This window comes from Poromitra crassiceps (genome assembly GCF_964638095.1).
Source record: "Poromitra crassiceps genome assembly, chromosome: 13".
NCBI classification, from domain to species: Eukaryota; Metazoa; Chordata; class Actinopteri; order Beryciformes; family Melamphaidae; genus Poromitra; species Poromitra crassiceps.
Genome location: NC_139644.1, coordinates 3,443,886 through 3,588,064, shown reverse-complemented (window position 1 = coordinate 3,588,064; position 144,179 = coordinate 3,443,886). Strand labels below are relative to the sequence as shown.

Sequence of the window (144,179 nt, the reverse complement as noted above, 5' to 3'; positions counted from 1 at the left end):
TAAGGCACAGTCAGTAGTAGTGGCCATGCTATTTTTAGCCTTATAGCCAGTAAGGGACTGGAGCCCCTGCCATACCCGCCGAGTGTCAGAGCTCAAATGCTCCAGATTGGAGCTGTACCTCCGCTTGGCTTCTCTTATGGCCTTTTCCAGGTCATAGCGTGCCCTTTTGTACTGGCAGGGCTCGCCGGACTTGAAAGCAGTCCCATGAATTGCGGTCCCATGATCACACATCAAGCAGCGTCTGGTCCTATGGGTAAATACGAGGAGCACCTGAACCCAGCATGAGGGGACCAGCCAGTGACTGCTTGAGACTGGCTGCCACAGCTGTCGATCATCACTTTTTATATCGTAAAATAACTACTTAAAAACAAACTGATCCGAAAAATGACCACTTGCACAGGCATTAGCGTGATAAGAACTATCTAAAATGATAGAAGCCACCTTTGGAAAAAAAATTATTTGACGTGTACTTTGATTGTTTAGCTCATTTCCCCATCCACGAAGATGGCGGAGACGTGCCTTGTAAACTATAATGGTACCCACCACCAGAGCGGTGATCTAACATGCTGCGGCCTTAGCGAAGGTAGTCTGACTGGGTGGAAGCAGCATGGTGGACTTAGCTCTCTCATTGGTGCCGACCATTTCAGTCGGTGCCGGATGGAAATCCCATTCCGCTCCCTGCAAGCTCTGCAATTGGCTCCGACTCACTCTGACTGCGGCCGCGACCATATTTGGATTTCCTGCTGTACGTGTACGTGTTGAATCTGTATGCCTCTGCTGCTGTACGTGTCGAATCTGCCGATCTCAAATGCCTGCGCCGCTGCCTTTGAAACAATAACAACAGCAGCGCTATCTGCTAGCTCGTTGCTACACGCTGAAAATGACTGATGTGGATTATGTAATGAAGCCAGCCTGCATGGTACGTTCGGTGGATGGTTGTAAAGAGCCTTTTTCCCCTCTAGTTCACAGTGAAAATGTTCCCAGCCAGACTCTCCCAGCCCTTTTGCTGGGAGAGTCTAGCAAGGGAGACTACAGCGAAGGGGACCTGATTGATATGGAGTCAATCTTTAATTATATGTCGATGGCACACACACACACACACACACACACACAACAACAACAACAACAACAACAACACGGACATTGATCAATAGACCCTTTACGATACTCTGTGAGAACTATAATGGGACATTCTAATGATTTATTTTCATGAGAAGGTGAATTAACTTAAGTTGAATAGAATTTGTTGGCTAAGAGTTGTGATTCTTTTGTCCAGAATCTTGTTGAAAATTAAACCTGCTTGAAACGGCCTTTGAGCTGGTTATTTTTGTTTTGTAGTGAGGGTCAGGCCTGAACTGCAGCCCTGAGTAATTAATGACAGATTTAATTGTGTCTCTGGCACACAAGTTTGTTAATTATACGGAATATAAACACAACACTTTTGTTTTTGCTCCCATTTCTCACAAGTTTAAAGGTCCCAATTCGTGCAGCTGTAACCTCTTAAAAACGTGTGTCTCTGGTCCATAAAACATGATTCTGGATTAATTTGTCGAAAATATAGCAACCCCGTTTGTTGTGACGGAGTTGTCACTTCCACATCTCGTTGCGTCCCAAGAATGGTCTGTTTCTATAATATATTCAGAACTAACAGTTCCCATTGGCCACTGAGGGAGAGCCCGCCCCAGGCTCCCAGCGGCCAATCAGATTAGCGTCTGTGGACCAGCACGCTAGGTTGTGTCCACAACTAACGTTAGCAACGAGCTATCGCTAACTTAACGGTTGCTACGCTAAAGAGGACATCTCAAAATGCCTAGACTTACCGAATGCACCTCCGCAGTTGCTGGATCACGTACAGTTGGCGTCGCTCCAGCTAGAAGTGTTAATTTTGTGGCTATAGACAAAATGGTGCAGGTAGCTTGTGTGAGAGAGACCGCGCGCAGTATGTTTAAGGACCCGAGTGACATCACATTAACCCGTCTGGGGGAACAGAGTGTAAGGGGGCGTGGCTTGAAGGAGACTGCAGGGGGAAGCTGGATAGGGAGAAATCCAACTCTGGCAGTTCTGAGGTTGTGACCACTCATTACAGGGAGGGATGACAGCAGTATATATATATATATATATATATATATATATATATATGCAAGTAAAAACAGCTTTTGCACGGAATGGGACCTTTAACTAAAATAGCTGCTTTTCCTATATGCTATGCTATATGCTATGCTAACAAAAGGCTTATTTATCTCAAATGTTGTTAAAAAATGTTGAAATCCAGGATAATCCATTGAGCTGACAGGTGTGGCAGATCAACATGCTGATGGGTGAGTGGGAGTGTTAAAGCTTACAAGCCAACAATTTGTTGCACTTAGGAGCATTTTCAGCATGGACTCTAGTGAAGTATAACCACACTTTATAATGTTTCGCTCATCTCATCTCTGTCACTTTCACTCTGTCATTCTCTCTGTGTCATTCTCTCTCTCTCTCTCTCTCTCTCTCTCTCTCTCTCTCTCTCTCTCTCTCTCTCTCTCTGTCACTGCAACTCGTTGTGTGTGCCTCTGAGCTGTTCCCTGTCTGCCCCGCCCCCCTCCTTACCAGGCTCTGCTGAGACAGAGAGAGAATTACAGAGAACGTGAGCAAGCAAGATATGTTTTCTGGATTGGAAATAGCAAAAAGTCATAGAGGCATGTCTTATGGAGTTGGTAAGACACTGTACATTGTGATTTCTGCAGCACACTTTACTAGGTCATGCTCTGTCCACCCTGCACTCTCTGGGCCAAAACCACAACTCCCAGCATGCCTGCTACACCACAACTCCCAGCATGCCTGCTACACCACCTGGAGGAGAGTAGGCTACACAGTGGTGTTGTTGTCATAGAGCTTCAGAGAAACAAAGACTATGGTAGTGTTAGGTTTAGGTTTGGAGTTAGCTTAGGGTTAGGTTTAGGGTTAGGAGATAAACAACTGAGCATTGAGGGTGGTGGATTCGAGCAGCCGGCTAACAGATGACAACATACCTGGCTACTGCTCTTAGGGACAGGAATGTGATCAGATGGCGGTGTTGCAGCCAAGGCTGGCCTGGTGACTGAGAACACTGTGCCTGCTCACAAACTGACCAATCATGTTCCAGGCTGAAACTGACCTCATCAAGAAAGATATAGTCATGTGATGACAGCTGCATCACAGTGAATCCCTGAATCTTGCAGGATAAGTAGTAAAACACAGTAAAGAGTAGCTTAACCCTGAATCCTGTAGGAATAAGTAGTAAAACACAGTAAAGAGTAGCTTAACCCTGAATCCTGTAGGAATAAGTAGTAAAACACAGTAAAGAGTAGCTTAACCCTGAATCCTGTATGAATAAGTAGTAAAACACAGTAAAGAGTAGCTTAACCCTGAATCCTGTAGGAATAAGTAGTAAAACACAGTAAAGAGTAGCTTAACCCTGAATCCTGTAGGAATAAGTAGTAAAACACAGTAAAGAGTAGCTTAACCCTGAATCCTGTAGGAATAAGTAGTAAAACACAGTAAAGAGTAGCTTAACCCTGAATCCTGTAGGAATAAGTAGTAAAACACACTAAACCTTGTTGACAAAATCTATTCTGCCTTAAATAACAATGAATATGCTCTGGGCATCTTAGATCTATCCAAAGCGTTCAATACAGTGAACCATGACATACCGTACTACTTGCTAAATTATCCAAATATGGTTTTCATGAATGTGCATAGAGATGGTTATCAAATTCTATACAAAACAGAGAGCAATTTGTCTGTGTCAATGGACTTCAGGAAGAAAAAAAAAGGAAAAAATATAAATCTACTCGCGGACTACTAGGGGGCGAACTCAGACCACCAGTGGTCCGTGGACCACTGTTTGAGAAACACTGATCTAGAATGATTTCTGGTGTTCCCCAAGGATCAATACTTGAACCCTTGTTTTTAATTTACATTAAAGAGCATGGTGCAGGTTGGATACCACATTGCATTAATATGTGGGACTGGTATGTAGCAATAGGATTCTCTTTTTTATTTTTTCCACACATAGCTGAAAACACATAGACTGGTTTTTGTAAAGCAGCTGGCATGTGCTCAATAAAAATCCAAATGGGCATATAACACTTATTATGACATCACTCAACCAGTTGAGTGTGAATGGGTCAAAAAGAAAGAGAGAAAAGAAAGCCGGCTGTACAGCAACCAGGCTGGGTGAGTGATGTCCCAAGTGTTATATGCCCAGATGGCTTTTTATTCAGCATGTGCATTTAGAATGGCGTTTTTCTTTCTTTTTTGGGTGGGGGTGGGGGGGGGGGGGGGGGGTATTTTCACAGGAATCTTGAGCCGAAAATGTAAAATAATAATAAAAATAACCTGCCCCGCACTCTTTAATGACCTTGCTGCTGCATCTTCTAATCTACTGCCTTTACTTTTTGCTGATGATACCAATGTAATCATCAGCAACCCTCCGTTGAAACGCAGGGTTCAAAAGTTTTTTTCCGGTTATTTTCACCGCGGTTATGTTATAAAAGCACAAATAAACACACACATACCTCCAAACCATCGAGGTATGAGCTCCAAACAGCTCGCAAATGTTCTGCGAAGAAGCTCCATTTCCTGGTTTTAGTTCACGCTAACTCTGCTGTGCTGTCGCAATCCACTCTCAGAACATCTTAGCAATGCTATTGGCTGGGCTGTTGCACTGTGAGCGATGTTATTGGCTGGCCATTATACAGCCCTACCTGGACCTCGACACAATGTATCCACCTACAGTACATACGTCCCAGGACAGCCAAACAAATGTAAACAGCACCAACATCAGGCAGGGGGCAGCGTCGCCCCACATAAACACACTGCCACAGTATTGTATGGGTCATAAGTAGGGTGACCAGATCTCCCGCTTTTTGCGGGACTGTACAGAATTTTCATGACTTTTCACGCATCCCGCAAATAGCTTATGGAATTTGTAAATGTCCTTTGTAATATAGCAGCAGAGTAGAGACATATCTGCAAATGAAGACATCTCGGATGCTGTTGAGAACGATTTGAGGCGGTCTTCATTTGTGCCAAAACAACATTGGAGAGCTTTGTGGAAAGATACTGTTTCACTCTTGCATTAATATTGGTAGTAGCCTATTTGCATGCCATTGGTATTATAATTTTTTTTACTGGGAATACTCACGCATCTCTCAGGCTGCAGTACCTAGTGTGTGAAATTAAGTGAAGTTCCCGAGCAGCTGGGTGCAAGGCAAGCCATCGCTCCCTCCCCCCTCTCTCTCTCATATCTTGGTCTCTCGCTCTCTCTCTCTCTCCCTCTCTGTCTCCGTCTCTTGCTCTCTCTCTCTTTCCCTCTCTATCTGCCTTGTCTCTCGCGCTCTATCTCGCGCAAATACGGGACATCGTCTCAATTTGCGGGATGCATGAAAAGTCATGAAAATGCTGTGCAGTCCCGCACAAAGCGGGACATCTGGTCACCCTACACATAATATATCTCAATTTTAGATCGGTAACATCGGTAACGGTGTCCCACATTGTCCCACACAAGTATACTCTTTGTCCCACATTTGGTTTGCTGGGACCTGGTCACCCTAGTCATAAGTGATGTTTTTGAGGGGAAGCTTTTCTATAAGTCTAATGTTGCATAGTATACCTTTAAACAAACTGCACATACTCTCACTGCCTGAAGGGGGAGATAAAAGTTCCACACTGCAAACGTTATGGACTATAGCTACATAATAAAAAGCCAGTCATGCTTTTTCCATTCAGATCACTGTTAAATTTCAACAATACAAAGAGGATTTCCCACGGTGCAGCAAGGGCACCATGAGGCACCATGAGGCACCATGAGGCAAATTCAGGTCAGTCATTCAGAGAGAGAGAGAGAGAGAGAGAGAGAGAGATACAGAGAGTCAGACAGTCAGAGAGAGTGAGAAAGAGAAACAGAGAGAGAGACCGACAGAGACAAAGGGAGAGAGAGAACTAGGAGAGAGAGAGGAAATGCTTTGCATCTCTGGCTTCGTCTAACAACATTCTGTGGTCTACAGTTCCCTCTCACTGCATTATTGTCATAACATGCCATGCACGCGTGCGAACGCACCCCCCCCCCCCCCCCACACACACACACACACACACGCGCACACATACACACACGTATAGAGAGCCAAAGTCAACGTCACTTCCTGCTTCACCATGAAATCCAAATCCAAGAGATTTTCATCCACCCATTTCCCGTAGACATTACATAAAATGCTTATAAACATAGTTTTACTTGGTGAAAGCAAGCGATTCAGAATCTATATTTAGAATCAGCTATATTTAGAATCAGGAGAGACCACAGAACATTTTACTCTAGCCAAAAAATTTTTTTTTTTTTTTTTTTTTAATACATGATGCTGATTCTTCCTATAGTGCTCCTTAACTCATTGAGTGCCATGGACGAACATGTTCGTCAATTGGTTTAGTAACGTAGAGTGCCAAGGACGAACATGTTCGTCAATTGCGTTTTTTGACGGTGGGACGTTGATCAAAGCCTTCTGTATCTCCTGTACAAATATTGTAGCTATTGGGTGTGTATAACCTATTTTACAGACCCATAGGTGGCGACAGTGCTCTCCAGATTACAGAAAGGTCCGGAAAACTACAGCAAAAAGCCGTGATCAAAGAGAAGCCGATGCATGCTGCAGCCAGAGCCATATAGATTGCTCTGTCTGCAGCTGAAGTCGGGCTGCGAACATCAGTCAATCCGCGCACACAACTGAGCTCCTCTGCCTCTGTCTGTCTGTCTGCATATAGTTTCTCCACACGATTACCCGCCAGAAAGGCAGCACCCGACGCCGAAGGGGCAAACCTATCCCTGCAGTCCCGTTTGGCATTTCCTTGTCGCGCTGGGAGACGGCCGGGAGCCGCCCGGCGCAAAAACGGAGGCTCCGAAAATAGACTGGGTGCGTGTGGGGAGGAGTTTGCAGCTGAGGCGGGGAGAGGGGGGTGGGGCACGCAGGCTCCACAGAACTACACCACGTCACTACATCAGAAAATATTAGCTAGCGTCAGTGAATGTGCTTGAAATGCTGCATTTCACAAAAGGCTGAATATCTCAGCTTATAATTTGAAAACTGTCTTTTTGCTCAAAACAGCCTATCTTCTCCGGCTCATAACTAAAGAACGGAAAATGGGATCAATAAACTTTTTTTTGCAGATGATAGAAGAGAGTCTCCTCGTTCTTTGTGCGTGTTCGGTGTTTACATAGTAATATCACACAATATTCTGTGGGCCTCGAGAAATCACTGAAAACGCTCTGAAACTCTGGCACTGGGAGCTTCCGTTCTCCAAAAGTGGCTGGCACTCAATGAGTTAATGTTTATGAGGAGCTGAGGGGTGGTCTCTTTTCAGTTCCTGTAAGAAGAGCCAGCCTCTGTTGAGCCCATTTACGTTAAGTTTATTCATGGAACGTGAGTTAACGAGCCAGTTACATGTCTTTGTATTCTACATTAAATTAAGACATTACGGTTTGTTTTATTTTGTATGTTAAATACTTATTGGCCAACTATATTTACATTCATGGGCAAGAAAAGTCTGCCCAGGTTATAGGAGAAAGCCTCAAAAATGAACTTTTGATCTAAAAAAGTGAAAAACTAAAAAAAAATTGGGTGGCATAATTATTACATTATGTGACGCTTTTGTCCAAAGCGACTTACAACATCACATCTCGTCAAGAGCACAGAAAACAAACATGCAACACAATCAAAGACAGTCAGATATCCTGATGGACTAGAATAAGTAACGCTTTGTAAAAAGTAGTCTCTGGGGCGGAACAAGTAACATTAGTAACCAGTCTGAGAAGTAACAAGCAGTGTTGGGAAAGTTACTGAAAATTGGTAATTAGTTACAGTTACTAGTTACTTCTCTCAAAAGGTAATTTAATTACTTTAAAGTTACCAGTTACTTCAAAGTAATTAGTTACTAGGGAAAGTAACTTTTGCGTTACTTTTAAAAGTCCGCTTCGATTGTTATTAATGCACACATTATGTTAGTGTTGCTGTGCCACAGTGTGGCATTGAACATTCGCTTATTGGGGAGGCTTATAGCCTATCAAGGTCCTTAGCCTCTGGGGCTCTGGCTGCAGCTCTCTCCCCGGACTAGGTCTGAGGATCAGAAACTGGGTAATCCTCTGAAGTTGTCTGTTATTTTCATGTCCTAAAGTAACTAGTAACTAGCCCAGTTACTATTTTAGTAACTGTAACTGAGTTACTGAATTTTAAAAAGTAATTAGTTAGATTACTAGTTACTGAAAAAGGTAGTTAAGTTACAGTAACTAGTTACTTAGTAACTAGTTACTCCTAACACTGGTAACAAGTAACATTAAATTGTAAATGGCCTGCATTTATATAGCGCTTTTATCCAAAGCGCTTTACAGTCAGTAGGTACATTCACCCATTCACACACCGATGGTGGCAGGTTACCACGCAGGGTGCTGGCACACCAACAGGAGCAATTTGGGGTTCAGTGTCTTGCCCAAGGACACTTCGACATGCAGACTGGAGGAGCATGGAATCGAACCACCGACCTCTTTTATCCAAAGCGATTAGTGGACGACCCGCTCTGCCTCCTGAGCTACAGCCGCTCCCTACATTAGTAGTGATTTATTTTTTAAAGAAAAGGTATAATTTCCAGAAGGGCCCAGGTGTAGCCCAAAAATGCAAGTTTTTAGTCTACGACGAAAAAATGGTAGCGATTCTGCCATTCTGACCGAAGGGGGAAGTTCATTCCACCATTATGGCACCAGGGAGGAGAAGAGTCGCGATCAGGATGGGCGACCTTTCAGCCCACGTAGCGGTGGGGGGGCGAGGCGACGGACGGATTTTGCGGATGTTATACAGGGAGAACCTACAGGAGCGGGTTATCTAGGATCACCCCAAGGTTCTTAACTGTTTGAGAGGGCAGTACAGTAGTATTATCAATGAGACAGAGAGGTCAGTGAGAGGAAAGTCTTTCCACTGGTAGGAAAAGTAGCTCAGTCTTGCCTAGATTCAGTTTGAGGTGGTGGGCAGACATCCAGGTAACAATGTCTTTGAGACATGCGGCTAGACGTGACTCGATTTGGGTGTCAGAAGGGGGAAGGAGAGAAAGAGCTGAGTATCATCAGCATACAGTAACAGTGGTAAAATAAACCATGAGATGAGATCACATGGCCAAGAGATCTGATATAAAGAAGGAATAGGAAGGGGCCCAGGACTGAGCCCTGGGGTACACCAGTGCTAAGAGAACAGGATCTGGACAGGGATCCTAGCTATAGAACGTGGTATGAGCGATTAGAGAGATAGGAGGTAAACCAAGAGAGTGCAGATCCTGAGATACCTAGGTCAGAGAGAATGGAGAGGATTTGGTGGTTAAATGTATCAAAGGCTGCAGACAAGTCAAGGACAAGGACAGAGGAGATGGATGAGGCCTTAGCAGTGTGTAGAGCTGTCTCAGTAGAGTGAGAGGCCTTGAAACTCGATTGCAGAGGATCCAGTAGATCATTCTGGGAGAGATAAAGAGAAAGTTGTTCGGAAACTGCTCGCTCAAGGGTTTTGGAGATGAATGAGAGAAGAGAGACAAGTCGGTAGTTTTGGATGGCAGTATGGTGAAGGGAGGGTTTCTTAAGGAGTGGCTTGACTCTAGCAGTCTCAGAGGAGCCGGAACAAGACCAGAGGACAGAGAGGAGTTGATAAAGGTAGTGAGGAAGGGAGATATATCAGTGGAGATGGTTTGGAGAAGAGAGGAGGGGATAGGATCAAAAGGGCAAGAGGTGGCACGGTTAGACCTGACAAGTTTATGGACATTTTCAGGGGAGAGGGGAGAGAAGGAGTCAAGCCCTGTGGCAGGGGTCAGAGAGTCAGGTTTGGAGTCAGGAGTACTGCTGTTAGTGACTGGAGGGGTCAGAGAGTCAGGTTTGGAGTCAGGAGTACTGCTGTTAGTGACTGGAGGGGTCAGAGAGTCAGGTTTGGAGTCAGGAGTACTGCTGTTAGTGACTGGAGGGGTCAGAGAGTCAGGTTTGGAGTCAGGAGTACTGCTGTTAGTGACTGGAGGGGTCAGAGAGTCAGGTTTGGAGTCAGGATTACTGCTGTTAGTGACTGGAGGGGTCAGAGAGTCAGGTTTGGAGTCAGGATTACTGCTGTTAGTGACTGGAGGGGTCAGAGCGTCAGGTTTGGAGTCAGGATTACTGCTGTTAGTGACTGGAGGGGTCAGAGAGTCAGGTTTAGAGTCAGGAGTACTGCTGTTAGTGACTGGAGGGGACAGAGAGTCAGGTTTGGAGTCAGGATTACTGCTGTTAGTGACTGGAGGGGTCAGAGAGTCAGGTTTGGAGTCAGGAGTACTGCTGTTAATGACTGGAGGGGTCAGAGAGTCAGGTTTGGAGTCAGGATTACTGCTGTTAGTGACTGGAGGGGTCAGAGCGTCAGGTTTGGAGTCAGGAGTACTGCTGTTAGTGACTGGAGGGGAGAGGAAGAGCTGATGTCATCTACCTTCTTAGCAAAAGGTCATGAAATCATCAGCAGAGAGGGAGGAGGGAGGAGAGAGGAGGGAGGAGGAGGGTTGAAGAGAGAAGAGAAGGTGGAAAACAGTTTACTGAGGACTGGATTTCAGAAATGAAGAAGGAGGTATTTGCAGTTGAGACAGAGGTGAAGTTAGAGATAATTAATATTATTACCATTATTTTATTTTTTAAATAACTGCACTGATCTATATATATATATAGTTTACTCTTGTTTTTGTTCATATTGTAGCTTTGGTGACATTGTTGTTAGTTGGTTTAATTTCTTAGGCAAGAGGCCTTGAATAAACCCATTATTACGGTGTCTTCTCTACCTGCACAATCTTTTTATACACTTATTTCCTTTAGTTTGTGTTTTATTTTACTCTGAAGAACTGGTTCACAGTGTCATGGCTGCTCTGTGGGCTGCTGCTCTTTAGCCTGTCTGTAGCGCCGCCGTCCTATTGGTGGGTTTGTGGCATTAGAAGCAGAGGGACTTTTCTCTATCAGTCTGACACAACATCACTCTGTCTACACCGATAACAGCTGTGTGTGTGTGTGTGTGTGTGTGTGTGTGTGTGTGTGTGTGTGTGTGTAGTGTGTGTGTGTGTGTGTGTGTGTGTGTGTGTGTGTGTGTGTGTAGTGTGTGTGTGTGTGTGTGTGTGTGTGTGTGTGTGTGTGTAGTGTGTGTGTGTGTGTGTGTGTGTGTGTGTGTGTGTGGTGTGTGTGTGCGTGTGTGTGTGTGTGTATAGAAGAGCTGAAAGGTTGTGAGATGGGACGAGAGAGAGAGAGAGAGAGAGCTTCATGTTGCAGAGCGTGGATCACACACCCTGCTGTCACCTACAGTCATGTCTCTCTCTCCCTCTCTGTCTCTCTCTCTCTCTCCACTGTAGTTGGGTTTCCATCTAAATGTATCGCAAATTTGAACTGGATTTTCAGAAAATCTGCAAACAAAACTGTGAAATTATGTGAAATATCCACTATGCAGATATTAGGAGTTGGTGTGCAGTCAGTTGTGTTGTCTGCCTGCTGTTTAAAACCAGTTATAAAACGGCTCTCTCAAATCAAGCAATCTGATTGGTTCACAGCCATTGTATAAATCCAGTAACCCACTCCAATAACCCATGGCCATGGGTTATTGAGTTGCCATGGCAACTCTCTTACTAAAAGGCTTTGGTTACCTCAAATGACAATGTAGAAAAAACAAATGGCGGAGACAGCTGTCAGATCCTTGTGAATCGATCTTCGCCTATAACTTTACTAATACTTCGCAGAAAATTATGTTTTGTACAAGAATAGACGCGGGCTAATGTCTTCTTTGCAAAAGAAAGGCTGTTAACCCCGCATTTAACCCTGCATTTAACCCCGTAACGTTAGTTGGTGTCGGGCTTTGCAGAAAAGCTCTCAGCTTCTCAGCAAGCGCTGAGAATGCAGCGCTGCGCTCGAGCTGCGTGTCGGGCTTTCCAGAAAGCTGTCAGCTTCTCAGCAAGCGCCAGGATTGGCCAATGTCAACTTCAGTCTCCAGAACGATCCAATCAAATCACCCGCACGTTCTTGCGGTCCCGCCTTACAGTAGTGTTTCAACTGACTCTATCAGAATGACATGCCAGTCGGACTTATAGTATTATTATTATTATTATATTATCATACTTGGAAACCGTTTTATAAAAGCAATATAGCACTCGAGCAGCGTGTGTTGTGGCATATATCCCGCTGCTCAGCTGTTATCCCACTCGGCCTGCGGCCTCGTGGGATAACAGCTGAGCAGCGGGATATATTTGCCACAACACACTGGCTATCATGCTATATTGCTTAATTAAACCATGGTCTGGGTGAATATTTGATTCTGATTGGCTGCAGGGTGTCCATTATTTTGTGATAATGTACACCTAGCTAAGTAGTTACAGTCAGGTCTGTTCATCATTCATATCAATGTGCCATGGTCTCGACCAGTGGGGATAAGTCAGGGTGAATTTATGAGGCCACTGCGGAAATTGCATTCTCTCAAACGGCCAGGGGGGGGCGCACGTGATGGTCCTCTTGGAGTTCTCTCTTGGGTCTGTGTCTTAAATAAACATTTTCCAAATGAGTTTCTGGTCTGAATAAACAATTTAAAGTATGTTTCATGCTCTCATGGGCTCTGTGTTCTAAATTATGGTCCCATAATTTAGGGGGGGGGGGGGGGGGTCCTGTAGGTACCTCCTGGCTCAGGCTGTTGGGACTAGTCTGTGTGTGTGTGTGTGTGTGTGTGTGTGTGTGTGTGTGGCGGGGGGGGGGGGGGGGGTCCTGTAGGTACCTCCTGGCTCAGGCTGTTGGGACTAGTCTGTGTGTGTGTGTGTGTGTGTGTGTGCGCACATGGGGGGGGGGGGGGGGGTGATGTAGGTACCTGGCTGTTGGGGCTTGTGTGTGTGTGTGTGTGTGTGTGCGCGTGCGCGTGCGTGCGTGGGGACTGTAGGTACCTCCTGGCTGTTCGGGCCAGTCTCTGGGGAGCTGGTCTGCATCTGCTCTGTGGTGATTAGTCTCTCATGACTCATGAGATAAATCTATCTTTACTTTTATATATTTATGATATATTTAGAAAGTTGTAAAGTTGAAGTACATATTGATTCCAGGGAAGACTTGAGGATACTTCTTCCCACAACAGGGTTTCAGCTGATCTCCTCCCAGTCCCAGGGAGAGACAGCTCACCGTAGTTAAAAAAGAACAGGGGGGTGGGGCGCGATATTTTTTTTCCCATCATGGCGAAGGCATGACCCGCCCCTCTCTGCCTCTGATTGGCTGACTGTACTCGGCTGCTCCCACCTTCTTTCCAGGCGAGCCAGAAGTATCTCAACAAACACATGACTGCATTAGTTGTTGCTGAGGCTATGGTCATCTAAGCATTTGTTCATAACGTGAGCACCAGGTGCGAAACAATCATTAAATCAACAAGCATGAGATACTTCATTATATGGAACGTTACAATTGCAAACCCTATATCTGAGTTATTTAGGCCTACTTAGCCTATTTTTTTCTTGTCATTCCAAATGTAATCACATTGTTGCTCTGATTAATATTTCAATTAAAATACATGTCACTCTTGTGTTAGAATGAGTAAATGGGCATTGACACTGTTTTTATATAACCCTTGATCAATTCTCATTAATCTTTTATCTTTTCTTTTTTATTTGTCTGTAGGCTACATACGTGCACTGCCAAGAGTAGCGACAGCATTATAAACCAGAGACCAGACTATATCAAAAACATAAACACACAGTGGCGTCTTTCATGCATGCTAGCAAGCGAAACTGCTGTCTGTCTGACCCACTGTCTGACCACAGACTGTAGAAAGAGACGCAGGATAGCCAAGCGAATGAGATTGAATGAACGTTTGACGCTAGGCCAATCACAGGCAGAGAGGGTGCCTCCAGCCTTCGCCATCATCCGAAAAAAAAATATCACGGGTGGGGCATGTTAATGTTAACAGGAAACTCAAAGCTTAGATACAGACACCAGCCTGTAGTGCCATCTACAGGACTGGAGGCAATACAAATCTCACCACATTAGCTAATGCCTCCGTGGCATTTTGATTATGATTGATTTCCTTTTGGAAGGCAGTCACAGCACGGTGGCTATGTACAGTATGTACTATGTTATGTGATGTGAACCCCCTGTATAAATAAAGAGAGCATTGCTCTCAGTGAGGCTCCCCCTGTATAAATAAAGAGAGCATTGTTCTCAGTGAGGCTCCCCCCTGTATAAATAAAGAGAGCATTGCTCTCAGTGAGGCTCCCCCTGTATAAATAAAGAGAGCATTGCTCTCAGTGAGGCTCCCCCTGTATAAATAAAGAGAGCATTGCTCTCAGTGAGGCTGCCCCTGTATAAATAAAGAGAGCATTGCTCTCAGTGAGGCTGCCCCTGTATAAATAAAGAGAGCATTGCTCTCAGTGAGGCTGCCCCCTGTATAAATAAAGAGAGCATTGCTCTCAGTGAGGCTCCCCCTGTATAAATAAAGAGAGCATTGCTCTCAGTGAGGCTGCCCCTGTATAAATAAAGAGAGCATTGCTCTCAGTGAGGCTGCCCCCTGTATAAATAAAGAGAGCATTGTTCTCAGTGAGGCTGCCCCTGTATAAATAAAGAGAGCAATGCTCTCAGTGAGGCTCCCCCTGTATAAATAAAGAGAGCATTGCTCTTAGTGAGGCTCCCCCTGTATAAATAAAGAGAGCATTGCTCTCAGTGAGGCTCCCCCTGTATAAATAAAGAGAGCATTGCTCTCAGTGAGGCTGCCCCTGTATAAATAAAGAGAGCATTGCTCTCAGTGAGGCTGCCCCCTGTATAAATAAAGAGAGCATTGTTCTCAGTGAGGCTCCCCCCTGTATAAATAAATAGAGCATTGTTCTCAGTGAGGCTGCCCCTGTATAAATAAAGAGAGCATTGCTCTCAGTGAGGCTCCCCCCTGTATAAATAAAGAGAGCATTGCTCTTAGTGAGGCTCCCCCCTGTATAAATAAAGAGAGCATTGCTCTCAGTGAGGCTCCCCCTGTATAAATAAAGAGAGCATTGCTCTCAGTGAGGCTCCCCCTGTATAAATAAAGAGAGCATTGCTCTTAGTGAGGCTCCCCCCTGTATAAATAAAGAGAGCATTGCTCTTAGTGAGGCTGCCCCCTGTATAAATAAAGAGAGCATTGTTCTCAGTGAGGCTCCCCCCTGTATAAATAAAGAGAGCATTGCTCTCAGTGAGGCTCCCCCCTGTATAAATAAAGAGAGCATTGCTCTCAGTGAGGCTCCCCCCTGTATAAATAAAGAGAGCATTGCTCTCAGTGAGGCTCCCCCTGTATAAATAAAGAGAGCATTGCTCTCAGTGAGGCTCCCCCTGTATAAATAAAGAGAGCATTGCTCTCAGTGAGGCTCCCCCTGTATAAAGAGAGCATTGTTCTCAGTGAGGCTCCCCCTGTATAAATAAAGAGAGCATTGTTCTCAGTGAGGCTGCCCCCTGTATAAATAAAGAGAGCATTGTTCTCAGTGAGGCTCCCCCCTGTATAAATAAAGAGAGCATTGTTCTGAGTGAGGCTGCCCCCTGTATAAATAAAGAGAGCATTGTTCTCAGTGAGGCTCCCCCCTGTATAAATAAAGGTTAATAATGATAAGTGAGGCTCCCCCCTGTATAAATAAAGAGAGCATTGTTCTCAGTGAGGCTCCCCCCTGTATAAATAAAGGTTAATAATGATAAGTGAGGCTCCCCCCTGTATAAATAAAGAGAGCATTGTTCTCAGTGAGGCTGCCCCTGTATAAATAAAGAGAGCATTGTTCTCAGTGAGGCTCCCCCCTGTATAAATAAAGAGAGCATTGTTCTCAGTGAGGCTGCCCCCTGTATAAATAAAGAGAGCATTGCTCTCAGTGAGGCTCCCCCCTGTATAAATAAAGAGAGCATTGTTCTCAGTGAGGCTGCCCCCTGTATAAATAAAGAGAGCATTGTTCTCAGTGAGGCTGCCCCCTGTATAAATAAAGAGAGCATTGTTCTCAGTGAGGCTCCCCCCTGTATAAATAAAGAGAGCATTGTTCTCAGTGAGGCTGCCCCCTGTATAAATAAAGAGAGCATTGTTCTCAGTGAGGCTGCCCCCTGTATAAATAAAGAGAGCATTGTTCTCAGTGAGGCTCCCCCCTGTATAAATAAAGAGAGCATTGTTCTCAGTGAGGCTCCCCCCTGTATAAATAAAGGTTAATAATGATAAGTGAGGCTCCCCCCTGTATAAATAAAGAGAGCATTGTTCTCAGTGAGGCTGCCCCTGTATAAATAAAGAGAGCATTGTTCTCAGTGAGGCTCCCCCCTGTATAAATAAAGAGAGCATTGTTCTCAGTGAGGCTGCCCCTGTATAAATAAAGAGAGCATTGCTCTCAGTGAGGCTCCCCCCTGTATAAATAAAGAGAGCATTGTTCTCAGTGAGGCTCCCCCCTGTATAAATAAAGAGAGCAATGCTCTCAGTGAGGCTCCCCCTGTATAAATAAAGAGAGCATTGCTCTCAGTGAGGCTCCCCCCTGTATAAATAAAGAGAGCATTGTTCTCAGTGAGGCTGCCCCCTGTATAAATAAAGAGAGCATTGTTCTCAGTGAGGCTCCCCCCTGTATAAATAAAGGTTAATAATGATAAGTGAGGCTCCCCCCTGTATAAATAAAGAGAGCATTGTTCTCAGTGAGGCTGCCCCCTGTATAAATAAAGAGAGCATTGTTCTCAGTGAGACTCTCCCCTGTATAAATAAAGAGAGCATTGTTCTCAGTGGGGCTGCCCCCTGTATAAATAAAGAGAGCATTGCTCTCAGTGAGGCTCCCCCCTGTATAAATAAAGAGAGCATTGCTCTCAGTGAGGCTCCCCCCTGTATAAATAAAGAGAGCATTGCTCTCAGTGAGGCTCCCCCTGTATAAATAAAGATAGCATTGCTCTCAGTGAGGCTGCCCCCTGTATAAATAAAGAGAGCAATGCTCTCAGTGAGGCTGCCCCCTGTATAAATAAAGAGAGCATTGTTCTCAGTGAGGCTGCCCCCTGTATAAATAAAGAGAGCATTGCTCTCAGTGAGGCTCCCCCCTGTATAAATAAAGGTTAATAATGATAAGTGAGGCTCCCCCCTGTATAAATAAAGAGAGCATTGTTCTCAGTGAGGCTCCCCCCTGTATAAATAAAGGTTAATAATGATAAGTGAGGCTCCCCCCTGTATAAATAAAGAGAGCATTGTTCTCAGTGAGGCTGCCCCTGTATAAATAAAGAGAGCATTGTTCTCAGTGAGGCTGCCCCCTGTATAAATAAAGAGAGCATTGTTCTCAGTGAGGCTGCCCCCTGTATAAATAAAGAGAGCATTGTTCTCAGTGAGGCTCCCCCCTGTATAAATAAAGAGAGCATTGTTCTCAGTGAGGCTGCCCCCTGTATAAATAAAGAGAGCATTGTTCTCAGTGAGGCTGCCCCCTGTATAAATAAAGAGAGCATTGTTCTCAGTGAGGCTCCCCCCTGTATAAATAAAGGTTAATAATGATAAGTGAGGCTCCCCCCTGTATAAATAAAGAGAGCATTGTTCTCAGTGAGGCTGCCTCCTGTATAAATAAAGAGAGCATTGTTCTCAGTGAGGCTGCCCCCTGTATAAATAAAGAGAGCAATGCTCTCAGTGAGGCTGCCCCTGTATAAATAAAGAGAGCAATGCTCTCAGTGAGGCTCCCCCTGTATAAATAAAGAGAGCATTGCTCTCAGTGAGGCTCCCCCCTGTATAAATAAAGAGAGCATTGCTCTCAGTGAGGCTCCCCCTGTATAAATAAAGAGAGCATTGCTCTCAGTGAGGCTGCCCCTGTATAAATAAAGAGAGCAATGCTCTCAGTGAGGCTCCCCCTGTATAAATAAAGAGAGCATTGCTCTCAGTGAGGCTGCCCCTGTATAAATAAAGAGAGCATTGCTCTCAGTGAGGCTCCCCCCTGTATAAATAAAGAGAGCAATGCTCTCAGTGAGGCTGCCCCCTGTATAAATAAAGAGAGCATTGTTCTCAGTGAGGCTCCCCCTGTATAAATAAAGAGAGCATTGCTCTCAGTGAGGCTGCCCCTGTATAAATAAAGAGAGCAATGCTCTCAGTGAGGCTCCCCCCTGTATAAATAAAGAGAGCAATGCTCTCAGTGAGGCTGCCCCTGTATAAATAAAGAGAGCATTGCTCTCAGTGAGGCTCCCCCCTGTATAAATAAAGAGAGCAATGCTCTCAGTGAGGCTGCCCCCTGTATAAATAAAGAGAGCATTGTTCTCAGTGAGGCTGCCCCCTGTATAAATAAAGAGAGCATTGCTCTCAGTGAGGCTCCCCCTGTATAAATAAAGAGAGCATTGCTCTCAGTGAGGCTCCCCCTGTATAAATAAAGAGAGCATTGCTCTCAGTGAGACTCTCCCTGTATAAATAAAGAGAGCATTGCTCTCAGTGAGGCTCCCCCTGTATAAATAAAGAGAGCATTGCTCTCAGTGAGGCTCCCCCCTGTATAAATAAAGAGAGCATTGCTCTCAGTGAGGCTGCCCCCTGTATAAATAAAGAGAGCATTGTTCTCAGTGAGGCTCCCCCTGTATAAATAAAGAGAGCATTGCTCTCAGTGAGGCTCCCCCCTGTATAAATAAAGAGAGCATTGCTCTCAGTGAGGCTCCCCCCTGTATAAATAAAGAGAGCATTGCTCTCAGTGAGGCTCCCCCCTGTATAAATAAAGGTTAATAATGATAAGTGAGGCTCCCCCCTGTATAAATAAAGGTTAATAATGATAATAAAAAATTTCTCACAGACAAAATCACTGTTTCCCCAAATGGAGTTTTGTGGACGGTGCTGCTAGTCACACTGTCGCTTGTTAGCTCAGCTTGTTTTGAGGTGAGGTGGTGCTTGTTTGTAGGTTAGGATTCTGTTAGTGTTGATCATTCACAATGTTTTCACTGAGAGCTGAATGCTAGTATGAGGTGTCCTCCTCTAAAACACCCACTCTCACTAATTAACCTTGTGTCCTAATGCCGCGGAATCCTCAATTTACTCTTGGTCCATCTGATGGACCTTAACGAGAATACTGTACTAATTTATAAATATTAATTTAAATTTTTAAATATTTTAAATTAAAATAAAGGTTAATAATGATAAGTGAGGCTCCCCCCTGTATAAATAAAGAGAGCATTGTTCTCAGTGAGGCTCCCCCCTGTATAAATAAAGAGAGCATTGTTCTCAGTGAGGCTCCCCCCTGTATAAATAAAGGTTAATAATGATAAGTGAGGCTCCCCCCTGTATAAATAAAGAGAGCATTGTTCTCAGTGAGGCTGCCCCTGTATAAATAAAGAGAGCATTGTTCTCAGTGAGGCTCCCCCCTGTATAAATAAAGAGAGCATTGTTCTCAGTGAGGCTGCCCCCTGTATAAATAAAGAGAGCATTGCTCTCAGTGAGGCTCCCCCCTGTATAAATAAAGAGAGCATTGTTCTCAGTGAGGCTCCCCCCTGTATAAATAAAGAGAGCATTGTTCTCAGTGAGGCTGCCCCCTGTATAAATAAAGAGAGCATTGTTCTCAGTGAGGCTGCCCCCTGTATAAATAAAGAGAGCATTGTTCTCAGTGAGGCTCCCCCCTGTATAAATAAAGAGAGCATTGTTCTCAGTGAGGCTCCCCCCTGTATAAATAAAGGTTAATAATGATAAGTGAGGCTCCCCCCTGTATAAATAAAGAGAGCATTGTTCTCAGTGAGGCTGCCCCTGTATAAATAAAGAGAGCATTGTTCTCAGTGAGGCTCCCCCCTGTATAAATAAAGAGAGCATTGTTCTCAGTGAGGCTGCCCCCTGTATAAATAAAGAGAGCATTGTTCTCAGTGAGGCTCCCCCCTGTATAAATAAAGAGAGCATTGTTCTCAGTGAGGCTGCCCCCTGTATAAATAAAGAGAGCATTGTTCTCAGTGAGGCTGCCCCCTGTATAAATAAAGAGAGCATTGTTCTCAGTGAGGCTCCCCCCTGTATAAATAAAGGTTAATAATGATAAGTGAGGCTCCCCCCTGTATAAATAAAGAGAGCATTGTTCTCAGTGAGGCTGCCCCCTGTATAAATAAAGAGAGCATTGTTCTCAGTGAGGCTCCCCCCTGTATAAATAAAGGTTAATAATGATAAGTGAGGCTCCCCCCTGTATAAATAAAGAGAGCATTGTTCTCAGTGAGGCTGCCCCCTGTATAAATAAAGAGAGCAATGCTCTCAGTGAGGCTGCCCCTGTATAAATAAAGAGAGCAATGCTCTCAGTGAGGCTCCCCCTGTATAAATAAAGAGAGCATTGCTCTCAGTGAGGCTCCCCCCTGTATAAATAAAGGTTAATAATGATAATAAAAAATTTCTCACAGACAAAATCACTGTTTCCCCAAATGGAGTTTTGTGGACGGTGCTGCTAGTCACACTGTCGCTTGTTAGCTCAGCTTGTTTTGAGGTGAGGTGGTGCTTGTTTGTAGGTTAGGATTCTGTTAGTGTTGATCATTCACAATGTTTTCACTGAGAGCTGAATGCTAGTATGAGGTGTCCTCCTCTAAAACACCCACTCTCACTAATTAACCTTGTGTCCTAATGCTGCGGAATCCTCAATTTACTCTTGGTCCATCTGATGGACCTTAACGAGAATACTGTACTAATTTATAAATATTAATTTAAATTTTTAAATATTTTAAATTAAAATAAAGGTTAATAATGATAAGTGAGGCTCCCCCCTGTATAAATAAAGAGAGCATTGTTCTCAGTGAGGCTCCCCCCTGTATAAATAAAGAGAGCATTGTTCTCAGTGAGGCTCCCCCCTGTATAAATAAAGGTTAATAATGATAAGTGAGGCTCCCCCCTGTATAAATAAAGAGAGCATTGTTCTCAGTGAGGCTGCCCCTGTATAAATAAAGAGAGCATTGTTCTCAGTGAGGCTCCCCCCTGTATAAATAAAGAGAGCATTGTTCTCAGTGAGGCTGCCCCCTGTATAAATAAAGAGAGCATTGCTCTCAGTGAGGCTCCCCCCTGTATAAATAAAGAGAGCATTGTTCTCAGTGAGGCTCCCCCCTGTATAAATAAAGAGAGCATTGTTCTCAGTGAGGCTGCCCCCTGTATAAATAAAGAGAGCATTGTTCTCAGTGAGGCTGCCCCCTGTATAAATAAAGAGAGCATTGTTCTCAGTGAGGCTCCCCCCTGTATAAATAAAGAGAGCATTGTTCTCAGTGAGGCTCCCCCCTGTATAAATAAAGGTTAATAATGATAAGTGAGGCTCCCCCCTGTATAAATAAAGAGAGCATTGTTCTCAGTGAGGCTGCCCCTGTATAAATAAAGAGAGCATTGTTCTCAGTGAGGCTCCCCCCTGTATAAATAAAGAGAGCATTGTTCTCAGTGAGGCTGCCCCCTGTATAAATAAAGAGAGCATTGTTCTCAGTGAGGCTCCCCCCTGTATAAATAAAGAGAGCATTGTTCTCAGTGAGGCTGCCCCCTGTATAAATAAAGAGAGCATTGTTCTCAGTGAGGCTGCCCCCTGTATAAATAAAGAGAGCATTGTTCTCAGTGAGGCTCCCCCCTGTATAAATAAAGGTTAATAATGATAAGTGAGGCTCCCCCCTGTATAAATAAAGAGAGCATTGTTCTCAGTGAGGCTGCCCCCTGTATAAATAAAGAGAGCATTGTTCTCAGTGAGGCGCCCCCCTGTATAAATAAAGGTTAATAATGATAAGTGAGGCTCCCCCCTGTATAAATAAAGAGAGCATTGTTCTCAGTGAGGCTGCCCCCTGTATAAATAAAGAGAGCAATGCTCTCAGTGAGGCTGCCCCTGTATAAATAAAGAGAGCAATGCTCTCAGTGAGGCTCCCCCTGTATAAATAAAGAGAGCATTGCTCTCAGTGAGGCTCCCCCCTGTATAAATAAAGGTTAATAATGATAATAAAAAATTTCTCACAGACAAAATCACTGTTTCCCCAAATGGAGTTTTGTGGACGGTGCTGCTAGTCACACTGTCGCTTGTTAGCTCAGCTTGTTTTGAGGTGAGGTGGTGCTTGTTTGTAGGTTAGGATTCTGTTAGTGTTGATCATTCACAATGTTTTCACTGAGAGCTGAATGCTAGTATGAGGTGTCCTCCTCTAAAACACCCACTCTCACTAATTAACCTTGTGTCCTAATGCTGCGGAATCCTCAATTTACTCTTGGTCCATCTGATGGACCTTAACGAGAATACTGTACTAATTTATAAATATTAATTTAAATTTTTAAATATTTTAAATTAAAATAAAGGTTAATAATGATAAGTGAGGCTCCCCCCTGTATAAATAAAGAGAGCATTGTTCTCAGTGAGGCTCCCCCCTGTATAAATAAAGAGAGCATTGTTCTCAGTGAGGCTCCCCCCTGTATAAATAAAGGTTAATAATGATAAGTGAGGCTCCCCCCTGTATAAATAAAGAGAGCATTGTTCTCAGTGAGGCTGCCCCTGTATAAATAAAGAGAGCATTGTTCTCAGTGAGGCTCCCCCCTGTATAAATAAAGAGAGCATTGTTCTCAGTGAGGCTGCCCCCTGTATAAATAAAGAGAGCATTGCTCTCAGTGAGGCTCCCCCCTGTATAAATAAAGAGAGCATTGTTCTCAGTGAGGCTCCCCCCTGTATAAATAAAGAGAGCATTGTTCTCAGTGAGGCTGCCCCCTGTATAAATAAAGAGAGCATTGTTCTCAGTGAGGCTGCCCCCTGTATAAATAAAGAGAGCATTGTTCTCAGTGAGGCTCCCCCCTGTATAAATAAAGAGAGCATTGTTCTCAGTGAGGCTCCCCCCTGTATAAATAAAGGTTAATAATGATAAGTGAGGCTCCCCCCTGTATAAATAAAGAGAGCATTGTTCTCAGTGAGGCTGCCCCTGTATAAATAAAGAGAGCATTGTTCTCAGTGAGGCTCCCCCCTGTATAAATAAAGAGAGCATTGTTCTCAGTGAGGCTGCCCCCTGTATAAATAAAGAGAGCATTGTTCTCAGTGAGGCTCCCCCCTGTATAAATAAAGAGAGCATTGTTCTCAGTGAGGCTGCCCCCTGTATAAATAAAGAGAGCATTGTTCTCAGTGAGGCTGCCCCCTGTATAAATAAAGAGAGCATTGTTCTCAGTGAGGCTCCCCCCTGTATAAATAAAGGTTAATAATGATAAGTGAGGCTCCCCCCTGTATAAATAAAGAGAGCATTGTTCTCAGTGAGGCTGCCCCCTGTATAAATAAAGAGAGCATTGTTCTCAGTGAGGCGCCCCCCTGTATAAATAAAGGTTAATAATGATAAGTGAGGCTCCCCCCTGTATAAATAAAGAGAGCATTGTTCTCAGTGAGGCTGCCCCCTGTATAAATAAAGAGAGCAATGCTCTCAGTGAGGCTGCCCCTGTATAAATAAAGAGAGCAATGCTCTCAGTGAGGCTCCCCCTGTATAAATAAAGAGAGCATTGCTCTCAGTGAGGCTCCCCCCTGTATAAATAAAGGTTAATAATGATAATAAAAAATTTCTCACAGACAAAATCACTGTTTCCCCAAATGGAGTTTTGTGGACGGTGCTGCTAGTCACACTGTCGCTTGTTAGCTCAGCTTGTTTTGAGGTGAGGTGGTGCTTGTTTGTAGGTTAGGATTCTGTTAGTGTTGATCATTCACAATGTTTTCACTGAGAGCTGAATGCTAGTATGAGGTGTCCTCCTCTAAAACACCCACTCTCACTAATTAACCTTGTGTCCTAATGCCGCGGAATCCTCAATTTACTCTTGGTCCATCTGATGGACCTTAACGAGAATACTGTACTAATTTATAAATATTAATTTAAATTTTTAAATTTTTGACTGTTTATAATTCATTGGTAACTTCTTCCCTAATACCTCATACCAACATTTCATACCTATTCGAATTTTAACCCCTCAAATGCCAGTGTACAGTAAGTACAGTAAAAAAAAAAAAAGTACATAAAAAAAAAAAGTGTTTTTTTTCCCATTTCCATAAAGACAAACTGGCTTTGGGTCTGATATTATGGGCAGGTTGGGGTGTTTTACAAAAGTCACCACTGCAAGATGCCTAGTATCAAAGATTCGCAGGCATGATGTCACAATAGCTATGACATCACTAGCATATGACATCATCAGTGATGTCATGAGATGATTTTTTGTCAATAATATGTCACTGATGACATTACTGATGATGTCACAGACATTGTGACATCATCAGTGGGTTTTTGTATTTTTTGTGATTTTTTGTGAAAATAGTATTTTTTCATATTTTGAGCCAAAAATCCAAAAAGCGCATGTTTTGGACTACCAGCCATTTTCCCCAAAAAACACAAACGAGCTTTAGTCCAGCATCTATCCTGGTCTAAAGGCTTCAAATCAGTAGTGTGGACTGTCAAATTCAGTTTTCTAATATTTTCCCATCTTTGGCATAGGAATCATTTTTTTTTTACATTTCATGTAAACTGTATGGAATTGATTGCTATGCCAAAACTGGGGGAATATGGGGAAATAGGCAAACACATTAGAAACTACAATTTTAACCCCTTGAGTCAAGGTGAGATGTGTAACATCAAGGAAATAATGATTTTTTGAAAAATTTGCTGGAGGTAAAAAAAAAAAATTTCTTTTTGTGCAAAATTAACATTGAAATCAATGGGACAACTATGCAATGGACTTTGAGACCATGTAACTCCCCCAAAATTTCCTTCAACTCCAAGGTTAGATATTAAGGTCAAAGTTCAAGGTATTTGGTCCAGGATGCCCGCTGAAATAAATGAAATAAATTAATTTTGTGAAAATTTGCTGGGAGTACCAATAGAGTGGTTTCAATGGAAGTTAATGAGTCCATCAGATGGACTAAGAGTAAATTGAGGAGTATTTTTGAAAATAGGTCTTAGGATCGTATAAAGATGATAACTATGATTGATTTTTGTCAAATACCCCCCAAAAAATACCTAGCCTTAATTTAAGACCATATACTCAAAAAATGTCGAAACGGCCCATACGCGAATGCAGGAAAAGTCCATCAGATGGACTAGGAGGACACAAGGGTTAAAACTGGTAAAAACACACTAAATACAGCATTTTGTTAAAACTCACGGTTTTTCCAAGGCACTTTAGCGGACATGTTTGCCTGGTCAACACATGTTCTAGTAGGCTATCCTTGGCTGCAGCTGACAGAGCCTATTTTATCGTTTGTGATTTTTGGGGCGGAAGGAAGGGGGGGAACAATGACATGGCTGGATAGCATAGCCTGTCTTGTTAAACATACTGTAAATTATATTTACTGTTTGTCAGCCGCATGCAGTTATTGACTTTGAAAGTTGCTGTAACGTTAGCCATCTGGCTCTGAGCCAAGGGGCTGAGCAGACTCTATTACGTCCCGTTGCTAAGCTTCGTCCTATTTACTGGAGCAGTGAACGTTTCCATTGCATGAGAAGCTGGCGGGATGGTAGTGATTGTGCCAGGTGTTAGTCGGTTGCCCCTGTTTTTTGTTTCTTTGGCAAGTGACCATGGTATAAGCGGGTTCATGTACTTTGAGGTGTCCATCATCAGAAATAGTGCAATAAACCTGTGTTATTGTCATTTGCACACTTCCACTGACAAGTGGACACTCTTGGACACTGTGAACACTTTTCATATTTATTCTACTTTATTACCTCTCCTATTTTACTGTTGCCTTAATTGCCCTTCACATACACTGTTTACATTGTTTTCCCTATTTAACTGTTGCCTTATTGTCTAGTGTTGTTTGCTGTGATTTTGTGCCCTATTTGTTGCTTGTTGTGATTTTGTGCCCTATTTGTTGTTTGCTGTGATTTTGTTGCTTGTTGTGATTTTGTGCCCTATTTGTTGCTTGCTGTGATTTTGCACTATTTACCTCCTGCAGCTTGTCTGTAATGGAGCCCACAGCATAAGAATTTCACATGTGTGTACTTGTACAACGGAGTGACAATAAATACCTTGAATCTTGAATAATGCTCTCTCTGCCTGTCTCTCTCTGTGTGTGTGTCTCTCTCTCTCTGTCTGTCTCTCTCTCTGTGTCTCTCTCTCTCTGTCTCTCTCTCTCTGCCTGTCTCTCTCTCTGTCTCTCTCTCTCTGCCTGTCTCTCTCTCTCTCTGTCTCTCTCTCTCTCTCTGCCTGTCTCTCTCTCTCTGTGTCTCTCTCTCTGTGTCTCTCTGCCTGTCTCTCTCTCTCTGTGTCTCTCTCTCTGTCTGTCTCTCTCTCTCTCTGTGTCTCTCTGCCTGTCTCTCTCTCTCTGTGTCTCTCTGCCTGTCTCTCTCTCTCTCTCTCTGTGTCTCTCTCTTCCTCCCTCTCTCCCTTGCTGTGTGGCGCCTGTTATCAGAGAGAAAAGAGGCTGCATGACATGTTACTGATGGATGCACACACACACACATGCATGCCGGCACGCTCACGCCCCCCACACACACTTCTCTCACACCTCACACTCTCTCTCTCTCTCTCTCACACACACACACACACACACACACACACACACACACACACACACACACACACACACACACACACACACACACACACACACACACACACACACACACAAACAATGCTTCAGTCTAAAGCAGAGCAGCAAGCAAACAGGTCGCAGCTCCACACAGTAAGCGTCATATTTATTATGATTAATATTATTATTATTGTTACTATTATTATTATTAGTAGTAGTAGTAGTACTACTCACTCAGATATCTAAATCACTGCACACTGTACAACTTTGATCAGTTGGAAAACACTGGCCTTCAAAATGCAACACCCTGATTACCAATTGGTCTCGCTCAGTGGTGGAAATGGCCAAGTTTTGCTGTGGGAACCCTACTTACGCAGGGTGGGGGTCCCCGGATGCGGCATGTCCTGCCCCCCGCCCGATATGTTATTTCTGTATGCTTGAATGTTTTTTTCTTATTGATTTTACTCATTAACATTACAGCTAAATAAACATCTCTTTCAAAAGTTACTCAAATAAGATTGCCGAGATCTACTGATTACTTCCTTTTGATTTTATTCATGACAGATTTGATGGAACATTGATATTTACACTGCTTATTCAGCTTCTAATAGGCTACATGTTTTCCTACTATTCTTTGCTCCTTTCATGCTGTCCTCTGCATTCTGCTTTACTCATGTTACTTTACTTATTACTTTTTCAAAAAGTAACTAGTTATGTTACTAGTTACTTCTTCTTGTTTTTTTTTACCCCAAATACCTTACACCTAAGTTGTTACATGTCTAGCATGTCACTGTATTAATTATTTTCGCTTTGGTATTATATACAGTATGTTAAAAGAAACGCCAAAGGCATTTTACTTTGAAATTCGGGCCGTCTGACTACGGTCAGAAGGCTTTGACCAGAAGGTTAGAAAGTAACAAAGTGTACAACACTTACCCAAAGTGTATCTGTTAATCCAGTGAACACCCAAGTCTACCTCACCCAGCGTCGCCTTCAATTTAGCCTCCGTCCCCGCATATTCTCTCTCGAGGTAGCCAGCAAACGTCTTTCTCTGTGTGGCAGCTTGATATTGTTCTTCGTGCCTATTTTCTCTATGATGCATCGATATGAGGGCGAGTCAACAGTGCAAATAGGTAGCATCTGCCAAGCTGCTCGCACGTAGTTTACAAAGGACAATAATGTTCTTTGCCTCTTTGAACGAGACAAACTCAAAATAATGGCATGAATACCTCCAGCTTTTGAACACGTATTTCTCTTCTCCTGGCATCATGCTGCAGTTTGTTTTGTTTTGAAGTAACCACACTCTCTGTCGCGCCGCACATACGTCATGACGTATCGCCGCGACAGGTCTACCTGAGTCCGTGAGGGTAACTTTTTCTTTTCTTCTCTTTTTACATAGAAAACACTGCATTCTGGCGGGCAATGATCTAACGCAGTAACGCAGTGTTACTTGGATTAGTAACTGTAATATAATTACTGTTTTGGAAATTGTAACGCCTTATTACTTCGTTACTGAAAAAGTAACTAATTACAGTGCACGTTACTGCCCAACACTGTTTATGAGCAAAGCAAAGGTTGGAGGGTGGAGATGTTATTTTTGATGTTTGGTTTATAATAAGATAATAAAATATAATAATAAGCTCAGTGTTTCTGCCTGTGTTGCTGTCTGTTGTAGTGTAAAATGACCTAAAGGGAGAAAAGGTGGTGACATGAAAGTGAATGAGAAAAGGAGAAAATACTATACACAACAGTATAATCCTAATGTTAATTTAAAATGAGATATTCCTCTAAATATGGCTAAAAAACATCCAAACATCCAAATAACATCGAACATTTTCTTCATTTAAAGTCCCTTCCTTGCAGCACTAAAATGGCATTTTTCAGACAGACAGAACAGGAGAAAATTAAACTTGTTCAAGACCTGTCTCTATCTCAGCAACAAACTCTCACAAGATTTGGCAACAGGAACTCATGTTTGCAGGGAGCGATTAGCTAAAGCTAAAGCTGAAGTTCGTAGTAGCTAAATCTTTGGCTAGTTTTTTTTTAATGGAATATCTTAGTTTCAACTGTATTGAGCTAACAATGGGCAGTTTTGTGTTTATATGTGTGGTTTGTGTGGAGTTTGGGAACTCACAATCTCTAGTTCAAGTTAGCTTGCTAGGTCGGCACTAACCCTGCGTCAACAGGCACAGTCCTCTCACAACACTTCAGGGGAGAGGTGACCACGTGACCATTTGGGAGACTTGCTGCTACCAGTTGTTAGAATGTCAACAACAGTGGTGGGGACACTGCAATGCTACGGCTTCCCATTGGCTGTGTAGGGCTGTGCAGGGCATGGTGCCTTCAGGTCCGTTCAGATTTATGAAAATGCTTTAGAGAAACAGTTCTAAACATGATTTTTTAAAAAGAAGACAAAACTTGGGCCCTGAGGAAGACTCGGAAGAGCGTTCCCACACGTGTTCTCACCATTGCCCCGCAATGATTGTTATGGGAACACTATGGGAACACCATTCCCAAGCGTTCAACGCCATTTCCACCACACGCACTCATGTCTCATGTGGGCAAACTCAATTGGAAAAACACTTGTCATGTGTCAAAGAGGCCTCAGGTGACTTATACAACAAAATCATAGTCAGTTCAGTCAGCTGGACATTTTGTATTTCCTTTGTTACCTTTTTGTATCTGTGCACTGATTTATCATTACATGCCCAGAAAGAGCTCTGAACCACTGGTTCTCAAACTTTTTCACATCAAGGACTCTAAACTGACACAAATTATACCACAAACCCCCATCTGGTAAGATTCTGTCCTCAGAGAATAATTTCTCATGAATCGTGTGCTGTGGCACCTAAAGTACCCGTTCAAGCTAAACACTACACGTATAAACTGAAATTAAAAATTAAATGTGGGTAGAAACTGTTTTTATGTTGTTGCAGTTTAATTCAGTTTAACTGTGGTCAAGGAATCAGCACCATGGACAGCGATGCCATGGTGGAACGTCATGGTGACTCACTGGTCTGATTCTACTAATTCTTCCAACTTTGTTGGATTGTTCCAACTCCCTTTTTCGCTTGATTTTAGAAGTGTATTTTTTTAATAGGACATAAAGTATACTTTTGATCATTGCAAGATCAAGTCCGAGTCCTGATATTCGCACACATATATATGGCTGGTAGTTTTGGCCTACAGTGCTCTGTCCCACCTATAGCAGAGGGGTGGAGTACAGTGCTCTCTCCCGCCTATAGCAGAGGGGTGGAGTACAGTGCTCTGTCCCAGCTATAGCAGAGGGGTGGAGTACAGTGCTCTGTCCCACCTATAGCAGAGGGGTGGAGTACAGTGCTCTGTACCGCTTATAGCAGAGGGGTGGAGTACAGTGCTCTCTCCCGCCTATAGCAGAGGGGTGGAATACAGTGCTCTGTCCTGCCTATAGCAGAGGGGTGGAGTACAGTGCTCTGTCCTGCCTATAGCAGAGGGGTGGAGTACACTGCTCTGTACCACCTATAGCAGAGGGGTGGAGTACAGTGTTCTGTCCTGCCTATAGCAGAGGGGTGGAGTACAGTGCTCTGTACCGCTTATAGCAGAGGGGTGGAGTACAGTGCTCTCTCCCGCCTATAGCAGAGGGGTGGAGTACAGTGTTCTGTCCCAGCTATAGCAGAGGGGTGGAGTACAGTGCTCTGTCCCACCTATAGCAGAGGGGTGGAGTACAGTGCTCTGTACCGCCTATAGCAGAGGGGTGGAGTACAGTGCTCTGTCCTGCCTATAGCAGAGGGGTGGAATACAGTGCTCTGTCCTGCCTATAGCAGAGGGGTGGAGTACAGTGCTCTGTACCGCTTATAGCAGAGGGGTGGAGTACAGTGCTCTCTCCCGCCTATAGCAGAGGGGTGGAGTACAGTGTTCTGTCCTGCCTATAGCAGAGGGGTGGAGTACAGTGCTCTGTACCACCTATAGCAGAGGGGTGGAGTACAGTGTTCTGTACCGCCTATAGCAGAGGGGTGGAGTACAGTGCTCTGTCCCACCTATAGCAGAGGGGTGGAGTACAGTGCTCTCTCCTGCCTATAGCAGAGGGGTGGAGTACAGTGCTCTGTCCTGCCTATAGCAGAGGGGTGGAGTACAGTGCTCTGTCCTGCCTATAGCAGAGGGGTGGAGTACAGTGCTCTGTCCTGCCTATAGCAGAGGGGTGGAGTACAGTGCTCTGTCCTGCCTATAGCAGAGGGGTGGAGTACAGTGCTCTGTCCCACCTATAGCAGAGGGGTGGAGTACAGTGCTCTGTCCCACCTATAGCAGAGGGGTGGAGTACAGTGCTCTGTACCGCCTATAGCAGAGGGGTGGAGTACAGTGCTCTGTCCTGCCTATAGCAGAGGGGTGGAGTACAGTGCTCTGTACCACCTATAGCAGAGGGGTGGAGTACAGTGCTCTGTCCTGCCTATAGCAGAGGGGTGGAGTACAGTGCTCTGTACCGCCTATAGCAGAGGGGTGGAGTACAGTGTTCTGTACCGCCTATAGCAGAGGGGTGGAGTACAGTGCTCTGTCCCACCTATAGCAGAGGGGTGGAGTACAGTGCTCTGTCCCACCTATAGCAGAGGGGTGGAGTACAGTGCTCTGTCCTGCCTATAGCAGAGGGGTGGAGTACAGTGCTCTGTCCTGCCTATAGCAGAGGGGTGGAGTACAGTGCTCTGTCCTGCCTATAGCAGAGGGGTGGAGTACAGTGCTCTGTCCCACCTATAGCAGAGGGGTGGAGTACAGTGTTCTGTCCCACCTATAGCAGAGGGGTGGAGTACAGTGTTCTGTCCTGCCTATAGCAGAGGGGTGGATTACAGTGCTCTGTCCTGCCTATAGCAGAGGGGTGGAGTACAGTGCTCTGTCCCACCTATAGCAGAGGGGTGGAGTACAGTGCTCTGTACCGCCTATAGCAGAGGGGTGGAGTACAGTGCTCTGTCCTGCCTATAGCAGAGGGGTGGAGTACAGTGCTCTGTCCTGCCTATAGCAGAGGGGTGGAGTACAGTGTTCTGTACCACCTATAGCAGAGGGGTGGAGTACAGTGCTCTGTACCACCTATAGCAGAGGGGTGGAGTACAGTGCTCTGTACCGCCTATAGCAGAGGGGTGGATTTCGAACAGGTTGTTTTTTGACAAGTCCTGGATGGAGGGCAGTTTGGCACCGATGATTGTCTCTGCAGTCCTCACTGTCCGTTGTAGTCTGTGCCTGTCTGGTGGCTGAGCCAAACCAGACAGAGATGGAGTTGCAGAGGACAGACTGGATGATGGTGGTGTAGAACTGGATCAGCAGCTCCTGAGGCAGTTTGTACTGTAGAAGAGAGAAAAAAAGTGCTTCAGCTGATAATGCCAAACTGGTGCCTCTCAGACAAGGGGACTGAGTTAAACTAGTGAAACAAAAGGATCTGGAGCACACGGTCAAAGTTAGCCAATTTAATAGGTGCAAACAAAGACTGACGTTTCGACACACACAGGTGTCTTCTTCAGAGTCAAAACAGTTTGTACTGTATATCCTGAGCTGGTGTAGGAAGTACAATCTCCGCTGAGCCTTCTTGATAGAAACACCTTACGACCCCAGCTAACATCACTGATGACGCGTCCCAGCGCATGCTGTAGTATGTATTTTAAACATAGAATCCTGGCTCCCCTGGCCAGTGACACTTAGGAATAGACTGAATGAATGAATGAATGGATTTATTTGGTGATAAGATAAAAAGAACAAAGAAGTGGACAAGCAGCAAATATCAAACATAAGTTAAAAACAAACATCACAGGAAATCACCGAGGATAAAAACACAAAAGAGCCCTAGGGCTTATTTCCATTGTGGTCCCCATATGTAATTAAAAAACAAATTGTTAATAACAAAACATAGAACACTGATTAAAACAGAAATACGATGCAGCAGCAGTGTGTGAGGCGAATGCAGTTCCATTAACTTAAATGTTATGGTTTTAATTCTTCTGCTTTAAAGTGGATATTAAGTTATTTGTCCTCCAGATCACAGAAGGTGTATCTAAATGGCAGCCTGTCTAGTAGCAGAGGTCTAGAGTGTGGTGTTCCGCAGGGAAGTTGCCTCGGACCTTTGCTCTTCTCAGTTTTTACTAATGACCTATCCTGGATAACAAAATGTGCCACAACAGTTCTTTATGCCGATGATTCAACATTGTATTACGCTGCACCATCATGTGATGTACTTAATGAAGTCTTGAGCAAAGAACTAAAAGTTGTGCATGACTGGGTAGTATGTAACAGACTTGTCCTTAACATCTCCAAGACTAAATGTATTGTGCTGGGAACAAGGCACAGGTTGTCTACAAGCCCAAAGCTTGATTTAAACTTGTGTAATTCGGCAGTTCAACAAGTTGAAAGTACTAAACTCCTTGGAGTAATGCTGGATTCCACTCTGTCTTGGTCTCACCACATCAATTATATTGTTTCAAAAATGGGAAGAGCTATTGGTGTTTCCAGAAAATGTGTTACTTTTGTTGCCCGTCCCCTTTTATGTCAGATAGTTCAAAGTTTAGTTTTATGTCATCTTAACTACTGCTCTATGGTGTGGTCATCTGCTGCAAGTGGTGACCTTAGGAAGCTCCAGGTGGTCCAGAACAGGGCAGCACGGCTGGTGCTGGGCTGCCCACTAAGGTCTAATGTGAGCCGTATGCATGCCTGCCTCTCCTGGCTTACAGTTGAGAATAGGTTGTCTTTCAATTCACTTGTGATGTTTAAGTCAGTCATGAGCAGTAAAACTCCAGTTTTTATACATCAACAAATAATCTTTAGTAATACTGTGCATGACCATTACACAAGAGGATCTAGCAATGGGCAGCTTGTATTACCGTCTCCGAAAAACAATGCTTTAAGGAGATCTTTTATTTTTAGATCATTGACACTTTGGAATAACCTGCCTCTAAACCTGTGTTGCATTTACAGTAAATTAACATTTAAAAAGAATCTTAAAGTTTATTTAACACTGTAAAGTATCTGTATTTGTTTTTGTTTTCTGTTTCTTTTTTTCCGATGTAATTTTTAGCTATCTTATTTGTTCATTATGTATTTTGTGTTGAGTACTGACATTTAATAATTTTACATTTGCAATTGTACTAATTTGTTTGTATGTTTGGACCCCAGGAAGACTAGCTGGTTGCTATGGCACCAGCTAATGGGGATCCTTAATAAAATCAAATCAAATTAACTTGCATTAAAAGAAATTAATACAAGATAAAAAAGAAACAGCATCAGGAGGGTGAACAAATCAGTAAAAAAAAAAAAAACTATAAAAACAATATAAAACTAATAAAATAATAAAATTAATCTACAGTCTGGAGCAATCTCTTTAAGGTCCTCTTAAAACCACTCAAGGAGGTACTTACTTTAATTTCCTTGGGTAAGAGGTTCCACTGAACAGCTCCACAGTAGAGGAAGCTGTTCTTCCCCATCAGGGTTTTAAAACGACTGGGGACCAAGTCTGTTTCCCTGCCTCTAGTAAAGTGCTGGTGGGTCTCACGTACAAGTGAGAAATAATGCAGCAGGTGCTTTGGAACCTTGTTTAAAATGATTTTAAAAGTGAGCAGCAATTTCATATATAAAGTGGGCTTTTCAACTGTTAACCAGTTGAGTCTTTTAAAGTGCTCAGCAACGAGATGAGTGCGAGGATAAACCTTAAGTATCACTCTTATAAGTTTGTTTTGTGCCGTCTGTAGTCTGCCTTTCAGGCGCTGCGTTAAACCAGGTGACTAGGTGACAACCAAGTATAGTCTGGTGACAAGCTGGAGAGACAGTTGACGGTTGGAGAGACGGCATCCGGTACGGGATGGGTTTAGCACCCCAGCCTGGCTCTCTCGTGAGGGAGAAATCCACAAACGCTACGGATTAGCCTCCTGAAAATCCGTGCAAAGATCGGCGCGGCCTGGGGTCCTTCAGGCTAGAGCGAGGTGCTCGGCGCAGGCGAATGACGTGCAGCGCACAAGCCTTCTTGAGGCGTCCTTGAGGCATCCTCTCTGCCTCTGGATTGCCTTTGCCCCGGGAGGTTCTGGTGAGACGAAGGAGGTGCCCGGCCTGGAATCACCCCACAGGGCCTTAGACCCTCCATGCACCGAAGGGTCTTTCAATACTGCGGTGTAGCACTAGCTCTATTGCAGCGGATTGGGCGTGATCAACCCTTCCGCGGGCAACGTTGCAGACAGAGTAGGAAGTGCCGTGAGCGGCTGCTTCTGGGATGCGGGTCGGGGTCTTAATCGGCCTCGGCTGGGTCTACTGGGCGAGGGTGTATGATGTTGACAGATGTTGACAGACGTCTCCTACCTCTCCGGTTGGAGAGGTAGGAGGAGAACCAGGTGAGGGCCGTGCCGGTGAGGCCCAGGTGGTGGGAAAGGCAGTTGAGGAGAATGGTGTGAGAGACTGTATCGAAGGCTGCAGAGAGGTCCAGGAGGATGATGATGTGGCCGGAGTCAGCAGCAGTGAGGAGGTCATTTGTGATTTGAATGAGAGCAGTCTCTGTGCTGTGGTGGATTCTGAAACCGGATTGAAGGGGCTCATAGAGCTCATGGTTGGACATGTGCTGGTGGAGTTGGGCGGCAACTGCTCTTTCCAGGATTTTCTTAAGGAAAGGAAGGTTGGAGATCGGGCGGTAGTTGTTGAGGTCGTTGGGGTCCAGGGCTGGCTTTTTGAGGATGGGTGTGACTGAGGCTGTTTTGAAACTGGAGGGAACTGTACCAGATTGAAGAGAGCAGTTGATGATGTCAGTCATGACGGGGCAGAAAGTGGGAAGGGCTGCCTTGACCAGGGCAGATGGTATGGGGTCGAGAGAGCAGGTGGAGGCCTTGGCCTTGGAGACCAGTTTGGCAACGTGAGGGGCGTCCACAGGGGAAAAGGAAGAGAGGCGGCAATGAGGGAGGCATACAGTGGGGGGAGGGGCATCATGGGGTTGGGATGCATGTGGTGGAGGGGAAGCCTGGAGTTGCTGGTGGATAGAATCGACTTTGGCCTGGAAGAAGTCCAGCAACTTAGAGCAGAGGTTGGAGGAGCCTGAGGGGTGAGGGGCAGAGAGGGGACTGAGAAGCCGGTGAATGGTGGATAACAGCATCCTGGGGTGGTTTTGCTGGTTTGAAATGAGAGTAGAGTAGTAGTGGGTCTTGGTCCGGGAGAGAGCAGTTTTGTAGGCAGTCACGTGGTCTTTATAGGCCTCACGGTGGACGGTGAGGCCAGTTTTCTTGGAGAGCTGCTCGAGACGACGGCCGGCGGCCTTCATGGAGCGAAGTTCAGTGGAGAACCAGGGAGCGAGGTGAGTGAAGGAAACAGTCCGTGTTATAAGGGGGGCCAGTGAGTAATTTAATGATAATTAAATTGTTGTTCAATTCAATGACATTGCAAGAAGGAAATCACAGATTCTGAGAATAGTCTATTTGCCAGCCTACAGTGTGTGTGTGTGTGTGTGTGTGTGTGTGTGTGTGTGTGTGTGTGTGTGTGTGTGTGTGTGTGTGTGTCGTCTCACCCTATATCATCTATCAGCTGTGTGACTGCTGGTTCCCACAACTATTAGGCTACAGTCTGGCTAAATACAGTAACACACACACACACACACACACACACATGCTGTAAGGCCTTGTTCACACAGGACCCTGAACGTAAGCAGAACTGAAGCTTGAGGCAGGCTCACGCTGAGCCGTTCACACAAGAAGCCTTATCTTTTCCTCTCAGCACCTTGAACCCGCCCACAACTCCCATTGACTTCATGCCTGGCTTGACAGATCAATGCTCGGCTTCAGCACGCCTCACGCTTGGAATAGGCGTGAATCCTGAACGATCGCTTGAGCAAGGCGTGAGCGTGGCGTCGGTGTGGCACGCGCGCGGGTGGTGTGAACGGCTTCACCTGTTAACAAGGACACCTAAATGAAACTTGTGGGTTCAGCGTAGGTAGAGCTTAGGTTGAGCGTTGCTTCAGCCTCCTGTGTGAATGGGGGCTAATGCTTTTTACTTTTTTAAACTGCTTTTAATGCTAAACATTGATGCTGTAACGCTGTTGAAATTACAATAGTCTAGTAGGAAGGGGGGGTCCCCATACACGCAAAATATATGTTTTTTTGTAATCCTCAAGGTGTCTACTAAACAAATATATATCGTGCCAAGGGTCTGTTTGGGGGGCCATCTTTGCAGCCATATTGCATTTCCAATGAAAATGGATAATCAACATAACTTTTGAACTAGACATCATGCAGAGTCAAATGACACATTTTTTCGGTGTGATTTTGGCATGAGGAATTGATTGACAGGGTTATTTTCATGGTTTTAAAAATGAACAATACGTAATTTACATTTGAAATCTTGCAAAATATCTGTCTACTGTACATATTAGTCCGTGAGCCAGTAGTGTTGGGAATAGGGCTGCACAATATATAATTTCAGCATCATCGTCGCAATGTGCACATGTACAATCGTCACATCGCATGATGTGTAATGTCAAGTAAGGCAAATTAACTCAACACATCATGCTACACATTTTGTGCTGCTTGATACAATTGGAAAACTTGCATGGTTCTTATCCATGAATAATGCACATATATATCTGTCTGATATAACATAATAATATAGTCTGATTTAAGGGTTTGTTAAAGTCGAGCTGAAATGAAAAAATAACTTTTTTTCTATTTTAGATCACATCCCGGGGTATTCAGTGCACCTAATAATGTATGCAAAAAAAAATCACAAAAATCAAATTCCTTTACTTAAAGGAGAATTTCGGTTTTTTACACCACGGTCCTCATTTCCAGGTTAGAATATGATGTTTTACTCACCGAAATAGTTTCGCTTCATTCGGATGCCCAGGGAAGATTTTAGCTCCAAGTAGTCTCCTCAAACAGGCTATAACGAGAGCCTGCGGCGAGTGCGGGGCATGCTGCACACGCTCTCTAAATGACACTTTTTCTGTCAGATCAAGGTTCATTATGGTTGTAAATATAATTATTTAGCTAATAGCTCGAAGCTAAGCTAACATCAACACAGCAGTCGGCGTTGATCTGCCCCGGATGGGGTTACAGTGCATATCTTCCCCCTTCTGTGGTTTCTCTGAAGAAGTGGTTTCACAGAGGGGGGGGATGGGCACTGTAACCCCATCCGGGGCAGATCAACGTTGACTGTTGTGTTGATGTTAGCTTAGCTTCTAGCTATTAGCTAAATAATTATATTTACAACCATAATGAACCGTGATCTGACAGAAAAAGTGTCATTTAGAGAGCGTGTGCAGCATGCCCCGCACTCGCCGCAGGCTCTCGTTATAGCCTGTTTGAGGAGACTACTTGGAGCTAAAATCTTCCCTGGGCATCCGAATGAAGCGAAACTATTTCGGTGAGTAAAACATCATATTCTAACCTGGAAGTGAGGACCGTGGTGTAAAAAACTGAAATTCTCCTTTAACAAAAAAAAATCCACATCAAAAGTTCATTTTTTCAGGATTTCATTCATAACTCTAATCTACAGTATGCTAACGTCATTCAATACTATAACATTTCAGTAACCCTTTATTTTACAGGCCCCCCCAATGTATGAACTATTTGTAATTAGACATGAACACCAATGTAATTACACAGTAATTACCAACAGTTGTACAATAACGTACAGTAACGTAGTTATATGGTACCGGACCTGTAAAATGGAGTGAGTCTATTCAACTGTAGTTCATATGTAGTTACATGGTACTGGACCTGTAAAATGGAGTGAGTCTATTCTACTGTAATTCATACAGTATGTAGTTAGATGGTACCGGACCTGTAAAGTGAAGTGAATCTATTCAAGTGTAGTTCATATATATTTACATGGTATCAGACCTGTAAATTGAAGTGAATCTATTCAACTGTAGTTCATATGTATTTACACCGGACGTGACGTCGAAGCTGCATCCTGGTACAGAGATTGCTAAAACCCTGGAGTTGTGGTAGTGGTAGTCTATTTTTAGCTTAGCCTGTCTCGTAGCTGGTAAGAAGACTAAGAGTCCAGACCAACTCTGTAGTGGAACTCTGGCACATATACATATCGCAATGTATATTGCAGAAACAAAATATATTGCAATGTCAGTTTTTTCACTAGCATGCACCCCTATTTTGGGAATAATACTCATAGTGATTTTTGGCACCCCAAAAAAAAATTCAAACTGAGGGACTAGGGAGATATGAGGCTAAGTTGATGCAAATCAAGTCTAAAAGCACCAGATGTAGCCCAGGGCATGCTCTGATCATTGAGTCGATGCCAAAGCTTTTGGCTATAACTTTTGAACCAGATGCAAACTTGGTGTCTATTTAATTTTTAGACTTATTTATTTTTATACCTTTCTACACAAGTCTAATATGGTCTAACGCACACAGAAAGCATTAAAAACGTTTACTTTGAAATCTGATATTGGAACAGAGCTATCTAGTGTATTAATTCAAGTCGATGTATTTAAATAATCGATGACATCGACTAACCGACGCGTCACGGACAGGCCTACACACCAGCCTAAAGCCGGCCTGTAGGGGGCACGGTGGCGCAGTGGTAAGCACTGTTGCCTCACAGCTAGAAGGTCCTGGGTTCGATTCCCACCTGGGACGCTGTGAGCAATGAAGGAGTGCATGCCTGTCCGCATGCCCTCGAGTGCCCACCGCCCGGGTGGGGTCGTCAAAAGGGCCTTTCTGTGTGGAGTTTGCATGTTCTCCCCGTGCCCCCTGGGGGTTTCCTTCATATAGGAACCCCACACCAAAACATGCAATATCCTGGTCATTAGGGGCGCCTGTTCGGAGGGAGGGGAACTGGTTGGAAATCGGAAATCCTCCCACGTGCTATGTCCTACCAGTGAAGCTTCCCCTGTCAGGTGAAAAGAAGCGGCTGGCTACTGCCCATGTCTCGGATGAAGCATGGAGCCAGTTTCGGCTCTCCCCAGATTGGCAGAGTGTGGAGCAGCAACCAGGATGAATAAATTAAAATTAGCACTAATGGGGGTTAAAATATGGGATAAAAAAATCGGGGGGCCTTAGCATGTTTGCGGCTATAGCCACTCATGCTAAGGCCGAGCTTGATCCCAACATGGATTATCTCGCGGGATTTTAGATCTAGAGAATCCAGTTTGCTTGCAAAGTTATCAATGCTCAGCATAACATTTAAATGGTATCAATACTGACCAAAGGTGTTTGGAAGAGGTGAGGGGTATGTTAGATGTGCTCAGTCCTCTCAATGTACCAGGGTGACTGCTTTTGAATATAAGATGTTCAGGTGATGAGATGATGTTTTTGTTTATTTATAGCCTATTCACACAACTAGATTACTCAAATATCATCATCTCGACCCTCATTGTTGGTACAGGCACATTACTTTTTGCAGCTGCAGCACAGGTGGATGGCACAGGCTTTACTGGCATCTGCAAGATGGTTTCCGGTGAGGTTCCCAAGTCTTGGTCATGGAGTCCCAGTACCAGCCCCACATACTGAACTCTGGATGTTCAGCTCAAAGTTCTTCTGACCGCACCAAAGGGCCAGATGACGTTGTGTCATCTGCAAAGAGTTTTACTGATGGGTCATCAGAAGTCATTTGTGTAGAGGAGGAAGAACCAGGGTGAGAGCACGCACCCCTGGGGTGCGCCAGTGCTGATTAGTCGGATGCCGGATGTGATTTTGCCCAGCCTCACCTGCTGTGTCCTGTCTGTCAAGAAGTTTATGATCCACTGACAGGTGGACACTGGAACACCGAGCTGGGTTAGTTTGGAGTGGAGGATTTCTGGAATGATGGTGTTGAAAGCGGAACTGAAGTCCACGAACAGGATCCTGGCATATGTCCCTCGGGAGTTGAGGTGTTGCAATATGTGATGCAGTCCCGGCATAAGCTCTCCCCTGCTCTACTCTGCTCTCCCATTGGAGCGACTGTTTCAGTCGCTGCCGGATGTCCACTCCCCGCTTATTACAAGCTCTGTCATTGGCTCCGACCATGTCAATCAGAGCGGCTTCCGCTCCCTCCTCCCTGTGTGTCGCTGTAAATGTCCCCTGCCGCCGCAGTGAAAACAACAGCGCTAATTAGCTAGCAAGCTAACGGCAGAAACCTACACTCTAGCTCGTTGCTACACGCAGTAGTGCCGCCCATCGCAATTCCACAATGGAGACCTGCGATGCCAGACAAGCAAGACTAGGTCTCTGCTAGCATTACAGGTGGTTGCTATGGCCGAACAAACTGACTAATGTCGCAACAGTGTTTGGATCTCACCTGCAATTACCACTCATCGCCATAGTCGTCACCTAAGATAACAAAATTGAAATCTTAGAGATGATCACTTTAGACTCAGAACTAGAAGAAAAAAAACAAAAAAAAACACAAGTGGCCCTAAATCCTCTTTGGTACGTGTATTTTTTTTTTACGAAATGAAACCCAGGTGACTCCACTTAGGGTTGCAACCCAAAGGTTGGGAACTACTGGTTTAACGTTACTGCGAACACTATTTGACAGCCAACTTTTGTGCAATGTGCAAACAGGCACTCACTTTTTGGCACATCGCCACCCCACGTTATCGCCTGAATAATGCGTTGATTTTTCATGCCGTGGAGAATTGCTTTGTGAAATATATCTCTGATGTAGTCTACAGTACATTGAAAAATGTAATTACCACATGTGTCCATGGGCCCTATATTGGTACAGGTGATATCCCCTATTTGCGCTTGCGCACCTGTTTGCGCGTGCCTTAAGGCAGGGAAGATTGCAGTCCGCTGTCCAGGTGTTATGCCGAGTTTTGCACCCCCGCCCGGCAGCATCTAAACACATCCCCACCTCACGGGAGCATATTGTAATGATTTATACAGAAACATAACTGTTTAAGAATGATATAATTGTTTGGGTAGACATGACCTCCCTGTTTTTAAGTATTTTTTCAATATGGTGGCGATGCAATTACTCGCAGGGAAGCATAACTCATCACAACAACGGGCGCAAATGCAGATTAGAGGCGTGCCAAATCATTTATGCATGCCGCAAACGGGATTTGGGCGGTGTTAACCACCAGAATTATTCACAGGTGTGGCCTGGCAATGCCTGGGCGTTACATCAATCAGATTCCCGTATTGCAGTCCCTGTAATACAGGGACATGCGTGAGGCATGCAGTAATTCTCCCCATGTGTAATTTGGATAGGTGTAGGCCTATTGACTATATATTATCCCGATCATATAACGACACCATCACATCATATACATGTTAAAAACATCTGTGGTTTGATGCAATTCGGGTTATTTTGTTGACTGGGGTGGGACAATAGAAACGTGTTTGCAGCGGGTAAACGGCGGAGACAAAAGAAAGGATTGGAGGATTTACAGTGGACTCAATTAAAACTCTGCGAAACATTGAGCTGCCGACTCCTGCAGTGGAGAGAGAGATGGAGAGAGCTTGTGACAGATTGGCTGTGGTGGCAACGACCCTGCGGGTTATGGGATACCAGTGAAGGTGAATAGCTACAATGTACAAGTTTTCTCAATTAATTTACCATAACCCCTCCTTGCGATGTGATAACAGTTTCTCAGCCCAGCAAGCACGGACGGACCCGGACAAATGGAGAGAGCCCAATCGGGGCCAGCTCAAGTCATATCATGACGAGTCAGATCTGGCCCAGATTATCACTGTATCACTATCCAACTAATTTCACTCACCGGTCACCACTGAAATATCCATGAGGCTAACTAAATGGTTACAATCAATCACCTATTTCTCAGCCTGGGCTATTTATTTATCCAAAATCCGAGTGATCAGCTGCATGTGGACAATCTGTGCTGATTAACAAACTGTTCGTGGAGGTGGGACTTTGAGGAGATGAATTGCGGGGAAACCTGCAATTGTCTGCAATGTGTTTCGGGGTTCTTCTTCTTACACAGATTGTAGACGGTTACACTGATGTCCGATCCAAGACTTGACGCCAACGTTTTAAATATAAAACAAGTTTCTGCCATAATCCTTCCTGTCCCGTATAGCCTAACAGGAGCACTGGGTAAACAAACGCCCGCGGGTGACACTTGTACATTTTGAGGGAATTCCTCAATGATTCTTCGAGATTAAGGTTTGAATTAAATTAGCTTTCGTTTTTATTAAAACTGTCCCGACTCCATGGATGTATACATGGATGTATACTGGTATAAAAAGAACAAGGGGTCCATGTTTTGAAACGGTAGGCTATATTACACCAACGTATAGCAGATAATTTCAGCGAACAGGTATCCCACACGGGGCAGTATTATATTTTTTGAAAATGTAGCATAAATTGTTAATCTGGATATAATTATAGCTTTATGTATAAAGTTGTTGAATAAACACTGTGTACATAGCAGAATAACTGAACATGCCCAATCATGGTAACGGTCATATTTCGACGTCAGCTTGACGTTCCCGCGTAGACGTCAAACAACTCTAAATCATCCTTAAATCCCCCTGTGATCCGGCCTAGCCCTGAACGTCACTGAAACACGTCATCACAACGTTATCATGACGTAATTTTGCTTGCTGGGAGTGAATTATAGTTGATTGCCTCACCGAATAATCTGCTGGTCACCCAATTTTAGCAGCAGAAGTTGATGTCCTGGCGGCACATCAGTGCGTAATGACGTTTCTGCGCTGCGCAGTGCGGAGATTATGGTGCGCTCCAGCGCAGCGAGTGTTTTAGCGCCTAAGAGGTGCTTTTCAAAGCTCTTAGCGCAAAGTAATTGCACGCTGCTGATGATAGGATAATACCATCTATCCCCACATTTTAGCACTGAAATGCCTGCTTTGGCATGTGGCACGCCTATGCCCAGTACAATTATAACAGGCATGCGCTTGTGCCCGCCCCCAATTTACATTGCGTGCGGTGCTAAACGAGCGCAAACGCTAAATTATCGCTTTTGCGAAGATAGGGCCCCATATCTGGAAGTGGCTCATGAGATCCGGTATTGCTTCCCAAGCTGCCCATAGCCCAGGAAGACTGATGTAGTACCAAGCTGCCCATAGCCCAGGAAGACTGATGTAGTACCGCATCCTGTTTGCGCAGAAGAGAGGTAAAGCCAGTAACTTGTGGGGACCGAGCTTTGCAGATTTTGTGAACAGGAATGTCCAATGCTCTGTGAGGCCTAATACAACATCACTGTCGGCCTTATGGCCACAGGAGACAGAGAGAGAGAGACAGACAGAGACAGAGAGACAGAGACAGAGAGAGAGAGACAGAGAGAGAGAGAGCGAGACAGAGAGAGAGAGACAGAGAGACAGAGACAGAGAGAGAGACAGAGACAGAGAGAGAGAGAGAGAGGTCAGCGGTGGATCAGAGGAGGTGAGGAGGGGCCGACAGAGAATCATGTAGAAACACACAGACTGGAATGAACCCCAGAGAGATAGAGTGCGTGTGTGTGTTGGGTCAGAGTGTAACGTGACACTGCAGGCAAACTGACGGCTGACAACAGCTGCTGCTGCCATGGCAACAGAAGGGTGGGGTCGCCCCCGTCGCAACGTGAGAGGGTGTGTGTCTTTGTATGAGTGCGTGTGTGTGTGTGTCTGTGCGAGAGAGGGGGAGAGAGAGAGAGAGACAGTGAGCGAGCGTGCACAAGAGGGAGACTAATTTTTAAGATTTTTTTTTCTCTTGTTCCAGCTTTCTGGTGTCTTTAGTCAATCAATCAATCAATCAATCAATCAATCAATCAATCAAGCTTTATTGATGGACTCAGGTCCATAGAAAATACATACAAAGAGACACAAGACAAATGTACAATTACACTGATGGATGTGTATGGGGAACAGCTCATCATATGGTTAGACAACGCCACTATGATGCAGTGTTTGGCTCGTTACTCAAAAAAATTAATATGTTACTCCTTACTCGTTACCCTTTTCAAAAGTAATATTATTACTTTACTTGTTACTCCATGCCAACAGTAATTTGTTCCACAACTTGTTATATTACTTTTCCGTCACACCCCACAAAATTGCTAAATGCGTTCTTTCTCATCCATATTCAGCCTTTGCACGTGTGTATACCTGTGACCTGTGTATACCTGTGACCTGTGTGTACCTGTGACCTGTGTATACCTGTGACCTGTGTGTACCTGTGACCTGTGTGTACCTGTGACCTGTGTATACCTGTGACCTGTGTGTACCTGTGACCTGTGTGTACCTGTGACCTGTGTATACCTGTGACCTGTGTATACCTGTGACCTGTGTGTACCTGTGACCTGTGTATACCTGTGACCTGTCTATACCTGTGACCTGTGTGTACCTGTGACCTGTGTATACCTGTGACCTGTGTGTACCTGTGACCTGTGTGTACCTGTGACCTGTGTGTACCTGTGACCTGTGTATACCTGTGACTTGTGTGTACCTGTGACCTGTGTATACCTGTGACCTGTGTATACCTGTGACCTGTGTGTACCTGTGACCTGTGTGTACCTGTGACCTGTGTGTACCTGTGACCTGTCTATACCTGTGACCTGTGTATACCTGTGACCTGTGTATACCTGTGACCTGTCTATACCTGTGACCTGTCTATACCTGTGACCTGTGTATACCTGTGACCTGTGTATACCTGTATACCTGTGACCTGTGTATACCTGTATACCTGTGACCTGTGTATACCTGTGACCTGTGTGTACCTGTGACCTGTGTATACCTGTGACCTGTCTATACCTGTGACCTGTGTGTACCTGTGACCTGTGTGTACCTGTGACCTGTGTATACCTGTGACCTGTGTGTACCTGTGACCTGTGTGTACCTGCGTATACCTTTGGGTTGTGGACTGTTGGTCAGGATAAAAGAAGACCTTTGATGATGTCATCTTGGGCTTTGGGGGGAGAAATCGCCATTTTTCACCATTTGGTGAAATTTTGTAGACCAAACGATTAATCGATTCGTCTAAAATAATTGACAGATTAATCAATGATGAAAACAATCGTTAGTTGCAGCCCTACTCAGCATTGGTAACGATGAGTGACAAGATGGCGCTACGTTCTGCCTTGGTGTGTTGGTGCGCTCTTTTTTGTTTGTTTTTAGTCTTTAATTTCACATTTTTGTATTTTCAAAAGGAAATTCTTAACCTGTAGTTTATGCACACCACTGTGTTTTTTTTGTGTCACAGTGAGCGTAAACCACGTCGCGGCTTTGCCTTTTATCCAATAAGCGAAGCCAGAGAGGGCTGCTGAATTGAAATGAAACTATAGATTTAGAGTAATCTCTAGTTTAATGAAATCAGCGAGGCCATCTCTGGCTGCGAGCTCACTGCTCCACAGCACGTGAAGCTTTTCATTAAGGGGGTGTGGCCAATAGGCGTAGATGAAAAGTTCTTCAAAGATCGCTCACACGGGGAATGATATACAATAGGCAAAGCCAGAGAGGGCCTTGCTGATTTAATGAAACTAGAGATTACTCTAAATATATCAATCTGTTAGCTCTTAGCTCTGTTAGCTCTTAGCTCTGTTAGCTCTTAGCTCTGTTAGCTCTTAGCTATGTCATCTATGTTAGCTCTTAGAGCTGTTAGATCTGTTGATTGGGCATGGAGTTCTGTCTGAAGGTCAGATGTCACTTCTCTTGTCAGTTGTTCTGTCCTTCTTGCTTGGTTAGTTGTGTTTGTCAGTTGTGTTTGTTAGTTGTTGTTGTTGTTGTTGTTGTTCTGTCCAGTTGTGTTTGTTAGAAGAAGAGTGACCTGTGAGGTCCAACGGTGTTTCTGCTCCTTCCCAGCAGTAGTAGTCTTATCCCTTCATGTGGCAGTAATCCTCAGTTGGTGCTCCCTGCCAACCGGCTGGCTGAACTTTGTTACACAATAAGAGTTATTGCTTTAGATAAACTAATGATATCTATACTGGTTATTGAGAGGCTGAATTACTTTAAGTTATGTTATGTTAAGTTTAAGTATATTAAGTTTCTAGTTACGTTTCCAGCTTCCAGCAAATGTTCCACATGCCAATTGAAGATTGCTGCATCTGTATTTACCTCCAGTTTTACTATACTGAACTCTGTTTTTTTTTAACTTCATGACCCCCCCCCCCAGGCAGCTGTTGCTAGGCGACGGTGGAGTTCGTGCAGCACTGCATGATGCCAGGATGGCGCCTCTGCTGCCCCCTGTTGGTACGGAGGTCTTTAGACGCTTCACCCCCGCCTCACTGGAGCAGATCCAACGATGCTACGAAGTGGAGGAGAAGGAGAGAGAGAGGAGGAAGGAGAAGAACATAGAGGTACATAACCTATAACCTATCAATAACCTATCAATTATCTCTAACATCACATTGATACAAAGACCAGAGAGAGAGGAGGAAGGAGAGGAATGTAGGACGAATCAGCGTGACGTCGCTGCCACCCAGAAATGCGGAACCCTGCGGCAATTAACTAGTATGAGTTGTGCCAAACAAACATTAATATCTCAAAAACGATACATCATCACATCGCTTATATTTTGGCATTCTGAGTGAGAGCAGAAGTAGCTCAATAGTTTGATGTATAATATATGCATACTGTGTTAAAGTTGTGTGAACTGTCGCAGTTTTGAAAATGTAAACAGAGTCAGCCGGCTAGAGTCAGACACTCAAGCCTCCCAAAGCTCACGCTCCATAGGGTTCCATTGCCGTTGCCACCCAGTGACGCGGTTTGTTTACCAAAATGTTGCTCAGCTGATCCCTCGTATAGATTAATCAGTTATCTCTGCTCAAACCAGAAAAGTGCACGCGCCACTCTTCACGCAGATTTATGGATTTATAAAATCCCGTCTCACGCCAAACATGGCGTGAGACGGGAGCGTATCAATGTTCACAGGGCTCAATGTTTCCAGGACTCATTACCAGTGTTTCCACCATGGAGCATAATAATCAGATTGAAATAGGTTTAGGTAGTTTAAACCTTTTCATAAACCGATCAGAAGAAAAAATGTATCATGTAAATGATGAAACTAATGACTCTCTGGCTGCGTTCTTTCTGTGCATGCCCATAGCGACACTGCATAACGCATCATCATTCAGAAACCACGCCCAAGATGGGGGAAAACGGAAACCCCCCCTCCAATCCTGGCCAAGTCAAGTCAAGTCAAGTTTATTTATATAGCCCTAATTCACAAGCATGTCTCAGAGGGCTTCACAGAAAGTATGTCTAGCTGATTCTAGCTAACACACAGTAACAAGAATATACAGAATAAAGATAACATTTGAACATTTGAAGAAAGCAGGAGAGTGGAGGAGGGAGGGAGAGGGAGGAGGGAGGAGAGGGGGGAGGTGGGGAGAAAATAGGAAATGTGGAGAGGTGGGAGGGCGCAGGGGAAGGAGAGCAGTGGGAATGTGAGAGAGGGGAGAGGACAGAGAGGAGGAGAGAACAGAGAAGGAGAGGTGGAAGGGTACAGGGGAGGTAGAGTAGAGGTAGGGTCTAGGGTGGAGGGAGGGAGGGAGGAGAGGGGGGAGGTGGGGAGAAAATAGGAAATGTGGAGGAGGAGAGAACAGGGGAGGAGAGATGAGGGTGCAGGGGAGGGAGAGCCAGGGTAGGGGTAGGGTCTAGGGTTGGGGGAGGGGAGGGAGTAGGATACGGGCCCGGATTAGGGCGAGGGTGGGGAGAAATGGGAAATGTGGAGGAGGAGAGAACAGAGAAGGAGAGGGTGCAGGGGAGGGAGAGCAGGGGGAATGTGAGAGGGAGGAGAGGGCAGAGAGGAGGAGAGAACAGAGAAGGAGAGGTGGGAGGGCGCAGGGGAAGGAGAGCAGTGGGAATGTGAGAGAGGGGAGAGGACAGAGAGGAGGAGAGAACAGAGAAGGAGAGGTGGAAGGGTACAGGGGAGGTAGAGTAGAGGTAGGGTCTAGGGTGGAGGGAGGGAGTAGGATACGGGCCCGGATTAGGGCGAGGGTGGGGAGAAAATGGGAAATGTGGAGGAGGAGAGAACAGAGAAGGAGAGGTGGGAGGGTGCAGGGGAAGGAGAGCAGGGGGAATGTGAGAGAGGGGGGAGGACAGAGAGTAGAGGTGCAGGGGAAGGAGAGCAGGGGAAGAAGAGCAGGGGGAATGTGAGAGAGGGGGGAGGACAGAGGGTAGAGGTAGGGTCTAGGGTGGAGGGAGGGAGTAGGATACGGGCCCGGATTAGGGCGAGGGTGGGGGGAAAATGGGAAATGTGGAGGAGGAGAGGACAGAGAAGGAGAGGTGGGAGGGTGCAGGGGAAGGAGAGCAGGGGGAATGTGAGAGAGGGGGGAGGACAGAGAGGCAGAGAAGGAGAGGTGGGAGGGTGCAGGGGAAGGAGAGCAGGGGGAATGTGAGAGAAGGGAGAGCAGGAAGTGGCAGGAATTCAGGAAAATAGGGGAGAAGAGGAGAAGGAGCAGAGGGGGGGGAGAATGAGGAGAGAGCAGGAGAAGGGAGGGGGGGGCGGTGGGATGTGGGGGAGGAAAGAGCATGGAAAGAGAGGAGAACAAGAAGGGGGAAGAAGGGAAGAAGCGGGGAAAGGGGGAAAGAGAGGGGGGGGGGAGAAGATCAGACAACTGACTACTCTAAGCATTAACCAGAGCTAACTGGGACATAGTATCTAGCTAATCTACAGCCTAATCTGGCCTATCCTACCCTGCTCTAGTCTGATTTTAGCCTGAACACTAACAGGTCAGCCTTAGGCTGTAGCTAATCTATCGCCTACCTAAGCTGTTCTAAACCAACCGGCAGCCCTCGACCAGTGATGAAGAGCACCGATGCCCCCCGACCCGGCCCCCGCCCACATATGGCGTGGGAGGGAAGGCCAGGCCGGGACACAGCGGCACCCCCTCACCCCCAGTGAACGCAAGAAAACCTTTCCACCATATGGATCGCCGCATGGATTGCCCCAGTGACTTGGCTGAGGAGGAACCTTGTGAGGTCGTTGTGCTAGGGGCCAATTGCTGCGGCCCAGGCGGACCCAGCCCCCACGCGACCCGCCCCCCCAGCCCCCAGCCACCAGCATAGTGACTGAGAGCGTGAGAGCAGGCCACGCGGGCGTTCTCCTGCACGTTCTCCTATGTCGCGTGCATGGTTGCGTGTTGCACAAAAAGATCGTATATACGGAAGATGAACACTCCAACTTACTTCTTGACAGCTAGATCCACATTTTTCTTCTCGCCAATTCTCAATGGCTTCCTTGTTTTGCTCAGGAGTACAAAAAAACTTTAACTGGCAATTTTTTTACATTTGTTGTCTGCGCAGCCCCACCACACAACAGCTTTTAGCTATGTTTAATTCAAGGAAAATGACGCTGGTGTGTGGAAATGAACGCAGCTTTTCCCCCGTGATGGGCGTGGCCTATTTCATGCAGTGTCTCTATGATGCCCTCAGTCTTGATGTAAAGGGGACTCCTTCCTGCAGCAGAAGAGCTGCTGCCAGAAGTGTTATTTTCTAACTATGCACATGGACAAAGTGGAGACTTTCAACAATCCGGTAACGAGAAACCCTCACGGAGTAGGCTATAAAAGCGTTTTCTCGTCAGGATTCCATGTCTCTCATTTCTGTGTCTGGCATAATTCACATTTGAGGCTATCGGTATGATTACAGTATGCATTTATTTTTCACTGCCAGAAACTGTACTTAATAAGTGTGTGAGAAGTGTCAATTGCTTGACTCTCACGGTCAATGCGAGAGTTGGCAGACCTGTCAAGTTCTATTCATCACTTTTGCACGTCACACAGCTGTTCAATTATATCAGTGTATTGCTGTGGGTGCATGTAAACACAAGGAGGTTGTCGCTTGTCGTCCAGTTCATCGTTTCTCACATGGAGTTGAAGTCCTCTTCAGAATTTGCTCTTGCGTGATACTCTTAACATGGTTTTGAACGTGTGGTCTACGTCGTCAGACTGTCGGTACAACGTACTGTTGCGCGCCTCCTGTTAGTTGTCGTTGGTGACGTCGCCTATGATGTCATAACAATTAAACGTTTATGACATCGGCTCTGATGATGTCATCACCGAGACGTCACATCTGATTATGTCATTTGTGCTCCCATTGTGATGTCATCGGTCACTCTCATTGTGATGTCATCTCTGCTCGTGGCTCCCATTGTAATGTCATACATCACAGAAAAGGGTCTCAGTTGTGTTTGTGTTCACATTGTCAGTTCATTTGAAACTCAGTTCTCTTTCTGGTCCACTTCAGCTCTGATCCCTTTCCCTGGCCAAATTAGCCAGGTCTGACTGGGGGATCCTGCTAACCCTAACCCTATGTATTAGGGATACACCGATACTGATAGCTCTATATACTCTAACCCAGTTTAGAGATCACACAAGTAACATCGACACTCAATATTACGGTTGTGTAATATAATATCGTGCTACCAGCTGCATAGGGTGCTTATGTGCTTCTAAGAGATGTTGTGTAAGAGGTCATTGTGGAACCAGCCGGGCACGTCACCTGCCTGCCGCCCCTAACCTCATCGAGGTAGGCTAGAAATGGGTCCCAAATAGTTACAAATGTTTTAAGTGAGTTGGTCCTTAGGGACCCGAGTCTCTCCATCCTTATAACATAGATCATGTCTGTCAACCACAATTGGAAAGAGGGTAAAGAGGGGGGATTTCCATTCCTTCAGAATGAGTTTTTCGCCAACAGTTGCCCCCAGTGTCGGAGACTGTTGCACAGCTGTGGAGAAGCCCAAAGAGGTCTCCGAGCAGCCGAAAATGGCGACTTCTACCTCCGGCTGAAGGGTTATTTTGTAGGCCTTAGAGTACCAGTCAAATATTTTTGCCCAGAATCCGTCAGAACCAGGGCAGAACCAGAAGGCATGAGACAGAGTCCCCTCTGACGTCTGACACCTGTCACACAGTGGTGAGACAGAAGGGAAGATCTTGTGCAACTTATGCTTAGAATAGTGAAGACGATGAGCAACTTTGAATTGGATCAGCTGGTGCCTATTACAAAATAACAAGCTTTTAAAAATAAATTCTAAACCAATTTTATCAAAGTCCTTCCCTAACCCAGTATTATTTATGTATGTATTTATGTATTTAGTTATGTAATTACTTATGCATTTATTTATGTATTTATGCATTTATTTATTTATGTATTTATTTATGTATTTATTTATGTATTCATTTATGTATTTATGTATTTATTTATTTTCAATTCATAATTTTCAATAATCTCCAACTAATCTAATTTTATTACAATACGTCCCTGCAAAAAACCTGATTGATCTTGATGTATCGATAATGCTTGTCAGAACACTCTTCAGTCTATGAGCTATACATTTAGCAAGTATCTTAGCATCATAGCATTGGCGTGTTATTGGTCTCCAATTCTTAAGATTCACAGGGTTCTTGAATTGACCACTGGGTGCCTCCACAAGGAGATGAGGCCCTCTTTCTGAGAATCAGATAAGTACCCAGCATTATAATTAAGCAATATAGCATGAGAGCCAGTGTGTTGTGAAGAATATATCCCCCTGATCAGCTGTTATCCCACGAGGCCGCAGGCCGAGTGGGATAACTGCTGAGCAGGGGGATATATTCCACAACACACGCAGCTCGAGTGCTATATTGCTTTTATAAAACGGTTTCCAAGTATGATAGTATAATAATAATAATAATACTATAAGTCCGACTCCGACTGGCATGTCATTCTGATAGAGTCAGTTGAAACACTACTGTAAGGCGGGACCGCAAGAACATGCGGGTGATTTGATTGGATCGTTCTGGAGACTGAAGTTGACATTGGCCAATCCTGGCGCTTGCTGAGTAGCTGAGAGCTTTCTGGAATCCCCGACAGGCAGCTCGAGCGCAGCGCTGCATTCTCAGCGCTTGCTGAGAAGCTGAATGCTTTCTGCAAAGCCGACACCAACTAACGTTACGGGGTTAAATGCGGGGTTAAATGCGGGGTTAACAGCCTTTCTTTTGCAAAGAAGACATTAGCCTGCATCTATTCTTGTACAAAACATCATTTTCTGCGAAGTATTAGTAAAGTTATAAGCGAAGATCGATTCACAAGGATCTGACAGCTGTCTCCGCCATTTTTTTTTCCTACGTTGTCATTTGAGGTAAGCCTTATTATTACTCTCTTAGTAAAAGAGTTGCCTCATGGCAACCAATAACCCATGGCCATGGGTTATTGAACTCGGTTACTGGAATTATACAATGGCTGTGAACCAATCAGATTGCTTGATTTGAGAGAGCCGTTTTATAAGAGAAATTAAAACATCTCTGTATTTATATATTTTGTTTTTGTTGTCAGATAGCAGAGGAGGACCTTCCTCACCCAGCCAGTGACCTGGAGGCTGGGAAGGCCCTCCCCTTTATCTATGGAGACCCACCCCCTGAGCTACTCAACACCCCATTGGAGGAGCTGGACCCTTACTACCAATCACACAAGGTAACTCTCTCTATGTCTCTGTCTCTCTGCCTGTGTCTCTCTCTAGCCCTTTTTACAATTTGAGATGTATAATAACGAATAGAAGGCTGTACTGTGTACGTCAGGGGAATGCTGATACTATATATTATATTACTACTTATTATACTATGGGTTGTACGATGATATTATATATATTGTGTTATATAGTCATATCTAATCTTAAAGGGATATATGCCACTTTTTCGGAGTTTTGCCATATAATTTGCCTCATTTGCCATATCGCCCCCACATAACCAAGGTACACCATGCCTTTACCGTCACTGTCCCAGCAGTATAGAGTGAACTACAGTCGTGAAGTTAGTATCGCCTTAGAATGGAGGCCAATGGTACACCCGTTCAAAATAACCAAACACACATATCTAATAGTGCCAAAATACATGTTGTGCTTCTTGAGTAGAATTATTAGCGTAGAATTATTCACAACTGTGGCCATTGGCGATCTGCAGTAAAGCATTCACATTCTTCCTTTCCAAGCTCCGATCCACTCGATCCAGTCCGGTTGCGGCTGCATGCTGTCATCTCTTCATGCTAATTTGGATATCTCAGCGCATCACAGATCCTAGCCTGAATAAAACGATTCAACCTACAGCCAGGCAAATACAGATCTGTTCAGCAGGGCTGATGGTCTCCCTGTAGCCTACAATATAGAACGTCTATCTGTGACATTCCTGATAGTATCCAATTCCATGATCTTTATGTTGTAAACACATAACTTTCACAATAGTGAACAAGCACCCCCACTCGGCTCATTCAGGGCAGGCTTATAACTTGTAGGCTACCTGCTGCTCCTGCACATCACACAGGCTAAATGATGCGACATACATTATGTAAAGTCATGGCATAAATGTGTTTCTGTTGAAAAAGTACGTGTCAAGTAAGCTAAGTCTTGTTGGAGTGGACATCACAGTACATCCGTGTTACGGTTGTCACTCGACTATAACACGTTGGGTTCTATCTTCCGACAGACGCTATCCCCTAATAGCGCTTTGCGCACCTGTTTGCGCGTGCCTTAAGTCACGGAAGATAGCAGTCCGCCTTGCGCCGTCCGCCAGGTGTTATGGCGAGTTTTGCACCCCAGCGCCGGCAGCATCCCCACATCACAGGAGCATAATTTGTAATGATTTATACAGAAATGTAACTGTTTAAAAGTGATATAATTGGCTGGTAGACGTGACCTCCCTGATTTCTAAGTTAAAACAGCCCCGAAATATGTTGGGGATGCAATTCTCAGGGATGCGGAAAGGTTCACGGCATGTGTTGCAGACGCAAATTAGAGCCGTGTCAAAATAATCTGTGCCCCAAAATGCCTGCGCAAACGGGATTTGTGCGGTCTTAACTACCAGAATTATTCACGGGTGTGGCCAGGCAATGCGGGGCATTACGTCAATCAAAACCAATCAGATTCCCGTCTTGCAATGGTTGTTTGCGTGAGGCATGCAATATGTTGTAATTCTCTCCATGTGTAATAGAGTGTACTCACTCGTGCGAGGACAGAGATAGCTTATTGACAGATCGTCTGTGGTGCCAACGACCCTCCAGCTTAATAGGTAAGCGTAGGTAAATAGCCTATGTCCATTGTCCAACAAGTTTTCTCAATTAATTTCCCTCTTTGCGATGTGATAAAAGTTTCTCAGTGAGTTATAGTTGATTGCCTCACTGAATTATCTGCTAATACCCAATTTTAGCAGCATAATTTGATGTCTTGGCGTGGCAAGGCTGTGCGTAATGACATATCCAAAAGGAATTCCACTTTCCACTGTGCAAATACCTCTCTGCGCTGGGAGCGCAGCCGTAATCTCCGTGCAGAGCACCCAGCGCAGAGAGGTATTTGCGCGTAAGAGGTCCTTTTCAAAGCTCTTAGGGCAAAGTAATTGCGCGCTGCTGACGATAGGGTAACGCCATCTATCCCACATTTTAGCACTGAAACGCCTGCTTTGGCATGGGGCAGCCAATGCCCAGTACAATTATCACAGGCATGCGCTTGTGTCCCCCCTACCCCCCCCCCCCCCCTCCTTTTCTTGTTTTTTATGTCTGTTAATTCCTTACATACAACAACAAATGTTTATGTATTGTAAAATATCCAAGTGTGCCTTTATTACTCTTCAAACTTGTAATAATGTTATAAATCTTAATTTGAGTATTGACGGTGATACCCATCCATGTTTCATGTATGTCCCTTTTATGTTATATGTTCATGAGGACCACAATGGAAATAAGCCTGAGGCTTTATTGTGTTTTTATCCTCGGTGATTTGTCTGTCTCTGTATTTGTGCCCTGTTTTTGTTGACATTCACCAAATAAAGTCAATCAATCAATCAATCAAAACGAGCGCAAACGCTAAATTAGCGCTTTTGGGAAGATAGAGCCTGTTGTATTTGCGATGTATTTGCGACGGATATATATACAACCTGGATTACATGTATGTTTCACATAGGGTTGTGTTTTGATTTTTATGTTTTATTTTGTCCAATATTGAAATGTTCTAGAATTGCATGTTGTTATCTACCACTTAGCCTACTTAGGCTGATTTGGTTGCTTTTTTTGGTTGCATGTGTTTGGACCCAAGGAAGACTAGCGGTCGTCTTGGCAGCAGCTAGTGGGGATCCTTTTAATACACAAATAAACACAGCCTGTTAAAGCCGAGCTTGTTGCGGCGTCATTACGCCTTGCCGTACTGTATAAAAGACACAAATTGAGCACAGCGGTAGTTCAGGCAGGCCACGAATGTCAAGCCCAGCTTAAACCCAGCCCACAGCTGATTAGGAGCTGATCTCAAACCCAGCCCACATCAGCTGACTGCTTAGCTGATCCATTTAATAGACCCTTTTCACGGGGGCCATTTTGTGTCGAAAAGGTAGAATAAACACAGGTGCAAGCAAAACACTAATGAGGGTTTCCAAATTCCAATCAAGGAAGTTGGAAACCCTCATTAGTGTGTTGCTTGCACCTGTGTTTACCCTGCCTTTTCGGCACAAAATGGCCCCCGTGAGAAGGGTCTATAGAGAGCCGCAGGGATGACGTATTTTTGTAGGCTGAATGCGGAAGTCCCGAACTTCCTGGTTCTTCACTGTTTCTGTCTATGGGATTTTTGAATGGGTTTTTGGCGCGATGCTTCAAATAATGTCTGTGGGCAACGCAAGTTTAATCAAACGCGAACCAAGGTTCAGCGGGATAATCTTCACACATGAGGACCACTTTCATGAGTTTTGTAGCGTAAATGCGAGCCCTAGAAGTAAAAAGCTTGAGCTAAGCTAATCCAGAACTACACACTGTCGCATAGGCTTCCACGTCACGTCAGCACTCAAACTGGGCTGTTGTTGATGTGTGCACTGATTACCCCGGGATGAACGGGGCTGAACCAGGTGAGGGAAAGATAATTTCCGTGTTCGTCCTTTGAGTGGTGACGTTATTGACGTATATATCCCCATCGACTCAACAGTGTAGTCTCATTTAGCCGTTTGCTAGCTAGCCACCCTTTTAACGGCACATAAAAGCTTCAAAACTCGTAAAAGTGGTCTTCATGTGTGAAGATGATATTACTAAACACTGGTTCGCGTTTGATTAAGCCAGCGTTGCCCAGAGAGATTATTAGAAGCATCGCGCCAAAAACCCATTCAAAACTCCCATAGGCGAAAACTGTGAAGAACCAGGGCTGTTAGCATCGATGATTTCCGGACTCGTTACTGCGGCTCTCTATTGGCTCAACTCAAACAGGGCACCCTCTTTAATTCTGCTCCAGTCTGCTGTCTAACATGGCTGATTCATCTGCAAGCTGTTTGCAACCCACCTCCTCCCCAGCTCCTCCTTTCATGCTGTGTCTGACTTAAACAATGTCATTTCTGTTGTCATTGTTGCTTGCTCTGTTCTGTATCTGGGGGTCTTTTGTTGCTCTACTTGCCTTAACATTCCATGTATGCACATGGAAGGGCAGGGAGCCTCCAGAACAGAGCCATACCACCAAATTTAACTCATGCAAATATAGTCCAGTAAAAATGTCACTTGACCTCACACTAATTGCAACAAAACCAAACTCAACTGATTTTGTATCCTCAATATGTCCTCAATGAAGGAAAAAAAGTGTTAAGGAAATGTATGAAGGGAAATTTTTGAAAATGACCCATATGATGCTACCAAAAACGTTTTTTTCTTTATTTTTTAACTTTTTTTTTTCCTCCTTGAAGCAAAAAACACATACAGGATATAAGTGATGAGACTTATGGCACATAAAAAAAAAAAAAAAAGGCTTCCATAGGCTACCATCATATTTAGGTCATTTTCAAAACTTTCCCTTCATACATTTCCTTAACACTTTTTTTCCTTCATTGAGGACATATTGAGGATACAAAATCAGTTGAGTTTGGTTTTGTTGCAATTAGTGTGAGGTTGACCCACATATTTGCGTAAAATGCCTGGACTAATAAAAGCTTTAAATTGATCTAAGTGGTCTTGTGTTTTTGACTAAAGTGGTCCTGACTGAAATACATCATTCATTCTGATCCGCCTTTCGTTCTGGCAGTGCGGGTAGTAACGGCCCTGAATCGACGCTCATCTAAAAGTGACACCGGCGAGGTGGAAACCTCATTCATAAAATGACAGCTCAGCCAGCCTCTTGAAGGATCTTTTTCACTTGAGCAAAAAGTTTGCGTTTCTTCTGAACAGCCGTCAAAAGTCAGGATCAATGGAAATCCTCCTCCCGTTCTACACAAGCTGCTCTCCCAGCTCCCGGGCAGATTTAATCACTTTTCATTTCTGTTGGTTGTCCCCAACAGAATGCGATACGATACGATGAGCTCTTTCTATAAGCAAAGGAATGGTAGAAAAGCATCATTATGTGGCTAAACTGTCGGAGCTTCTGCAACAAGTATAATCGTTGTAATCCTTTCCAGTAAATGTCACCTGTGTTAGAATCCCATGACAGTTTTCTATCAATTACTGTCCCTAGGTATTTGTATTCATTTACAACTTCAATAAGGTCACCATTGATAACTAACTGCCTGATGATGTGTCCCTCCTTTTGCTCTGAAATCAAAAATCATTTATTTCATATTCTTGGTGTTTTGGTGTTTAACTGAGGAAAACTTGCATGACACCAATTTACAAACTCATCCACAGGACTCCACAGTGTTGACTGGGGAGTCACCGAGGGTGATGGGGGAAGGTGGGGCTGTGCTCTTCCTGTGGTCCACAGCCAACAATTTAATGCAGAACTGCCCTGACTTGTGAAGTCTGACCTTTGACCCTATCTCTCTGTCCTCCACAGACCTTCATTGTGATCAGTAAAGGAAACACCATCTACAGGTTTAACGCAGACCCAGCCTGTTACCTGCTCACTCCATTCAGCATCGTGAGGAGAGCGTCCATCAAGATCCTCATTCACTCATATCCTTTATGACATCACAGTGTGGAATGATTTATGACATCACAGTGTGTAATGATTTGGAGAGGTCTCCCGTGGTTGAAAAGGCGAACATCAGACGAGAATCCAATCTGGGAACCCAGAGTCTATTTTCATTTGAAAAATAGACTGTGACAGCACTACCTTTTTTCCCGGCTTCCTGTACAGCGCGTCTCTCCTGCCACCGTCACTTCCTGTACAGCACGCCTCTCTTGCCACCGTCACTTCCTGTACAGCACGCCTCTCCTGCCACCGTCACTTCCTGTACAGCACGTCTCTCCTGCCACCGTCACTTCCTGTACAGCACGTCTCTCCTGCCACCGTCACTTCCTGTACAGCACGTCTCTCCTGCCACCGTCACTTCCTGTACAGCACGCCTCTCCTGCCACGTCACTTCCTGTATAGCACGTCTCTCCTGCCACCGTCACTTCTATGTAAGAAGCTAGTTCAGATTGCTGGCATGGTAGAACAGCTAAATGCTCTAATTGGGAGTCAGGTGAATTATTGTGCTGCCATTTGGGGTAATGCTGGAGTTGGAGAAATCGGTAGGCTCCAAATTATTCAGTATTTTGTCTTTAACAAAGTAACATTATTCAGTATTTTCATCATGTTGACGATTTTGGCCAACTGCGTCTTCATGACCATGAGTGATCCTCCAGCATGGAGCAAGACAGTTGAGTAAGTTCTCACACACACACACACACACACACACACACACACACACACACACACACACACACACACACACACACACACCTTGAAAACTGGAGGACTATGTGAGACTGTTGTGCTGGTGGACGTAGTACTGAACGCCTCCAAACTGCAGCTTGTTCATCAACTTTGATTTGATTTAGTCCTAAAAGGTTAATTCCGTCTAACTTAAATTAACAGTAATTGGTTGTTAAGATCACTGTAAAATGGAAAATCACATCATGGACTGGGAAAAGGCTAGGGCATTCGATCGGAAAACAACAGATACCACTGTTGGATCAGGGAGGCTTTAGAGATCCAGAAACATGCCCACGGGACTGTAAACCAGGATGAGGGGGGCTACATTTTGTCTCTGTCCAATAGACAGTGACTGTTTAGACCACGTGACATTGTTCAGAAAGTTTGGTGCGCTTGACAAATTGCTGTGTGAAAGAGAACCGGACCAAATGAAAAATGCAACAATGTCGCAATTTTACCCCCTCAAATCGCACAGAGTCCACCAGCTTATATGTGAAAGCGACCTTAATCTCTCTGATCAACTTTTGCACCTTATTTCCTAATTTCTTAAAAATGTAAAAATCACCCTGTTCTTTGGACTTCCTAGGCTTTGTTTCTCGTGTTAATGGCTTCTAGTATGGTTCTGTTCTTTGTTTCACTCTCATTACTTTAATGGGAGCAACCTGGTCCACTACCTTTTTCCCCTCTGAATTAAATGTTGCTTTTACGATTACAAACATTCAATAAGTATATAATCTTCAACTATTTTCAGATTTCAATGTATGACACAGCATTTGAAAGCTTACAAGCTGTACTTTCATTACCTGTAAAAAAGCAACAATGACCCTTGGCCTACTTGTTACCCCAAACCAGTGGCGTCAGAATGAGTTTGCAATTAGGGGGACAAAAGCAGGAAGGGAAAAAGATTTACGTTTTTTTGGATGATTTTTAGCCATATTTAGAGGAATATCTCATTTTAAATTAACATTAAGGATTATACTGTAGTGATGTCATTATTCAGTATTTTCTCCTTTTCTCACTCACTTGGTGACCTGCTCTCCCTTTAGGTCGTTTTACAATTACACTACAACGGACAGCAACACAGGCAGAAACACTGAACTTATTATTATTATTATTATTATTATCACTTTGAAACACAGTGCAAAACTTGTCATCTCAACACAAAAATAAAATAAAACTAACCGTATACGATTATAGCAGCAGCCATTGACAACACATTCAAGCCATCCTAAAGTGCATTAGTGAGTGCAGTACAGAGTCCAGGTCTGTCTGTCTCTTAGGTGTAATAATCCCACAACGATCACGGCTTTAACAAGCATCACAGGCTGTGTAAACAGTGTAAAGTGGGCTCTAAGCGTCATGCCCATTGTAATTGCCCCCTCAGATTTTTGAGGGAAAAAAAATAGTATTAAATTATAAAAAAAGGGGATCAGGGGGATCAAATATTTACGGGGACAACATGTCCCCATGTCCCCCTGCTTCCGGCGCCTGTGCCCAAAACACCAGTCCCTGTCACATATTGTGTCTCTGTAGATATGTGTTCACAGGCATCTACACGTTTGAAGCCACCGTCAAGGTTCTGTCCAGAGGCTTCTGTGTTGGAGACTTCACGTTCCTGCGGGACGCCTGGAACTGGCTGGACTTCATGGTCATCAGCATGGCGTAATACAGAACAATTTATCTTCTATATCAACATATATACTGTAGGGCATCCGGCTAGTGTAGCGGTAGATTCCCTGTCTACCAACACGAGGGTCTCAGGTTCGCACCCACGTGTTTTCCTCCGGCTTGGACGGGGTCGGGCGTCCATACAGGCATGATTAGCTGTGTCTGGGGGAGGGAAGCCGGATTGGTGGTATGTGCCCTTGTCGCTGCACTAGTGCCTCCTCTGGTCAGTCGTGGCGCCTGGTCGGGATGGAAGAGAACTGGTGGAAATAGCGTGATCCTCCCACGTGCTACATCCTGCCGGTGAAGCTCCCCCTGTCAGGTGTAAAGAAGCGGTTGGCAACTGCGCATGTGTCGGAGGAAGCATGGTGCTAGTCTCAGCTCTCCACAGATCAGCAGAGGGTGAAGCAGTGACCAGTGCAGCAGGGCGGTGGAATTGGCCAAGTACAATTGGGGAGAAAAAAGAGGGTCAAATCAGAATATATATATATATATATATATATATATATATATATATATATATATATATATATATATATATATACTGTATATGCTCTGCCCCCCTCTCTCTGTCTGTCTATCGCTCTCCTCTCTGCCCTCTTTTTTATTTTATTTTTTATACTGTACGATGTCCTTGAGTTTCAGAAAGGCGCTTTTTAAATTGAATGTATTATTATTATTATTTTCTCTCTGTCTGAACCCAAACCTACCCCATCCCCTCTCACCCTCTCTCTCTCTCTCTCTCTCTCTCTCAGTTATTTAACAGAGTTTGTGGACCTGGGGAATGTTTCTGCACTGAGGACTTTCAGAGTCCTCCGAGCTTTGAAGACCATCACCGTCATTCCTGGTGTGTGGGTGTGGTGGGTGGGTGGTGTGTGGGTGTGGTGGGTGGGTGGTGTGTGGGTGTGGTGGGTGGGTTGTTTGTGTGTGTTAGGGATGCTACCATTATAAATGATTCATGATTATTATTACAGTATGGCTGTATAACATCTCACATGAGCATTCTTCATTCAATTCTTTGAATTTTATTGTATTTTCCCCACAATTTAACATTTTTAAGCGGTGCAACCACTTCTAGGAGTGACTTTGTGTGTATGAGCATGAGACTTCACCTGAGATGTATCACTGAAAAGTTGATCATGCATAACAGAGAGGCAGCAGACAGATTTCAGAAGCAACAAAGGTTTTACTGAAACTTTAAATACAAAAATAACAAAAACCTACTAGCACAAGGCTAGGCTAAACTCAAAACAAGGCTTGAAACACTGGGAACCACAGGAGACAACAAGAGACATACCATACCAATGAGAGGATAGACAATAGGGAGTTTAAGCAGTGATGTTTTAAGGACGGTGACGGGGTTCCAACCGGGTTGCTGTAGTCCCGGGCGCACATATCATGAAGCCGTGTGACACCAAAACACTACGGCTACTCGACACAGCACAGAAGCTCATTGAAACCGTTGCTGCTCTGAACATTTAGGCTACAACCCATGTCTCAACCCATGAGCATTTGGTATATGCTTTAGAGGACAATTTAATATCAGACAAGGAGTTTGTGTTGTTGTTGTGAAAACTTGTAATTCACATGCTAACAGCACGGCGTACTGTGGGGTACATCAAACTACTCCTTCTCCCGTAGTCGGCAGCTGGGCTACAACAGGGGGAGGTGGCTACTGGCTACATAGAATCGTGCATGTGCAAAGCGGTCTCGATGCCATTGCTCCAAGCCGTGGTTGCTTAAACTTAATGACTCGACAAGGACGACACACAGACTGAGACAATATATAGACACAGGTAACTAATGAAACATGAGGGACAGCTGGGAAGGCAGGAACACAGACAGAGGGCAAATCGGGAGAACTGATTGGTGGGGAGAACTCAGGTATATTAGGGCAGACTAGTGTCCTCTAGAGAGAGAGCGGCGTCAGCGGAGGACCAAAATGCGAGACTCATTAGCCAATGAACAGCCAGGAATGGGTCTTGCGCTACTTTTGCATGCTAAAATAAAGCTGATAATGTACAATTTGATTCAAAGGGGGAAAAACCCTTTCAGAGTACAACACAAACTGTCTATTTTGCTGCAACTCGACAGTGCTGCTTAACTCATTCATGGCCAGTTTAGGACTGCCAATATTTAGCACAGGCCAAAGATTTTCATAATTGTTGGTCATCTTTCAAGACCCACAGTAAATTATCTATTAGCACCAAAGTGATTTGCAATACCTCAAAATGAAGATGTACGTCTCTGGGTTCACCAGGAAAAAAAAGTGAGCTTTTAGCATGTTCTGTACTCTACTTATAGCCATTTATATACACCCTGTTTTCACCAAAAAGGTCTCTGAGAAGACAAACAGGAGAAAAGGCCATTTTTGTAAAATACACAATCTCAGGCAGAACTCGCTCTCAATTCTTTTATTTTGAACTGTATTGACATCAGACATGTAAATATTATTCGTTATGACACAAATGACAAAAAAATATATATATATATATATATATACATGAAGTGCTTTTTTACATTCAACAATACAGTTTACTCAGTGTGAGTGAGTGTGCAGACAGACAGACAGACAGACAGACAGACAGACAGACAGACAGACACACAGACACACAGACACACACACACACACACACACACACAGAGAGAGAGTTCTGTCCACAGCTGCTGCTGGATCGCACCTCTTCCCAGGGAACACTACTGATCGCCCCGCAAATTAGCATAGGGGGGAACACCAAACTGGTCTGAGATCAGCGTCTAGCCTCCTCTGCCTCTGCATCGTTTTCCTCCTCTCGTTCGAGCTGGGACGAATGCTGCGACACAGGAACGGGGTCGGCTTGGCTTTGGGACCAGGCGCTGGAACCGGATCGATCATGTTGGTTTGACTAGCGCTAACAACTCAATCCAGAGTTGCAGCAGAGGCGACCAGCGCAGCGCGCCGAGGGGTGTTTCAATGGTGTTTCTCCTCTATGCAACAGGCAGCGTTTCTCCGTTTTCTCCTCCTCTTCCATTTCAAAACAACAGCTGCGGTATGTGTTTGATAACGTGTTGTCGGCTTGGCTTTGAGGCTAGGGACCTGATAACATGTCACAGGCTGGGGAAGTCTTTGAACTACGCGCTGTACTAATAAAAACAAAAACACGTCAAACACGTCATTGGCCCTCTGGGCTATTCCTGATAACACGTCAAAGACGTCTTTGGCCATGAATGAGTTAATCCAGGACCTTACTTCCTGGAACTCTTGAGAGTAAAAAGCTGCTCCATTGGAGTGAATGGAGATGTCGGGACTCTTCTATCTGGCTCTGGGGCACACTAACGAGGACACATAGGCAACAGGTGGGAGGAAAAGGCAGACTAACGAGGGAACATGGGCAACAGGTGGGGAGAAGACAGAGACTAACACTCAAGGAATAAACATAAGCTACAGTATGAGTAAAGGTCCACTGAGTCTTGTGTCAACATGACAGTTTGTATCGGACACAATGTACCCAAAGGCACAAACACATATGGAATTACACACCTGATGATAACAGAGCAGGGTGTAACACTCTGTAGCTGCTGAGGGGCTCGTTCTTATCCCAGATCTGCAGCCTGGAGACCAGCGATCAGCGAGTGGTCCCGTGCCTGGGCCCTGACGGCTAGCAGCTCCTGCTTAGCCCAGAGCGCGCTGTAGCACACAGACACACAAGTACACAGAGACAGACCTGCTAGGTAGCGGGGCGGGTCTTTGCAAAAGCACATGGCTGGGGAGAAAAAAAAAAGTTGCTACAATTGTCAGGTGACCAATTAAAATATTGAGATGCACTGGCAGATTAGGGTGTGAAAATGCGACCAAATGGGCGCACTCTGGAGCCCTGCAGTGGGTTGCACCAGCTGTGCGTAAGTTGAAACGTAAGCTAGTTTGAACGTAAAGTCTCACTAAGTCCGAGTTTACGCACTACTAAAAATATTTGGGTTGCACCAAGTGAAATAGTTACAACGTAGGCATAAGTTAGAACTTAAATTTTACACCTACGTCTTACTAGGTGTAAAGTCCTCCGTAAAATAAGCATTGGCACGGATTGCAACTTGGCACCGTGGCGCATCGTTGTTTTGCGTCGGTAACGCGCTCTCCGTGATCAATAATTACACCCTTTGATATTTATGACTCACGCTTTTGTTTCCCACAAGCTGCAGCACTGCATACAAATTAAAATAACCGCAACAATTTAGCAGGCAGGATGGTGGTAAATTAGCCTACAATACTGATAGAGCTCACAGATAAACGTTAACAGTAATATGAACCTAAACGAACGTTACTCAATAACGTTCTCATTTGGTTAGTGTAGTGTTGATGAAATATAAAAGCACTAATTTGCGGTGGGCAACATGTCCTGTTTTCACTCCACTTACTTAAACAACGGTAAATAAACACCGTTTCCACCGTGCTTTTCACTGATTGGTCACAGATACTGTACACGTCATTTTCTGCGACACTATTTTGGCTAGTGTGAGGTTTAAGGACTACTAGTTAAGATGTATCTTACGTCTCCGTGGTGCAACTCAACAAAGACACAACTTTAGTGTCAAACTAACTAGTTTGAACGTAGCAGTTAGTGTGGACTTTACACCCTAACTTAAGACAGAACTTACGTTCAGCTGGTGCAACAGGCTGCTGTTGTAGTTCTTTTAGTGGAATTGGTGAATCTAGCGGGTTCTGATAACTTCTTATGGTTGACTCAAAACTTTGTAATTTATCTTGTATGTGTGTTTGCTGTTTATTCTTCTCTGTTGGACCAAAGAGCCTGGAGAAGTGGTTTACCCAAACATCTCATGTTTTTGTTTCCCAGACGTTGTTTCTAACATGTTCATTTTCTTACTGTATTTATACTCTCTCTCTCTCTCTCTCTCTCTATGTGTGTGTCTCTCTCTGCCTGTCTCTCTCTCCGTGTCTCTCTCTCTCAGGTCTGAAGACCATAGTGGGAGCTCTAATCCAGTCAGTGAAGAAGCTTGCTGATGTCATGATCCTGACAGTGTTCTGTCTGAGCGTCTTCGCTCTCATTGGCTTACAGCTCTTCATGGGAAATCTGAAACAGAAGTGCATCTTATGGCCGCCACCTGAAAACTTGACCGACCCCACCCCTGGTTTCCATAGTAACCACAGTGGCTCCGATTTCAACGAGTACATCAATGACCCCGGTAACAATCTAAACTGCATCTCCTATTAATTAGGATAGTTTTTTTTTTTCAATACTTATTTTTTTTATAGAACAATAAACAAACAAGTCAATCAAACAGGCTCAGATACAAGAAAAGAATAGAGAGAAAAAATACATACATCTTTGACATTTAGCATTGGAACGTGGTGCTAGCAGCCGTGTAAGGTGTTTATGTGCTGCGCGGCCTCACCCGTAGCTCGGCCTCGCCAGCCCTATTGGTGCGCGCATGTGTGTTGCTCACTAAATGTTATTGCATCAGTGATGTCACAATTGTGACATCACTTGTGTGTGTGCCCCATTATGATATCACTGATGACATCATCAGTGTGTGTGTGTGTGTTTGCCCCCCTATGTCATCACTGATCAGCCTTGTCACAATGCCTTCTTGTGTGTGTGTGCGTGCCCTTATGACATAATTCTTTACATCTTCGTTGATGACATCATCACTGATGACATCATCACTGATGACATCACATCATTAGCTAATTAGCCTAATTAAAAAATCTGGCTCCGTCAGGTCACCCACACGGGTGCCCTTTACATACCCTGAAGGTTTCAGCCCGATCGCACGTAAAACGGCATAGCTGTGGCCGAACACAGAACTTGAAACAAACAAAGTCCACATACTCAATTGTATATAATATAAGCCTCTTCTAAACATGAAGTCTGGATCATGTCCGGCTAGCCAGAGCAGGATATTTTCCGGTTTTACCTTTCTAGACATTAGGAGTCTGTGTTTAGAAACAGCTGGAAATGGTCCGTATTCTCTCTGCCAGTGGGCGGGGGGAGGGGGTGCGGTAGCGTTTATCGATAACAAGAGATGTGATATGGAAACAGCTTTAGCGAATCTGTAACCAAACTCCATTCAAAAACATGCCGTTTTAACGGAGGATCCATTCCGACCATTCAGGCAATAACGAGGGGTGGCAATGTGCCAAAAATGAGCCTTGCCTTTGTTACATCAGCCAAAAGCCGCCCAGTCAAAATAGTGGTCGCACCGTCATCAATCACTGTGGGTGATTTATTTTACAAGTGGCATTCAAGTCATATCTGACTAGTTTTCCATTTATTTCTCCCCACAAAAGTTAGGCTAGGCCTATGTCTCGATATAGGCTGTCAGTCAGTCAGCTCCTCTCCACAGCTGTGTTAGCTTGGACACTCACAGTCACAACACTGGCTGGTGTGGCTGCCTCACAATACTTGGCTGCATCCAACTCAAGACAACTTTTCAGACCCTCCTGGAAACAATCTTTCCAGGAGGAGCTGTGACTGAAATTCAATCAGACATGTGCAGTCTCAAACTGAAAATCTCCCATAACATAGAAAACCTTCTGTTTAACTCTCCCGAGGAAGCACAGAACCTTCTGTTTAACTCTCCTGAGGAAGCACAGAACCTTCTGTTTAACTCTCCTGAGGAAGCACAGAACCTTCTGTTTAACTCTCCTGAGGAAGCACAGAACCTTCTGTTTAACTCTCCTGAGGAAGCACAGAACCTTCTGTTTAACTCTCCTGAGGAAGCACAGAACCTTCTGTTTAACTCTCCTGAGGAAGCACAGACGTTTTTGGAGACACACTATAATGCTCCTCTTCATCCTTAATCCCGAGGACTGAACTTATCCCAAGTGAGGTGGAAACACACACACACACGCACACGGACCTCACCTACATTGGAATGATTTATTTTGTCAAGCCTGCAAGACAATTATTGCTTCCTCGTCTCTTAATACTGATGTATGGAAGCGCACACGCACACGCATGCCAATTTGACACACTCTCCCACACAGGATTTGGTGAGTGAGACTATGTTTTAAATGATGCATGCTGTTTTCATGTTACTGCAGTGTAGATGATGTGTAGTGATCTGCAGTGTCATCATGATGCTGTTTTCTCTCTCTCTTTCTCCCTTTTTCCCCTCCAATTTTATTTTTATTTTTAATGATTAGTCACACCCCCCATCCCTTATTTTTGATGACAACCTGCTTTATGTACAGGTGTGGGTGCGTAACCTGCTTTATGTACAGGTGTGGGTGCGTAACCTCCTTTATGTACAGGTGTGGGTGCGTAACCTGCTTTATGTACAGGTGTGGGTGCGTAACCTGCTTTATGTACAGGTGTGGGTGCGTAACCTGCTTTATGTACAGGTGTGGGTGCGTAACCTGCTTTATGTACAGGTGTGGGTGCGTAACCTGCTTTATGTTCAGGTGTGGGTGCGTAACCTGCTTTATGTTCAGGTGTGGGTGCGTAACCTGCTTTATGTACAGGTGTGGGTGCGTAACCTGCTTTATGTACAGGTGTGGGTGCGTAACCTGCTTTATGTACAGGTGTGGGTGCGTAACCTGCTTTATGTTCAGGTGTGGGTGCGTAACCTGCTTTATGTTCAGGTGTGGGTGCGTAACCTGCTTTATGTACAGGTGTGGGTGCGTAACCTGCTTTATGTACAGGTGTGGGTGCGTAACCTGCTTTATGTTCAGGTGTGGGTGCGTAACCTCCTTTATGTACAGGTGTGGGTGCGTAACCTGCTTTATGTTCAGGTGTGGGTGCGTAACCTGCTTTATGTTCAGGTGTGGGTGCGTAACCTGCTTTATGTACAGGTGTGGGTGCGTAACCTGCTTTATGTACAGGTGTGGGTGCGTAACCTGCTTTATGTTCAGGTGTGGGTGCGTAACCTGCTTTATGTTCAGGTGTGGGTGCGTAACCTGCTTTATGTTCAGGTGTGGGTGCGTAACCTGCTTTATGTTCAGGTGTGGGTGCGTAACCTGCTTTATGTACAGGTGTGGGTGCGTAACCTGCTTTATGTACAGGTGTGGGTGCGTAACCTGCTTTATGTACAGGTGTGGGTGCGTAACCTGCTTTATGTTCAGGTGTGGGTGCGTAACCTGCCTTATGTACAGGTGTGGGTGCGTAACCTGCTTTATGTACAGGTGTGGGTGCGTAACCTGCTTTATGTTCAGGTGTGGGTGCGTAACCTGCTTTATAGTAGCTCTGTCTTACCAAGATTCAGCTTGAGATGGTGGGCAGACATCCAAGCACCAATGTCTTTGAGGCATGCAGCGATACGTGCCTTGATTTGGGTGTCTGAGGGCCTGGGAAGTGAAACCATCTTGACCGAGTTTATACGGCCAATCATAGATAAAGGGAGGATTTTCCAGTTTTTTATACATTGTTTAAGTCTTGAAAAAAAATCATCAAAATTCAACTTAAATATTAGTTTAGGGTCTCTGGGTATGGTCAAGCCGAGATAGGTAAGGCGGTCCTTTACCAATTTAAATGGGAGATTTTCCAGAAAACCGGGAGTAAAGACATCAGACAGTGGCATAAAGTCACTCTTTGTCCAGTTAATTGTGTATCCTGATAGGTTACCGAAGGATTAACTCCAGGAGAGGGGGGATCGATTTTTCGGAGTTATGTAGGTATAATATTACATCGTCGGCGTACAAACTGATACGTGTCTCAATACCTCCAACCCTCAGGCTTGCAATACCTGGGGCTCATATTGTTAAATACAGTTTTGAGCTCACCTATCTATCACCTTCAACCTGTTCTAGTGTCAGGAGGACCACAATGGAAATAATTCAGCAAGTTTGTGTGTACTCCTCCATGATTTTAGAATGCATTCATAATGTACAATTTATTTCAATCAAATATACTAACCTAAACTAAAATCCTGTCTGTCTGTCTGTCTGCCTGCCTGCCTGTCTGTGTCTGTTATAGCGAACCACTACTATCTGAGTGGCCAGTTGGATCCTCTGCTTTGTGGGAACGCCTCTGATGCTGGGTATGTTCTAGCTTCAGAATTTGACTATTCATTACATATCATAGTCTCACACACGCACGCACGCACACACACACACGCACACACGCACACACGCACGCACGCACACACACACACACACACACACACACACACACACACACACACACACACACACACACACACACACCAAAATCCTACTGCGGGTTAGATTCTCAAAGGCCCTACTTTTTCATACATGTAGCAATCACATTAAATTAAATTAAATTACGGTAATACTTTAATATAACTGCACACTATAAGCATTACTTAAGTATTTGTAAATACTAATTTCATAATTTGTAAAGCATTGTTCATACATTACTAAGAATTACTAAGTTCATACAGTACATTACTAAGTAATTCTTAGTCATTTAAATTTTCAAAGGGTACCCATAGAACTAGGGCTGCACGATTAATCGAAATAAAATCGTGATCTCGATTCATACAAAGCGCCGATCTCATTTCTAAATTACGTTGATTTGATCTGCCGCATTGAATATCTTGAATATCATTGAATATTTGCCGGGTTGAATATCTCTTTAAGGTATTAGGGACCAAGGATATGTCCAAAACTAAACAAAGTAATATATGTTTGAATATAAATGGGTCTCTTAGCTTTGATAAGGCTACTGTCACCAACAGTTTTAATCCGTTTTTTATAACCATAGCACACGACCTAGTGCAGAAACTTCATGTCAACACAAAGTCCTTTGACGAACCTCTTGTTAAAAAGTACTACCAATCAAAAGGGATCCTAGTAGAATAGTTATCTCTATCCAAAGTATCAATCTCCACTATTACCAAAATGCTCAGTGGTCTTGATCCCCAAAAAGCCACTGACTTAGATGCCATCCCAGCAAAACGTCCGAGGGATGCCGTAGATGTCATTACCCCATTTGTCACACATATAATACATCTTTCTATTTCACAATCAAAGGTCCCTCAGGAATGTAAAATGGCAAGAGTCACTCCTTTATATAATATAGGCAGTAGGAAGGAACAAAGTAATTGCAGGCCTGTATCTATTTTAAGTGTTTTAAGTAAAATCCTTGAATGAGCTGTTTATGAGAAGAGTTTTTAATTATGTCAAGCATTTTAATATTTTACATGCTTTTCAATCTGGTTTTAGACAATCTTACTCAATGGATATCTGTTTCACCTTCCTAACGGACTTCATTAAAAAACAAATTGATAGTGGCATGTTTTGTGGAATGCAATTCTTGATTTACAAAAAGCTTTCGACACTGTCAACCACCAAATCTACCCGCAGGGTAGCCTGGTAAACCAGCCCGTCACGTGAACTCACATTTCATTTGGTTCTGCGTGACGGTCTGGCCCCAACTCTTCACCCAGTCCTAAGCAGGGGCGGGCGTAGTTGCCTTGACAGACAACTCCTTCAGCCAATCAGCGTCGGATCCAGTTGAACCCAAATCCACTCGGGAGAACGGCAAAAACATGTTTTCCGCCAAGAAACTCCACAGTTGCGGCGATACTCCTGTTTAATTGTTGTTATTGAGTCTATTTCTGCAATAACTGCACTTTATGGCTGTTTAAACTAGACAAATGCTGACATTACTGCTTGAGACGATCAGGCAAGGAGGCGGCCATTATTGTTTTGTTAGTGTAGTGCCAGTAGAGTTCCTGATTGGCCAACTTGCGCTGTCAATCACAGCGCAGTCGCTGATTGGCTCTTCCGCTCTGCAGCTTCTGCTAAACACCCTCCCAGGCTTAAGGGCCAGACCGTCTCGCAGAACCAAATTAAATGTGAGTTCACATGACGGGCTGGTTTACCAGGCTAAATGTAAGCACATAGTTATGCAACAATAAGCTATCCTTCCATTTAGGAAAATCTGAATATATTGTTTTTGGAACAAAGCATAAATTAATGGACCAACCCAGTTTTTCGGGAGAATGTAATGGTATTAAGTTACAGGAAAAGTATGAGGAGTGAAGCTATGGCCCTCTCTGTCATTGGGAAAATTCACTCAAGGACACAGTTTATCAAGAATATCTAAGTTCCTTGACAAGAAGACCATGAGGACATTAGCTACGTCTTTAATTCAATGTCACTATGACCACACCTGTATATCCTGGTACAGTGGATTAATGTCACTATGACTACACCTGTACATCCTACAGTGGTTTAATGTCACTATGACTACACCTGTACATCCTACAGTGGTTTAATGTCACTATGACTATACCTGTATATCCTACAGTGGTTTAATGTCACTATGACTACACCTGTACATCCTACAGTGGTATAATGTCACTATGACTATACCTGTATATCCTGGTACAGTGGTATAATGTCACTATGACTATACCTGTACATCCTACAGTGGTTTAATGTCACTATGACTACACCTGTATATCCTGGTACAGTGGTATAATGTCACTATGACTATACCTGTACATCCTACAGTGGTTTAATGTCACTATGACTACACCTGTATATCCTACAGTGGTTTAATGTCACTATGACTACACCTGTACATCCTACAGTGGTTTAATGTCACTATGACTACACCTGTATATCCTACAGTGGTTTAATGTCACTATAACTACACCTGTATATCCTACAGTGGTATAATGTCACTATGACTACACCTGTATATCCTACAGTGGTTTAATGTCACTATGACTACACCTGTATATCCTACAGTGGTTTAATGTCACTATGACTACACCTATACATCCTACAGTGGTTTAATGTCACTATGACTACACCTGTATATCTTGGTACAGTGGTTTAATGTCACTATGACTACACCTGTATATCCTGGTACAGTGGTTTAATGTCACTATGACTACACCTGTATATCCTACAGTGGTTTAATGTCACTATGACTATACCTGTACTGTATATCTTGGTACTGTGGTATAACTAAAAGGTTAAAAGACAGGCTCCAAAAAGCCCAGAACAATCTAATGAGGGTCATACTTAACTTCAGTCCAAGAATGCACATTAGCCCAACACATTTTAAAGAGTTAAATTGGCTCCCCGTTGAAGGTAGAGTTCAACAGCTAAAACTAATCATGGTCTATAAAATATTGCATGATCTTTGTCCAAACTATTTTACTAAGTACTACCAGTTTGTTTGGGACACTAATAGCCTGAACACGAGAGCCAGCATAGCAAACTACCCAATCTGAAAAGCAAAGTTGGGAGAAGTACATTCCTCTATACCGGGGGAGAGGAGTGGAACAAGATCCCTAACCAAATTTAAATTCTCTGAATGGTTTTAAAAACCTTCCGAAAAAAGTAATGTGCGAGCCTTCCGTAATGGTTATTGAACTTGTGTGTTTTTGTTGATTGTTCTATATGGTTTATTTGATGTTATGTGTTACCGTATGTCCTGTCTTTATAAGACCAGGGACCATGTTGGAAATAAGTGTTCGCACTTTTACGCCCTTGGATTTTGTTCTGCTATATCCATAAATAAAATCAATCAATCAATAAATTGACGGACATGCGGCCACAGAGACCTTGAATTTTGACCTTTGTCCACCAAAATTTAATCAGTTCATCCTTGAGTCCAAGTGGATGTTTGAGCCAAATTCGAAGAAATTATGTCAATGCCTTCCTGAGATATCGCATTAACAAACATGAAAATGGCATTCGTGAGGAGATATCGCGTTAACGATCATGGAAATGGCAGTCGGGAGGTCAGTGACTTTGAACTTTGACCACCAAAATCTAATCAGTTCATCCTTGAGTCTAAGTGGATGTTTGAGCCCAATTTCAAGCAATTCCGTCAAGGCCTTCCTGAGATATCGCATTAACAAACATGAAAATTCGTGCATTCGTGAGGTCACAGTGACCTTGAACTTTGATCTTTGACCACCATCTAATCTATTCAGTTCATCCTTGACTCCAAGTGGCCAAATTTGAAGAAACTAGGAATCTAGGGTGGAGACTCTGGAGATGATGGTAAAATGGTAAATGGTAAATGGCCTGCATTTATATAGCGCTTTTATCCAAAGCGCTTTACAATCAGGGCATTTCGACATGCAGACTGGAGGAGGCGGGAATCGAACCACCAACCTCTTTTATCCAAAGCGATTAGTGGATGACCCGCTCTACCTCCTGAGCTACAGCCATGATGCGCCATGGCTGCATTTATGGAAATCGCCCGCTCCGTGGGCTCCCAAAATCGTGACTGTCAGACAGACAGACATCACCCACCCACCTAGGCACCATCGTGCAACTGTGCGCCATTGGCTCATACTACATCAAGGATTCCCAAACTGTTCAGCCCCCGACCCCCAAAATAACGGTGCCAGAGGCTCGTGACCCCCACTATCCCCGGAGGTGGTTGAAGCATACAAACGTTCGCATTTTGTAACAATTATGGTTAAAATGTGCTATTTTTAATCGTTTTTAAATTGGATTTCACACATTCTGTAGTTCATATATTCTTTAGGCCAATTTCACAAATTCTGGAAATGATCTCACGACCCCCCTGGGGGTCCCAACCCCCACTTTGGGAACCACTGTACTACATCACAGTTGCTCAAGTTACATCACTACCTGGTTTCATAAGGACCCGGTTCCAAATTTCTCAAAACCCAAAAATCAATCAGGTCCGAGCTTATCGATACTGTTATCAATACTAGCGGCTGCAGGTCCTTTTCCCCCCGCCCCTCTCTTTCTCTCTCTCCCTCTTCTCTGTCTCCAGTCTGCTCTCAAGCGCTCTGACTGTCACTCTGGTGCTGCGCAGTCCGAACCCGTGAAGACCTACAGCACACATCGATTGTCTAATAAAGGTTTTAATCCAATTAAGGATTGAATCGCGGCACGCGGCACGCCCCCTCATCGTCAAAGGCTTGGCTACATTTCACAAAAGCCAAAGATAAGCCTGCAGCGAATTGCTATGTAAGTGACAAAGTGATTTCTTATAAGGGCGAAACACAACATCAATGATCAAACATTATCATTGCCCATCAGAAAAAAACAAAATGCACCTTCAACCTTCAACTGTATTCGTCAAGTGGGAACACCGTTAAATGTGCCTGCTGTTGCGGTTCAATCATCCTCCACGAAGGTATAGGCTACCATAAAACTTCAAATAGTAGCCCAGGCATTTATTTTTATTTTAAGACCCGGCATCTACGGTATATGGGACCGGGCCGGCATCTATTTGGGACCGCGTTTAATTATTTTTGCACAGAATTCTTGCTCAGCAAAGATTGGAAATGGTATCAAATTGTTTATTTAAACCAGTGATTAATACCTGTGATTAATAATCACACAGGCTAGAAGAAACACAGTCACTCACTTTGAACCAAACTGCCACTGTTTCACATAGGAGGTGAATAGCAGTCTTTTCTGGCTGAGACCTGTAACGTTAGCATAGCAGCAGCTAACGTTAGCTTAGTAACTAGCTGGTCAGCACTTCTTTCAGACAATACAGTGTTGTACAACAAAACCAAATATTTCCAATACATGCCCGGTATAATCCATACTGCCTTTATGATCACTAGCTGTTCCGCTGACAGAAATGCACTTTTACAATGGCCAACTAACGTTAACTTCTCCACCGCGAGACCTGCCATGTTTTTCGTTGTATAAAAACCAGACAGCGTCTCCAGTCTAACATGTTGACTTTTGAATGTTTATGTTGTGCAGTCCGTAGCATCAAACAATTCAGTATGCCTACTTGAAACATGTCGGTTATATAGAAACAAAGCGTAAAACTGTTTGATGGGGGAGAAAGTAGCCTACTTGAATCTCTCCCTCAAACCAGACTGACTTCCGCCAACAACACAGACTGCCCACGTCAAGTCAAGTCAAAGTTTATTTATAAAGCACATTTACACAACCACAGGTGACCAAAGTGCTGGACAGGTTGCACACATCAAATGGAAACAACAGTTAACTCATTCTCTGCCAGGGTCATTTCGGTCTGTGTGCTCCCAGTGCCAGGATTTTGAGCATATTTCCTGATCTTCCAGGACCCACAGAATATTCTGTGCTAGGAATAAAATTACACAACATATCTCACAATAAAGCAGAGACTCTCTTCTTACCCCTTGTAAAAAACTGAAACTCGACCATGTTTCCTTGTTTAGTTACAAGCAGTGGAAGTTAGCTTGTTTTCACTGAAAATGCCCTCCTTTGTAACAGAAATAGGAGAAAAATAGGTTTTTAGTGAACGACACCGTTTCAAGCAGAACTCTCTTTTGAGCCTTTTATTTTTTGCCTCAGTGACACATCAGACATATACAGTATTTGTTTTCCCCAAAAAAATAAAAATAAAAATAAAAAAAAGTTTTTACGGACTTTTACTTCCTGGAACTTATTTACCAGATAGTCCGGACGGACCAAATGAACCCTTATGCTTGCTCTCTCTCTCTCTCTCTCTCTCTCTCTCTCTCTCTCTCTCTCTCTCTCTCTCTCTCTCTCTCTCTCTCTCTCTCTCTCTCTCTCTCTCTCTCTCTCTCTCTCTCTCTCGTCTCACACACACGCACACAGGAATCACAGGCAGCTGCTCAATGGCCGCAAATGCTGCTCAATGCACAAATGGCCGCTCATGATCGTCACTCACTAACGGACTCTGTTTACTGCTAAATGGGTGACTATACTATAAATACTAAACGTGATTTAGCGCTTCCTTTCATCAGTTTGACTTGAAACAATGTCACAGGCTGGGAAAGGGTCTGATCTAATGTAAACAAGCAAAACATGAAAGTACGTCCGAGTACGTCCTTGGCACAGAACGCCATTGTAAAAAGTACGTCCGAGTACGTCTTTGGCAGAGAATGAGTTAATAGCAATAGAAAAAGATAGTCTCAAGCAGTAATGTCAGCATTTGTCTAGTTTAAAGAGCAATAAACATAGTAAAGGAATTGGCACAACAGAATATAAAAGTAAAATTGGGATTGTCAGGGCTCAGCTCGAATCGAACGCTAACGAGAAGAGGTGAGTCTTCAGCAGCGACTTAAAAACTTCAGGGGTCTGCGCAGTTGTTATGTGAACACGCTGTTCCAGAGAGTGGGGGCAGCCACCACAAAGGCACCGTCACCCCTAGTTTTAAGTCTGGATCTAGGCACATCTAAAGACATGGTGTTTTTTGATCTCAGTGTTCTAGGTGGAGTGTGATGGTGTAGGACAGGGGTTCCCAAAGTGGGGTACGCATACCCCTAGGGGTACCTGGAGGTACTACAGGGGGTACTTGAGAGAAAGGGGGAAATGGAGAAATGCCAGAATAAATTAAAAATAAATTAAATGTTAAAATAAACCTGCTGAGGAGGAATCACTATTGGAACTCTTTCACTCCATTTCTTATTTATTAATGTTATATTCTTCAAAAGGTGGGTTATCATTCATTCATTGCATCAGATGCTATAGTTTTCTCTTGCAGTTTTCGAAGCAAAATGTTGTAGTTGGGTAAAGGGGGTACTTGGATTCAGAATTCAGGGAAAGGGGGTACTGAAGCCATACAAGTTTGGGAACCACTGGTGTAGGAGATCAACTAAAGCAGGCGCAAGCCCATTTAAGGCCTTAAATACAATTAGCAAGAATTTAAAATCAATCCTGTAGCGGACAGGGAGACAGTGCAGGGAGGCCAATACTGGAGTTATGGGCTCTCGCTTTCTTTTTCCAGTTAAAAGCCGTGCTGCAGCATTCTGCACCAGCTGCAGATGACGTAAAGACGACTGGTCTAGACCCACTTACAAACTATTACAGTAGTCTAGCCGAGAGGTAATAAAAGCATGGATGGCTCTCTCAAAGTCTTTTGTGGAGAGATAGCCCTTTACTTTGGTTAGCACTCTTAACTGAAATAAGCTGGATTTGACAACAGAACTAATCTGTTTATCAAATTTAAAAGAGCTCTAAAAGAACACACCAAGATTTTTAACAGATGAGTGATTGTAAGCAGTTAGAGGGCCAAGAGTACCAAAACATTTATCCAAACCGTCAGGTCGTCCAAACATTATAATCTCAGTCTTGTTTTCATTAAGATTGAGGAAGTTCATCTCCATCCAAGACTTGACATCATTTAAGCAGTTTAACAGAGGCTGCATATGATTTGTACAGTCATTTTGTTTTTAGCGACAGATAAATTTGGATATCGTCGGCAAAAGAATGAGAGGGAATACCGTGCTTCTCAAAAATAGACCCCAGGGGCAACATATATAAAAGAAAGAGGATGGGGCCTAAAATTGAGTCTTGGGGCACCCCACAAGTAAGTGGGGCCGCAGTCGAGGAATATTCACCTAGGTGGACACAGAAGCTCCTATCCGTCAGATAGGACCGAAGCCACTTGAAGGCCATGCCTTTGATGCCACACTGCTTAAGGTGTGATAAAAGGATCCTGTGATCCACTGTATCAAACGCAGCTGTCAAATCTAGAAGCACTAGATTCATTACTGTAAGTGACTGTGAATTCAAAGCATACTGTGAAACATACCATAAATAACGGTATGAAAATTTCACATCACGATTATCATACAGTAACCAAAATGATCATGGTTATCGTATTATCACGATATCACATCAATTTACTAATGATGAACTAATGCTTAATATTGTGCAGTTATAAAGTGTTACCAGTAGTACTTGCATTAAACCCAAGCTTGTTGTCCGTCGAACCGGACTATTTGTGTTCTTAAATATTGCGTCGTTTCCAATACCGAGCCTTTTTGTCATGCCATTGAAAATGGCCGTTGTTGTTCTTTCACTTCCCAGCGGGGGAAACAGCGCCCTCTCTGCTGTGGCTATGGGTGGAAACCCGTAATTACTCATCTGGAATAACAGACCGCACAGGCTCTGTGCTGGGAGGGTTGTGTGATGCTATGATAGATATATAATGAATAGTAGAATTCTGAGGCTAGGTAGGTTCATGTGGCTCCACTTGCTGCCTCTATTAATAAGAATATCAACAATATCCAGTCATATTGATAAAATTAATAATAATGTGTGCATGTTCAGGGCCATAGTCATGTTGATAATATTACTAATGATGTGTCATATTGATACTATTAATAAAAGTAATATTGCCAATATTAATAATATTGTGTCATATATTGATAATATTAATAATAATGTATTCATGTTCAGGGTCTGTCCAGAAGGCTATGTTTGTATGAAGGCAGGGAGAAACCCAAACTACGGATACACCAGCTATGATTCATTTGGCTGGGCCTTCCTGGCCCTTTTCAGACTGATGACCCAAGACTTTTGGGAAAACCTCTTCCAACTGGTTAGTAAATTTATCTACTTAACTACAGTAGCTAACTAACAACCACCTGTTTTCAGACTGATGACCCATGACTAGTGTGAAAACCTCTTCCAGATATATAAATATACTTAACTCAATCCCCACCATTCACGTAACAGCATTTATGAGACAACGCTGCCTCGTCAATCACATGATTCCACTGCAATACATGTTTTCACTGTTATGTGATAGATGGCTCTGTTACGCACCTTGTGAAATAGTACAGCACTTTGAGGGTTAAAAACATCCGACGTGATGGCCCACTGAAACCAGGAAGCAGAGAAAAGCAATAGTCATCTCCCATCAACAGAGCTCCAGGCTTGCTGGTCAAAGTGCTGGTACCGCATCTTTAACCCAGCTGACGGCGCTGAGAACTTGGGGCCCTATTCTCCCACAGGCCTTCGGCGCTAAAACGGGCCTTAACCGCAAAAAAACGTGCCTTGCGCCTGTTTTGGGACGATATCAACATGGCTTTACGCTGCCAAATGCGCTTTAGGCCGAATGGGCGTGGCGCAGTCCCAGAATGGGCCAAAGTGGGCGTGTCGGCGCTAAATACCGGCCTAGTGATATCTTCCGAGCTGGCCTAAATTTAGCGCCTTGCGCTTTTGAAAAGCAGGCCTATTCAGTGCGCAGGGGACACGATAGTGAATGGAGAATAGAATATATAGAAAAATACAGTTTAGAATACAATAGAATATAAGATTGGAAGATTACAGCATGCAGTGGCAACCCTTCTCAGGCTTTGGGTGAAGCTGCAATGCACAGTTTCATTTATTTAGTTTAGGCTATCATAATAATCCCCATTTATGTGCAGCATCCAGACAGCAGCAGAGTTATATCTGTCAGATCTTTTTCAAATGGGATAGCTGTCTAACTACACATATTTGATGTATAAAAAAATCGTTTAGGAACATTTTGATTAGCAATATGAACTTTGTATTAATATAGCTGAACGTTTTACTACCCCCCCCCCCCCCCCGAAATTAGCTAGGCTTCTAATATTACTAATATTCCTAATTAATATGTATTATTATTTCATTCAGATAATTGACATTATAGGCATGTATATCGTTTAATGTGAGAGAAAGGGAGAGAGAAAGAAAGAGAGAAAGAGAGAAACTGGATAAACTGTTGTGTAGCGCTTCTTCAAACCCCACTCTTCATTACAGCTATTCATTACAGAATTGTCTTTTGTATTTATTTTTTCTGTGTGCAAAGCATAGTAGTTAGAATTATTTCCAAATGTTTCCCCCGTCTGTGGCAGCGGCGCTGTCCGAGGTGCTGAACAAGCCGCAGCGCATATCGGCCCTCCCGGCGGGGTAATTCCCCTCCCCAAACAGTGCGCGATGGTACATTTGAACCTGGATGGATAGATGAATAAACGACTTAAGTAAAGAGTTGTTTTGTAGCTATTCAAAATGAATGGTGGACAGATATATCACCTGATTCGCCAGCACCATTTTCTCCTCAGCAGAGAACTTTGCGGATCGGTTGTGGTCTGCCATATTGATCACACTGCGCCAGCTGCTGCCAATCTGGCTTTTAAAGCCACTCTGATTGATTACTGAAGATTTTATTGAGAATGAACATATTTGTCAGAGCCTGTAGGCAGGGGGTGGGGGGGGGGGTGGGCATATATAGGCCAAATAAAATACAATTACTCAATAATAAAATCCTGTAAATAAAATATCATAAAGTAATCAGATCCAGTAAAAGTGATAGGTGTCATTCAGAGGATGTTGCATCGTGCAGTGGGGGAGAAGAGATAAAACGATATCATTCTGCCCAAACTTTCATCTAATCTCATGACATCCAGCCATAGGCTATATATTTTTCTATCCGATGCATTTAGAACATTCTTTTCACTTTGATCTATAGTGTAGCGTATTTACATGCTTGCAGTATTGAAACTGCAGTTAGATTGGTTTGAGAAGCATAATAATATGGAATAATAGCCTATAATGCAGACAGACAGACTGGATGAAGGGAGGGGGGGGGGGGCAGAGCGTTTGGCTTTCGTCTGGTTTTGCGGGATCACTGGAATTGGAGCTAAAAAGGCAAGCGTGCGATTCGTTTATTGCAGTTATCCAATGAGCATGACGGTGCATAATTTTACGCTTAAAAGGCGTGGTTGTAATGGTTGAGGCTGCGTCTAGCGCCAGCACGACGATATCAAGTGCACTGGTCCACGCCCACTGATTTGAGCTGCGCCAGGCGCTCGGCCTAGAAACAGCGCCGATGCAACGATAGGGACCATGGACTCCATGACAGCAGGGCAGCCTCTCACTCAAACCTGAAGGATTTTTTTCACCAAGCGCTGCAAACATACACAAGTCAGTTCTCCTCTCTGGTTTAGTGATCCAGTTCGTGAGCTCTCACACGGTGTACATTTCAGCTCGTAGATTTATTATTGATTCATTTGTATTTGCCGTTATTTATACAGGGGTGGTGCTTGAGAGTGCTTTCTCATTTGCAAGAGTGCCCAGTTACAGTAAAACATTTATAAAAAGTTACAAAATGACAAATGAAAGACAGACAAGATAAGAACAAACAATCAAAACAGATGATAAAAAACACATCAAGTAAAACATAAGCACTCCCTGTGCAAGGTATCCTAGGAGCACTCTAAACGACTCTAGAGCAGTGGTTCCCAATAATCATAGCGCAATAATTATTACTTACATTTGAATAGTAATTGGTTACACTACTCGTTACTGGGGAAAGTAATATTATTACACTAACGTGTTACTAGTAAGGCGTTACTGCCCAACACTGTTTATAACAAGCAAAATATACAAAACAAAACATTCTGTGGGTCTTGAAAGATTTGTGAAAATGATCAAAGACGCTGGTAGTGGCTGTCAACTCTTTTTTTAACGGCGTGCATTGAGTTCACTAGCCATCTAACCAGTTCTATTCCGACTGACGTCGTTAGTACAGTTAACTCTACATGTAACTCAGTCACAAACTGATCGACTGTCTGTCTGTAGACTTTGCGTGCAGCTGGTAAGACCTACGTGATCTTCTTCGTGGTTATCATCTTCCTGGGTTCCTTCTACCTGATCAACCTCATCCTGGCGGTGGTTGCCATGGCGTACGCCGAGCAGAACGCCAGCACTATTGCCGAGGCCAAACAGAAAGCAGAAGAGTACGCCCAGATCCTGGAAGCCCTGAAGAAGAGAGAGGAAGAGGTGAGTCTTCCAACTGGTTCTACTAACTCACTACTTACGCATCTATGTAGGTCACAGCTTTTCAATTTCAAGAACTGAGAAAACTGGTCAGTATTTATATTTGCTCATCAAATCAAAACGAATTCTTCCACCTGAGGAACATCTCAAGACTACAACTACTCCTTCATTCAAAATAGAATCAACCAATCTAGCAGCAGTTCTTAAAATGATAGACAAATTACCCAACAGTCACTCCAAAGATATTTTCAATCTGGATACTGCATTTTTAAATAAGTATAGTAATACCGTAAAACTTCAATTAATAGCCTATGCGTTTATTTACCAAAATGTGTAGCCAGGCCCCGCGTCTATTTGGCACTTGCGTCAATTTGAGACCTGCATTTAATTATTTTTTGCACAAACTTCTTGCTCAGCAAAGATTGTAAATAGTATCAAATTGTTTATTTAAACCAGTAAATAGTGCTTGGATAACAATACAGTACATAGTTTTTCAGTAGCCTACGGTAATTGTCGCATGCAGCTGCCAAACAGCCATATTTCAAACAAGTAACATTAGGCTACCACTCACATTCAGTTGTTTGTGTTTCATTGGAAAGCAGCAGTTTGATTAGCTAGCGAGTAATGGTAGCTAAGCTAGCTCACACTTAGTTTGAATGACTGACTCAACAGTGGAGTTAGCCAGTTAGCTTGCCTTGCAGCACGGGGCATCCAAATTAGCCAGGGAACATTTTAAGTTACCGACTTGTCATAGAAACAGGTTAAACAACATGAAACACACAAGAAGTTGTCTGAAAGAAGTCAGTTGTTTGTGACATCTTGTATGGATTAGCATACATACCCAGAAAGATTAACAAATCACAAGCTGCACAAAGCTGGTTTATTTTGTTTATTTACTAACCCGCCTGTTACCACTACGGAAAGTCAGAATCAGAATCAGAAACACTTTATTGCCAAATGCATCACAAGAACACAAAGGAATTAATTCTGGTGAATCAGCACACTCGACAAGATACAAATAAACATACATACATATACGACAGTGAAGACAAGACACTCAGGACATGAAAGAGCATGTAGTTGGTTACCACAACCAATAGTTTTGACAAAAAAATGCAGCTATCACTCATAAAAGCACTCGTAAAAACAATAAAATCACCAGAAACTAGGATAAAAATTTTAATTATATAAACGCATGGATTAAAATAGTAAGATAAAGTGCTCTAAAAAGGGTGACTGGAACGACGGGGGGGGGGAGTGGCCATGACCTCAGATGTGATTGGGCTTGTTGAGGAGAGAGAAGAAGCTGTTTAGGTGGCGTGTGGTTCTGGTCTTGATGGCACAGAATCGCCTTCATGATGGAAGTTTTCTAAACAAACAGTTACCAAGATGAGAGGGGTCAGAGACGATCCTCCCTGCCCGCTTCCTGACCCTGCCATCATACAGCTCACTCAGTGACAGTTGCTGTTGTCCTGTCAGCTTCTCTGCTGTGCGCACAATACGCTGCAAGACAGAGCCGAACCACACAGAAGGAGGGACAGAAAAAGAGGAAACGCACTGCTTTCTAGGTCCCGTGCCGTCAAAGGGTTCTGTGCAACAGGTCCGTCTGATACATACTGTAAAACTTCAATTAATAGCCCCAGCCGGTATCAATTGATACCGGCATGTATTTACCAAAACATATAGCTAGACCCCACTATCAATTTGGGACTCGGCTTTTATTTGAAATGTTATGGTCGACCCTCTCACTCATCTGATCAATTTATCTATTAAAACTGGGGTGTTTTCTGATGGGTGGAAACAATCAAGAGTTATACCGATCTTCAAATCGGGAGCAGCTGAACATGCATGTAATTACAGGCCAATTACTATTCTGCCGGTTTTTTCCAAGGATTTAGAGAAAATTGTGGCCTCACAATTAATGAAATACCTGGGAGATGTTCCATGCTGTTTGCTCTCCAGTTACTCTATTTATTTATTTACCAATTTATTTCCAGAAAACTCCAGTTTGACTTCAGAATCAGAATCACTTTTATTGCCACAGTATGCAAGTTACGAGGAATTTGTCTTAGTGTCTGTATGCAGCGTAGCGGTCAGGTCAATATACAGAGATAAAGAAGTAGAAAAGATAACTAAAAGACAGCTTTCTAGGTCCCGTGCCGTTAGAGGCTTCTGTGCAACAGGTCTGTCTGATACATCTGTAAAACTTCAATTAATAGCCCCGGCGAGTGTTGTTTATGCTGTGATGGTCAATCAAAGGCACAGATATAAATGTCCCCATTTATTGAAGTTGTCTGGTATTCAATATGATTTACGCAGATGGATCTTGTCGCTGATAACTAGGTCATAGATGAAGACTGATCTTCACAGCCACAAATATCAGAATATGTGAGATTGGCAGGGTTCCTACATGCCTTCAATTTTTAAATTACATATTTTCCTATGTTCTTGAGTGGATTTGATTTTGGTAGGCATTTGATATAATGCATGCTGACAGTGACAGGAGCTGGATAGTAAATAGCATCCCTCTATCTGAACATTATTCTTCACATCAACAAAAACGGTGGACTCAAAGTGGCTACAACAACATAAAAACTAGAATTATGTGTGTATTGAACCTGAACCACATTTTCCATACTTTTCCAGATTTCTCTAACCAAATTCCAAAACTTCAAGGCCTGGAAATGATCAAATTCAGTTTTAATACTTTTCCAGACCTGCGTTAAGAACCCTGCCTGCCACAACAAATTGTCTACAGGCTGCATATCGAAATTGTTGTCTTCCCCAGTTCCCCTGGGTTTAGAACGTCAACAACGGCCCGGATGTTCATCCCATACAATGAGCAAAATGTAAGCATCACACTAAATGATGTGTAGTAGCCTGGAAGTAGCATGGAGACACAAGAGTACAGTTGTTGCAGCACATCTGGTATTAGAGGCTTAACTTTTCACTGTAGGAATTTTAAGACAGGGGAAGGGCTATCTTAAAGTTAAGGAAAAAAATCAAGAACAAATTTGAGAACTTTCATTTCAAGAATAAAAAATTGTCTTAGGAAGAAACATAAGAAGAAAGTAAAGAAAATACACAAGAACTGAGAATAGCCTTTTTCCTATTTTTTTTTCTTTTCGACTAAAGTTAAGAAAAAAATTACACTTGAGAAGATTTTTTTTCCTTGTGGCGTCCTGGTAGCTCACCTGGTAGCACGCATACCATGAAGGCTCGGTCCTTTGCGCGGGCGACCCGGGTTTGAATCCGACCTGCAGTCCTTTGCTGCATGTTATCCCCTCTCTCTCTCTCCCCACCTTTCCTGTCTGCCTACTGTCCATATAAAAATAAAGGCGAAAGTAATCTAAAAGAATAAATAAAAGGTTTTGTGAATCTGGCCTCCCGATATTCTTTGGGCACCCTTTGGTTCCTGATTGGAACCGTCAGTTTTTTTGAGTTTTAGAGCTACGTAAACTGCATCTCCTGCATTGTTACTATAGTATGTATAGTAACAGTTTTCGATAAAAATGAATTATGAAAATGCTCCAGGAAAACGAATCCTAAGCAGCACACGTGTTTCCGTCTTGCAGGCAGCGAAGATGCAGGATTCAGCCACTGAAGAAAGCAAGAGGCATGAGCAAGATAACAAAGCCATGGATGGTACATGTACACACGGGCGCACACACATACACACGCGCGCGCACGCACGCACGCACGCACGCACGCACGCACGCACACACACACACACACACACACACACACACACACACACACACACACACACACACACACACCTTGAAAACAGGAGGGAGACTAGATGTGACTGCTGTTCAAGGCTTTTGACGGATGCGAAAAACGCAGAAAATGTAACCTGTTCCAAAAACATTAATGATGGACGAAAGTTTTTGAGTCAATGTGTAAACGTGATTGACACAATATAAGGTCGTGTTTATTTGTAAATGTGCGACAATTTTGGACGAAAAATACGGACTTCATGTGCAAAAAAATACGGACTTCATGTGCATAAGCCTTCACTCCCCAATTAAATAACTTAACACTTTTATTTTCCAAATCTACAATTTCCTAATAATTTCTAAGAAAGGAACTATTAATTTATTAAAGGATAAGTTCAGCTAAAAATGAAAATGCAGTCATTATTTACTCACCCCCATGCTGATGGCAGTGTTTATGTTTCCATGCTGATGGAAGAAGAAATCTCCTAAACAATTGAAGTGGATGTGTTAGGGTTGTTAGATGGGGTCCAACTTTCAAACATAAAAAAAGAAAAAAGAACAAAAAAGAATCACCTGCAGTAAGCTACTAAAGTTTAGTAACTAAACTATCGTAGCAGATAGAAATTATTTTATATTATTTATTTATTTATTTACAGCCCTGTCCTGGTCTAGCTAACTATACCTGGTCTAACTAATGACGAATGTCTACACTGGTCTAGTTAATGTGGTCTAGATGCCTAATCCTTTGCATCTCTTTCCCAGAGTATGAGCTGGAGCAGAGGCCTTGTTGTCCATGTTGGTATGCTTTTGCGGACATCTTCCTGAAGTGGAACTGCTGTGGCTGTTGGATGTGGATCAAACAGTGGCTCTACGTCATCGTCATGGATCCATTTGTTGACCTGGGAATCACCATCTGCATCGTCCTCAACACTGTCTTCATGGCTATGGAGCATTACCCCATGACTGATACCTTCGATGACATGCTGAGTGTGGGAAATCTGGTCAGGATCAACCCTGAACTCTTTCCCTTTAGTCATCATGGGTGGTAGATGAGATTATTCCCCCCCTCACTGATATGTGAAGTGCTTTGATTACTTTGAAAAGCACAATATAAATGAAACCTATTATTATTATTATTGTTATTAATAATAATAATAATAATACTTATTATTATTATAATAATAATAATAATAATAATAATTATTATTATTATTATTATCCAATCTATTAGCCTAACCCAGGGATCCCCACTTAGTTTCAAATTATGCTGAGGGCTAAGGGTCAAAGGTCCACACGGCGGGGAGTTAGGTTGGGGGGACTGCTGTTTGAAGCATTTGAGGAATGTCTCATTTTAAATTAGGGTAGGCTAACGTTAGAAGGCTGTTATGTGACTGAAGTTCCTCGTGTTCAACAGTAATTTCTTACATGTTACCTTTAGCCTTTTAGTCATAAAGATTATTGAAAAATATTCCAGACTGAAATGTTACAACAGAATGACATGAACATGAACATTTGGACACTTACTCACTCTTGCACAGTAATTTCTCACACATGACATTACACTGATTTCATCAAGATTATTCAAAAATACTCCAGAATCCATCCTGAAATGTTACAACAGAAATTGACTATTGCCAGAATGACTTACTGTACTTGAACATGAACAATTGGACACTTCCTCAGTGTTGAACAGTAATTTATACACACGAGATTACTTTTAGCCAGATTTAATCAAGATTATTGAACATTTTAAATGTGACATTAGTTGACTTGGTGAATTAACTGATAGCTTAACTTAACATGAATGTTAAGCAATGGATGCACAATCTTGTTCTTGCGTGTGGAGAATAAGAAAAGCTTGTGCGAAACTCCCGAAAAGTTGGCGTATCCCTCAGCTTAGTTGTAGGCATATAAGAGAGGGGGAAAGATGGATCGGATTGGTATCAGAATCGACAGATACTCAAAGTTGTGGTATTGGTATCGATATCTGACATGAAAAAGTGGTATCGAGCCATCCATAATTATAATCAAACAGCAACCGCAGCCAATGAGCTGTCTGTATTGTAGGGCGCCATATTGGTAAGCAATGCATGTGACATCATGGGAATACTACTGTATGTACAAGAACATGCTCTGTGTGTGTGTGTGTGTGTGTGTGTGTGTGTGTGTGTGTGTGTGTGTGTGTGTGTGTGTGTGTGTGTGTGAGAGAGTGAGAATGGAATCTAGAGAGTAATGACCCTTCAGTTTTAACCTCTGACCCTTAATATTCTACTGTAGCTGTTTTCCTGCCCTTTGACCTATGACCTCATATCTCCATCAGGTCGTTGACCTGTGACCTCATATCTCCACCAGGTTTTCACAGGAATCTTCACAGCTGAGATGATCCTCAAGCTGCTGGCCATGGACCCATACTACTACTTCCAGGTCAGACGCCATCGACTTCTTGGCGGTTTATTTTTCGGAGTGTCTATTCGTACCTGGCTATTTATAAACCCTATTTACAAGCACACGTTTACAGAGGCTCGGAGCTGCAAGGGCAGTGCAGTGTAGCCTATATGCACGCACACTACACCAATGTATCTGTAATATACAGTAGTTCATCTTCAGCAGCAGTTGCAAGCATTTTTTTTTAAATTAATGACTAAATAATTACCTATGTGAGACAAAGATACATAAAGCCAATACACACAGCTCTCACTCTCTTTCTTAACATTACTGCTGGCTGTGTATGTTACACTTGTAAAATTTGAGGGAAACCTCAATTATTCTTCGAGATAAGGTTTGAATGACATAAATTGCGTTTCGTTTTTTAAACTGTCTCGACTCCACGGTTGGAGCACAAAATAGTATTGGAAAAAACAAGTGAAAAGGGATCCATGTTTTGAAATGGTATGGTTAGTTAAACGTGCCACTGTTGAACAGGGGCACTATTTCATTTTATTTTATGTTGCATAAATTGTTAATCTGGACATATTTTATGTATAAAGCGGCAGAATGAACGTCATCATGATGTAATTTTGCTTGCTGGGATAGCTTGGTACATATTTGGAATAGGGCTGGAATATGGCCTCTAAAGAATATCTCAATATTTTAAGACTATTTCGCGATACCCATTATATATCTCAATATTTTTAAATCTCTCTTAAATGCTCCATTTCTCCCTTTGATGCATACAATTACACCAGTATGATGATTCTAGTCCCTGCTGCTACATAAGTCTGCATTAAAACATTCTTCTTTCTACTGTATTCATTGGAGGTTTTGATTGGAACCATTTTAAACTTGCAAAAAGGGGGAAATCATAACCAAGTTAAATTGAACAAAACAGCTTCCTCTGTTTATTTCTGCAATTCCAACTCCTGGCTAATAGAGAGCCAAAGTCACGGCCACTTCTGGGTTAAGCATACAAACAATTTGCCATACATTTTGTAAAATGCTTATAAAAATAGTTTTACTTGGTCAAACCAAGCGATTCAGCTATATTTAGAATCAGGAGAGACTATAACATTTTACTTGGACCAAAACTAAAAAACTAAAATAAAATCCACATTTCTTATTTGTTTGTTTGTTTGTTTGTTTATTGTTTTGGTCCAAGTGAAATGTTCTATGGTCTCTCCTGATTCTAAATATAGCTGAATCGCTTGGTTTGACCAAGTAAAACTATTTTTGCAAGCATTTTACGAAATGTGTATGGGAAATGGCAGATGAAATCCCTTGGTTCGTATGCCTAACCCGGAAGTGGGTGTGACTTTGGCTCTGTATAAGTGCTGCTTTAGTGCTGTTCCCATGGTAAAACTTGTCTGTCTTCAGGTGGGATGGAACATCTTTGACAGCATCATCGTCACCATGAGCCTTGTTGAGCTGGGATTGGCTGACGTTCAGGGCCTTTCTGTGCTACGCTCCTTCCGATTGGTCAGTTTGACAGTCAAACACAAACACACCAACAGAGTCAGAATGAGAAGTATGAATGAATTTAACTTGGTTGAAACATTGTAACAGCTATTGACTAGGATCAGCAGAGATGGAAAGTAACTAAGTACAGATACTTTGTTACCATATTTATTTTTCAGGTATCACTTTACTGAGTATTTATTTTTCTGACAACCTTTTTTAACTCGCTACATGTTAACACAAATAACTGTACACTTTCTACTCTTTACAATTTCAACACAGGCTCGTTACTTTAGTTTTAATGCACGACAGACGAAAACCACGTAACATTATTTTGTCTCTCTCATCTCGCGATCTCCCAGCATTCACGCATTATGTGCAACTTTTTGTGCTAAAACCACATCATTCAAATCATGAATCAAAGTATCTTAAAACATGTTTGGAGGGGGAAAGAGTACTGACAAATCCTACTCAAGTTTGGGCACCCTATTCATAGCTTTCAAGGGGCGTTACGTGCTCCCGGGAACGCCCACCTAGCGGTCAAAAAAAACACTTGTTCATTCCGTTGCCTGCGAGTCAGTCGACTCACGCTGTTTGGCTTTTTTTTCTACCATCAAAGTACACACGTCTTTGCTCTTTGCGGCCAACATTTCATCAAAGGTAAGCTCAAGTAACGTTAACGGGGTATTAATCATTATTGTAACGTTACTTGAGCTTACCTTTGATGAAATGTTGGCCGCAAAGAGCAAAGACGTGCGTGATGGTAGAAAAAAAAGCGATTTTTTTTTTGCCCTCCCCAGCGACTGAACCACGTCGCACAAATCCACAACCTCCTCCTTTCTTTCTCCGACGGGATTCTGTAAAACACAAGCCAGGCGTGTCTCCTCGTCGGTTTAGTGCAACCGATAGCACAACAGGTAGGCTATCCCGCACTTTGGCTAAACAAACAGCGTGAGTCGACTCGCAGGCAACGGAATGAACAAGTTTTTTTTTGACCGCCAGGTGGGCGTTCCCGGCAGCACGTAACGCCCCTTGAAAGCTATGAATACAGTAAGTGCAGAAGTGATTCTGGCTCTGTTAGCGAGCCGTCCCAATGCTACAGTACTATGCTGTTTTCATAGTGCTGTGTGCAAAACAAAAATCTAAATGTACTCATATTTACTCAATGTAAATTTAAAAATACTGAAGTAGAATATCTATTATTAAAATTACTCAAGTAAGAGTAAACGTATAGCAGCATAAAAATACTTAAAAAGTACAAATCCTCAAAAACCTATTGAGTACTTTCCACCTCTGCTTTTAAGTTTAATAGTCTTCAAATTATATTAATATGACAAGAGTTTCAATTAGCTAAGCACAGAAATAGTTTATTACATTTCAGAGCCTTTTTTACTTTTATTGAGTAATTCAAGTTCAAGTAGTAGTGTATAATACAATGTATAATACAATGAAATTCTTTATGCTCTGAGCACCCTCAGCCTTACATACACAAGGACATGGTCACAAAGACCGACAGAAAAAGGGTGTAGACCTACATAACTATGTAGGCTACACGTGATACAGACATGTCTGTACACAGTGCGTGTAGACATAACACAAACCACGATACAGTACAGTACAGTAATGGTGCACAACAAAGTGACAGTAAAGTAAACACATTGAATCAGTAGTTCTACTTTTAAAATTAGATTTTATTAGTTTTCTTTTTTACACAAGTAACCTACTTAAATGGCCACAGTTAAGTTGTGGACCAGTGATGTCATTCATGCACAAATTACATCACTGGTCCACAGCTGAACTCAAATCAATTCTCAATAATTGTCAAACTAAATGAATGCCTGCAAAAGTGTTTACAGTTTTTGGATATAATACTGATTTTGTAATGATACAAAGTTGGTTGAAAATCAGCGGAGTCTTCCTGTAAATAATGTGTATACTTTCATCATCTTTGATGACCAGGCATTGTGCCTCAGATTCCACCTCAATCTGAAGGTCCTGCCAATCAGAAAGGAAGTTATTCAAGCTAAAGATTGAAGCTAACGAATCAAGCTACATTAATGAATCAAGCAGATGAATCAAGCTACATTAATGAATCAAGCAGATGAATCAAGCTACATTAATGAATCAAGCTAAACGTCACTCAGACACACCAGGACACTCAAATGACCAACATATCAAGCAAGGGCCAGACCACAGAGGATTAAAAAGGCCCCTGACAAGTTTTCTGATTTCATATTGGAGTCAACTGAAAATGGTGTGGCTGTATTGTGAATAGTATTATATTGTGTTGGGCTGTATTATTGTATTGTGGCTGTATTGTGAACAGTATTATATTGTATTGGGCTCAATGGGCTGTTGTAGCCTGGTAAACCAGCCCGTCATGTGAACTCACATTTCATTTGGTTCTGGCCCCAACTCTTCACCCAGTCCTTAGCCTTGACAGACAACTCCTTCAGCCAATCAGTGTCAGATCCATTCAAACCCAAATCCATTCGGGAGAATGGCAAAAACACATTTTCTGACGAGAAACTCAGCGGTTGAGGCGATACTCCTGTACTTGTTTAATTGTTGTTATTGAGTCTATTTCTGCAATAACTGCACTTTATGGCTGTTTAAACTAGACGAACATTGACGGGACAGGCAGGGAGGCGGCCATTATTGTTTTGTTAGTGCAGTGCAAGTGGCGTTCCTGATTGGCCAACTTGCGCTGTCAATCAGCGAACACTGAGCGCAGTCGCTGATTGGCTCTTCCGCTTTGCAGCTTCTGCTTAACACCCTCCCAGGCCTTGGGGCCAGACAGTATCGCAGAACCAAATGAAATGTGAGTTCACGTGACGGGCTGGTTTACCAGGCTAGTATTATTGTATTGTGGCTGTATTGTGAACAGTTGTATATAATTGGGGGGAAAAGTTGTTGGGGTATAATGTTGGAAAACAACACAAGTTAAAAGATGGTTTCTAAGCTCAAGAAAATAGCTGTTATGAAAAAGCAAAACAATAACCACTGATGTATGAGACAGTACTTTGTTTGTAAAGTGGATATGTTTATTTCCAAGAAAAGGGGGGATGTCATGCATTGGATTCTGATTGGACTATAGAGGTCACATGTGCAATGATACAGAAAGTGTTGGAAGTGCAGAGACCGGTGACAGCCAGAAGGAATGGTGTTGAGAGGTCCGGGTTATAAACCAATAAAGCAAGTAAACGAAGACGATGTGATGATTTAATATCTAATTAAGTATTAAGATAGGAACACAACATGTCTGTCTGTCTAACTGTCTCACTATCTAATTAAGTATTAAGATAGGAACACAACATGTCTGTCTGTCTACCTGTCTATCTACCTGTCTGTCTGCCCCACAGATGCGAGTGTTTAAGCTGGCCAAGTCGTGGCCGACCCTCAGCATGTTGATAAAGATCATAGGGAACTCGGTAGGAGCCCTGGGGAACCTCACGCTGGTCCTGGCCATCATCGTGTTCATCTTCGCGGTGGTGGGCATGCAGCTGTTTGGGAAGAGTTATGAAGACTGTGTGTGTCGCATCGCAGCAGACTGTGTGCTGCCCCGCTGGCACATGAACGACTTCTTCCATGCCTTCCTCATCATCTTCAGGGTCCTGTGTGGAGAGTGGATAGAGACCATGTGGGACTGCATGGAGGTCGCAGATCAAACCATGTGTCTCATCGTCTTCATGATGGTCATGGTCATAGGCAACCTTGTGGTGAGTCTGCTTAGCTAGCTAGCTACTGGAATGGGGTCTAAACTAGCATGTTATCAGTCTGCTTACAGTACATAGGTAGGTAGGTAAGTTAAACGTTATTGGGGGGGGGGGTTGCCATGGGCACAGTACACGGTTGCTTCGTATAAAACATTACATAAATCGCACAACATAAAGTAGAAGCATTTAGTGACATGAGAACAAAGAAAAATCACAAATGACCTTTTACATTGACAACATGATGGCATAGCTTTTACATTGACAACATGATGGCATAGCAAAGAGACTATAGGAGTTAAAGTGCTAAGTTTTACATTGACAACATGATGGCCCTAACCCTAACCCTAACCCTAACCCTTTTACATTGACAACATGATGGCAGCAAAGAGACTATAGGAGTTAAAGTGCTAAGTGCTTTTACATTGACAACATGATGGCAGCAAAGAGACTATAGGAGTTAAAGTGCTAAGTGCTTTTACATTGACAACATGATGGCATAGCAAAGAGACTATAGGAGTTATTTACATTGACAACATGATGGCATAGCAAAGAGACTATAGGAGTTAAAGTACATTGACAACATGATGGCATAGCAAAGAGACTATAGGAGTTATTTACATTGACAACATGATGGCATAGCAAAGAGACTATAGGAGTTAAAGTGCTAAGTGCTTTTACATTGACAACATGATGGCATAGCAAAGAGACTATAGGAGTTAAAGTGCTAAGTGCTTTTACATTGACAACATGATGGCATAGCAAAGAGACTATAGGAGTTAAAGTGCTAAGTGCTTTTACATTGACAACATGATGGCATAGCAAAGAGACTATAGGAGTTAAAGTGCTAAGTGCTTTTACATTGACAACATGATGGCATAGCAAAGAGACTATAGGAGTTAAAGTGCTAAGTGCTTTTACATTGACAACATGATGGCATAGCAAAGAGACTATAGGAGTTAAAGTACATTGACAACATGATGGCATAGCAAAGAGACTATAGGAGTTATTTACATTGACAACATGATGGCATAGCAAAGAGACTATAGGAGTTAAAGTGCTAAGTGCTTTTACATTGACAACATGATGGCATAGCAAAGAGACTATAGGAGTTAAAGTGCTAAGTGCTTTTACATTGACAACATGATGGCATAGCAAAGAGACTATAGGAGTTAAAGTGCTAAGTGCTTTTACATTGACAACATGATGGCATAGCAAAGAGACTATAGGAGTTAAAGCAACATGATGGCATAGCAAAGAGACTATAGGAGTTAAAGTGCTAAGTGCTTTTACATTGACAACATGACGGCATAGCAAAGAGACTATAGGAGTTAAAGTGCTAAGTGCTTTTACATTGACAACATGATGGCCTAACCCTAACCCTAACCTGATAGCAAAGAGACTATAGGAGTTAAAGTGCTAAGTGCTTTTACATTGACAACATGATGGCATAGCAAAGAGACTATAGGAGTTAAAGTGCTAAGTGCTTTTACATTGACAACATGATGGCATAGCAAAGAGACTATAGGAGTTAAAGTGCTAAGTGCTTTTACATTGACAACATGATGGCAGCAAAGAGACTATAGGAGTTAAAGTGCTAAGTGCTTTTACATTGACAACATGATGGCATAGCAAAGAGACTATAGGAGTTAAAGTGCTAAGTGCTTTTACATTGACAACATGATGGCATAGCAAAGAGACTATAGGAGTTAAAGTGCTAAGTGCTTTTACATTGACAACATGATGGCATAGCAAAGAGACTATAGGAGTTAAAGTGCTAAGTGCTTTTACATTGACAACATGATGGCATAGCAAAGAGACTATAGGAGTTAAAGCTTTTACATTGACAACATGATGGCAGCAAAGAGACTATAGGAGTTAAAGTGCTAAGCCTTTTACATTGACAACATGATGGCCTAATGATAACCCTAACCATAGCAAAGAGACTATAGGAGTTAAAGTGCTAAGTGCTTTTACATTGACAACATGATGGCAGCAAAGAGACTATAGGAGTTAAAGCTTTTACATTGACAACATGATGGCAGCAAAGAGACTATAGGAGTTAAAGTGCTAAGTGCTTTTACATTGACAACATGATGGCATAGCAAAGAGACTATAGGAGTTAAAGCTTTTACATTGACAACATGATGGCAGCAAAGAGACTATAGGAGTTAAAGTGCTAAGCCTTTTACATTGACAACATGATGGCCTAATGATAACCCTAACCATAGCAAAGAGACTATAGGAGTTAAAGTGCTAAGTGCTTTTACATTGACAACATGATGGCATAGCAAAGAGACTATAGGAGTTACATTGACAACATGATGGCAGCAAAGAGACTATAGGAGTTAAAGTGCTAAGTGGTTGTATAGAGACACTGCGGAGCGCATCATCATTTAGAAACCATGCCCAACACGGGGGAAAACACAAAGGACCAACTACCACGCCAACTTCTAGCAAAACAAACCGCGGGCAAACAAAGGAACTCTCGTCAGATAGATAGTTTTACAGATATGTTAGGAGGAACTGGATAGTGTCAAATAATGAGACATGTGCGTTTACTTTATTTATTTGAACTGCGAACGAGACGTGAGCCGATCACAACGTTTGTCTACAGACTTCCTGCTTCCTGAAACTCCCCCCAAATCCTGGCGTTCTGCTATACGTGTTGCACACAAAGATCATATATACGGAAGATGAACACTCCAACTTACTTCATTGACAGCTAGATCCACATTTTTCTTCTCAACGGCTTCGGGAGTAGAAAAAAACTTTAATTGGCGATTTTTTACATTTGTTGTCTGCGCAGCCCACCACACAACAGCTTTTAGCTATGTTTAATTCAAGGAAAATTGCGCTGGTGTATGGAAGTGAATGGAGAGCTTTCCCCTGTGATGGGCGTGGCCTATTTCATGCAGTGTCTCTATGTTATTGCACATCGCTCTATCACACTGATCACACCAATTAACAAAGTTGTATACTACCGGCCCGTGGTCCTGTTTCTCCCCTTCTAAAAGTCTGACATTTACAGAATCATCAGTGTACTTTCAAATGTATCTGTTCACATAGTTGCTACACAACAGTGATTAGTGTACAGAATATAAAGGAGAGACAGCAATCTTGAGGTGAACCGGTGGATGAGAAGAGCAGGTTGGAGAGATAGTGCACCATTAATAGCACTATTTATATATATATACAGTGTATATATATATATATATATATATATATATATATATATATACAGTGTATATATATATATACAGTGGAATCCGCTTATAGTGATCACGGTTATAGTGATCAACCGCTTATATTGATCAAAAAGCTTGGTCCCGAATCATTCCCATATACATGCTGTTTAAATAATTTGCTTATAGTGATCAATAGTCCGCTTACAGTGATCATTTGGACCTTGTCACACCTGAGAATAATGGAAAAAATGATTAAAACTACAGTAGTTTTATTTTATTTTTTTACTTACAAACTGCCAAAAATGAGCCAACAAGATACAGCAGCAATACTCAGTGCATGTCTGTCTGTGTATATGGAGACATCACAGCATCTCTGTCTGTGGAGAGATGGTGGCGTCTCTGTCTACGTGAGACCACTGTGTTTGAAACAGCTGGAGCCTCCTGGAGGCCTAACTTACTGTATGCATTTTTAAAGTCAATAACAATTAGATGGTAATCTGCATGAGAAATAAAGAAAAAGGAAGAAATCGGATATAATGATCATCCGCTTATAGTGATCAAGTTGACACACACACACACATATATATATATATATAGTATATATAGCAATCTATATAGCAATATATAGCAATCACGACAGGCCATGGTATATGCTTATTATTATACGACACTTCCTCAGTGTGATAATGAGGAGCATGGCCCAAATTAGAGGAGTTAAATGGTGTGAGGGCTCTCATCTCCTCCTGAAATCTTCTAAGACAAAGGAGATGTCTAGAGTTTAGGAAAGAGCCCACATCCTGTCTAGTAGTATTAGAGGACAGCCTATACAGTCAGTCACGGAGTATAAATACCTCTGGGCTGTCTTAGATAATAACCTGAAGTGGGACAAATGGACTGAATTCATTAACAAAAAGAGCCAGCAAAGGCATTACTTTTCACTGTATCGAAAGCTTTGGATATCAAGAAGATGTCCAGAGCATATTCATTGTTATTTAAGGCAGAGTAGATTTTATCAACCAGGACCTCATCCCATCTCTATGGGAGTGCCACAGGGTTCCATTTTAGCTGCTGTTCTTTTCGCCATTTATATCAACAATATAGGTCTCGCAGTTGGTAACTCTTCCGTCCATCTCTATGCCGATGACACTATTCTATATTATGCTGGGCCCTCCCCAGATGCTGTCCTGAAAACTCTTCAGGAGAGCTTCCAGCTAATGCAGGCGGGTTTCTCTGCCCTGGGTCTGGTTCTCAACACCAGTAAGACTAAGGTCATGTGGCTCGGCAGAAGGAATGTCTCCCCACCCGGTACAATCACGTCCTCTGATGGCCGAGAGCTGCAGTCAGTCACCTCCTATAAATATCTGGGGGTCTGGATTGACAGCACTCTGTCCTTCTCAGAACATCTGACGAAGCTTCAGGCCAAGGTCAAATCCAGGCTGGGCTTCCTGTATAGGAACCGTTCCTCCTTCATTGCCTCGGCCAAACTCACCCTGGTCAGGACGGGCCTCCCTCTATTTGATTATGGAGATGTGATCTACAGGTCGGCTGCCAAGGGAGCTCTCGATCACCTGGATGTCCTATATCACTCTGCCATCTGTTTTGCCACCAATGCCCCTTACAGAACACATCACTGCACACTGTACTCCATGGTAAACTGGCCTCCCCTTGAATCCAGGCGCAAAATACACTGGCTTACCCTGGTTTACAAATCACTCCTAGGCCTCACTCCCCCCTATCTTGCACACCTATTGGAACGCTCAACTCCCACTTACAGCACTCGCAGTGCCTCACATTCTTCTGAAGGTCCCCAAAGCTCACACATCTCTGGGTCGCTCCTCCTTCCAGTTTGCTGCAGCCGATGACTGGAACAAATTACAAAAAACCCTGAAGATGGAGAGCTTTGTCTCCATCCGTTCCTTCAATGACCTTATTACTAACACTATGGCACACACCTGTCATTGCTCCTTAGTCATGGGTCGATTTCCGGTTTTACCGATTCGGTTCGGTGTATGAGCCCAAACCGGTTTGATCACGTGCGAACCGAAAAAACCTAAAAGTTTTTTTTTGCCAGTCCATTCTGATTGCACTATTGTTCGTATTAGCCTCTTCTCAAGTTGCACTAGTATGCAAAAGTCTTATTTTGTTTATTATGTTGATGTTTGAAGAAAAGTTAAGCTGAATAGTTATGAGAAATAAATACAGGGTGTGTTTGTTACACAGGTTTCCTGCTTCTTTTTATTCAGTATCATTGCTGGTTGACAATACCAGCTTAGAGGTGTATTATCACTATCAGGTGGACTGAAGTTGCACTACAGACAGTTATGGGCCACACTCGGGAGCCCTGCTTAAAAAAAAAAAAAAAAAAAAAATGATTACAAAAAAAATTGGTATACCGGTTCGATCCGGTTTAGACGGCAATATCGAACCGGTTTTAAAATTTTCAAACCGACCCAGCCCTATTGCTCCTCATGATGTTGTCTGTGTTGCCCCTTCTCTCTGATTCCCTTGTATTCACTGTTGGTCTTCTTCCTCTTTTAAAGTGTAGATCTTGTTGCCGTCCTGTGTGCTAGCATACTATGCCAGCACACAGTTTAAATATATACATATAGTATGTGTATTGTTCTGTCTGTTCTGTCTATTTGTCTGTGATGGCCTGCTTGTGGTCTGTGCTGAATGTAATTGTTTCTTGTCCTATCTCTGTGTCACTTTTATGCTTTTATTTCCCCCCCAACCCCCTTCCCCTCAGGAGTTGTTTTTTTGCCTCCCACCAGGCCGTTATTGAAAATAAGAATTTGTTCTTAATTAACTTGCCTGATTAAATAAAGGTTGATGATGATGATGATGATGACAGAGCATTGAAGTTATATTGTGCAGGAACAGTAGCCTGTACTACGAAGCTAGTTTAATGCCTTATCCGAGTAAGTTTGAGTTTAAACCTGGTTTAGCCGTACTACAAAGCAAGTTAACTTTCAATCACCATGGCAACTGACGCTGCAAAGCTAACCTGGTCGCGACCAGGTTAGCTTCAGAGGATAAGATCAAAATCCATGACAGACCCATATAATCGGCTCTCTGGAGTCACTCACCGTTCATATAAGATCGCCATATGAAAAATAGATTGCAGTCAACTGAGAATATAACAAGAAAAACATTTGTGGCTCTGTAGGCTACATAATTAAATTAAGCCTACTTACCACTTTATGTCTTAACAGCTCAACTATGCGTGGAGAAATATGATCACTATTAATCACCGCAGCGCATATCATAGGCTAAACGGAGCCTCAAATGGAGTGAGGGTGATATTCTCCTACATGCCAGAAAAGCCTATAGATGGGATAAATATGGGATAGCCCCAATACTAAATATGCAGGCTTCTTGCATGTTTCAGCTGGAACTGTGTCCTGTAGGCTGTATGCCAATATATGAGCCAATATATGAGCAAAAATCTGTTAAACTAGTTTCGTAGTACAGGGCTCAGGTGTTTGGGATGCAAAATGGGAAGGGTAGAAGTCAGTATTAGAAGTCAGTGTATGATCAACATGATTTAGAAGCTGTTTAGATTGGTCCAATCAACTTGTTGGTGCAGTGGAGAGCATGATGTGTGAATGGGGGAAGGAGAGCGAGGAAAATGGGCACTGTACTAGTATAATAATAATAATAATAATAATAATAATAATAATAATAATAATAATAATAATAATAATAATAATAATAATAATAAAAATAAAATTATGTTTGCATGGCAGGTCCTGAATCTGTTCCTGGCCTTGTTGCTGAGTTCGTTCAGTGGAGATAACCTGGCAGCTCCTGAAGAAGAGGGCGACTTGAACAACCTGCAGATCGCTGTGAACAGGATCAGCTGGGCTACAGACTGGGTCCGTGCCTGGATCCTGGGACACATTTGGACTCTGCTGGGGATGAAGCAGGCCGAACCAGGCTATGCTGAGGCAGGCCAGCATGCTGGTAAGAACATACACTTATCTAACCACAGAGAATACAGCTAGACTCTAGCTGCTAGAGCAATGACCAAGACCATGCTGTGGCTGAGAAAGCTGGTTTCCATGCAGGTAGGAATCAGAATCAGAATCAGAATCAGAAAAACTTGAATGATCCCCGAGGGGAAATTGGGACATGCTACAGTTGCTCGTACTGCCAAATGAATGAGGCATGAAATTAACTGCCATGCTGAGGTGCCTCTCTAGGCTACATTATTATGATCTGATGTTTAATGTTGAGTTGTACAGTCAAATACATAAATAAACATTAATTTAATATATGAATCAATATAGTGCACATCAACCATCAACCAATCTGGAAAATTGCATTCTTCAATAAGTAAATAAGTAAATAAAGTAAATATTTTCTTATATACCCATTTATTTAGGAGTTTATAACGGAAAAATTATCTATTTGGCTTATTTCCAATTGAGTTCATTGTTAATTAAGCACTTCAAACTTTAAGTATGAATCTAAATGCTTTCTTGAAACAATGTTTAATTTATGATTTACTACTGACTGGCCCCGCACCCCGCCCCCGGGCCCGTGATGGTCGTGGCCCCGAGGAGTGGGGCCCTTGCTGCGGGGAACATCTCTTATTTTTAGGGCTTGGGTCAGGCTAGCAATGTTAGCTTGCGTTATCAAACGCTTCGGAAGCAAGCTTGCTGTTAGCTCGGTAGCTAATAGCAGAGATCTTTATACAAATGACCTGACAAATGACGTAATGTAATGACTGAACGGGACACAAAATCTCCCGTTGGCCCACAGTCTACCTGTGGTACTATAGCATGGTAGAAAGAACACAGCTCTGGTACAGCTTCTTTAGCTTTAGGTTGGTGCTGCTGATGCTGTACTAGGTGGATTTCACTGGTTAGGGTTAGTTTTGTGTATATTGTGTGAAGTTAGTTTTGTGTATATTGTGTGAAGTTAGTTTTGTGTATATTGTGTGATGTTACTTTTGTGTATATTGTGTGAAGTTAGTTTTGTGTATATTGTGTGAAGTTAGTTTTGTGTATATTGTGTATTGAATTCTTCTCTGCTTGTGATATCAGCAGAATTGGAGGACAACATAGAGGAAGACATGAAGGAGTCCCTGGCTTTGACCTTTGTGACCTCAGACAAAATTGTGTCAGAGGTCAACACCCTTAGCAGTAACCACGGCAACCTGAGCAGTAACTATAGCAACATCATCTCTCTGAGGGTCCCCATCGCTACAGCTGAGTCAGACGATGACAATGAAGATGATGAGGAGGAGGAGGAGGAGGAGGAGGACGAGAGCCTTGACTTAGAGGAGAAAGACAACAAACACCATCCTCAAGTAAAATGTTGTATTCTATTCCGCAATGGCACCATTGATATGATGGCTGCTGTAGGTTTGGTCACGATCACTACAGGAAATATCAATTGTTCAATGATCAATGTTCCATTGTGTGTGTGTGTGTGTGTGTGTGTGTGTGTGTGTGTGTGTGTAGTATGAAGAGCAGTCTTCAGTGTGCAGCACAGTGGAGAAACCTCTTAAGGCTGAGGAGCAGGAGGAGGAAGATCATGATGGTTCCAGCCCAGAAGACTGCTATACTGTGGGTGAGGCACCTGTCTGTCTGTCTGTCTGTCTGTCTGTCTGTCTGTCTGTCTGTCTGTCTGTCTGTAGTCTCGCTGGCCAGCCTCCCCTCCCTTCCGTGAGAGTCGTCTGGTTGCACAGGAACAGGCTATTGGGATAAGCCCTCCCCTGCTCTACAGCTGCTCCCCATTGGAGCGACTGTTTCAGTCGCTGCCGGATGTCCGCTCCCGGCTTATTACAAGCTCTGTCATTGTCTCCGACCATGTCAATCAGAGCGGCTTCCGCTCCCTCCTCCCTGTGTGTCGCTGTAAATAGTGCCCTGCCGCCTCAGTGAAAACAACAACGCTAACTAGCTAGCAAGCTAATGGCAGAAACCTACACGCTAGCTCGTTGCTACATGCTGAAAATGGCAAGTTGGATTGTTGGAAACTATTTTCCAAGGGCACTGCCGCCAAGCGCCGCCCATCGCAATCCCACTATAGAGACCTGCGCCACCAGACTCATCTCACGGTAGGGAGGGGAGGCTGGCCAGCGAGACTCGTCTAACTACCACGCGTGCCATTGGGCGCAATTTGGGGTTCCGTATCTTGCCCAAGGACACTTCGACATGCAGACTGGAGGAGCCGGGGATCGAACCATCGACCTTCTGATTGGTGGACGACCCGCTCTACCTCCTTGAACTTTACATGCTTCCAGAAAAAACACATTTGAATGAAGATGTATTTGTCCGTTATTTATAATGTATACATTGCCCATAGAGATAGAGCGGGGCAGAGAACTTGCACCACACTTTGTGGGCGTGGCCTGTTTGAAGCATCACTGCATTCTTATCTATGGTGATTATGGTGGATCATAAGGCTTTTAGATGTATTAACCCTTAGCCACACCACCTGCAAACATCCCAGTGGTCCAGAAATTTTAATACTTGGGTATTGAAATTGTTCCATCTCTTCAAGAAATTGTTACAAGTAATTTTAACTCTATTTCTAGGCAGGTGGAGTCAGATTTGGAGCGTTGGTCACTTCTCCCCAATTCATTACAAGCTCGGGCTTCCATTATAAAGATGAATATCCTGCCTCGCATTCATTTCTTTCACTCCATGCTACCTTTAATCACCCCCTGCTGGTCATTGGGACAAATTACATAACTTCATTACAAAATGTATCTGGAATAAGAAACAAAGAAATCTTACAAAGATAAAAAATCTCTGGCGGCCTTGGCCTCCCTAACTTTAAATGTTACTTTTGGTCTTATACACTCTTCATATCTGGTTCAACCCAGAAGCACAGGTGGCGTGGCGTTCATTGGAGGAGGAAAGGGTTAATTAGCCCATGTAGGCTTCAGGACATCATTTTCTCCAACATTCCTCTCAGATCCTGTAGATCCAACTATGGCCCTATCATTTCTCACCTTATCACTACATTTAGAATTGTTGAGTCTCATGCCAACATATCATTCAAATTCCACACTCATTTACCCTTGTTTAATAATTTATCTCTTTGTCTGGGTGGTCGACCAATCTCTTTCTCTTCATGGAAGAATAAGGGCATTAATATTATCTCCGATATTACATCAGATCATAGGCTTCGGGCATTCCAGGACCTTCAGACTCATTATAATCTTCCTCGCAATTCGTTCTTTTTTTATTTGCAACTTCCTAGTGCTTTGTGTTCATACGGTGTGCCTTGGGGTGAAGAATTAAAAAGCAATATTTGCACATCCAAGACCACTAAGGGCTTGGTCTCTAGTCTTTCAATCTAGGAGCCCATCGGTTAAACAAAGAAAATCATTTTTTTTCTCTAACCTCTGGGGCAGCCCCGTTTCAATGTGGTGCAACAGGAGCTCAAGAGGCGCGGTCGCCAGCGGAAGAAAACCCCTTTCTGGTCCCTCCAAGCTCTGCCATTGGCTCCAACCGACCGGCTCTGGCAATTCATGGATTTCTTTTCCGCTCCCTGCGTGTCGCTCTCAAATCCGTCCATCGCTAATTCGCTATGAAACAACAATAACAACTCTAGCTCGTTGCTAGTAGCAAGTAGCAACTTGACTACAAACCGGTCACGTTCACTTCATTTTGATCAGGTAAAGCGCAGCATGCGTGCGAGCGCTGTTGAACCCCTTTTGACGGAGCCTCCCGACAGATTTTCGATGCAAGTCGAAAGTCCGTCTCAAGAGATTACTAGTCTTTATACTCTTTGCACCAAGGCCACAGAAAAAACATTGCAAGCCAATGTCAGCTGGAGTAGGGATCTATCCATTTCATCTAACATAATCAATTGGGACATGGTGTAGACTAATATCATATGTTATCAATATGTTATTTTGAATCTGTTTGTCTATGTGTATGCATAGGTTTTGTTTCGTTTTCTGTAGATGTTTGTGGTTTTTATGTTGTTGTTTTTTTCTTGGTTTGTTTTCCTTTTATACTTAAAAATGTAAATCAATAAAAAAAAGATCACAAAAAAAAGATGTATTAACCCTATATTTTTGTCAGACTGTTACAGGCGCTGCCCCCTGCTGGAAATAGACACGTCCCAGGGCTGGGGGAAATCCTGGGCCCACCTGCGGAAAACCTGCTTCTCCATTGTAGAACACAATTACTTTGAAACCTTCATCATCTTCATGATTTTGCTCAGCAGTGGAGCTCTGGTAAAAAAGCTCTGTTGCTGTCTCACTTCACTAACTTAGGGTAACCTACTAACATTAGGTACTGACCTTAAGGTAACCTACTAAAATTAGGTAATGATCTTAGGGTAACCTACTAACATTAGGGTAACCTACTAACATAGGTACTAACCTTAGGGTAACCTATGCCTATTCACCTTAGGGTAACCTACTAACATTAGGTACTAACCTTAGGGTAACCTACTAACCTTAGAGTAACCTAATACCTTAGGGCAGGGGTGGCCAAATCTTTTTGGTTGTGGGCCACATGCTGGAAAAAATATCTATCTGTCTATGTGTACATAGGTTCATAGAGTACTCTTCAACTCTGGCCTAAAATATTACACTGATTGACCTCACGGTGGCGCTATAGCTGCCCTCTTTACGTTTTGGTCCATGACTTTGGAACCGTAACTTCTACAATCAAAATTATTTTTTCCCTGGTTTCCTTGGCTCCTCCCCCGTCTACTCAGATAGGCCGAGCCATTCCTACCCACAATTACTTAGTACACCCTAGCAACCATCTACAAACGCCCTAGCGATCAGCCGAAAAAACACCCTAGCAACCAGTCAGTACACCATTGCAACCGCCTAGAGACGTCCTAGCTATACATTGCCGATTGGGGCTGTATTTATACTGGATGGAAGGGCAGGGGCATTGCAAGGGGGCGGGGCGTCACGAGGGCAGGAAGCACAATTAAATGATCTTCAGGAAATGTTGCCCGTTCTAGTTATTATTATTATTAGGGTAACCTACACCTTATTATCATTCAGTTGGTGCATTTCAGGGGTCGCCAATTACTTTTCACCAAGGGCCACATTTTGCTGGGGGCCAAACGGTTCCCCAAAGGGCATTTGAAAATTTGGGGCATTTGAAGCCAGATTTAGAGGAATAACTAATTTAAATTAACAGTTCTGATGTCATTATTCAGTCTTAACCACCAATTTGATCCTTTTCTCACTCACTCCTATGTCACCACTCGGAGGGTTTGAAATTAACTTTTTTGATTGCCTGCCAATATGGCTGCTAGATTTTAAAGTTACCATCCAATTAGAATTTCCACTAGCCAAAATATTTTTCTTGAAATAAACCAGAATATGAGTAGGTTAATTTAAGCATCAGTAAGTGGCCCGGGATTCTCAAAGCCTGTGTTGAGGGTCACACAAGAAAAAAATGCACTCTTGAAGAAAAATAAATCCAAAACCAACCAGTTTTTTTTTTACTTCAAACTTCCTCATTGTAGAACAGTCATTTCTTACACGAGATTACTTTTAGTAGTTTAGTCATCAAGATTATTTTAAAATATTCCATATTCCAGACTGAAATGTTATAACAGAACTGGAGTATTGGCCAGAATGACATGAACATTTGGACACTTATTCAGTGTTGAACAGTAATTTATTACATTACATTTAGCCTGATTTCATCAAGATGATTGAAAAATATTCCAGAATCCAGACTGAAACAGAAGTAGTCTGACTGGGTGGAAGCAGCATGGTGGACCTAGCTCTCCCATTGGTGCCGACCATTTCAGTCGGGGCCGGATGGAAATCCCTGCAAGCTCTGCAATTGGCTCCGACCCCCTCTGGCTGCAGCTGCGACCATATTTGGATTTCCTTTCCACGCCCCCCGTGTAGAATCTATATGTCTCTGCTGCTGTATGTGTAGAATCTATATGTCTCTGCTGCTGTACATGTTGAATCTGTATGTCTCTGCTGCTGTACGTGTTGAATCTGTATGTCTCTGCTGCTGTACGTGTTGAATCTGTATGTCTCTGCTGCTGTACGTGTAGAATCTGTATGTCTCTGCTGCTGTACGTGTTGAATCTGTATGTCTCTTCTGCTGTACATGTTGAATCTGTATGTCTCTGCTGCTGTACATGTTGAATCTGTATGTCTCTGCTGCTGTACGTGTTGAATCTGTATGTCTCTGCTGCTGTACGTGTTGAATCTGTATGTCTCTGCTGCTGTACGTGTAGAATCTGTATGTCTCTGCTGCTGTACGTGTTGAATCTGTATGTCTCTTCTGCTGTACATGTAGAATCTGTATGTCTCTGCTGCTGTACGTGTAGAATCTGTATGTCTCTGCTGCTGTACGTGTAGAATCTGTATGTCTCTGCTGCTGTACGTGTAGAATCTGTATGTCTCTGCTGCTGTACGTGTTGAATCTGTATGTCTCTGCTGCTGTACGTGTTGAATCTGTATGCCTCTGCTGTTGTATGTGTTGAATCTGCCGAGCTCAAATGCCTGCGCCGCTGCCTTTGGAACAATAACAACAGCAGCACTATCCGCTAGCTCGTTGCTACACGCTGAAAACTATTGATGTGGATTATGTAATGAAGCCAGCCTGCATGGTACGTTCGGTGGATGGCTGTAAACAGCCTTTTCCCCCTCTAGTCCACAGTGAAAACGTTCCCAGCCAGACTCTTGCTGGGACAGACTGGCAAGCGAGACTACAACAGAAGTTGCCTATTAGAATGACTTGAACATGAACAATTGACCTATCGCTAAGCCCCACCCCCCGTGCCCACTCGGGACAAACACAGGGCAGGCTGTGTAGAATAATGGCAGCCGTCACTGTCAAAGTTATATCCCGAGACGCTCTTCACAACTTTTTGAGGCCTGATATCGTCTAGAAGCCATCAGAAAGTATAATTTTTTTTATTCCCGATTTTTTATCCCATTTTTATCCCCCATTAGTGTTAATTCAATTTATTTATCCTGGTTGCTACTCCCTTAACGACCAGAGGAGGAACCACATTAGCAACCAGGATATTGCATGTTTTGGTGAAGGGGGTCCCTATATGAAGGAAACCCCCGGGAGGTACGGGGAGAACATGCAAACTCCACACAGAAAGGCCCTTTTTGACGACCCCACCTGGGCGGTGGGCACTCGAGTACATGCGGACGGGCACGCATTCCTTCAGCGTTCACAGAGTCCCAGGTTGGAATCGAACCCAGGATCTTCGAGCTGTGAGGCGACAGCGCTTACCACTGCGCCACCGTACCCCCCTATCAGAAAGTACTTCACTATGCCATGGAGGGCAATGTACAACATTTAAAGCTATCGATAAAAAGAAATGCGATACGTGCATGTCTGTTAACGGCTTTAGCGAATCTTTAATCAAACGTTTTAACGGAGGAAGACAGCAGGCGGGGATAACAGGCGACTCACATCCAGAATTGACATTCACTTAGAGTAACCTCTCCATGGATTATATAGCCTATATGCCGAATTGAAGAGTGGCGCCTGGTAATCTATTTCATGTACCTCTGTATAATCAAGAAACGTTAAATAGTGTAGAGATGTTTTTCATAGCGAGACAACGGCACGCACGCATGGGTGGTGGTGTAGCAGCAGATCAGCAGAGGCATAGCTTACAGCTTTTAACATCATGTTTTCCTCCTGGATCTTTTCTCTTTACAATACCTCACATTTATTTGGAGAACGCTATTAATTCCCTCGTTTTAGGGTTTGACTGGTGTCTGGCGATGTTATAATCACATCAATCAATGAGCCTCCTCTTCACTAAGCCTCCCCTCTCTACCTCTTCACCAACTCCACTACGCGCATAACGTAATGACTGGAAACTCGCATAATTCAGCATTTTCTTTTGCTGACTTTCTGAATACCATGATGATTTCATGATACCTTTTGGATCATGGAAGCCAAATGAGGGAGAAGACTCGTCATCTCGCTGTTATGTATTGAATGTGGCAGTTAAGGGGGGTTTTACATCACAACAGTAAAATGGGTTTTACGTCAACTGCAACTGCTTTACGTGTGAATGGGTTGTCAGTATGTGTGGCAGACGGAAGTAGGGATGCAGCGGTTTCCGGTTTGAAGGTATACCGCGGTTTGAAAAAGTCACGGTATCAAAACCACTAAGATTTGCCGTCATACCTTCCTCACGGTATCAGCCCCAAAACAACGTGCCCAGGTCGCTTTGCAGAGTGCAGCTTACGCGGCCCCTCCCCCTTGCTGCATGTCTACCTAGACGCACAGTAGAGAAGAGCTGTGAGGAGCTGTCCCTGTGTGTTTACAACCGTGTGTGTGATAAAGCAGGAGAACGCAAGGACTCCCCTGAACTTTCCCCCATCTAAAAACGTCGGCTGTATGGGAATATTTCGGCTATTGTAGAAATACAGATGGCCATAGCCTCAACGCGAGACTCATCCGAATGACTGATTAGTCTTGCGTTGAGCCTAGGATGGCCAGGGCTTAGATCTGCGTGAGCACGACCCGTCGTAATTTGTCAAATTCAAGGTACATTAAAACGTTGTCTTGCTTCAACATACATCGCATCGCATAAACCATTTCCACCCGCAGGTTTGAGGAGTAGCTAACATAAACGTCAGATAAATACTCTCTATAGGCTAACGTTACCTACTGAGGCAGCTAACATGGCTAATTAGCTAGCTAACACCAGCTATCTTTCTCCTCTAACTAACGTTAACGACACGTTAGTTGACTGAGCGAACGTCGCTGTACAGCAGGTCGTTATTAAAACGTTTTGCACTGAAGAGAAGTAACATTAGAAAATGACGAAAGACTCCTCCAATCTGTAAGTGGAAACGTATGCACAAACTTTGTGTGTGTGTGTGAGAGAGACAGAAACAGAAACAGGGACAGGGCTGTGTGTGTGTGTGTGTGTGTGTGTGTGTGTGTGTGTGTGTGTGTGTGTGTGTGTGTGTGTGTGTGTGAGAGAGAGAGAGAGAGAGACAGGGACAGGGCTGTGTGTGTATGTGTCCTGTGTGAGACAGAGTGGGGGTGTATGTGTGAGGAAACAATCATTATTTGTGTCCAGTGTTCACCCATTACAAAAGAGAAGTGTGTATTTGATTGTTATGTTTTAGTTTGACATCAAATCAATTAGATGAACTAAATCGTTTACATTAGGGCTGGGACGGATCACGGATAATCCGTGGCCCGTACAGATCAGCCCCCACGGTTCGGCACACGGTTCGGAACGTCTTGGTCCCCCCCCCCCCCCCTTTCGTTTCATTTAACGTTTAACGTTAGTGTATGAGAACGCCTGCAGCGCAGCCAGACACAGACAGGCATCATCATGGCAAGCACAAGTGAGCTTCCTCATCCCTTCGCTGTAAAGTCTCTCTGAAGGCTGTGGCTAGTGGCTACTAAAGACAGCAAACTTATTTCAACACCTCTGAAAAAGCACAGGAATGCGAGCAGCATGTTGCGCGCTGCACAAGATAGCACGAGCCACAACACGCACACACACACACACACACACACACACACACACACGCACACGTTTCACGAACACATTATCACCGGACGGTGAAATGTTGCCTTGGACGCATAACAACAAAACAACACGTGGGGCCACCGAGTAGCTTAACGTAGCATCAACGTTATGTTTCCAGACTCACCCGGTCTGGTCTGTACCCGTGTCATGTGACTACGTTAGCAAGCAACAGGCAGGAAGTTAGGCGCAGTGCCACCTAAAACAGGAAGTTGGGTTGTTTTGCCTTCAGAGTAAAAGCATAAATTGTGTCATGAGAAAAAAAAATATTTTGAGCTGTGCAGGGCAACAAATGGTTAGAGAAGTATAATAGTATTAAAAATTCAAATCGAAAATCTAATTTTGAGAGAAAAAATCTGATATAGCCTCTTTTTTTTTTTTTGCTGATCCGAAAAATCCGTGATCCGTGGCTCAAAATCCGTCACGCGATCCGATCCGTGGGTTTTCTGATCCGTCCCAGCCCTAGTTTACATACTATATTACCAAAGCACACACATACTTGCCAGTTAACTGTCATTACAGTTGGAGGTTACATTAACATTACTTTATTTTTTCTCAGTCCACAATTCAGCAAACTGTTAATAAAATACATTTTGTTCATTGGCATTTTTTATGCCACATAAAGGTCCGCAATACCGCGATACCGTGAAACCGTGGTATTTTTGTCCAAGGTTATCATACCGTCAAAAAATCATACCGTTGCATCCCTAGACGGAAGTAAACAGTTTGGTGAAAGATTGACACGGTGTGGAACTCGCTCCTTCACAGTGTGTTATAGGAACATAATACTCGCTGTCACCACGATTGCAGATTTAACTCCAAAACACTAGCATTGTGCATGTGAGTGGATCTACGTTTTATAGTTTAATATTATCAATTGCCTGGCCTCCCAGGATACCTTGTAATGTACATCGTTTGACCATTTTTTCAACTTATAAATGTATAAAACCCCATAAAACCAGAGGAAACTCGCGTTTTCTAGTGCTTCTCTATGGAACTCTAAGCTGAGAATGTCCGAGTGTATTTTAGAGCTGCACGCGCTGTAATTGGCTCGTCTGCCTTCGGGGCGTGGCTTAGCGATAGGTCAATTGGACACTTCCTCAGTGTTGAATGGTAATTTATACACATGAGATTACTTTTAGCCAGATCTTGCATGTTGCGTTCAGTATACACTGTAAAAAAATTAAATAAAAATAAAAAGCAATTCCAGCACGGGCCACACACACACACACACACACACACACACACACACACACACACACACACACACACACACAAGGGGCGCTCTTTCGGGAACCCTGGTGTGTTTGATCTGTTCATGTGACTGAAAAGATTAGATTTGATCACTACTTTTCTAAATCCAGCCAATAGGAATGCGTGTGGTGTACTAGTCTCGCTGGCCAGCCTCCTCTCGCTTCCGTGAGAGTGGTCTGGCTGCACGGAAACAGGCTGCTGGCATAAGCCCTCCCCTGCTCTACAGCTGCTCTCCCATTGGAGCAACTGTTTCAGTCGCGGCCAGATGCTCCCGGCTTATTACAAGCTCTGTCATTGGCTCCGACCATCAGAGCGGCTTCCGCTCTCTCCTCCTGTGTGTCGCTGTAAACAGTGCCCTGCCGCCTCAGTGAAAACAACAACGCTAACTAGCTAGCAAGCTAACGGCAGAAACCTACACACTAGCTCGTTGCTACACGCTGAAAACGGCAAGTTGGATTGTTGGAAACTATTTTCCAAGGGCACTGCCGCCAAGCGCCGCCCATCACAATCCCACAATGGAGACCTGCGGCGCCAGACTCTTCTCACGGTAGGGAGGGGAGGCTGGCCAGTGAGACTAGTGGTGTACTAACCCTGGAAGCTCTCTACTACAGACAACATGGCTGACACATGGCACTGACAGACTAGTAACAAATGGACTATTAACATGTCTTTCATGATTACAGTAGCATTGGGCTACAATCATGCTTACATGACAAGCTGTGGGCTACAAACATGGCTGCAAGCTGACTACTAACATGCATTCTACAGTTCACAGAGGTAAGTACACCCTAGCATTAACCGGTTAACCAGCTAACTTATCTAACTTACATAGCAACTAATCAACTGCACAATGTAGGTTGACTGGGTGCAATGCCACCACCATCATCATCTTCAACCGCTTATCAGGTTGCGGAGGAGCAGTTCCAGCAGGGAACCCCAAACGTCCCTTTCCCTGGCCACATTAGCCAGCTCTGACTGGGTAGTGCAATGTCTTTTGAACTAATTATTTGTATGATTTTACCTTGGTAGCAAATTAAAAACTGCAATCTAGATTTTTTTTATTTTCCAAATGAGTAGGGTGTATTCACACCTGTAGGTTGTTTGCTTTGTTCCGATTCAGGTACTTAATTGATACAATTGTTGCATTTGTGCCTTGGTTCGTTTGTGTTCACACAGCCACAAATGAAACGGTCCAAATAGTATTGTCAAACTTCCTGGATTGGCCAGCAGACACTCTGATAGGCTAATAGCCTCTCGGGATGGACAAAATAATTCCCAGAGATTTTCCTATATGATTATAAAAATGCGTTTTGTTAGACCTACATTTTAGGCTATGTCGGGCGTCCGCCGTGCGAGGAGAGAGAGAGAGAGAGAGAAAGAAAGAAAGAGGGAGGGATCGGGAGAGAGAGAGGGAGAAAGTTCTTTATTTATTTATTGCTATGTAGCCTATGTAAGCCTATGTATTTATTTAGCCTATTTAGGCTATCGGGAATTTGGAGATAGAAGATCAAAGACCCTCGCAAATTCTGCTATTAGGCTACTATCACGGAGATGAGGATTAGCCGAGACATAGGCTATATGAACACCTGTCCTGTCAGGAATAAAATATTAATAAATAATTTAATAATAAGGGACATTTCGAGGAAGACATGCAATCAGTCTGATTGTCTGATTGAACCAGACAATCTTATCACAAAGAAGGCTGGCTCTGATTACCACGATTTGTTTTCATTTATTGAATGGAGACCAGAGAGAGGGAGAGGGAGGGAGAGAGGGAGCCAGCAGCACCCGCACACCGCACACAATTTACAGGCAACATCCGTAGAGATTCAACACATTAACGTTGCTTCCCATGGTCCGAGGTAAGTTGATTGAGTTCAAACTGCTGATGTGATGATCCAAAAATCCCCCAAAGTTTATCGATGCAAGTCAAGTCGCCAAAACAGGATCTGAAAGATGTTGTTTTTAAACGATAAAAATGTTCGTTCTTCAGGCCATTACACACAGCACAGCTGACTACGGCAGCTGGTTCATCCAAAAATGCGCACCGTTTACTGCTGTTGTGGCGGATCGAGGTCGGCTCACGTTCTCACCACAAACGAACTGCACCAGAGTTCGTTTAAAGCGGACCGAGACCACCCTTTCTTGGCGATCTCGGTCCGCTTGTTTTGTCCCGCATCCGAGTGCGATTGCTGTGTTCACACTCACCCAAACGAACCGCACCAAGGGGGAAAATGCTCTCTGTTTCGGAACAACTGCTCCAAACGAGATAGGTGTGAATACACCCTTAGCTTCATATTTGTCCTGTAGAAGACAGCGATATGAGTTGGGTGTTTTCAGGTGGTGATGGACTTATCTGGACTTTCTAAATTATAAATCACATAGTATAATGTATATGAACTGTTGATCTGGCTCATTCTGTCAGTACAAATACTAAAATACTAAAATTAATAATAAATGTTAATACATGTGTTTTAACCAGGCCTTTGAAGACATCCACATGGAACAGCGTCGAGTTATAAAGACCATTTTGGAGTATGCTGACCAGGTGTTTACCTATGTCTTCATCGTGGAGATGTTGCTGAAGTGGGTAGCATACGGTTACAAGACCTACTTCACCAATGCCTGGTGCTGGCTCGACTTCCTCATCGTGACTGTCAGTACTGAGAGAGGCCCACTAAATACAACTATTGATGCTATTGTATATTAGTTGGACTAGGGACTAATATACTGTATCTTTGCAATGGCACACTATTCTAGGTGTCTGTGGTGTCTCTGACTGCCAACATCCTGGGATATTCGGAGCTTGGGGCCATCAAGTCTCTGCGGACCCTGAGAGCTCTGAGGCCCCTGAGGGCTCTGTCTCGCTTTGAAGGCATGAGGGTAAGACAGGCAAATGAGAGACATACAGGGCTCTATCTTCCCACTGGCCTTAGGCGCTAAACTGGCGTTAAACGCAAAAAAACACGCTTTACGCCTGACTCGGGAAGATAGCATCATGTTTTTAGGCCCCGAAATGCGCTTTACGCCGAAGAGGCGTGTCTCAGTGCCAGAGTAGGCCAGAATGGGCGTTTCGGCCTTAAATACCGGCCTAACGCTATCTTCCCCCCTTAATTTAGCGCTTAGCGCTTTTCAAAACCAGGCCTTATTCACTGCGCCGGCTCCCCTACCAAAGTCAAACACAGACACACGTGAAATCTCCCAGGATGCATAGAGGCTAATACATTTTGACAAGAAATAGCAACCAAATCAGCCTAAGTAGGCTAAGTGGTAGATACAAATAATATTTATGTTAACACAACATGCAATTCTAGAAGATTTCAATATTGGACAAATTAAACATTAAAATCAAAACACCCCCCTTTGTGAAACATACATGTAATCCAGGTGGCATATATATCCGTCGCAAATACAACGTGATATAGATGAGTAACACGGTTGTACTGTGATGTCCGCCCCACCAAGACTTAGCTTATTTGACACGTACTTTTTCCAATAAAAACACATTTATGCGATGACTTTACATAATGTAGGCTATATTTATGTCGCATCATTTAGCCTGTGCTGTGATGTGCAGGAGCAGCAGGTAGCCTACACGTTATAAAACTAAGCCTGTCCTGAATGAGCCGAGTGGGGGTGCTTGTTCACTATTGTGAAAGTTATGTGTTTACAACATAAAGATCATGGAATTGGATGCTATCAGGAATGTCACCGATAGTTAACGTTCTATATTGTAGGCTACAGGGAGACCGCATCAGCCCTGCTGAACAGATCTGTATTTGCCTGGCTGTAGGTTGTATTGTTTTATTCAGGCTATGATCTGTGATGTGCTGAGATATCCAAATTGGCATGAAGAGATGACAGCATGCAGCAGCAGTTCACCAATGACCAGAGTTGTGCATAATTCTACGCTTAAAAGGCGTGGTTAAGTGGTTAACACCGGGTGTAGCGGCGAGTGGAAAATATGGAATGCGCTGACCACGCCCACTAAATAGCACTTGGCCTGTCGCTAAACGCTGTTTTAAGGCCAGTGGGAAGATAGAGCCCACAGACATACCGAAAGATACATAGGTATATAGACAGACTGGTAGGGTGACAGTTTTTCTACCACAAAATTGAGAAGAAAGGTCTTGGGGGGCTGCTTTGCATGAAACAAACACTAGAACAGTCAAGAAGAAAAAGGCGGACTCTAAACAAACACATCAACATGCTAGCATGAAGCCTCCTCAGCTGAAACATGCTAGCATGTTGTGGCCAGATTCTTTGTTATCTATCATGTTCAACACTACCTCTCCATCATTGTTTCAATGGAATCGGAATAGGCACCCCTACGTCAGGATGCGTGGCCATAGGCGGAGTTTGACTTTTAGCTTTTGGGGGAGGGGCCACTTCAGAAGATTTGACCGTTTTACATTTAAAATTTTGCCTGTTTGAAGCCAGATTTATATCTCATTTTAAGGCTGGCATCATCATGGTATCTCTCTCATTATTGTTTAATAAGTATAAGAATGGAAATATAAGAAATATTAGAATATGAGTAGAATTACAGAACATTCATACTCATTATTGTATGTTTAGTAATGTAATGTAATGTATATTATATAGTGCTTCACTGTTCACTGTTGCTTTTGACCGTGCTCAAAGACACTTTCCAAACAAAGACCTTCAGATTCTGAAGAAGGTCTTAGGACCGAAACGTTATTCTTTTCTGTTAAATAAACTTTTTGCATTAGGGTTAGGGTTAGGGTGTTTTTTTTTGTTGCATTTAACGCCAGTTTAGCGCCTAAGGCCAGTGGGAAGATAGAGCCCAGTGTGTGGGAGTTATTTTCTTTTGATTCAGTCGGGTTTTCCCTCCTCAACGCGCCTTTCATTTAGGTGTGCAGAAGCTTTTGCTCCTTCGCTCTGACTGAAATGGTCGGAGCCAATGGCAGAGCTTATCTCTGCAGCCTGCTTCCAGTGAGTCAGACTACTTCCGTGTTGGCTTCCTTTTTCCAAGATGGAGGTTGCTGCTTGGTCAAAACAAAAGAAAACTGTCAAGCAAACCAGTAACTGTCTGTCTGTCTGTCTAACTCTCTGTCTGTCTATCGCAGGTGGTAGTGAACGCCCTGGTAGGAGCCATCCCGTCTATCTTCAACGTACTGCTGGTGTGTCTGATCTTTTGGCTGATCTTCAGGTACTGCCCTCACATGGTTTCAGTCATACCTGACTGTTAGGGTTAGTTTCTCCTGGGGTTAACCTGACCTTCTGGCTGATCTTCAGCATCATGGGCGTGAACCTGTTCGCCGGGAAGATGTACTACTGTTTCAACGAGACATCGGAGGAGTACTTCCTCCCTGAAGAGGTCAACAACAAGACTCAGTGTCTGGAACTGATAGAAAGCGGTTACACAGACGTCAGGTGGAAGAACGTCAAGGTCAACTTCGACAACGTGGGGATGGGATATCTGTCTCTGCTGCAAGTGGTCAGTCTGTACACACACACACACACACTATAGTCTAGCAGAATGGGCCCTCAGATTTTGAGATACCCCTACCCGAGGTAGAACAAATGACAACAATGATTTTTCTCATCTTTAGGGTCTCCCATTAATGAAATTGATTGTTGTCAAAAAACAAATTGGGGGAAAAGATGTTTTTTTGGCTGTTCTTTAGAACTACCCCAATCCCTGAAAAAGAGCCAAATTAGGCCAGTCCGAATAGGGGAAAGGTGACAAAAAAGCCAATAACTTGAGAATGCTCACTCTTTTCCTCATCAGATTTGCTGAGGTATGAACCAGGTGGCTGCCCTACATCACCAAATAGTCAAAAAATGATTTACCTAAAAAGATAATGAATTATAGTCCTGTAAATATAGCTTTAGTTTAGGCGAAAATTGTACTTTGTGGTGATAGGAACATAGGACATCACTTTTCTCTCATTTATCAGAAAAACTGAAATCCCTGAAAAATATACCATTACTGAATTGTCTAGGGTGCTATTGAACACTGACCAGTAGTTGTATGGAGATATCTGGTACAGTTCTATTGCAAATGAGATTTCTTTAGACATAGGCCTACTACCTCTTCACTGAAACAGTCAAATTATTGTATGTTATTCTGAATGGGTAATAAGTGGCATAAAAGCCTATAACTTGGGAATGCTCACTCTTTTCCTCCTCAGATTTGCTGAGGTATGAACCAGGTGGCTGCCCTACATCGCCAAATAGTCAAAAAATGATTTACCTAAAAAGATAATGAATCATAGTCCTGTAAATATAGCTTTAGTTTAGGCGGAAATTGTACTTTGTGGTGATAGGAACATAGGACATCACTTTTCTCTCATTTATCAGAAAAACTGAAATCCCTGAAAAATATACCATTACTGAATTGTCTAGTGTGCTATTGAACACTGACCAGTAGTTGTATGGAGATATCTGGTACAGTTCTATTGCAAATGAGATTTCTTTAGACATAGGCCTACTACCTCTTCACTGAAACAGTCAAATTATTGTATGTTATTCTGAATGGGTAATAAGTGGCATAAAAGCCTATAACTTGGGAATGCTCACTCTTTTCCTCCTCAGATTTGCTGAGGTATGAACCAGGTGGCTGCCCTACATCGCCAAATAGTCAGAAAATGATTTACCTAAAAAGATAATGAATTATAGTCCTGTAAACATAGCTTTAGTTTAGGCAGAAATTGTACTTTGTGGTGATAGGAACATAGGACTCCATCACTTTTCTCTCATTTATCAGAAAAAAGAAAACCCTAAAAATATACCATTACTGAATTGTCTAGGGTGCTATTGAACACTAACCAGTAGTTGTATGGCGATATCTCGTATCGTTCTATTGCAAATGAGATTTCTTTAAGTGGCATAATACTAATAATAATACATTTTATTTGGTGACACCTTTCAAAACACCCAAGTGCATAAAAGAGACATGACATTCTAAAATATCATACATAAAAACAAGCATTGCAAACACCAGCATCATTAAAATACGACGAGCGTAGATATAAGAAAAGACAGGAGATACACACGGCAGGCGAATAACAGATTGAGTACTGTATATGATTAAAGGTAGTAGACCAATTTGAACAGGTGGGTTTTGAGGTGGGATTTGAATGTGGTGATGGAGTCAGACTGTTGGATGTGTGATGGCAACGAGTTCCAGAGTCTGGGTGCAGAGCAGCTGAAGGCCCTAGCACCCATGGTACTGAGGCGAGGGAGGCGGGACAGTCAGGAGGCCAGCTGAGGAAGAGCGTAGGGAGCGGGAAGGGGTGTATTCCTGGAGGAGGTCAGAGAGATGGGTGGGTGCTAGGTTGTGTAGGGCTTTGTAAGTGAGCAGAAGGTTTTTGAAGTCAATCCGGTAGTGAATGGGAAGCCAGTGGAGTTGAATGAGGACAGGGGTGAGGTGGTCAGATGATTTACTGCGGGTGATGATCCAGGCATTTGGAGTCTGTTGAGCAATTTGGTGGGTAGGCCAGAGAGAAGAGAGCTGCAGTAATCAATCTGGGATGTAACGTGGATCAGGATGAGGACTTTGGTGCTGTGTTGGGACAGGGATGGGCGGAGTCTGGAGATGTTGCGGATGTGGAAGAAAGCAGACCGGGTGATGTTTTTATGTGGGGTGCAAAGGAAAGGGTGCTGTCCAGAATGACGCGGAGGCTCTTGACTTGGGTGGAGAAGGGAACAGGGAAGCTGTCAATGATGATGTCTGGGGCAGTGGTGTTTTGAGCTTTGGAGAGGATGTTTTTGGAGCCGATGAGGAGGGCCTCGGTTTTACTGGCATTTAACTTCAGGAAGTTACTGCTCATCCAGCTCCTGATGTCCTGGAGGCAGGCAGTGAGGGAGGTGGGAGGAAGAGCGGTGGTGGGTTTGGTGGAGATATAGACCTGGGTATCATCCGCGTAGCAGTGAAACTGGACACCATAGTGTCGGAGGATTTTACCCAGGGGGAGGAGGTAGGTGATGAATAGGAGTCGACCCAATACTGACCCCTGGGTCAAACGGCAGAACACCCGGACGAGTGGTTCCCTAGTTGGACTAACTGTCGTCTGTCGGGAGGTAGGATGCAAACCAGGAAAGTGCAACACCAGTGATTCCAATGTTCGCCAGGTGCTCCAGAAGTAGTGGGTGGGAGATGGTATCGAAAGCAGTGGAGAGGTCAAGGAGGATGAGGATGGTGAGGAGTCCAGAGTCAGCTGCACGGAGGAGGTCATTATTTATTTTTAACAGGGCTGTTTCAGTGCTGTGATTAGGGCGGAAACCATATTGAAATGGTTCGTGGAGGTTGTTTGAGTCGAGGTGGGACTGGAGTTGGGCGGCAACCACCCTCTCAAGAGTTTTGGAGATGAAGGGGATGTTGGAGTTGGGACGGTATAGTGTTTGAGGTCAGATGGGTACTGTGGCCTATAAGTTAAGAATGCTCACTCTGATGATCATCATATTTGGAGAGGGAAATACCAGGTGGCTGAACTACATCACCAAATAGTCAGAATGTGGGGAACCCAATAAAATAAAGTTGATCTAAATTACAAGCCTCTAAAACATAGAAATACAAGGTGTAAATATTGGAAGTTTTATTGAAACTGGAACATTAATCCAAACTATAAATCAGTAGTATCTCCTGTCTTCACATGATGGAATAATACAAGTATAATAGTAATCATAATACATTTGTTTTATGGTAGCCCCAAATCTCAGTGCTTCATTTCATTTAATGAACAAAAACAGGAGAACAGACTAGAAAACAAAATACTGCTCATTTGACCTGGTATATGGACACTTGTTTCACAGCCAAAGTCCAAATATCCAAATATGAAATACAGTATCAGCCCTTTGTTGAACGTATTATGACCGTACCAGATTATTGTGCCAGTGTTTGGGAGTCTGGGGCACATTCACAAGCTTATACTCCATGGACTGCAATTGTAAGGATTGCAAAAGACTGATGCAAACAAACTGTCTAAATATTGCTCAGTCTGTAGGCAGCCTGTCTATCTGGAGACAATCGTGTTTAATATACTGCATCCTTAGTATCATTGTCCATTTGTCAGATTAAGCTATCACAATGTAAAAAAAAATCCTCTTCTGTGTATCATATTGTAACCTTTTTCCGAAGTATTTGGATGTTTCATTGTTGCTGCGCGTACATAAGATGTGTTTCAGTGAGAGGTCAAGTATATAGATACTAGAATGTGAAATGTCAGGTTCCTCAGATGTTTGGGGACACATTTTGACATTCTGCACAGCAGGTGCAGAACTCCGTACAGGGGAGGCCAACAGAGAGGCACTGGCACTTTCCACTCTCAACAGTTTGGATCTTTGCAATACAAGTAAGTAATGTCTCTCACTTCTGTAGGTGCTGGGGGTTTCCTAAATGGACTGGTTTAATGGCTCCATCTCTGACAATCCATCCCTTGCCGATAGGACTCCATAACATTGGTTTGGGCATGTGACTGTGACACCATATCGCTGTCTGATACATTGCTCTTTGCTAGGGATGCACCGATTGCCATTTTCTTGGCCGATTCCGATTTCCGATTTTTGAATAGTCTGACTTGCCGATACCGATTTTTGCCGATTCCGATTTTTTTTTCTAAAAACAACAATTGACAGCTTACACAAACGTTTTTGTAACTTTGTTTAAAAATTAAGATTCATAGAACAATTCTTACATCTAATGGGGATCCAAATAAACAAGGACCTTCTCTAGGACCTTCTCACTCAAACACTCAAAATAAAAGTGTTCCAGGTTAGGCTACTGGACAGAGCTTTTTTGTGCAAATACAATGAATACAAAAATTAAATTAAATCCAATAGCCTATATCCCACAGCTATCATGCATTTACTTTTCCAAAAGAAAACAGGTGCAACAGAACATCAAAATGATCCATGGACAAGGAGTTTATAGCCTGGCTCCAGACCAGTCCTCTTGAGTAGAGGGGAAATGAGTTTATGAGTTACAGTAACGATCTTCAGTCTGAATATCAGGCGGAGTTTACACACAGTCCGAAGTTTGGTATGCGTATTTTTATCTGCCATCCGAAAAAATATCGTCACGCACAGAAAACGTTGCACACTTGTGAGTCCGATGCATTTTTATTATTATGTCCGTCGTTCTCATGTCGTTCTATTTGCAATACGAAACAAATAGTCTCTCCTGTATCCACGTCACGTTACAACATGACTTGACAGGCTGAGGCAGCAGCGCTGATGTGGAATGGAAAAGCAGGTCGGGGAATGGTTATCATACTGGACACAATGCTCGCGTTCACCCCGCCAAGCCGGCTGTGCGCGGTGGCGGGTTGCTGGAGCACCGCTTCCCGGGGAGAGAGAGCAGAGAGAGGGGGGCCAGTGAGGTGAAGCGAGCCGCTCTGACTGGACTCCAGCCGAGCGGGACTCGGCCGCATCTCTGTCTCCACGGCTTATTTTCGACTTGCATGTGTGACAAACTGCGAGCTTTGTCTACTTCACTGACAGTGAAAAAAATCCACAACGAGGAAGGTATGCTGGCGTGTGTGGTGTGGTGGCTGGGTGCCTGTCTCGGTGCTTTGGGGTGCGCGCACGTCATGTGAAAATCCAAAATGGGCCAGATCTTTGAGCTCACTGAGATGGGTCTTGAGTTTGGTGAACGCTGTTGTCTTTCCTATTCTGTACAAACTACTTGTTGTGTCACAGCCAGTGAGTGCATGACATGCTGGTAGACAGCAAGAGCAATGTATCAGACACTGATATGGTTTCACAGTCACATGCCCAAACCCCTGTTATGGAGTCCTATCGTCAAGGGATGGATTGCCAGAGATGGAGCCAACCAGTCCTATTCAGGAAATCCCCCAGCACCTACAGAAGTGAGAGACATTACTCACTTGTATTGCAAAGATCCAAACTGTGGAGAGAGTGGAAAGTGCCAGTGCTTCTCTGTTGGCCTTCCAACATCTTATGCGCAGCAACAATGAAAGATCCAAATACTTCGGAAAAAGCTTACAATATGATACACAGAAGAGGAAAGAATGTAACATTGTGATAGCTTAATCTGACAAATGGACAATGATACTAAGGATGCAGTATATTAAACATGATCGTCTCCAGATAGACAGGCTGCCTCCAGACTGAACAATATTTAGACAGTTTTGTTTGCATCAGTATTTTGCAATCCTTACAATTGCAGTCCATGGAGTATAAGGTTGTGAATGTGCCCCAGACTCCCAAACACTGGCACAATAATCTGGTACGGTCATAATACGTTCAACAAAGGCCTGATACTGTATTTCATATTTGGATATTTGGACTTTGGCTGTGAAAAAAGTGTCCATATACCTGGACAAATAAGCAGCCACTTTTTATTTCTCTGTTCTGTTTTATTTTTGCCTTGGTTATTTAGTTTTCTAGTCCGTTTTTCTAGTCTGTTTTTGTGATTGTGTATTATGTATTATGATTACTATTATACTTGGATTCATGTTCCAGTTTCAATCAAACTTCCAATATTTACAGCTTGTTATTTCTGTTTTATGGTAATGGTAAATGGCTTGCATTTATATAGCGCTTTAAAAGCGCTTTACAATCAGTAGGTACATTCACCTATTCATGCACCGATGGCGGCAGGTTAGGGTGCTGGCACACCATCAGGAGCAATTTGGGGTTCAGTATCTTGACCAAGGACACTTCGACATGCAGACTGGAGGAGGTGGGAATTGACCTCTTTGATCCAAAACGATTAGTGGACGACCCGCTCTACCTCCTGAGCTACAGCCGCTCCAGGCGGTTTGTAATTTAGATCATCTTTATTTTATTGGGTTACTCACATTCTGACTATTTGGTGATGTAGTTCAGCGACCTGGTATTTCCCTCTCCAAATATGATGACCATCAGAGTGAGCATTCTTAACTTATAGACTATTATGCCAGTGACCTAATTTGACTGTTTCAGAGAAGAGATAGTAGGCCTATGTCTAAAGAAATCTCATTTGCAATACAACTGTACCAGATATCTGAATACAGCTACTGGTCAGTGTTCAATAGCACCCTAGACAACTCCGTAATGGTATATTTTTCAGGGATTTCAGTTTTTCTGATAAATGAGAGAAAAGTGATGGAGTCCTATGTTCCTACTGTATCACCACAAATTACAATTTCCGCCTAAACTAAAGCTATATTTACAGGACTATAATTCATTATCTTTTTAGGTAAATCATTTTCTGACTATTTGGTGATGTAGGGCAGCCACCTGGTTCATACCTCAGCAAATCTGACGAGGAAAAGAGTGAGCATTCCCAAGTTATAGGCTTTTATGCCACTTATTCCCCATTCAGAATAACATACAATAATTTGACTGTTTCAGTGAAGAGGTAGTAGGCCTATGTCTAAAGAAATCTCATTTGCAATAGAACTGTACCAGATATCTCCATACAACTACTGGTCAGTGTTCAATAGCACCCTAGACAATTCAGTAATGGTATATTTTTCAGGGATTTCAGTTTTTCTGATAAATGAGAGAAAAGTGATGGAGTCCTATGTTCCTATCACCACAAAGTACAATTTCCGCCTAAACTAAAGCTATATTTACAGGACTATAATTCATTATCTTTTTAGGTAAATCATTTTCTGACTATTTGGTGATGTAGGGCAGCCACCTGGTTCATACCTCAGCAAATCTGATGAGGAAAAGAGTGAGCATTCTCAAGTTATTGGCTTTTTTGTCACCTTTCCCCTATTCGGACTGGCCTAATTTGGCTCTTTTTCAGGGATTGGGGTAGTTCTAAAGAACAGCCAAAAAAACATTTTTTCCCCCAATTTTTTTTTGACAACAATCAATTTCATTAATGGGAGACCCTAAAGATAAGAAAAATCATTGTTGTCATTTGTTCTACCTCGGGTAGGGGTATCTCAAAAACTAAAGCCTTTTTTGAGGACTTGCTGCTAGACTACTAGTCCTTTATGCCTAGCGGAAACTCATAAGCTGTCTGTAATGTTGAAATAATTGTTCTTGTTCTAGTTGTTTCATTCCTGTAATGTTCTATTTTATTTATTTATTTATTTATTTATTTATTTATTTATTGTTCTATTTTTGTTCCAGGCAACATTTAAAGGCTGGATGGACATCATGTATGGAGCTGTGGATTCTAGAGAGGTCGGTGTTACTAACAACACGGTTACTGTTAATGTTACTATTCATATTGACTTACTTTTATTTGACTATTTATTCAATACTTAATTACTGTTGATATTAATAAGTATTATGTTAGTTACTGTTAGCTCCAGTTACTTTAGCAGTGATAATTAGTTACTCCTACATATACAGTTGCTGTTTTTATTATAGTTAAAGGGCCCTACTGCTTTTTATTTTTTATTGCCAATGACTGACTTAAAAATTGGACATTCCCAGACTTCCGCCATTGCCTATAACTGCCTGGGTTAGGGTTAACCCTATAACTGCCTGTGGTCTGGTTTCTGTGTGACGGACTCAAATATGATGTTGAAGCGCTGCACTCAGCATACTACTGTACAATAGAGTTTGCCCCTTCACAGCCACGCTGCGGCGATCCTTAGAAGTGGGAAGCCATGACCGGCCAAGCATGCAACACGCAAGGCACCTGAAGAAGAAGACACATTTATATATCTGACCCACTGACCCACCCAGTGTCACAATCCTTAAAGCTGCATTCAGCGATGTTTTTGTGGTAAAATAAGTGTTAAATTACTATATTCTGACAGCAATCACTGACCTGCTGTCCTCTATCTCTCTCCTGTAGTCCTGCAGGCAGGGAGGACGTACTGTAACTCGGCAACCGTAACTCGTAGAGACTCAACGATGGCGGCGTTGGATTCAGGGTGGAAAAATGCATGTAGTAAATGCATTTACTATGCAGTAAATGCATGCAAAGGCGATGCCTTTATAGGCATCGCGATCTGACCTTCTGTTTTCAAGAAAATTTTCTCTGATTGGATAGGTTGAGGTCGCCGCCAATTTTGATCCAATCAGAGAAAAGTTGACATTTTCTGAGAAACGGAAGGTCCAATTGCGATGCCTATAAAACATCTCTGAATGCAGCTTTAATAACTGCCTTTCTGATATTAAGAGTTGGATGTCTAAAAATGTCCTCCAACTTAATGACAGCAAATAGGAAATAGTTATCTTCAGGCCATCAACCAAATTCAGCCCAAACTTAGTAGGTGGTGGTCAGCCCATATTAAACTTCTTACAAGGAACGTGGATGTTATTTTTAGTTCTGATCTCCAATTCGAAGAACAAGTAAAAAGTGTGGTACAGTCCTCTTTCTTTCAGCTGAGGAATATATCTAAAATAAGGTCATTTTTGTTCTCTCATGACCTTGAGAAGGTCATCCATGCTTTTATTACATCTCGTGTGGACTACTGTAATTATCTCTACTCCTGTCTAGTCCTGTTTAAAACTATTTTAATCATCTTCATATCTGTGTGTGCGTGTGTGTGTGTGTGTGTGTGTGTGTGTGTGTGTGTGTGTGTGTGTGTGCGCGTGCGTGTGTGTGTGTGTGTGTGTGTGTGTGTGTGTGTGTGTCTGTGTGTGTGTGTGCGTGCGTGCATGCGTGTGTGCAGATACAAATGCAGCCTGTCTATGAGGATAACCTTTACATGTACATCTACTTCATCATCTTCATCATCTTTGGCTCCTTCTTCACCCTCAACCTCTTCATCGGAGTCATCATCGACAACTTCAACCAGCAGAAATCTAAGATAAGTTTAAAGCTAAGATTATTCTTACAACTTCAACCAGCAGAAAGCTAAGATAAGACCTTAAGCTAAGATTTTTTACAACTTACAACAAGTCCTAAAAATGAGCTGTTGGTAAAAACGTGTGATGACATCAGACATGGTTGTCTAACGACTGACGTGTGATATTCAGATAATACATATATGGAGTTACAATACATATATGGCGCATGCTCATTGTGGCGACACGGTCTGGTGCGTTTGTCCTCATGCACTTCATTTGTTTGTCCTAAAAGTTTGTGTTTTTAAGGTAGTTTTTATCCGTTTTATTTTGTATACACAGTTTTAGGAATACTTTGTGCACAAGATGAGGGGGATTACAGCAGCTCTCCTGTTTTTAATCGTCTATTTAAATAGACTATATTTGATGGACTACTCAATGTAGGCTGCTGAGGCTTTCCACTGGGCCACAGCGCAGGATCACCTACACTCAGGAAGCACTGACTAATCTCAGGTCTGCAACCACACCTCTCCTCCAGGACGGTTAACCACACCTCTCCTCCAGGATGGTTTTACATCCACAATACCACCTCCGTGTCGTCAAATTGACACAATAACAAGAACAAGGAAGCGTGGTAAGAGAGGAGGAGCCCAGACTCGGTTTGAGAAGAAGCCTTTTAGGCAACCACTACCATCCATTATGCTTGGCAATGTACAAAGCTGCAACAAAGCTGATGATCTCAGAGCTTGTGTGCAGGACCTCTCTGACTTGCCTGATTTGTCTGTGGGAAGCCTGGCTCACAGAGAATGAGCACGACTCGGCTGTTGAGCTGAGAGCAGACCGCGACATCAACTCTGGTAAGAGCAAAGGAGGTGGTGTATGTGTTCTTATGAACAACAAGTACTGTGACCCTGCTCACATCACAGTGAAGCACAGAATACTACAATGCGGCCAAGTTAATACTTGGCGATTCAAATTTTTGCAGTCTGACTGAACTTTTACCAGCATACCATCAATATGTGGCATGCCCTACCCGGGGGGACGCATCCCTCGACCGCTGTTACGGCAGCGTGGAGAGGGCCTATTATGCCAAGACTCTACCAGGCCTGGGGAGCTCAGACCACAGCATGATTCGGCTCATGCCTGCCTACCAACCCCTGCTGCGTCGAGAAAAGGCACAGAAAATTGAAGTCAAGTGCTGGACCAGCGAGGCGACTGTCGCCTTGAGTGACTGTTCACACCGCATGGAGTGGTAGGTCATAATGGACTTGCATGAAGATTTGAGGTTCTGTGAAGACCTAATCATCCCCAGAAAGTAAAAGACATCCACCTCAGCTGACCTTCTCTCCACCCCCAAGTCCAACCTCCGGTTTTGGCGACAGAGCCTTCTCTCATGCGGCTCCCAGGCTGTGGAAGTCCCTCTCCCAAGAAATCAGAAATTCAGAATCCCTTAGTTTTCCAGTCCTCTTCTCCATCGCTTTCTCTGAGCCGCCCTCCCCTTGCCATCCTTGTGTGTCTCTGTCCTGTTTGTCCGCTGTCTGTCTCACTGACGTCACCCCCCCTAATATTTAGTGTAGTGTCATCAAAGTTGCTATAAGTTCCCTTTTTATTATTATTATTATTATTATTATTTGCATCAGCATTCAGATAGTTGGTCAGATTATTGGATAGTGTTGTGAATGTGCGTACTGCTCAGTTAACTGTGTTGCTTGGTCTGTGTACTTAGGAGGGAAAGATATCTTCATGACAGAGGAGCAGAAGAAATATTACAATGCCATGAAGAAACTGGGCTCAAAGAAACCTCAGAAACCTGTACCACGACCTCTGGTATGTTAAATGACTGACCGACCGACCGACCAACCAACTAACCGACCGACCGGAGGTAACATGGGGTCTTGGACAGGTGACCATCTTGTTGGAAGGCAGGGAACCTACCGCTGCCCTACCCTGGCATCCATGGGATTTTATTATTGTTGTTGTTGTTGTTGTTGTTGTCATTATTATTGATGCCTCATGTCCTTTATATAACATCCAGATTCTTAAAATAATTGGTGACAACTACATAGTGTGAGACACTGATGACATGAATCATATTTAAGAAGCTAAAATAACATACTATTTGGGGTAGTTCTTCTTTATGGTGTCTGTATGTTTCTCTATTATCAATGTTTCTTCTATACTGTATATGGTTTCTGTCTTTTTATCTCCAGAATTTGAGCTAGGTCTTCTATGTTTTCTGTCTATTTCTCTCTACAGAATATACTGTATTTGATCTAGGTCTTCTAAATATGGGTTCCAATATATTTGAGCTAGTTCTCTGTGTGGTTTTCTCCACAGAATATGTTCCAGGGTCTGGTCTTTGACTTGGTGACCAAGCAGGCTTTCGACATCTTCATCATGGTTCTGATCTGTCTCAACATGGTGACCATGATGGTGGAAACAGATGAGCAGAGTGAGGAGAAGATTACGCTGCTCTACTGGATCAACCTTGTCTTCATCGTCGTCTTCACTATGGAGTGTAGTCTGAAGCTCATCGCGCTCAGGCAGCACTACTTCTCTGTTGGCTGGAACACCTTTGACTTCGTGGTGGTCATTCTCTCCATTGTCGGTGGGTGGGAGAGTGATATATATATATATATATATGGTTATCCAAAGCACTTTACAGTCAGGAGGTACATTCACCCATTCACACACCGATGGCGGCAGGTTACCACGCAGGGTGCTGGCACACCAACGGGAGCAATTTGGGGTTCAGTGTCTTGCCCAAGGACACTTCGACATGCAGACTGGAGGAGCCGGGAATCAAACCACCGACCTCTTTTATCCAAAGCGATTAGTGGATGACCCGCTCTACCTCCTGAGCTACAGCCGCCACTGTACTGTGTGTGTATATATACACACACACAGTACAGTATATATATACACACATTATACAGTATATACATACATATGCATTTGAATATTGAATCAAGATTAATTGCATGATTATCCATAGTTAATCGTGATTAATAAAAAAAAATCTCTTCTAAATGTACCTTAAAGCCTGTTACATTCCTGCTGTACAGTGGAAATCAAAAACTGCACGCGCCGTCATCAACTACGTCGCCAGTCTAATGTTTTGCACCAACAGGCATATTGAAAGGCAAGTGATAATTCAAAACCAAATAGATCAATGATCACCCTACAGTGGGTTGCATTTAAATCTTGCCTCAGTGCAGTTTCATCAACAACAACAGTGAAGACCCGGGTCAGTTGATCATTTATCTGTGCTTCTGTGTCCAGGGGTGGCCAAACTACGGCCCACGGGCCAACTGCGGACCGCTGCCCGTTTTTAAGTGGCCCGCCACGATTTTGTTTTTTGTTTTTGCTAAAAACGTTTTTCTGTTTTAAAGTTTAAAACGAAAAAACAAAAAAACAAAAAAATAAAGAAGAAGAAACGGAAAACAAAAACAAAAAAACGGATTCCCCCCATTTCGTTTTTTTCAATTTAAAACCATTGAAAATGGGTTATACTTGAGTACCCTGACCTGGTCTATCTATTTTTAACCATTTTTAATACTGAATGAATTAACCTGTTGGCACAGGAAAAGAAAATTTGAAAACATACAGAAATACCCATTGTAATAGGTGAGCACATCAATAAACTATGTGTCATATATTTATTTAGGTAGAAATTTAATTTTTGATGGCACAAGGGTGCCATCTGGTCCAATTTTTTTTGCCGCGAAAACTGCCGCGCTTAATATTGTTTGGCCCGCGACTCCTTATATTTTTCTGTATGCGGCCCACAACCAAAAAAGTTTGGCCACCCCTGGTGTAGACCAAGTGGCGGGGCTTCAGCTCTGTGTGTGTCCCTCCATTAAAGCCGTCTACAGACTCTAAGATTTTAGCAATCTTATTAGTCTATTGCAGGCCAGACTGTGTGACGTTGGATCTAATTTACTTGGGCACGACATCAGGTTTGATGAGAGTAGAGCAGACTATACGATGCTGACACCCACTGGCTTGCAAGTCTCTCCGTCAATACCAGTCAATCAGCAGTCAATACAGTAGAATCAAACATCAGCGCACGCCCAGCTACACATCAATGTGTGTTGTCTGGTAGAGATGTCAGCAATGAAGCCAGAGAGTTTTCAATATAAGCTTAGCAAGAATCTTGATTCTTGCAAACTGGAATGTATGTGTCTGGAAATACATCCAAAAAAGAGGAGAAGGAGGAGGAGAATGTGGACCCGGTCATGGGAACAGAGGTCAACATGGGGGGTGCCAATTTTGCGAGAGAGCTTGAGGTAACGTCACCTATTTATTAGCCTCTATATACTGATATGATCACGTGGCATTTCTATCAGTTGTTATCAGACGTCATTGTAGCTGTCACCCTAAATTCCGGACACTATCAGAATTCATCCTAGGCTATCTTTGAACCTCTCACTGCGTGATGCAAGATACGCGTTTTTGTAGCTACAGTCAGGAGGAGGTAGCAGGGTTTGTGGGGGGTGTTGGTTAGGTCCTTGGTGGAAGGGGTTTCTGGGCCTTGTTGGTGAGGCTGATGGCGGTTGGGAAGAAGCTGTTCTTGTGGGGAGTGGCTCTGGTCTTGGCAGACCTCAGTCTCTTGCCGTGGGGGAGTGACTCAAAGAGTTTGTGGCCAGGGTGGGAGGGGTCGGCCATGATCTTGCAAGACCACTTCAGTCTCCTGGCTGCGTGCAGGTCCTGGAGGGATGGCAGGTTGCATCCGATTATCTTCTCCGCACAGCGGATGATGTACTGCAGTCTGTTTATGTCCTTGAGAGTGGCAGCAGCATACTAGACGGTGATGGGGGAGGTGAGAGGCATGATTGTATATAGCCGTCCTTTCTGCCTGACATAGCACAACACTGAGGAAGGCCTGTTGGCTGAAACATCTGTTGCTGCTGCTGCCCAGATGATTTATTCAAACCTGTGAAAGGACACTTTTACTCACTTCTAAAAGCACGTACCTACCTGGCACAAAACCACATAACAGCCAGACCTAAAACCATGTAAGAGCCTGGGCTCGGGCCGCGCCTCGGTCGACCGAGGCCTTTGTCCCGATCAACGTCACAAAACGTGACGCAAAAAGTAAATAACAGACACCGCCCATCTGCCTAGGCAATTTTATTATAGGATATAGGATATTTCATCAAGTTCAATTTAGATTCAGTTTTTCAGTTTAGATACCCTTTCTTTCTTTCTTTCTTTCTTTCTTTCTTTCTTTCTTTCTTTCTTTCTTTCTTTCTTTCTGTAGTTTTAAGTCTTTCTTTTGGTAGTTTTACTGTAAGTCTTTCAATATTTCCTTCAGTTTTTTTAAGTCCTTTCGGTAGTTTTAAGTCTTTCTTTCAGTTATTTTAATTCTTTCTTTCTTTCTTTCTTTCTTTCTTTCTTTCTGTAGTTTTAACTCTCCTTCCTTGCTCCCTCCATCAGTCTTTCTTTCTTTCTGTACTATTTATTTCAGTTCAAAGGCTTTGTCTCTTTCTTTCTGTAGTTGTAACTTTCCTTCCCTCCTCCCTCCAGGCCTCTTCCTTGCTGACATCATAGAGAAGTATTTTGTCTCTCCTACGCTGTTCCGTGTTATCCGATTGGCTCGTATCGGCCGGGTCCTCCGCTTGATCCGCGGGGCCAAGGGCATCCGGACGCTGCTCTTCGCGCTGATGATGTCACTTCCTGCCCTGTTCAACATTGGCCTCCTCCTCTTCCTCATAATGTTCATCTTCTCCATCTTCGGCATGTCCAACTTCGCCTACGTGAAGAAAGGAGCCATGGTCGACGACATGTTTAACTTTGAGACCTTCGGAAACAGCATCATCTGCCTCTTCATGATCACCACGTCTGCAGGCTGGGACGGTCTTCTCAACCCCATCATGAACACGCCTCCAGACTGCGACCCATACGCGGAGAACCCAGGAACACTGGTCAGAGGAAACTGTGGCAACCCGGCTGTGGGCATCATGTTCTTCTGTAGTTACATCATCATGTGTTTCCTGGTGGTGGTCAACATGTATATCGCCATCATCCTGGAGAACTTTAATGTTGCCACAGAGGAGAGTGCAGACCCTCTGTGCGAGGACGACTTTGAGATGTTCTACGAAACATGGGAGAAGTTTGACTCTGATGCTTCACAGTTCATACAATACAGGCAAGTCCCAATTACAATACAGGAACACTACTACCACTACTACTCCTACGACTACTACTCATGCTACTACTACTACTACTACTACTAATAATAATAATAACTGTTATGTCTGTCGACTGCCTATTGTCTGTCTTTCTAAAGTTGTGTCACTCTCTCTGCAACCAAACCTACCTATGGGTACAAATAAAGTAACCTTGACCTTGACCTTTTTCAATAATAATAATACAAACACTTCAGACATAAGATTCAACCTTTCCAAATAAAAGGGAACTCTAGAATACATGAGGCATTATACAAAAGTATTGAGATTATTATGGAAAACAGGTGAGCAGGTATGAGGCTGAAGCAGAGATCTCAGTGATTTTAAGAGAAGAATGGTGGTTTGGATTGTTTAACCCTCAATCATCTTATCTTATCCTTACTGATGTTTCACAAGGAACAGTATCCCAGGAAGGAGAAAGACGCCGACATTTATTCAAGACATGGTCACAATCCTCAAATGGCACATTGAATTATAATGCTATTCTCTTCTAATCTGCAGTGCACTGTCAGATTTCTGTGACACACTGCAAGATCCTCTGAGGATTCCTAAACCCAACACCATTAAACTGATCCATATGGACCTGCCGTTGGTTCCTGGAGACAAAATCCACTGTCTGGATATCCTGCTGGCCCTGACTGCCGAGGTAACAATAGATCTACTGAGGTAACACAATAGATCCACTGAGGTAACAATAGATTCACTGAGGTAATGCAATAAATCCACTCAGGTAACAATAGTTTTACTTTGTTTCGAACTTCGGATTCTCACATATGCTGAAGCCTGCCTAGCAGTGCTGAACCTGAATGCCTCTCTTTTTCTTTTAAAAAGACCTTTAGAACCACCCAGGTGCCCTGAAGGCATCCTGGCACACCATGGCCGGTGATTGGTGCAGCCCACATGTCTTAGACATGACCTGCGTCGATCCGACCGTGAACGTCACTCTGCTTGCATTCAGCCCGCTGACTGGATGTTATTGCTTTCTCTCTGAGACCTTGACTAGCATCACGCTAGCTGTTAGTTTTGAGTATAGCTGAAGTCCGTCTTAACTGCTCCTTCTATCAAAGAACAGCGGACGGGAGCCTATCTACCTTCGCTCGAGTGGTGGAGACCGGCTCCAGGACTAAGCTGTTTTCTATTACTCTTGAAAGAGAAACTGTGTTAGCTCGTCTTATACGCTAGCCACATGGGGGGCCACATGAGAAACCCAGATTGTTGCCGGGGGCCGAATAAATATTGTCATGCCGTAACCCATGGATGGGCAACTTTGATGATAGAGATGGCCACAAAAAATTTCCTCGCTACCAGGTTTTGCTGAGGGCCGAACGGCGCCAGCGCGAAAAATTTGGGGCATTTGAAGCCAGGTTTAGAGGAATAACTAATTTTAAATTAACAGTTGTGATGTCATTATTCAGTCTTAACCACCAATATTTGATCCTTTTCTCACTCACTCCTATGTCACCACCTGCTCTCAGGGCTTGAAATTAACTTTTTTGACCACCTGCCAATATGGCTGCTAGATTTTAAAGTTACCAGGCAATTAGAATTTCCACTAGCCGGAATGTTTTTCTTGAAATAAACCAGAATATGAGTGGGTTTATTTTAAACATAAGTATCAGTAAGTGGCCCGGGGTTCTCAAAGCCTGTGTTGAGGGTCACACAAACAAAAATGCACTCTTGAAGCTAGATAAATCCAAAACCAATGAGTTAATTATTTAAATTTCTACTTCAATGTAGCCTTTTAGTCATAAAGATTATTGAAAGATATTCCATATTCCAGACTGAAATGCTATAACAGAAGTGGAGTATTGGCCAGAATGACATGAACATTTGGACACTTATTCAGTGGGTATCTTGCATGTTGCCTTCAGGTGCACTGTAAAAAAAAAAAAAAAAAAATACAAAATGAATGCCTATGGCAGAAAATACGAAAGACAACGTGTTCTCCTCAATGAACTCTTTATTTCAATGTGTCTCCTCTCCAACACTCTGCTGTCCCCGGCGCATACCGGTGTGAATTCCCCATGTTTAAAACAGTTTTGTTGGCACAAAGGCCCGTGCCCAGCCAGAAAACTAGAGACTATATGAAGCTCCACCTCACGTTAGTCGGCTGTGCAATGGAGTGGGGCGAGGAGGAACGAATTCCACCCAAACCTAGTCCGCAAAAAAAAAAAATATATAATAATAATAATAATAACAAAATCGATAAGAATTCCACATGATCGATTCCATTCCTTAACGATCAATTATCGATTTTCGATAACTGATGAACATCCCTAGTTACGACCTTCCTGGGACTGGAGTTGAACTCTCTGTCCATGCAGGCACGCCTCTCTGCGGGAGGGTGGAGGCGCTTTCTGGAGACAGCCGAGGCCCTGCACCGGGGCACCTGGGTGGTTGTTAAGGTCTTTTTGGCCCCGGTGCTGGTAATGCACCAGGGGCCTTATGTTCCCGCATGTCGCCAAGACTAATTATGCACCGTTTTAGGCGACTAAATGGCGGCCGGCCACTAGAGGGCGTCGCTGCCCCACTAAGATTTGCCGTCATACCTTCCTCACGGTATCAGCTGTTTCCCCAAAACAACGTGCCCAGGTCGCTTTGCAGAATGCAGCTTACGCGGCCCCTCCCCCTTGCTGCATGCCAGACGCACAGTAGAGAGGAGCTGTGAGGAGCTGTCCCTGTGTGTTTACAATCATGTGTGTGATAAAGCAGGAGAACGCAAGGACCCCCCTGAACTTTCCCCCATCTAAAAACGTCGGCTGTATGGGAATATTTCGGCGTTTGTAAAAATACAGATGGCCATAGCCTCAACGCAAGACTCATCCGAATGACTGATGAGTCTCGCGTTGAGCCTAGGATGGCCAGGGCTTAGATCTGCGTGAGCACGACCCGTCGTAATTTGTCAAATTCAAGGTACATTAAAACGTTGTCTTGCTTCAACATACATCGCATCGCATAAACCATTTCCACCCGCAGGTTTGAGGAGTAGCTAACATAAACGTCAGATAAATACTCTCTATAGGCTAACGTTACCTACTGAGGCAGCTAACATGGCTAATTAGCTAGCTAACGCGGTCCATCGATATACAGTCTGGTAGACAGTAGGGGTGTCACAATATATCGTCCCACGAAATTTCGCGATAGTAAAACGTCACGATATGTATCGTTGAGATGAAATCTCATATCGTGAAAAAAAAAAAAATGTGTGGAAAGTAGTTCAGTTGAACAAGTCTCTGAAGAGACACATGAGAAGTTATACAGGAGAGAAACCATTCAATTGAGTTTCTGGCAAAACTGTTTACTTGACAGGAAAAACTGAAGATGCATAAAAAATAGACTAAGAAAAGTCTTGTTGTTTGAGTTTGAAGAAAAACTGAAGATGCATAATGAGAATTTATACTGCTGAGAAACCTTTTAGTTCAAAGTAAATCTAAGTGACGGTGTAACTCATTCTATTTCAAGATAAGCCTTATCTCCAATCTCATGTTTTTTCTAGTTGTTATTGTAATAACAATTTCCCACAACAGCATGTTTTGTATTTGTGCATTTCAAATAAAATACTACTTTTCCAGTCATATATTGTCATTATTCAAGTTTAAAAAAATATTGTTAAAATCGTATCGTATCGTATCGTTATCGTGAACCCAGTATCGTGATACGTATCGTATCGTGAACTGAGTGTATCGTGACACCCCTAGTAGACAGATAAAGCAGTGTGTTCCTTCTGTTTTACACAATGTTAGCCAGCCTGCCTGGTCTCTTCTCTGTATATCCTTACAACAGCTAAGAGAGGAGCTTGTGAAGATTGAACGAACATCCCCCACAGTCAAAGCACTTCCCTGAGATATCTATATAAAAACGTTTATTGCTTTAATACCAAAAATAAAACCTCCAGTGTCTGTAAGCTAACGCTAACGCGTTAGCGATTAGCTATTGGCTGGTTGTTGTGTACACTTGTGTAGGCCCCATGTTATGGTTAGACCCGGGAGTTGACATTATAAAACACATTTCCTGGCATATGCAGGTAGTTGGAAAACCTGGTAAGTTCTGAAAATATGTGTCTATTATTGTGTTATTCCAGCTATCGTTATCGGTTGTTAGGTTAGAGTAATATGAAGCCGACAAAAACCGTCAAAACAGACAAGCGGTTAATGCTAGTCTGCTTCCATTAAAACCATTGTTTATTAAAATAAACGATAACGTAGCTGGAGTAACTAATAAAACACATTATTTTCTGAACTTACTTAAGTCCCCAACCAACTTCGCGCAGCTTTCTCAAAACAATGTCCTTTTTATTGCGGTCCATCGATATACAGTCTGGTAGACAGATCAAGCAGTGTCTTCCTTTTGTTTTACCAAGCAGTGTCTTCTCTACGCGCGTTGCGTGATTTCTAACCCCACATAGGATAAGCAATAACCACGCCCTGTGGCGCCGGGATTGGCCAGGAGCAACACTGGAGGGCACGCAGCCCAGCGATTTCATGAACCAACTGAATAGCTCTTGAGAACGGACAGCGATTTCACCTACCTTCCTTAGCATAGTAATAATAATAAGCATAATAATTGTAATCTACACAATGTACACAATCTACAAAAACATGCAATAATATAAATGGTGTTGTGTTCACGTTCATAGCTCATATTATATAATGTAGATATCGTTAATTTCAAGCTCAATACAATTCTTACAGAGAAAAGGTACAGCACTGAAAATGTAACAAGCAATAGTTTTTTAAACATCTTTACTTTAAAAGATGAAAACCCCCAGGTGCTTTAGTCCCAAACAGATCTAAAACAGATCTATAAGGTGAAGAGCCTGTAGCCTGTAGATGACGGCTTGAGACTGGCTGCCACAGCTGTCAATCATCCCTTTTTATATGTCAAATAAGTACTTAAAAACAAACTGATCAGAAAAATGACCACTTGCACAGGCATTAGCATGACAATAACTATCTAAAATGATACAACCCACCTTTGGAAAAAATGCGTGACGATACCATGCACCGGGGCTATGCCAGGTTTCGACCTGGCCTTGTTTAAAGAAAAAAGAGAGGCATTCAGGTTCAGCGCTGCTAGGCAGGCTTCACCATATGTGAGAATCCTCGTTCTCAGTCATAAAACCTGGGTTGTAGGACGGACAACCCTAATGATTCACTGATACATAATAGATCTACTCAGGTAACAATATATATAATGTGGTAATAATAGATCTATTGAGGTAACAATAAATCTACTATTATTCTTCTGTGCAGGTGCTGGGTGATACAGGAGATATGGATGCTCTCAAAGCCAGCATGGAGGAGAAGTTCATGGCCAACAACCCTTCCAAGGTATTCTATTCTATTCTATCCTATAACGGCTGTCGCTTTATGAAAGGTGGATAAGATGAAAATATTATCTGCCTTTTAATTTCAATTCCAGAATATTAATTTGTTCATGTGTTCAATTATTCAGGTGACTTCAGCTTAACTCTGCTCTATCCATCAGATGTATCAGTACACAGCGTATGATGTTACTATTCTAGTTTAACTTGGTTCTATCAATCAGATTGATCAATGTTCAGTTAAAACACTGAACATTGTTTTAACACCTTTCTGCTATAATATTTTTTATTCTTTATGATGCACTTGCAAACATTGTTTTAACATGATCTAAAATATTAATAATTACTATTCTATACAGGTGTCATATGAGCCAATCAGCAGCACCCTGCGCAGGAAACAAGAAGAGGTTGCTGCGACCATCATCCAGAGAGCGTACAGGAAACACCTGTTTATGCGGACCGTGCGACTGGCCTCCTACACCTACAGAGTGAGGGAGGGGCTAACGGAGGAGCCTCCACCTGAGACAGAGGGACTCCTCTGCAAACAGATGAGTCAGCTGTATGGAGAGAGGGGAGAGGGCGAGGAGGATGGGGACCCCCCTGCTGCCATGGAGGACCCCCCTAGTGCCATCATAGACCCCCCTAGTGCCATCATAGAACCCCCTAGTGCCATCATAGACCCCCCTAGTGCCATCATAGACCCCCCTAGTGCCATCATAGAACCCCCTAGTGCCAGGTCAGACCCCCCTACTTCCAGCATAGACCCCCCTAGTGCCATCATAGACCCCCCTAGTGCCATCATAGAACCCCCTAGTGCCAGGTCAGACCCCCCTACTTCCAGCATAGACCCCCCTAGTGCCATCATAGAACCCCCTAGTGCCAGGTCAGACCCCCCTACTTCCAGCATAGACCCCCCTAGTGCCATCATAGACCCCCCTAGTGCCATCATAGACCCCCCTAGTGCCAGGTCAGACCCCCCTAGTGCCAGGGTAAACCCCCCTAGTGCCATGCAGGATGCCCCTCCTGCCAGGGTGGAGCTTCAGAATGAGGTTCTCCTTCACTCTGCTCCTCCCTCCAATGCATCCAACTTCCTACGAGAGGAGGATCTAGAGGAGTCCATCGTCTGAACACACTAGTGGAACCATGCTAACATTCTACAGCTGCAGATTATGGAGGTGGATTATTGTTCCACACGACTTGTGTTCAACATGCTCTACGTTTCACTTGTCTTCTAACTGTTCATATGGAAACTCTCTTGTAGACCAACTTATTTTCTACAGGGAAGCACCTCATTGTTAGTTTGACAGCTCTAACCTCTTTGTTAGTTTGACCTTCCTAAAGAAAGAGGCAGGGAGGAGACAGACGGGAGGGGGAGACAACGCTGCAGCTTCCTGACTATTTGCGCTTCTGAGCGTTTCTTAAAGTACAGCAGAGGGTCAGCGGGCTGTGTCTGTCTTTCCACATGGATATGTTTTATTACTAATTCTAACTGTAATGTAGTGTAACAGACTGTTCAATGTTGTGTACTATTGCGTCTATATGCGAGGCTCTGTGTATGTGTCCCTCAAGAGTTGCCGTATAGCAGGATACGTTAGCCTACTTAGGTTATCTTGTGTTACATTAGCCTGCTTAGGTTATCTTATGTTATGTTACCTTAGCCAGTGTGTGATCTATACCGTGCCATTCGGGGGAGCTCACTTGATGACCGGGACGACCGGATGCGCGTGACCTGGTGTGACCTGTGACCTGGTGCGGAGAGTTGCTTGCGCGTGCCTCGAAGAGAGGACTTACTGACAGTGACTCTTGTGCAAAGAATCATTCATCATTTTTACAGTCTGATTCATTGAGCTGCCTGAAAGCATTTCAGCTGATAGGCTATAATAAACAGTTAATGTACACATCAAACCTCTACGCCGCAAGCGGCTATAAAAAGCAAACATCACAGTATGATCTCTATTCTATAGTTTATCAGCACAAATAAGACACGGATACAGTAGGTCAAGCATAACGGGTTATAATTTATAAACACACAATGTGAGCATTAAATGAAAAACAGAGCATGCCTGGCTGCATATACTGTAGCTCATCAACAACGGTTCAATTTACTTCTCGTGACTGAATAAATTAATGATGTATTTAATGAACTCAAAAATGCTCCAAATATTATGCTAAATTAACTTACGGTAATAAATAAACTGAATGAAAACCACATTTGTGCCATGAAAAGTGCTCAAATATTGATTGAACAAATTAAGACCATGTATATAGCCTATACAACCAAGGCTTCAGTTGCCCGGGCACAGCTGCAACACAGCTCTAAAACAAAAGAAGAAGGGAGGGGCGCCCCTCACCTGTGTACCAAGTCTCCCTAATAATAAGAAACAAAGTTATAATAAAGATTGAATTATGCTCAATTATGCTGCGCAGCGTCACATAGGAGAAGACGGAGCAATACAGAAAAACAATCTCAAATTATAAAGTAAAAAGTAAAAAGTCCTGCGCACTACTGATGACTGCACACAGCGCATGCACTGTGGCAAACGAGGAAGTAACTACAGTTACTGTTTGATGTAACTTTGGATTATTGTTCATCACGCGCTGAGTACACGAGTCACAACATGTACATGTGAGTGTATATGGCGCTGTTTGAATGTGCATTTTGGGCGAATGTTTTTTTATGTAATGTGCACATTTCTTCTGCTTATTATTGGTCTCCAAACAGGTCATGGCCATGGCTCAGTCGACAGCAGCTACCTCCATCCTGCACAGCAGCAGCTCCAGTCCAAAATAGAGCTAGAATTAGCTAACAACACCATGATACATTATTAGCCAGCATGATGCATTATTAGCATTAGCATAATGTTAGCGGTTAGTTGGTTGTTTTTGGAGTTAAATACATAATCCCTGGACGTTTCATTTCGGGTAAAGCATGAGGTTCTCTCTATGGTTTACGCCATGTAGTATGAAGTGCGGGACTGCGGGTCAACAAGTGGGGAGTGCTAAACAGCTAACGTGAACACTAAACAAATCTATTGCATCCTTGCCAGGTTGGGTTTAACGTAACACCAGCTCAGACTTTTCCCCAACTCTCGGAACCCTTGCAGGACATGGATTGCAAATTGCAATATCGTTATCATCTGAAATTGTGAAAAACAGCCACACTGACTGCAGCCATGCTTTGCAACAACAATTATTTGCTCCGCTTCCGAGGAAAAAAGCTGTTATTTATAGGCAAAAATGTCATTATCAGAATAAGAAATAACACAAAATGGCCATATCGGCGGACAATGTATCGCTCCGATAAATATTGTGCATCCCTAACAGTTTCCATTCAAATAAATGGGAAGGACAAATTTTACTACAGCTTTATTTGATCTTGGTGAAGAGATTATTATTCTGATTTTGAAATAAATAAAATGTTAAAACTGAGTGGAATATGACTAAAGCTACTAACTATATCACATTTACCCTAATCACTTGAGACAGCCTTTCGACTTGCATCGGAAATCTGTCGGCAAGCTCCATGAAAAGCTGTGTAACAGCGCTCACAGGGTGCAGGCTCACATGTTCTGGACGTGACCGGTGTGTAGTCAAAACTTACCATTTTACCATCAGCATGTAGCAAGTTGCTACTTGCTACTAGCAATGAGCTAGCGATGTTGTTTCATAGTGATGGAGGGATTTGAGAGCGATGCAGGGAGGGGAAAGGAAATCCATAAATGGTCAGAGCCGGTCGGTTGGAACCAATGGCAGAGCTTGCAGGGAGCGGAAAGGGATTTTCTTCCGCTGCCGGCAGAGCCCCTCGAGTTCCTGTTACACAGCATTGAAACTAGGCTGCCCCCAGAGGTTAGAGAAAAAATATATACTTTTTTTTTAACCGATGGATTCCCAGATTGCATTTACCCTAACTTTAGAGTTATTAAAAGTTATAGAATCTAATTTAACTTAAAAATGACTAGCTACAAAGGGTTGAATCTTGACCTTAAATGTATTAGTAATAAGGAGATTTACCTTGCTGTTAGATTTGCTGTAAGCTTTAGCCAAGTGTTCTCTGTTGTAGAGTCAACTTGGTCATACTTTGAGTTTATAATTTGCACTTATATTTTCCCTTTTTACTTTAAAGAAGCTACGGTATATCAATGATAAAGGCAAATATTTCCAAAAAAGATCTTAAGCATTAACATTGTCTTGCTTTGTGTAAAATATTTCTCAGGCTCCTGGACTCTGTCTCCCAGGTGAGTGGTCATTGATTAACACGTTTCCAGGTGAGCTGTCATTGGTTAACATGTTCCCATGTGAGCTGTCATTGGTTAACATGTTCCCAGGTGAGTTGCCATTGGTTAACATGTTCCCAGGTGAGCTGTCATTGGTTAACATGTTCCCAGGTGAGTTGCCATTGGTTAACATGTTCCCAGGTGAGCTGTCATTGGTTAACATGTTCCCAGGTGAGCTGTCATTGCTTAACATGTTCGTAGGTGAGCTGTCATTGGTTAACATTTTCCCAGGTGAGCTGTCATTGCTTAACATGTTCGTAGGTGAGCTGTCATTGGTTAACATGCTCCCAGGTGCGCTGTCATTGGTTAACATGCTCCCAGGTGAGCTGTCATTGGTTAACATGTTCCCAGGTGAGTTGCCATTGGTTAACATGTTCCCAGGTGAGCTGTCATTGGTTAACATGTTCCCAGGTGAGCTGTCATTGCTTAACATGTTCGTAGGTGAGCTGTCATTGGTTAACATTTTCCCAGGTGAGCTGTCATTGCTTAACATGTTCGTAGGTGAGCTGTCATTGGTTAACATGCTCCCAGGTGCGCTGTCATTGGTTAACATGCTCCCAGGTGAGCTGTCATTGGTTAACATGTTCCCAGGTGAGTTGCCATTGGTTAACACGTTCCCAGGTGAGCTGTCATTGGTTAACATGTTCCCAGGTGAGCTGTCATTGGTTAACATGCTCCCAGGTGCGCTGTCATTGGTTAACATGCTCCCAGGTGAGCTGTCATTGGTTAACATGTGTTAACAGTGTCAAGGTTCAAGATAGTCTTTATTTGTGAAGCAGCCAGTAGAAGCATAAAAAGCACACACACACACATGGAATACTAACTAACGTGTGTGTGTGTGTGTGTGTGTGTGTGTGTGTGTGTGTGTGTGTGTGTGTGTGTGTGTGTGTGTGTGTGTGTGTGTGTGTGTGTGTGTGTGCGCGTGCGTGTGTCAGTTGGCTGCCAAGAGATGTGGCATTTCTGTCTGAGATCAACTGTGGATAACTGGCTCTCTCTCTCTCTCTCTCACACACACACACACACACACACACACACACACACACACAGGGTGAGTAGTTTCCTATTTTAGTTGTTCGGTATTAGCAGAGGAAGTCTTCTCTTACAGCACAGCAGCTGCTGCATCTCTCTCTCTCTGTCTGTCTCTGTCTCTCTCTCCCTCTGTCTCTCTCTCTCTCTCTGTCTGTCTCTGTATCTCTCCCTCTGTCTCTCTCTGTATCTCTCTCTCTCTCTGCATCTCTCTCTGTCTCTCTCTCTCTCTGTCTGTCTCTGTCTCTCTCTCCCTCTCTCTCTCTCTATCCCTCTCTGTATCTCTCTCCCTCTCTGTATCTCTCTCCCTCTCTGTATCTCTCAATTTTTTCAATTCAAATGGCTTTATTAGCATGACGTACACTGTACATATTGCCAAAGCAAGCGATTAGATATGAACAGCTAAACATTAATTAGAAAACTTACTATATACTATATACTAACATACTACAAGACTAACAAATGATCTGTTGTCAGATATAGTAGCAACATCAAATAACATTCTTTGAATAGCAAAGAAACTACAAGAAAAAATGATCTGTTGTCAGATATAGCAGCAACATCCTTTGAATAGCAAACTACCAGACAAATTAATGATGTGTTGTCATATAGGCCATAGAGAGGCAATCAAAAGAACAAAGGATAACAAAGAAACAAACTACAAGACAAACAGGTGATGTGTTGTCAGATGTAGCAACAAGGAACAAAGAACATTAAAGATGGTCTGTCGTCAGATATGCTCTAACAGCAACGTGTGTCAGGTGACTGTCACTCACTGTCCCTCAGTCTATGGCAGGCAGCAACATAGACTGCTACTAACGCACTCTCTCTCCCTCTCTGTCTCTGTCTGTATCTCTCTCCCTCTCTGTATCTCTCTGTATCTCTCTCTCTCTCTGCATCTCTCTCTGTCTGTCTCTCTCTCCCTCTCTCTCTGTCTGTCTGTCTCTGTCTCTCTCTCCCTCTCTCTCTCTGTCTGTCTCTGTCTGTCTCTGTATCTCTCTCTCTCTCTGTCTGTCTCTGTCTCTCTCTCCGTCTCTGTCTCTCTCTCCCTCTCTGTATCTCTCTCCCTCTCTGTCTCTCTCTCTCTCTGTCTGTCTCTGTCTCTCTCTCCGTCTCTGTCTGTCTCTGTCTCTCTGTCTCTCTCTCCCTCTCTGTATCTCTCTACCAATTCAATTCAATTCAAATGGGTTTTATTGGCATGAGAAACATACATTTACAAAAAGCAAGTGTAAAATAAAAAATCAAACCAAAAATGTTACAGTTAAAGATAAAGAAGTGTGTAACCAGATGTGTAACATTGCACTCAAATATAATATACATAAGGGTAGGTAAAGTTAACTTAAACATGTTACAATTAAAGATATATAATGAAGTGTATAAAGAACTATGCAACATTGTAAAGAGTAGGTAAAATTCACTTAATAGAGAAAAATTGTGCTTCAATGGTTGTTGAACAAAATACTGTATAGGATATTGTAAGTAAAGGTGACCTAGAATGAAAATAGAGAATAGAAAAATGTGGAAATTGCAGT

The 144,179-nt window shown here is 43.3% G+C and overlaps 1 protein-coding gene across 1 annotated transcript; it reads left to right on the top strand.

Moving 5' to 3' along the window:
- Positions 1–46,450: 46,450 nt before the first annotated feature.
- On the top strand, positions 46,451–138,474 carry LOC310787875 (sodium channel protein type 4 subunit alpha B-like; the record flags this gene model as incomplete). Its single annotated transcript, XM_083649335.1, is given in 30 exon segments — positions 46,451–46,582; positions 52,542–52,679; positions 57,979–58,106; positions 58,711–58,791; positions 60,376–60,504; positions 61,263–61,354; positions 65,452–65,685; positions 69,417–69,480; positions 78,566–78,707; positions 81,716–81,961; positions 86,397–86,633; positions 87,985–88,056; positions 89,443–89,544; positions 92,886–93,242; positions 100,171–100,387; positions 101,473–101,738; positions 101,941–102,001; positions 104,470–104,624; positions 113,643–113,816; positions 113,921–114,043; positions 116,251–116,333; positions 116,420–116,621; positions 124,220–124,273; positions 125,719–125,860; positions 127,560–127,660; positions 128,171–128,441; positions 131,363–131,984; positions 132,526–132,670; positions 137,277–137,354; positions 137,707–138,474. Coding segments are annotated over 30 exon segments (5,616 nt in total).
- Positions 138,475–144,179: the final 5,705 nt, after the last annotated feature.